General features: G+C 43.3%; 1 protein-coding gene across 6 annotated transcripts; it reads right to left on the minus strand.

Annotated features, from left to right (window-relative positions):
• Nucleotides 1-8,480: 8,480 nt before the first annotated feature.
• LYRM9 (LYR motif containing 9) lies at nucleotides 8,481-91,681 on the minus strand. Of its 6 annotated transcripts, none has more exons than XM_088449444.1 (4): nucleotides 91,482-91,681; nucleotides 12,801-12,943; nucleotides 12,246-12,338; nucleotides 8,481-8,864 (listed from the first exon to the last, which is right to left on the minus strand). In XM_088449444.1, exons 2-4 carry the CDS (start codon nucleotides 12,924-12,926, stop codon nucleotides 8,847-8,849), a joined length of 237 nt encoding a protein of 78 aa, XP_088305570.1. In that variant the 5' UTR covers nucleotides 12,927-12,943; nucleotides 91,482-91,681; the 3' UTR covers nucleotides 8,481-8,846. The 6 variants fall into 6 exon arrangements, with proteins under 6 accessions (XP_088305570.1, XP_088305568.1, XP_088305566.1 ...); XM_088449442.1 differs by lacking the exon at nucleotides 91,482-91,681 and adding an exon at nucleotides 15,157-15,255; XM_088449440.1 differs by lacking the exon at nucleotides 91,482-91,681 and adding an exon at nucleotides 14,890-15,033 and having other exon boundaries at nucleotides 12,801-12,910.
• Between the last annotated feature and the right edge of the window lie 52,498 nt (nucleotides 91,682-144,179).

Below are 144,179 nucleotides of genomic sequence, written 5' to 3' on the forward strand. Positions count from 1 at the left end.
GTAGTCCTAAAGGGGTGCTGTAGTGTTGTCCAGGGGGTGATCTGTCCATCAGGGGTGCTCCCCCAAAGTGCACTCCCAAAAACATAAAAAACAAATTTCTGTGTTTGTGAATTGTGTGCGCAGTAGCCGCACTTGCATCAACAAAGTGGCGCCAAGCGTGCGCCTGTGTCATAAATCAAGGGCCGTCTGGCTTGTCTGTTAAAGGGTGCTGTAACCCCCAAAGTGCACTCCAAAAAAAAAATAATACATTTTCTGTGTTTGTGAATTGTGTGCGCAGTAGCCGCATGTGCATCAACAAAGTAGCGCCAAGCGTGCGCCTGTGTCATAAGTAAAGGGCCGGCTGGCTCATCTGTTAAAGGGTGGTGTAACCCCCAAATTGCACTCCAAACAAATAAAAAAAAATGTCTGTGTTTGTGAATTGTGTGCGCAGTAGCCGCACGTGCATCAACAAAGTAAGTGCCAAGCGTGCGCCTGTGTCATAAGTAAAGGGCCGGCTGGCTCGTCTGTTAAAGGGTGGTGTAACTCCCAAAGTGCACTCCAAACAAATAAAAAAATATTTTTTTCTGTGTTTGTGAATTGTGCGCTGTAGCCGCACGTGCATCAACAAAGTAGCGCCAAGCGTGCGCCTGTGTCATAAATCAAGGGCCGGCTGGCTTGTCCATTAAAGGGTGCTGTAACCCCCAAAGTGCACTCCAAATAAAATAAAAAAATTCTGTGTTTGTGAATTGTGTGCGCAGTAGCCGCATGTGCATCAACAAAGTAGCGCCAAGCGTGCGTCTGTGTCATAAATAAAGGGCTGGCTGGCTTGTCCGTTAAAGGGTGCTGTAACCCCCAAAGTGCACTCCAACAAAAAATATATATTTTTTTCTGTGTTTGTGAATTGTGTGCACTGTGGCTGCACATGCATCAACAAAGGAGCAGCGCCAAGCGTGCGTCTGTGTCCCATAAGTAAAGGGCCGATTGGCTCATCTCTTAAAGGGTGGTGTAACCCCCAAAGTGCAGTCCAACAAAAATAAAAAATGATTTTCTGTGTTGTGAATTGTGTGCTCTGTAGCCGCACGTCCATCAACAAAGGAGCAGCGCCAAGCGTGCGCCTGTGTCGTAAGTCTGTTAAAGGGTGGTGTAACCCCCAAAGTGCACTCCCCAAAAACATAAAAAATTCTTCTTTTCTGTGTTGTGAATTGTGTGCGCTGTAGCCGCACGTCCATCAACAAAGGAGCAGCGCCAAGCATGCGCCTGTGTCATAAATCAAGGGTCGGTTGGCTTGACCGTTAGAGGGTGCTGTAACCCCTAAAGTGCACTCCAAAAAAAAATTTAAATTCTTCTTTTCTGTGTTTGTGTGCGCCTTAGCCGCACGTATATATCAATATAACATAAATGGAGGACCAAACTTTGTCCCCTAAAAATAAAATAGGGAAAGATCAAGAACCATTTCCTCCTAGTGCTGAAGCTGCTGCCACTAGTCATGACAGACAATAAAATGCCATCAACGTCGTCTGCCAAGGTCGATGCCCAGTGTCATTGAAGAGGGCATATAAAATCCCAAATGACAAAGTTCAGGAAAATGACCTTAAAAAAACATTTAAATCATCTGAAGAGAAATGTAAACTTGCCAATATGCCATTTATGACACGGAGTGGCAAGGAACGGCTAAGGTCTTTCCCTATGTTCATGATTAGTGGTTCAGCTTCACGTGACGATGGAAGCCCTCCTCCCGCTACAAAAATCAACCGAGTTACGCTGGCAAAAGCACAGTGAAGAACTGTGCGTTCTAAGAAGATATCACAAATCCCCAAGGAGAGTCCAAGTGTGGTGGCGGTTGCGATGCCTGATCTTCCCAGCACTGGACGGGAACAGGTGGCTCTTTCCACCATTTGCACGCCCTCTGCAAGTGCTGAAAGGAGCACCCACAGTCCACTTGCTGATATGCAAATTGAAGATGTCACTGTTGAAGTACAACAGGATGAGGATACTGGTGTAGCTGGTGCTGAGGAGGAAGTTGGCCAGGAGGATTCTGATGGTGATGAGGTTTGTTTAAATCAGGCCTGGAGTAGACAGTTGGTGTCAGTGGGATGAAAAAGCCCATCACGGTCATGCCTGGGCAGAAGACCAAACATTCCACCTCTTTGGTCTCGCAATATTTCTATCCAAATCCGGACAACAACTGTCTTGCCATATGCACCATATGTAAAGGTGAAATAAGTAGGGGTAGGGACCTTAACCACCTAGGAACATCCTATCTTATACGTCACCTGCAGCGGGTTCATAAAAAGTTACTGTCAAGTTCAGAAACTTTGGCCGTAAGCAGTCCAGGGACACCTAAATCCCTTTGTCCTGTTGTATCCAAGCGCCTGCAAACCACACCATCAACTCCCTCCTCGTCAATTTCCTCCTTAGTCAGGATCGGAAGTAGTCCTGCAGGCCATGTCACTGGCATGACTGACTCTCCTATCCGGGATTCCTCCGGAGGATCCTGCATTGCTATGCCTACTGCTGCCGCTGCTGCTGTTGCTTCTGGGAGTCGTTCATCATCCCAGAGAGGAAGTAGGAACACCGCTACTTTTACTAAACAATTGACCCTCCAACAGTCCTTAGCGAGGAGGATGAAGTACGACAGCAGTCATCCTGAAGCAAAATATATAACTGAGGCCTCGACTGGTATGTTGGTGTTAGACGTGCGTCCGGTATCCGCCATTAGTGCAGTGGGATTTAGACAAATGATGGAGGTAGTGTGTCCCCGGTTCCAAATCCCGTCTAGATTCCACTTCACTAGGCAGGCGATACCGAGACTGTATAGAAACGTCAGAAAGTGTCCTCAGTGTCCTGAAAAATGCAGTTGTACCCAATGTCCAAATAACCACGGACATGTGGACAAGTGGAACAGGGCAGACTAAGGTCTATATGACTGTGACAGCCCACTGGGTAGATGTATCACCTTACGCAGCAACAGCAGCAGCATCACCAGTAGCAGCATCTCAGAAATGCCAGCTCGGTCCAAGACAGGCTACGCTGTGTATCACTGGTTAGAGTAAGAGGCACACCGCCGACAACCTCTTAGACAAACTGAGGGAAATCATCGCCCAGTGGCTTACCCCACTTAGACTCTCCTGGGGATTTGTCATATCTGACAACGCCACCAATATTGTGCGGGCATTACATCTGGGCAAATTCCAGCACGCCGCATGTTGTGCTCACACAATAAATTTGGTGGTGCAGAATTTTCTGAAAAGCGACAGGGGCATGCAGGAGATGCTTTGGGTGGCCCGAAAAATTTCTGCCCACTTTCGCCATTCAGCGACTGCATGCCGAAGACTGGAGCGCCAGCAAACACTCTTGAACCTCCCCCACCATCACCTGAAGCAAGGGGTTGTGACGCGGTGGAACTCAACCCTCTATATGCTTCAGAGGATGGAGGAGCAGCAAAAGGCCATTCAAGCCTATACATCCACCTATGACATAGGAAAAGGAGGGGGTATGCACCTGAATCAAGCGCAGTGGAGAATGATTTCCGTGTTGTGCAAGGTTCTCCAGCCCTTCGAACTTGCCACATGTAAAGTCAGTTCAGACAGTGCCAGGTTGAGTCAGGTCATTCCCCTCATCAGGCTTTTGCAGAAGCAGCTGGAGAAAGTGAAGGAGGAGCTAAGACGGAGCGATTCCGCTCAGCATGTGGGACTTGTGGATGTAGCCATTCATTCGTTTGCCAAGATTCCAGGGTGGTCAATCTGTTGAATTCAGACCACTACATTTTGGCCACCGTGCTCGATCCTAGGTTTAAAGCCTATGTGGTGTCTCTCTTTCCAGCCGACACAAGCCTGCAGAGGTGCAAAGACCTGCTGGTGAAAACATTGTCAGCTGCAGTGGAACGTGACACGTCAACAGCTCCTTCTTCATTTTCTCCCGCAACTGGGGCTGCCAGGAAACAACTTAGGTATCCTAAGCAACCCGGTGGCAGTGATGCAGGGCAGGCAGGACCAAATTTGGACATATGGTCTGGACTGAAGGACCTGGCAACAATTTCTGACATGTCTACTGTCACTGCATATGATACTGTCACCATTGACAGAATGGTGGAGGATTACATTGGTGACAGCATCCAAGTAGGCATGTCAGACAGTCCGTACCTGTACTGGCAGGAAAAAGAGGCAATTTGGAGGCCCCTGTACAAACTGGCTCTATTTTACATGAGTTGCCCCCCCCCTCCAGTGTGTACTCCGAAAGAGTGTTTAGTGCAGCCGGGAACCTTGTCAGCGAAAGGCGTAGAAGGTTGCTTCCACAAAATGTGGAGAAGATGATGTTCATAAAAATTAATTATCAACTCTTCCAGGGAGACCAGCCTCCAGAAAGAACAGAGGGACCTGTGGTGGTGGATTCCAGCGGGGACAAATGAATACACTGTGAGGATAAAGATGTACACAACACTGAAGAGGGTGAGGAATCGGTGGATGAGGAGGACGAGGACGACATCTTGCCTCTGTAGAGCCAGTTTGTGCAGGGACAGATTAATTGCCAGCTGTTTTGTGGGGGCCCAAACGAACCAATCATTTCAGCCACAGTCGTGTGGCAGACCCTGGCGCTGAAATGATTGGTTTGTTGAAGTGTGCATGTCCTGTTTATACAATATAAGGGTGGGTGGGAGGGCCCAAGGACAATTCCATCTTGCACCTCTTTTTTTCTTTGCATTATGTACTGTTTCGGGCCTAGTTTTTCACACTGCCATCCTGTCTGCCACTGCAGTGTCACTCCTAGATGGGCCACGTGTTTGTGCCGCCCATTTGTGTCGCTTAGCATAGTCATCCAGCTACCTCGGTGCAACCTTTTGGACATAAAAACACTATTGTGAGGTGTAAGGTGCTCAGAATAGACTGGAAATTAAGATTATTGAGTTTAATAATAGCATAGGAGCAGAAAAACCCACAAATTCTGTGATTTTAGCTGTTTTTATGCTTTTTTTTTTTCAAAAAAATACAGATCCAAAACACAAAATCCAGAACCCAAAACACGGAAGGGTGGTTTTGGCAAAACCAATCCAGATCCAAAACCAAAACAAGAAAAGTGGCAGGTGCACACCCCTAGTACACACTAGATGATATGTCACCCGATCCTGCTGATCCCTACTCTCTAACATGACCCCTCCCATCAGGTACAAAATGCTCTGCTCCTGGACTTCCCACCTAATGGATGATTGCAGCCACCTGTGCGGAGCCAGGTAAATGATGAGACAGGTGTTTCACCACAGGTGGCTGCAATCATCAATTAAGAAGAAAGTCCAGGAGGAGAGCATTTTGTACCTAATGGAACGGGTCATGCTGGAGGGTCTGCTGATCGGGCCGACATATCGTCCACATCGGTCAGTGTGTAACCGCTATGCACGACCCTGCGCACTCCCATGGGTCGTCCATTGGGGTCATTCCGTCGGCCTGCATGTAGGGCCGATGGATCGACCCAGGTACCGACGCTGGCATAGTAGATGGAGCCAGTGCCCGACATATCGGGCGTTCAGTCACCGCATCGCGCAGTATGTATCGACCGTCCGATATGTATTGCATGGTCTGGTGTCGTTTCGCTGGGTACACACATCAGCAAGCGTGTACCCAGCTAAAGACTGGCATGGGAATGAGGTATGAAAAGAGGAGGAGGTAAAAATATGGAGGCTGGTGTAGAGTGAGAAAAGCAATATAGGCAGATAAGGCTGTGCATACACTAACGTATTTAGGTTAGTGAAAGGGGGAATAAAGGCAGCTAGGCAGGTAGGGAATGAGGACAAAGAGACACCCCCATAAATTGGGCTTTTTATGATTGGTTTGGGCTTGTTCTTTACTTATTGGTTGCTTAATTTACATTTCAGAGTTGGCAACACTGCCCGCGATCGCCGTGGAAATTCTCCCCATTCTGCCCACTTCACTAGGAAGTGGGCAGAATGCGGTAGAAGTGCCTACTCTTCCGGGGGTGCAGGGGGTTACCCGAAAAATCAGGAGCAACCGGCAGGGTAGGCATGTATGGAACTTAAGGTTAGGCACAAGGGGGGGAGGGTTAGGTTTAGGTTGCGGGGAGGGAGGGTAAGGGAAGGAGAGTATACTTACCTTCTGTCGTGATTGTGACTCTATCGGGATGCCGGTGTCTGGATTCTGACCGCCAGGATCCCAAGTGCTGACAACCCATATTCAACCCCACTTAAAGACGGCACTCAGGAACTTGCAATAAATAATTGGATTTATTGAATGCAAATAGCTATCTGTTCAACTTGAGAAAAGAACACACTCGTCTCCGAAACGTTGCATTTGCATTCAATAAACCCATTAGTTTATTGCAAGCTACACACACACACACACACACACAATGAGTGTGGTGCTACTGTAATGTGACATCTTGGAAATGCCCAGACCTGCATCAGTTGTAATCTGACATTTCGTGGGCCAGTTTTAACACCGGCCAGACTGCTCATGGCAAGGCATAGTGAATTATCAGAGTTCAAATGGGGCATGCTAGTGGGTGCCTGACAGATGGAACATTCAATTTCTGAGGTTGTGCAGACATTTAACATTCCCTGAACTACAGTGTCACTTGTGTACTGGGAATACCTCATGGAAGGCATTACCACCCACCGTGGACAGCATAGTGGCCGACCACGGGTGCTTAATAATTGTGACCAGCGGCATCTGGCCAGAATTATCCGTGGTAATAGACAATTGACACTGGCTCAAATCACATCCCATTCAATGCAGGAGGTACTAGACACATAACCAGCAGGTCAGTGCAGCGTTCTTTAGCTTCCATGGGATATGGGAGCAGAAGACCCACCACAGTGCCCATTAACACTATAACACCAGACACAGAGCCTCAACTGGGCTTTTTATTTCACTAATTGGACCCTGGAAGACTGGCAACATGTGGCGTGGTCCAATGAGTGACGGATTAAGTTGTTTCGGGCTGATGTTAGTGTTCGGGTTTAGCGCAGACCCCATAAGGCCATGGAACCCAGTTGTCAACAAGGCGCCGTGCAGGCTGGTAGTGGTTCCATAATGGGGTGTGTTCACTTGGCATGGGTCGGGACTGCTGGTCCGCTTGAACACATCATTGACTGGTAACCGCTATGTTGCATTGCTTGATGACCATTTGCAACCCTTCATGGAGTTCAGGCCCCCCACAACGACAGAATATTCCAGCAGGATAATGCACCGTGTCATAGGTCTTAAGTTCTCCAGAATTGGTCCAAGGAGCATTTTGAAGAGTTCAGACTAATGGTGTGGCCACCAAGTTCGCTTGACAAGGACCCAATAAAGCATTAATGGGACGTGGAGAGGCCCATTTGCACCTACAAATATCAGGTAGCTGCAGAAAGCTATCCAGATGGCATGGGTTAACATCTCCCCAGAGGTCTTCCGTGCATGCCACCTCAAGTTGCTGCACTTCGCCTGATTAGATGGTCCTACATGAAGCTAGACACCTATTCCATGACTTTTGGCACCTCAGTATATATATATATATATATATATATTGACACACACACACACTATTTTATTACTTATTTCATACCATCACAGATTATAGCATCAAAGTTTTGGTCCTGTACATGCACCTTCGGCAAGATATGTATCTTGACAAAGATCCTTGTACAGGACCGAAACATCAATGCTGTGATGCTGTAATCAATGATGGTATAAAATAAATAAGCATTTTTAAGAAGACTGGTGAGTGCACCCCTGGTATTTATTTTTGTATTTTTGCAAGGACTTGCATTGTCCTCTATGGGTAGCTACCCCAGCAATATTGCGGTGGCACTTGGGTATGAATAAGACTTCTAACAAACAGGTCATTTTCCAGTGTTAATGTTTCAATGTTTGTCTGCACTGTCATCAGGGATATAAAGAAAACATATTTCACTGATCATCAACCGGCATCAGATCATTTATTAAAACATTTTATTATTATTAACATTGACTAGTTTAGATTGCTGCACTGCTTACCATAGTACTATCCATGAACTATAAATTGGCTGGGACTGTGTCTCAAACCAGTTTTCATAAGATTACAACTCTGATTATTTATTTTTACAAGTAATTAGATATGTAGGAACAAAATACACTTTGTGCAATATTGTTTAAGAGGATATACAAGTCAGTTTTTAATAGACATCTATCCGAGAGATTATCTGCAGTTTGCGTCACAAAACTATATACTGTACCATGAAAATATTTCTCTTAAGTCAGTGAAATTAGCCCCTTAGCGTCCCACATTAACCAGAATGTCCTTCAGGAGGTATGGACTTCATTTTTTTTGTTATTTAATTTTTTTTTATTTGATGTTGCAATGAAAAAAAAAAAAGGGTTTACAAACAATAGAATATGTAATCCAGAAACTATCTAGCTCCAAAGATATGTCCAGCGCTGTTTTAATGGAAACTACACTGTATTATTCGGTTTTTCTGCACTTTTGTGTCTTAAAATAGTCCTCATCTTTATTAAAAAATAAAGACCACAGGGTTAAATAGCAAGACTTTATAGCATTAATAAATACATATGTAACACTTTTCATTTCATCTTTTATAAATCTGTACAATAATTTTTTCCTTCTAAATATATTTTCCTAAGCATGAAAGAACTTTTCAAATACACTAAAAGGTTCTCATATAACAGGACACAATGCATGTCTATGTGTATACAAACACATTATTACCAGCACTCAATAAACTACATGCACAGGTAACAAGTCCATCTGATGGGAAATAAAATGCACTTAGAAACATAAGTAAATAAGTCCTTTAGTAGTTTGGGCTGCTAACAGCGTGCCTCAGTCATTTCACTGCGCAGTCAGACACTTTGGGAGGAAGGCACGCATCTGTTTCTCGGTTAGCTTTGTTTTTTATACTACAGAAGAAATGGAAAGACATAATGATGTAGGAAATGCAATATACAGGGAGGAAAGAACGTGGTGCAGTAACAATGGCTTACCATCAAAGAAAGAACAAAAAGTTGTTTTCAGCACAAATGTCAGTATTGCAAATATAATAATATAATGAGTCTATTATATGCTACTACAGTACTTCCAGGATCCGGTCACAGACATTCAACCCACCTGCTAAATATTCAAACACATAAAAAGGAAAAGTGCAAAGATAGTGTTTCTCCAACCCCAAGATGTATATGAAAGTAATGATGCCTCCTTATTGTGAATAATAATTGTGTTGAAAGCATGAAAGTTGCAGTCTTAACTGAAAATTCTTCCAATTTAGGCCAGATTGCTTTGTAACAGGGGTCTGTCTTCCAGCTCATGTAGCCTTTCATTAATCTACCATTCATACAGAACCAGTTCTTTACAAATATATACAGTTTCATGTTAACTTTCAGTCCCACACCCGGCCTACTTCCAATTCCATATTGTATTTTTTTGTTGTAGAAAACCTCTTTAATGTGCTGTCATCTTGAACAAGAACACCTTGCTTTATTGCCATGTCTTTATATCACTTTCACGCTATCAAATCCATGCACCTACAGCCAATTATAGCCGTCATTCATCCTCCCCACTCTCCACTCCCTTCCCTGCATGTACGCACTGGTTTTATATTCTCCAGATACAAAAACACAACAACCATGGGCCTGTGATCATTCCCTACTCAACCACCCATTCAACCAGCACCAACATATTTTGCAGTGGTTCCAAAGACCTATCCGCATATCCCTTGTGCCGCTACTGATTGATCAAAAAATAAAAAAAACATACATGTGACTGCAGGACAACAACAAAGCTGCTTTCAGATTTACAGGTACCAACGCAGTTTGTTCTACGCAGGGCCACAACTAGAGTAGTGCGACCTGTCTCTTCCCTAGCCCTATTTTAAAAATGCGTGTGTGTGTGGGGGGGTGCCAATACTCTCTCCAGCACAGGGCACCATAAAGTCTAGCTACGGCTCTGGTTTCGCGATCATAGACAAGGCCAAACAATCTTAGATGTCTGCGTTATTTTTTAACCCATAAGCGATTGTGCTACTTTTATGTACTCACAGATAAATAATGCAAGATGTAGACCTCATAAGGGTATAGGACTTCCAGCTCAGAGGACAGGGTGATCCTGAGGTATCTAAAGTACCCCTGCAAATGGATTCTGTGCAGCGAGGTTACGATTATTGCGCTTACTAACTGCTGGTCTGTGCAGTGGTAAATGGAGTCTCTACAAAAGCTGCCAACAGTTTCTGGTAATTTGATCCGGGATCGGTATGATTTACCGGCGGACGAGATGCCGGCTGTCAGAAGACAGACAGCGGCATCCCGATGGTGGACATCCCGCACGGGCCGGTAAGTAGCCTATCCTCCCCCCCCCCTAACCCTCCCCCGGTGGTCGGTATTCCCTGCGTCGGCATTCTGATAGGCGTAGGGATTCCAGGGTCAGTATCCTGACATCCGGCATCCTGCCCGTCGGCATCCTGCCTGCATCCCTTTGGGTAAAACAATAGACCCAGCCTAGGACAGAATATTGAAACAGGGTGTTGGGCAATTTTTATAAAGGCTCAATGCTCAGCTACTATAAACATATATAATATACCATGCCCATGCCCCTAGTAGGTTTTGTAACGTAGAGCCAACTTAAATTGAGTCAGAGGGGGGACTAGGAACAAGAGGACCAATCATAAACCACAATGTTTTCCTGGCAGCATGCTACACGTCCTCCTGCTCACCCCCTCCCCGCAGTTTTCGGATGAGACTGTAAACAAAACTGAAGAGTCTTAGGGAAGATGGATGCATGGAACACCCCTGACTGCACCGTAATGAAAAAAAAAATATTTTCATATGTGGCAATGCAGCTTTTAAGCTGGCCATAGACTGATGATTGTGCAGCAGACAGAGGAAAATGAGGGCTTGACTGTCTGAAAGCTGGAGCACCGCCATACACTGCACAATGTATGGAGGCGATTTTCATTCACAGCCTGAAGCAAGCTGTACAATGGTTGGTTGGGTCAGACAGATTTGAAAACCAAACCAAATAATTCAGACCATTCCATCTGACCTCTTGTTTCTAGAAGGGCACCCGTTGTTACAAACCCATCTGGGATTCCTCCAGACTGTCTGGAAATTGTGAGATCTGTCCGGAAGTTCAGCAATCCCAGATAGGCAGTGTCCAGATATCACAGCCCTCCATCCCTGCTGCTCCAACTCTTCTGATTCCAACCACCTACCCTCCACGGGACTGCAGTCAGGGAGTAGGGCAGTATTTAGACTGAGTTAGTGCGCGGCGCTTGATGGAACTAGCACTAGCAGATTGGATTAGTCTTCGATACACACTGCAGTGCAGACTGCAGGTTTATGATGACACAAGGAGGTAGTTGTAGAGTAGACATTATCCAGCAATCACACTGAGTAACTGATGACGTCAGGGCCAAGCTACGGAAGGGGATCTAGCTGTAACCCTGAGTAATGCTGCCTGATCACGTGATTGCTAATGAATTCCCAGCGCCGGGATCACATTCACTCTGTGCATGCACAAGGAGCTATCGCTGCAGCTGCTGCAGAGCAGTCGAGGCGGAGTAACTCTGTGAGCACTAGTTATAGCAATACGGACCTCTGCTCGTAGTGTCAGAGTCGCCCTTCTTTGAAGTGGTAACAGGCCTAGGAGCGATCCCCCACTGGCTGCATGCAGTTTAGCAATTCTGGGCGTGCATGAATCATTGTCACCACCTGGTGGCAGACACGGATTATTACAAGCTCCCAACTGCGTGGCACATTATCAACTGAGGGCATTATTGTGTGTTATATGAATTTGGGGCACATACAGATGTAGCCGCCGTCATCGTTGCCGCGATGCACGCGCACAGCATCACGGCATAGCGCAGCTCTCGCCAGGCTGCGATTAGGCATGCCTGGCGTTTTCCCCATTGCGGTCTATTACACACACCATAGATGCGGGCACACTAGTCATGCCATCCATGCGCATCATGGCGACGATAACGGCGGCTACATCTGTACTGTATGTGTAACATATTATGAATTGGGGGCATTACTGGGTGGTATATCTGTATTATGAATTGAGTGCATTACAGTGTGGCATATTATGAATTGGGGGCATTACTGTATGTCATATGAATTTGGGGCCTGCACATCCCTTATCAAGACCCTGTGCATATCTATTCACTAAATGGTTAATCTACACCGCTATATGAGGCTAATAACAGAACCGCTACTGCTCTGAAAGATGTATGGCCTTTAACTATTGCGTTCCTCAAGCCCAATATGAAGCTGTGTTAAACATGCACTTACTTTATTGATCACCCAGTCAGCATCCTCTATGGCCCTCTTAATGATCTGCTGTATCCTCTCTGGGTCATCCTCATCAGCATGAACTCGAAAGCTCTGTTGGTTAAAACAATATAGATCACTCTCCTTACATGCACTGTTGTGTTATAAAACCCTGCTAATCCAAACTTAAGTAGTGGGAGTGTTCAGAGGATGGCGATTCCCACAAATAACCTAGTATTTGCCCAATTTGCACTCACCATAGCAGTAACAGAGCTTTGTACATACTAAAAGGAATCCAGAAATGTGACATACAATAAAAATGGCTGACAACTACAGCGACGAGGCTGCTAACAGTCTGGATTTTTATGGCGCAGCGTTGATTACCAGCCATGGAAGGATGTGCGGCCTGAGGTGTGGCTTTGGGCAGAATGAGAGAAGCAATATTGCTCAATCATAGACAGAATGTATTTGTCCGATCACCAATCACAAAGGTTGTGAGCTACATATACTAACACACACAAAACGTACATGTAATGTAATCACTAATACCATACATTTCAAAAACTCAGAACATACCTGTTGTACTGCATGTTTATAATGATGCTGAAGATTCTCATTTGGGAGTTGCTTGCAACAACGAAGAAGATAGCGGTAAAGCTGTAAAGGTCTATGCACCAATTCTGCACCTGGCAATGGTACCATTTTCTGTTACATTTAACCTTAATAGACACAAAATATAATTTGACAATTTGATATTGCAAAAAACTACATATGAAATGTACATAATATGATTCAAAAAGGTAAATAAGGCTGCTTATTGGAGATAAGAGTGACTACAGCTCACTTGAATCCCTTATCTTAATAGCAATGTTTACACCCCTCTTACACCGCAGCTAAAACCAGGGTTATTGCCGGGTTTACCCGGGTTGCTTCTCTGTGTAAAAGGGCCAGGGCTGGCTTCCCGAGTCGAGTGATCCGGAATTCCAATCCCGGTAGCTTGCAGAGTTTAACACGGGAACGACTTGTGTGACCCTGCAGTGTAATTGGGTAACCTCCCGTTTACAGAATGGTGGGATCCGGATTTTCCGGGAATAGCCTGGGCCGGAGCCACAGTTACCACTCTTTACATGTAAGTCTCAGGTCTGACCCGGGATATGGAACATGGTTCCAAACCTGGTCAGATGCGGAACAGACCCCCTTTTCAATCTGTGGCTCCGACCCAGGTTATTTCCAGTTCACACTGCATCCGTGTATACTGGAACTCTTCTGTTAGCGCTTGGAGATGATATCATCTCTAAGCGCCGGGTACTCTGGATCTCCCCATGCTGTAAACGGGACCCGGGACACCTGTTTACAGCAACAACAATAAAAAAAACAGAGATATATACATTCAAATGGAATCATTAGTATAATTTCCCTACATTGGTTTTAAGACACAATGATCCCTATGGCTACATCCATTCACCAAAAAGTATCAATGTGTTTTCATCAACAAGTAGATCTTACAAACTGCTTTCAGGCTCATTTACATTTGAATGTAAATCAAGTAAGTTTATGACACGCCTCTCAGATGTAACAGTACACGTCCACTTTACCGCCGCGCTCATAGGTGTTGCTTTCACAATCTCCGTGAAATGCTTACTATCCCTTTAAACCAGGACACTCATGAATTACATGGAATGGGATTGAAATGCCGGCGGCTGTTTAGCGGAATGGGGTTAAATCCCGCCCACGGAAGCCCGACAGGATGAGATCCCGACGAAGGAAAGTAATAAACCTCCCCCTTAACCCTCCCTTAGTGGTGCCTAACCCTAAGTCCCCCCGGGGTGGTGCCTAACCCTAACCCCCCCCCCTTCCCGCACCCTAACTCTCCTGGGGGGGTGCCTAACCCTAAGTCCCCCCAGGAGTACCTAAACCTAACCCCCCATCCCTTCCTGCACCCTAAATCTAACTCCCCCGAGGGGGGGGGGTGCCTAACCCTAACCTCCCCCCCGGTGGTACCTAACGCTACCCCCCCCCTCTCCCATACCTAACCCTTTCTGGGGGGTGCCTAACCCTAAGTCCCGCCAGGACATGCCTAAACCTAACCCCCCCCCCCCCCCCGCGCCGCGGCTCATACTTACCTGCCTCCAGTCTTTTACGATTGGGAATCCTGACGTCGGTATCCTGATTCGTGCATTTGACCGCCGCATCTCGTCCGCTGGGTTATTAACTACATCCCGAATTACAGAGGTTCTATGGCTGGCTGACTTCAAGCCTGGATTTCACATGGTTTTAATCAGCCACAGAACCTGTGTGATCCAGGAGTGTCCCAGTTTAAAGGAATGATATGGATATCATATGGTATGCTTACAAGTATGCCTAGTACAAAAACTTAGCAAACAACATGATTTTGCTGCAGCTCCTGAGCAATATTTAATATTCTCCATAATATCAGTTATTAAAGTGCCAGCTTGTTGCTACATCTGTAACTGTATGTGCTGCCTGATATGTAAAGTATGGCATAATAATGCATATGAATATAAGTATCTCAGCTGTCCAAATGACATTTAAGTCTAATATTACTGGAACATAATACAACATAATTAGTTACCTACAACTATAGTTACAACTATAAACTAGAGCACATTGGACACAGAGACAACTCACTGCTGTCAGATCATACATTCATGCGCTTGCCTGCTACATATGTGTAGTTGTAGAGTAGACATTATCCAGCAATCACACTGAGTAACTGATGACGTCAGGGCCAAGCTACGGAAGGGGATCTAGCTGTAACCCTGAGTAATGCTGCCTGATCACGTGATTGCTAATGAATTCCCAGCGCCGGGATCACATTCACTCTGTGCATGCACAAGGAGCTATCGCTGCAGCTGCTGCAGAGCAGTCGAGGCGGAGTAACTCTGTGAGCACTAGTTATAGCAATACGGACCTCTGCTCGTAGTGTCAGAGTCGCCCTTCTTTGAAGTGGTAACAGGCCTAGGAGCGATCCCCCACTGGCTGCATGCAGTTTAGCAATTCTGGGCGTGCATGAATCATTGTCACCACCTGGTGGCAGACACGGATTATTACAAGCTCCCAACTCGCATCTGTTTTGTTGTTATATCAGTCAATGATAATGTAGAAAAGTTGTAATATTTGCCCAGCTGGAAGACACCAGCTCACAGCACATCTCGTATTTTTCATTGTTTTGTAATGCAAGCACGCCCACCCCCGCAAACAATGTATATATAATACTTTTGTGTGCACTTATGCTGTAATCCATAGGAAAGATGTTAGCACCCATTAGGTGATTGCTTCTTCTCCCATTCAGGTTAAAAATGTACACTTTTATTTCATTTATAGCCATTTCATGTCTTGTTTCATCAGTGTTTTTTGGCAGTGTTTGATAGAGCTGAGGGTCAGAATTACTTTGCCCCACATAATGGAGGAGAGTAAAAGAAATGCAGAAGGCGCTATAATGGCGTCAGAGCCAGATATTGAGGAATAAGCGATGGGCGTCCCGCAGCACAAATGTAATGGGGTAGAGAGCTGGTAACCCCATCCTCCCTCTTTTCCTCAATTTACCAACTGTGCTAGCCAATCAATTGTCGGGGAAAGGGTTCAGAAATAGAGGTAGAGGGTAGAAGGGAGGAAGTGTTTTTTAATCCAGGAATCCCACCCACCCAGCCCAACAAGAAATAAATGGGGAGAAAGGTAAAAGGAGGTTGTCTTTAGCTATGCGTAAGTTTGTGTCAGGGGCAAAACAATGGGCCTGATTCAGAGCTCTACGCAAAGGCGATTACGTACGTAGATCAAGCGATTGTCATTGCACATGCGTATAAGCCACACTGTGTGTACACAGCAATCGCATTGCGACTACAGACAGAGGAATCCATCGCAGGGTTAGTGACAGGTTGTCAGTGTTTGGGGGTGGTGACGGGTGGATGGACTGAAAAACGCAGCTGTTTGAACGCCGGTCCATGGGCGGTCCCAACTTGTGTTCTCACATACACGATCCTACCACACAGGTTTTCCTATGTAGCTTATACCCCTATTATTCAATTATTTAGTTTGTGTCAATATATCCAAGGGGCTGCTACCACTGGACAGGTTGGGTATGATATCCTGGCGGCTGAAATACCGACAGTGGAATCCAGATGAGGAGAGATCCCGGCAGGAGAAGGTAAGTAGTCTAATCTAACCCTACCCCTGTGCCCCCTAACGCTCCCTTGGTGGTGCCTAACCCTAACACTCCAGCCGCCATCCCAATTGTCGGGATATTAATGCATCCCCACTGGACACGGTACAAGTTACATTACATAGCACAGAGACAAAAGTCTGTCACTATTGGGTGCACTGGAATAGTGAAACACTTTTTTCTCTTTGTTGTATGTAATCTGTGTTCTCCTCTGCATCAGTCCACTACTACTTGTTGATCCAATTATTGTCTGTCAAGCATTTGTATTGCCTATTGAGCGTCTGTGGGTAGTCTGTGAACAGAACATCTAAAATTAAGATTTAAACCCAATATATAAGAACCTGTATGTAATACCTGTTCTCCCTGACTCTCTCTGTTGCAGGTATGCGCTCTGTGGGCGCTCTCTCACCTCAGTCAGTGCAGTGCTGCCTCCACTTGAGTCTCTCTCTATGCTTGTGGACAGTGGATTCTTCCACCAGGTCACATCTCGAGGAGCCACTTGTACCTAACGCGTGCAACATGATGGGCAGTCACACACACTGCTGGATCTGGGCGATCCAGAGTCGTATGCAACTCAGTCATATATCAATGTGGGCTGAAGGGACGTAACTGAACAACAACTGGGCGTTCTCTTGTAGGCTATGTTAAGTGAAGGCGTGTTGTGGGCATGTAGTTAGAATTGCGAGTTTGCTCAGTTGTGTGTACGCAGAGATCTGTCTGATTTCGGACAGATATCTTGCACCAGTTATAGGGCTGGAGCATGTACACAATGATAATGCAGATAGCTGCTTCCACAAGCAACTTGGCAAATGGGCCACATCTGCATTGAATTCTGTACACTCAGTGCAACTCTTAAATGGCCCCACAGTCTCTAGATGACTGGAAGAGAAGGTTTTAACATATCTCAGGGTACCTGGAGGAAGAGCGGTAATATCAAGTGGAGGCTTGCCCCCTTAGTTCTATGGTGCAATGCATTCTGTCACAGCATAACACCCTCTGAGTGGTTTAGTCACATTGATCAGATTAGCCAATGGTGGCACTGCCTTTTAGATGCCAGAGATCTCTGGGTCACTGGTAAAACACCACATTCAGAGACAGACCTCACTATCACTGGTCTCCTATTCCATACCTCCCAACTGTTCGGCATCCCGACAGTAAGTATTGGGGTTAGGCGCTAGGGGGAGGATTAGGATTAGGTTGCAGATTTGGTTTAGGCTGCGAGGGAAGGGTTAGGTTTAGGCTGCGGGGAGGAAGAGCTAGGGTTAGGGTAGTATACTTACCTCCTTCAGTCAGGATTGTGATCCAGTCGGGATGCTGGCTTCTGAATTTTGACTGCAGGGATCCTGAATGCTGGCATTCCATCCCCAACCCGTTAAACACATAACTGCTAACATTAGAAGGTAAGTTAATTTAGAGGGGGGGACATGGCCACATCATGTAGGGCAGGGGTCTTCAACCTTTTACACAGTGTGGGCCACATTAAAAAATTCAATGAAGCCTGAGGGCCACTAAGCTAAATGCCACACAGTATCACAATCTTGATTCACCCAATTCACATTACACCTTATTCATGTATGACACTACAGTGCCCCTTTTACACAATGCCCACATTTGTGCCCCTTATACACAATGCCCACAGTCATAGTGCCCCTTATGCAATACCCACAGCAGTAGTGCCCCTTACACATAATGCCCACAGCAGTAGTGCCCCTAATGCAAAGCCCACTGTATTGGTGCCCACAATAGCGGTAGTGCCCCTTATGCAGTGTTTACAGTGGTAATGCACCTTATTCAGTGCCCCCAGTAGTTTGCCCCTTATTCAGTGCCCCCAGTGGTAGTGCCCCCCAGTAGTGCTGCCCCTTATATAGAGCCCACAGTGGTAATGCCCCTTATGCAGTGTCCCCAGTAGTGGTAGTGCCCCTTATGTAGTGTCCCCAGGAGTGGTGCCCCTTATGCAGTGCCTCCTATGCAATATCCCCATTAGTGGTGCCCCGTATTAGTGCCCCCAGTACTAGTGCCCCTAATAGAAATGCCCCCTATTATTAGTGCCCCTAATAGTAATGCCCCCTAGTGGTAGTGCCCCCAATAGTAATGCCACTAGTACTAGTGCCCCTAATAGAAATGCCCCCTAGTAGTAGTGCCCCTAATAGAAATGCCCCCTAGTAGTAGTGCCCTTAATAGTAATGCCCCCTAGTAGTCGTGCCCCCAGTAGTGAAGCTGCTTGCAAAAAAAAACAACCTACTACTTTCCTTAAACCCGCTTTCACGTCTGCTGCCTCCGGTCCGCCCGGCTGCTCTTCTGCCTGAACTATGGGAGAGACGTCATGATGTCTCTCGCATAGTGCACTGCACACACTACGTAAGCCGGAGCACAGTGATTGCGGTAGGAAAATCCTACCACAACCACTGCGAGCAGTTCTGATGCCTTTCGATGTTCCCAATTAATCTAATAAATACCGGAGATGACATGTGATGCGAGCGGCAAAGGGGTGTCTTTACAAAATAGCAAGCGCATTTTTCGTTCGCTCGCTCAGACATAGAGGCATCAACAAACCGCAAAGAGCGAGCGCTCAATTTAAATAGCCGGCCCCTTTTTTAGAACGACCGTCCGCAAATAGCGTCCGGGTCTGAATCAGGCTCTGAATCAGGACCTAGTACATAAACAGCTTTGCAAAACTTATTCCACAGCTAGTGTTTGAGGCTGCGTCATCTTTGCTGTCTGACTCCCTAAAATTGACATAGGTACTTGTCTGTCTTCCTGCCCACACACTCACTGCCAGCACACATTTGACCTCATACAGACCCGGTCGCAAGCGCTGAGCGCTTGCAACCGGGTCGATGTTTAGGCCCTGCGCACACGCAGCGGCCTCACTGTGCATGCGCAAGCCCCGGACCGAGAGAGAAATTCTGTCGCTCCGGAGCTCACTACAAAAGGGGCGGCTGTTGATGTTGATCGACAGCTCGCCCCGTTTTGTAGGCGTGGCGGGCGGGTGGTTTCACAAACGGAGGCGTCCTTAAGGAACGCCTGCCGTTTTGTGGGCGGCCGCACTGACATCAGCAGTGGTGTCAGTGGGGAGCTTCCTGCTCGATCAGAGCAGGAAGCTCCCTGGGGCTTGCGGTTGCCGAGACCCAACCTTAGGGTCTCGTTGCAAGCCCCGATGGTCTTGACCATCGCGACCATCAACCTGGTCGGTCACTAAAGCTGTGGGTGGTAACCCACAGCTTAGCTAGCGACCAGGAGTCCGCACTTGAAAAGTCAAGCGGCCACCTCTGAATGAGGGCCATTGTCCTCCCTCCATAGCTTCCCTCCGACACAGCCTGATTCAAAGATGGCCGCAGATCACACAGCCACTGAGTGTTTTTATGCAGTGACTGTGAGATAATATCCTAATGCAGCAGGAGACATATTGTGATCCACTGCCAGCTTCTCTGATCCACTGTTGCATCTGAGGACGCAGCACGGATCATCTGCATGAACATCGGTCATCTCAGTAACCCACAGGTTGGTCGGGACGCAGCCACTGGCTTCATCACGCCCAGAAAATGGGTCTGTCATGTTCCCGTTTACTGTAACGCTGCCTGTCACTGCCCCCAATCGCCAGCAGCATGTTCAATCATGCTGCAGCTTTTGGGGCACTGCGAGCAACATTGCAGCCCTGCATCTGCACATGTGCAATGCGGTTTCTGCGCATACACAGATCTAACAAAACATCAGAGATGTACATAAACATCAGGTTTACTTACATCTCTGAATTAGGCCCACAATGCATGCAGAATAGCCCCTCCAAACTAACCACATTACCAGGCCCATCCAACTCGCACAAAAGTAACAAAAGGTCATGTTTCATAGAAGTTTGGGGCTGAAAATCGGCCATTTGCTGTAAACCACTTGCAGTTTGAAATGTGTGGTGAGCTTTAAACCACATACAGAACCACAGGGGTTGGGTACTGGATTTCGACAGCATGCTGACAGTCAAAATCCAGACGGATTTATGTAAGTGTACTACCCTTAGCGTTCACCAAACCCACCCCTCCTGCAGCATAACCATAACCCACCCCTCCTGCATTTTAACCTTAATCTACCCCTTTTACAGCCTAATCCTAATCCTCCCCGCCCACAGTCTAACCCTAACCCTCTCTAGTGCCTAACCCTAATACTTACCGTCTGGATTCTGACCATAGGGATGCCGTTATTGGGATTCTGACCAATGGCATGCCTGACTGTTAAGATCCTGACTACATCCCAACCACAGCTTAGTGAATTTCCCCACATGTCTGTAAAGCTGTTATGGTCACCTTTAAAGGGTTCTGTAATGAACTTTCAAATAATAACAACATTTATTATTATTAATAATAATAATAATAATAATAATATTTATTATTATTATCATCATTATTATACATATTTCATGTAAAAATAGAAAATCACTTTAAATCTTGTGTTGGAATATTGCCATATATTTTTTAATTATACGTCATATGTGGAGATAAAACCACTAGAGGGCGCATTTTCAAGTACTGCTGCACTTTCTATTACCAATAAATACATGAGAAAATGCTAGATCCCTTTTAAAAATAATGTGATTGTTTTCATCCTATTTCCAAAATCAATATACATTTTTGAAACTGATATACTGTAAAACATTTGCTGAATCATTATACATTTGGCAATTATAAATGTACTACACCAGGCGTGGCCAGACTTTTGGACTCGGTGATCTACTTATAAAGCTAAAAACTTTTTCGTGATCTACAGTACCAAGCCCAAAAAAGTGAGCGTAGTATGCAAAAAGGGGCATGGCGTGCAAAAGGAGCGTGGGGTCTGTCCTGTCGAAATCACACATAGTATCCCCAATTCAAATTACGCCACCCAGTAGCACAATCTTATTCACATTACACCGCACATAGGGCCTGATTCAGACCCGGTCGCAAGTGCTGAGCGCTTGCGATGTTTGCCCACTGGGCATGCGCACGACGGAGCTGGCTCCGTCGCTCCGGGTCTCGCACCAAAGGGGGTGAGCTGTTGATGGTGAGTGACAGCTCGCCCCGTTTGGTAGGCGTGGCCGGGGGGTGGCTTCACAAACGGAGGCGTTCCCAAGCGAACGCCTGCCGTTCGTGGGCGGCCCCACTGACATCACAAGTGATGTCAGTGGGAGAGCTTCCGGCTCTATTAGAGCCAGAAGCTTTCTGGGGCTTGCGGCCACGAGACACTATCACAAGGGTCTCGTCGCAAGTTCGATGGTCGCGACCATCATCCTGGCCGCTCACAATAGCTGTGGGTGGTCACCCACAGCTATGCGAGCGGCCAGGAGGCCCCACAAAAAAAAAAAAAAACGCCCAGATTCAGAGCGAGCGCTCTTTCAGAGCGTCCGGCTCTGAATCAGGGCCATAGTGCCCCTGATTCACATTACACCACAAAGTAGTGTCCCGACACACATTAGTGCCCCTTATACACAATGCCCACCGTAATGCCCCATATACACATAATGCCCACAGTAGTAGTTCCCCTTATACAGTGTCTACTGTAGTAGTGCCCCTTATGCAATGCCCCCAGTAGTAGTGCCTCTTATGCAACGTCCCCAGCAGTAATGCCCCTTATGCAGTGCCCCCAGTAGTAGTGGTACTTATGCAGTGCCCCCAGTAGTAGTTCCCCTTATGCAGAGCCCCCAGTAGTAGTGCCCCTTATGCAGTGCCCATATTGCCCCTTATACAGTGCCCCCCGTAGTAGTTCGCCTTACACAAAAAGACACAGACACACACACAACACAATATACTTACCTGAATCCCTGCTCCTGTGCCCGCCTCTGTCCTACTGCTCCTCGCACTATGGAATAGACGTAAAGATGTCTCTCCCTTCACCCAGGAGTGAGCTCCAGCCTCCGGCTGCCGCTGCAGGGAAGCAGCTGCCGAGCACCCGTTGGTAACAAAATTCAGCGGGTGCTCAGCAAATGGAGTAAGCAGCGGTGGCGCCTCTCCAGCCCGGCGCCTCCCTGCGGCGCAGGTCCGGCTAAGCGCATTGCACCGGCCTTGGGTGCAGCAGCCAATAAGAATCTGTCTGACTCTTATTGGCTGCTGCTGGCTGCTCCCGGATGTCCACCGCGATCGACCGGCTGCGTGTCTGTGATCGACTGGTCGATTGCGATCAATGCTTTGGCCACCCTGGTACTACACAATGGCATTTTAGTGTACTATTGTGCAGAGAAACTATATGGTGGTGAGTGAGGGCATCATTATTAAGAGGGGGTGGTATAAAAGGAATCCCTGTACATCACTAATCACACAAGTTCTTATGAATGCTGTCAACCTGGTATATACAGCACCATGTGCACAAGTTCACTTTATGGCTAATAAATAGGCAGGTTTATATATAGGCAGGGAATAACAAACATCAGTGTGCCAATATGCTTTCAGCTTATTCATTCATTTATCATTTGTTTTATTAATGAATGTTTCTGCACTTCAAAGAGGTTCAACCAATGCCTGAAGGTGGAACCAGATGTTTTTTTTTATCATGATACAGAACATGACATAAGATAACAGAGTAACATATCTGTGCCCCTGATTCTTCATTCAGAGGTGGACGCAATGACGATTTTTTTCGCAGTTGATTAGCGACGGTGGTCGCAGTGAAGATTTATTCAGCAAGGTGATTGACAGTCAGTGATGGTTTGTGGGAGGTACTGGGGAGGTGGCGATTCAAACTCAAGCGTGACACGACCATTTCAGAGGTGTGTTTAAGCCTGCGACTGCATTTTCGTACGGAGTTGCAAAGGCTCTGGCAGCTTACTTGCGTCGGACATTATAATCAACCATAGGGGTGCTCAAAGGTCCGATGGTGCGACCTATGGTGCATATTTTTACGCAAGCAGCAGATCAGAGACACTGTCAGTGGGCGTCTCTGTACAAGTGCCTGCGGCAGCTTAATTAGCATATTTTCACAGATCCGATTTGTGCGACTGTAACTGCGTCCACCTGTGAATCAGGACCATTATTTCTACAGTTTCCTTGAAGCGCAGGCTGGGATCTGGCTGAGTATAATTAAACCTCTTAGTGGATTCAAACTAGGCCCCCTTTAAGACTTGTTGATTGCTACTTTAATTTGGGCTCCAAATACGTGATTGACAGTTTAGGTAGCCAATGATGGTGAGTGTGGCGTATTGTTTCTCGCTTATAAGGAGCTAACGGATGGGAGCTCCCCATCTTTTTTCTGAAAGCTTCATCCTCCCTCCCTTGTGTTGTTTTCTATGTTGTGTATGGTAGTGACGGTAGAACGGCTGTATTGTTTTATTTAGTAACTTTATTAGAGGGTGAGCTCATGTTATTTGATGGCCAATTAAAGTGTCCCTCCCAGGCAAAACTACAAGACGGTCCGGTTGTGTCACTGATTTATGGAGAGTTGAACACCAACGTTTCTTTGCATTAATTTATGTTTGTCTTGTTATTGTCATCTGTTCTGTTGTCTGCCACCATACTAACGTTAATCACTATATTTATTATTATTGTTATTATTATTATATTTTTATTGTATTATTATAATTTAATAAAATTATGAATAATTCAAGTATAATTCGGTTTTCAAATAAATTTGACCTTAATTTTAATACTAAGGGGCCTATTCATCATCACTTAATTTTTACAAAGCAGGTGAAAATGAAAAATTTCACCTGCAATTGTAAAAATTAAGTGCTTGGACCGTTCATCAAGAAGGTAAAGCAGGATATATCACAGATATCTCCTGCTTACCTTCATTTTGTGGAATGGCCCACTGTCCCCATACACTAGTATGGGGACAGAGGCCATGATTCAGAGCCGGACGCTCTGACAGAGCGCTCGCTCTGAATCAGGGCCGGCTATTTTTTTTTTAGAACGGCCTCCTGGTCGCTTGCATAGCTGTAGTTGACCACCCACAGCTATAGCGAGCGGCCAGGAAGATGGTCGCGATGGTCAAGACCATCGTGACCATAGGGCTTGCGATGAGACCCTTGTGGTAGGGTCTCGTTGCCGTAAGCCCCAGAGAGATTTCGGCTCTAACAGAGCCGAAATCTCTCCCACTGACATCACTCGTGATGTCAGTGAGACCGCCCCAAACGGAGGCGTTCACATGGGAGCCACTCCCCCGCCCCGCCCACCAAAGGGGGCGTGCTGTCACTCAACATCGACAGCACGCCCCCTTTGGTACGAGACCCGGAGCGACGGACTGCCCATCGCTATCCGGGTCTTGCGCATGCGCACGATGGAGCCGGCTCAGGGCGCTCAGCGCTTGCGACCGGGTCTGAATCAGGCCCAGAATTCATCAAGCCTTGAAAATATTTTTTTCGGAGCTTGATTGCGGTAGTATTTGCCTTCTTCAGTTGGTGTTTGCTACCACTACCCGCTCCTTGCCTATGGGAAGGAGTCCCGGGAAGCAAAGAGGGATCCTTTAGGATCCCTCCATCCCTGTCCGACTCCTTCTGACGGACGTCTTGTGCATATGTGTGACCTGTAGGTTACGCATGCGCACTGCTCTTGCGAGCAGTGAAGAGATTCACTGCTCCAATGAATTGCTTCAGCATCAGCGGCGAGTCAGTGTGTTAATTATCGGGGGCCGTTCGGACCTTGATAATTAACATCATGAATAGGCCACTAATTCTTGATGTTCATGTGTTTATTTATTAGATATATTTTCTAGTGATAAGTATTCAAGAGGGGCTATATGAATAAGCTAGCTTATAGGGAGTTTATTATTTTTACACCACAATTCAGTTTGAGGGAAGCTCTTGGCCTCTATCCTGACACCGAAATCCACCTTTTGTAGTTACCAGTTATGACTTGTTACACTCTGGGGTTAAGAATGGGTACACACTACGCGACAGCCAACAAACAGCATATTAAATAGTGCATCTGTCCATGTGTACAGATGTTATGTCTGTGATCAACATGGTTCAGTACATCCCATCTGCCTGTGTGTACGGTTGACCCAACGACTTCCCATACACTGGCCGCAGGAACCATCGACACTGACATCACAACTAGATGGGCAATTTTAAATGCCCGCCCAGTTGTGATGTCTGGCCAGACATATTGAGCGGCTGATTGGTAAGTGTTTATAGCTTACCAAATTGGCTGCTCAGACAGTGGGACAGCCTGTCGGCCAAGTGAGTACCCATCTTTCGTTTATATTGTTTCATCTTGTTTTCACCAATTTCATTTACAGTTTACGGATGAATGCAAGCAATAGTCCTCACCCAACATTTAAAAAAAATATGTATTTTACACCATTAGCTAGCACCTTAATAAATAAAATAACTATTGTGTTTTTGCCCTGTATTGACTGAAAATTTTGTCAAATTATTATTCTTTTTACAGAAAACAGAGGCAAGTAGACAATCTCCAAGCCCCCCCAAATAAAAGGAATAAAAAATCATTATACCCATACCTAGTGCTTGAAGTGTGCCGGCATACAACGGTATGGTACACCGGTACTTCAAGCACTCAGCCAATCGCCGCAAGATCTAGAGAGGCATATGCAGTAGATGCTGCCACTGCCTTCTCCATATGCTGAGTGCCTGCTGAGATTTTGTTACCAGCGGGCGCCCGGCAGCTCCCTTCTTGCAGCTGGAGGCTAGAGCTCACTCCTGAGCTCCGCCTTCTGGCTCTGCAGTAGGTGTTGGGAGACAAGTCATGATGTTTCGCCCACAGTACCGAGCACAAGGAGCTGTCAGACGGCAGCAGGTGCAGAAGTGGGGCCTCAGGTAAGTACTGTTTGTGTGTGTGTGTTCGTATGTCATTATGTGTAAGGGGCACTACTAGTGTTGGCAGTGGATAGGGGGCTGTCAGGACTGCGACTATTTCAGTACATAAAGATAGATTACTTTTTCCAAAGTTCCTTTGTGGTCGTTGGAGGAGCTATCCTGCTTGCTGGCGTTCTTCACATACAGGGAATAGAGAGTTATAGTGATCATCTGTTTCCCAGGTGTCGTCAGGTTGTGGGATTCCTAGATTGCTCATTATTTCAAACCTGATTCCATTTGGGTCACATGTTCTGAACTGCCTATGGATCACAGACCTCTAGTACAAAGCCTGTTACTAACTGTGTCTCAGTGTCTGTGCAATGTTCATTTTAGGTCTTTCTTGGACTCCTGCCAGATCCCTGCTGTGCCTGTGGGTTGCTGTGGACTTTGCTATATCTCCGCTTATGTTCCAGTTTAACTTCTGATGCCAGTTACCAGCCGCACTACAGAGCTCAGCATAGCTATTGCCTAAGTATTGCTTTCTGCTCCACTGTTGTGGTTTCACCTTTTGCTGCACTATTTACTTTACCTGTTGCCTCTCACTCCTGTGGACATTGAACCCATCTTTGTTACAGTTGTCAACTGCACCGTTACAGTTATCATCATCGCATCGTGGGGCTCACCCCGTTCCGGATTCTAGTCACACCGCAGGGCTCAACCCTGTTCCGGAATCACACCGCTTCACAGGGCTCAACCCTGCTTCAACCTCATCACATCACAGGGCTCAACCCTGCTCCGATCTCACTGCATCACAGGGTTCAACCCTGCTCCGACCTCACCGCATCACAGGGCTCAACCCTGCTCCAATCTCACTGCATCATAGGGCTCAACCCTGCTCCAACCTCAGCGCATCACAGGGCTCAACCCTGCTCCAATCTCACTGCATCACAGGGCTCAACCCTGCTCCAACCTCATCGCATCACAATGCTCAACCCTGCTCCGACCTCATAACATCACAGGGCTCAACCCTGCTCTGACCTCACCGCATCACAGGGCTCAACCTTGCTTCAACCTCACAGCATCACAGGGCTCAACCCTTTCTCTGTCTTTCACCACATCACAGGGCTCACTCTGCTCCGGATCGCCATCACTGCAGGGTTCCACCCAGGTGAAGCTCCTCTATACCATTCTGAGGTGTTAGCCTCATATTGGACTCGGGGTTCCCTACCATATATACTTTTCTGTGTTAAAGACTATATGGGGGGTTTTCTCCTATACTCGTTATTGCTTATGTGAACCTCAGTGTTGAGACTTTATGTGAGACGTTGCTATTATATTTTTCCTGTGAATAAATTCTATTTACTTTTATGCCGTGCTATCGAGATTTCATGAAAATGTAATTCCTAAAGCCACCCCAGTTTATTGTGCCTAGTAGGCCTGCCTCCTCCTAGGAGTCTCAAGTGTCGGTAGCCATGACAGGGGCACTACTACAAGGGGCACCACTACTGTGGGCAATGTATAGGGGCCACTACTACAAGGGGCACTACTACTATTGTGGGCAATATATACGGGGCACTACTACTGTGGGCAATGTATAGGGAGCACTACTACTGTGGGCATTGTATAGAGGGCACTACTACAAGAGGAACTACTGTGGGCAATGTATAAGGGCACTGCTACAAAGGGCACTACTGTGGACAATGTATAGCGGGCACTACAAGAGGCACTACTACTGTGGGCAATGTATAAGGGGCACTATTGCAAGGGGCACTACTAGTATTGTGGGCAATGTATATGGGGCACTACTACTGTGGGCAATGTATAGGGGACACTACTACTGTGGGCATTGCATAGGGGGCACTACAACTGTGGGCATTGCATAGGGGCACTACTGCGGGCATTGTATAGGGGCACTACTACTCTGTGCATTGCATAAAGGTCACTACTACTGTGGACATTTAATAAGGGGCACTATGATTGTGTTGCATAATGTGTATAAAGGGTACAATGTTGTGGTACACTACACTGATGAAAAAGGGGCATGTCTTAAGGGGACTCCCCCTTTTGAGTGGCCATGCCCCCTTTTCTGGCATGCGCTTGCCTCTGGTGTGCGCATAAGTACAACCATAGCTTTTCCATACCCCCACTTCGACCATTGCCCATACCTTCATTTACACAACTAGTGCAAAAAAAATAGTCAGCATTCAAATAGTTAATACAGCCTACCCTAGCATGCAAAGAGCTAATACAGTCATGCTTATAATGTTAGCATGGATAAGCAACTATTCTAAGAGGCCTATACATTCATTAGAGTAACAAGAACATAACTTATTGAATTTTAGATTTAATATGACAAGGCATATGATTTATTAATAATAATAATTATAGTAATAATAATAATAATATTATGTTATTATAATCTATATGCCTGGGACTAGATGGAAATAATTTGTACAGTTCTTCAATTCGATTGAGCCCCAGATCTGACAAATTTCTATTTTATCTACAGGGAATACTGTATAAATATTTTTTACTGGCAGGCACTAAGAAAGACAGTTTAGAAGCTAATGTGGGTGAGTAAATGTCTACTGGGTGTAAACTTTAGAGGATCAAAAAAATATTCCAAAACATTTTTAATTCTATAACTTTATTCTGGTACCTCACCTACCCCACCAATACATTGGTTAGAACTTTGTGTATTTTCATCTAAAAAAATATATTTTTTATGTTATTAATAATCTTCACTCCAAAAGATATGTGATTATGGTAAATTACCTAAATCTCAGTTAGGTATAATAATTTGCACACCTAATTTTTTATTGTCGAGGCCAGGACATTGAATGTAAACAAAAAAAATTATATTGTAATTTATGTATTTTCTTTATCTACATTTTTTATACTTGATGATGTAAACACATTTCCAAAATCCTGAAATTTAAAGATGTTCTTTGAAGGTTGATATTGTCTTTGATGAGTCTATTTTGTTTATAGAGTCACATCGCTTTGTTAATTGGCAGAATCCTATCACTACGGTATAAGAGGAAATTGATTTGAAACTCACAGACCTGTGGCTGTATGGCCAATTGATAAATATATGCTAATCTAATTACCTGACCACTTTTCTTTTTCTTTTGAAATGGCTAGTTATGGCAGGAGGACAATTAGATTTTATGACTCTTGTGGGGATCCTGCCATTCAAATTTTAATTTGATTTAATAAATCCTCTGTTAGTTTTTGGAAAGTAATTTGAATTCCACTAACTCCTGGCTTGCTGGAAGGCAGCTGCTGGACCTATTTTTAATTTAAATTCTGTAATGGATTTATCGTTACAACAGCTGGCAATACGTGACGGTTTGCAGGTGATTTAGGACAAACCACTAGTAAAACCTAATGGAAAACATCAAGCTTTATGAAATACATTATATACCAGAGAGGCCTGGCCCAATTCTGAGGTCTACCCAGGCCCCTCCTGACACCCTTCCCCAGGGAGCAACAGCCTAATAAATTACTCATGCCCCCATTAATAATAAAGTAAATCTTGTTCCCCCTGTTTAAATATAATAATTGTAGTGCCCCTCTTGTAAATATAATAAATTAGTTGTTACTTCTGTTTAAATATAAAAAAATAGTTGTGATACCTGTTGAAAGTAAATAACATAGTTAAGCCTTTAAAAAATATTGCCCTATTTAAAAAAAGGGAGTCCATAATTAAAACTTACCTAAAAACTTGTATTAGTTCAGGGCTATTGGAGACGGGTGAAACGGGAAACTGAAGCCCACTTAGTCAATTATATTCCATTCACTCCAGAATGGGCCATTCTGGGTATCTTCCCGAGCAGGCAGAGGATTACTCATGGTAGTAGAATATTATTATTGGCAGTGAGTGAGACAGCAAAGAAAACTGTACTGCAAGAATGGAAGGTTGCTTTATTTTTCGATACTTGGGAGAGTTACATCATCACTCTACTGACTTTAATGGCACTACAGCTACATTCTGCTTTCAACATTTGGGCCTTAATCCCTTGTATTTATTAATACGCTCACTATGTAATGCCATATTCTATAGCCTTATTTCTCTGTTTTATACATGGAAATATTATTTCAATGTACCTATCAGCTAATTTCGCAATATACTATTCAGTCTATATATTTTATTGAACTTTGTATAATGCTTATGCTTCAATAAAAATAAAAACTTGTTTTATCATGTTTTGTTGTAATCCAGTTAGATTCTTGAAATCCTACAGAATAATCGGGAAGCCAATGAGGATAAATAATAAATCGCATAGTTTGTATACTTGACATTTGAAAAGAAAAATAAGTGCGGTTCCAAAATATATTATTTTATGTGCATTTTGGCTTTTGTGAATCTCACTGTTTCCAAATTGCACCTAAAAGTGTAAATCTTACTTGTTTAGTCTGATCTACTCAATTCATATCTTACTGACTTTTCTTTTACAGAAATTGTCTAAGTTTAGCCAGATATCTAAATCATGATTAAAGTAGCAAAGCCACAGTTTTTTTGTATTTATTTTTTTCAAAAATAGAAAATAATACTTCTATTTTCCTACAAATCATTATCCCCTCTCTATGGAGGGAAAGAGTTATGGCTACCAGACACAGTAATTGTCTTACAAAGCTCTCAGCAACTCATGTGATGACACAAAATGAGGAGGAAAGAATGAAATAGCTCAGAGGGGTATTCCAAAGTCTCTCTGTGTACTACATCATGTGCCATATGACTGTGCTTACCATTGTAGTCCATGACTCTATGTATAATTATAAATTATTTGTTGCAGCTTAGAAAAAATAAATAAGGAACAAAAGATAATCATTCTTCTTATAGTGTGTCTGGTTTATGTAAAAAAAAATGCTTACTTACTGCTTTAAATTCCTTTGTTTTTTCTACAATGTTACCAAAGCGAACAAAAAGTAAAGACTAGCAACTACAGTAGGCGCTGTATATGTAAAACACAAAGAATTACTAAAAACAACTCTATAGTATAATTAGACAGCTGCCAGGTTACAGGAAAATCGCAAAAAAAATCTAATGGTACACATGAATTATTAATTTAACCAGTGATATATAAATAGGTTTGTGACTATATACTATGGAGAGAAAGTGGAACAATGTTAAGTATCTATAATAATTTGTAATAAATATAATAATATACAGTGCATCCGGAAAGTATTCACAACGGTTCACTTTTTCCACATTTTGTTATGTTATGGCCTTATTTCAAAATGGAATAAATTCATTTTTGTCCTCAAAATTCTACACACAATACCCCATAATGAGAACGTGTAAAAAAAATTTACGATTTTTGCTAATTAAATTAAAAAAAATATTTAAGAAATCACATGTACATAAGTATTCACAACCTTTGCTCAATACTTTGTTGATGCACCTTTGGTAGCAATTACAGCCTCAAGTATTTTTCAATATGATGCCAGAAGCTTGGCACACCTATCTTTGGGCAGTTTCACCCATTTCTCTATGCAGCACCTCTCAAGCTCCATCAGGTTGAATGGGAAGCGTCGGTGCACAGGCATTTTCAGATCTCTCCAAAGATGTTCAATTGGATTCAAGTCTGGGCTCTGGTTGGGCCACTCAAAAACATTTGCAGAGTTGTCCTGAAGCCACTCCTTTAATTTCTTGGTTGTATCCTGCTGAAAGGTGAAACGTCGCCCCAGTCTGAGGTCAAGAGCGCTCTGGAGCAGGTTTTCATCCAGGATGTCTCTGTACATTGCTGCATTCATCTTTCTCTCTATCCTGACTAGTCTTCCAGTTCTTGCCGCTGAAAAACATCCCCACAGCATGATGTAGGGATGGTATTGGCCTGGTGATGAGCGGTGCCTGGTTTCCTCCAAACATAACACCTGGCATTCACACCAAAAAGTACAATCTTTGTCTCTCATGGTCTGAGAGTCCTTCAGGTGCATTTTGGCAAACTCCAGGCCGGCTGCCATGTGCTTTTTACTAAGGAGTGGCTTCTGTCTGGCCACTCTACCATATAGGTCTGATTGGTGGATTACTGCAGAGATGGTTGTCCTTCTGGAAGGTTCTCCTCTCTCCACAGAGGAATGTTGTAGCTCTGACAGAGTGACCATCAGGTTCTTGGTCACCTACCTGACTAGGTCCCTTCTCCCCCGATCACTCAGTTTAGACGGAAGAGTCCTGGTGGTTCCGAACTTCTTCCATTTCCGAATGATGGAGGCCTCTGTGCTCATTGGGACCTTCAAGCGGCAGATATTTTTTTGTACCCTTCCCCAGATTTGTGCCTCAAGACAATCTTGTCTCTGATGTCTACAGACAATTCCTTGGACTTCATGCTTGGTTTGTGCTCTGACATGCACTGTCAAGTGTGGGACCTTATATAGATGTATGCCTTTCAAAATCATGTCCAATCAACTGAATTTACCACAGGTGGACTCCAATTAATCTGTAGGAACATCTCTAGGATGATCAGTGAAAGCAGGATGCACCTGAGCTCAATTTTGAGCTTCATGGCAAAGGCCGTGAATACTTATGTACATGTGATTTCTTAGTGTTTTTTTTTTTATTACATTTGCAAAAATCTCAAGAAACCTTTGTACATGTTGTCATTATGGGGTATTGTGTGTAGAATTTAGAGGACAAAAATGAATTTATTCCAACATGGAATAAGGCTGTAACATAACAAAATGTGGAAAAAGTGAAGCGTTGTGAATACTTTCCGGATGCACTGTAAATATATATAATTATAAATTTTTAATAAATATTCAAAAACATATGTAAACATGACAATAACATATCTACTAAAACCAATCAAGGCTGAATTTAGAACACTGTGAAATATTAATTCCTTAAAGTCTCAAATGTCCATTTTTAGTGCCATATGTGCACTGAACATGACATCATGACCCGAGGGGGTGGGCCACTTGCACCGGTAAGTACAGCACTGCAATACATACATGTACTGTATATGACATGTAGCAGCATGGTGTTGTCTGCCACATCATTCCAGCGGTTGTGCAGCACAGCAGATGGGATAATGTGACGTATGACTGCTGTGCACACACGATCGGACATACACACTATACTATCCACGCAATATATCATAACGATCCTCATCTAAATTATATATTGTAGGATATATCTTATAGTGTGTAGCCTACTTAGTTTTAATATAGTGCTGTTTACTCACAGGGACATCTCCCTGCTGAGAAAATAGTAGCATGCCAGCAGTACAGGATAATCCTCCTTTAGGTCTGCAATGTTACTGCAATGCAAGCCGGAAAGACAAACCAGTGATATGGGCCCCAGTAGTAGTGCCCCTAAAGCAATGTCCCCTGTAGTAGTGCCCCCAGTTGGCATTCCTATTATGCAATGCCCCCAGTAGTAGTGCCCCTTATGCGGTGCCCACTGAAGTAGTGCCCCTTATGCAATGCCTCCAGTAGTAGTGACCCTTATGCAAAGCCCACTGTAGTAGTGCCCCTTATGCAGTGCTCCCAGTAGTAGTGCCCATTATACAATGCCTCCTGTAGTAGTGCCCCTTATGCAGTGCTCTCAGTAGTAGTGCTCCTTATACAGTGCCCCCAGTACTAGTGTCCCTTATGCAATGCCCCCTGTAGTAGTGCCCCTTATGCAGTGCCCCCAGTAGTAGTGCCCCTTACGCATAAAGACACACAAACACACAACACTATACTTAACTGAAGCCTCGCTCCTGCGCCCGCTGCCGTCCGACTGCTCCTCTCATTCAGCACTATGATGTCTCTCCCTTCACCCACTGCTGGAGCCGGAAAGGTGGAACACAGGTTGCATCCAGCTAGCCGGCTGACTAATCATAAAAACAGCTAATATCACAGAATTTGGGTCTGCTTTTGTTCCTACAGTATTAATAACCTCAATAACATTTATTTCCAGTCATTTCCAGTCAATTTTGACTACTTCACAGCTCACAATATTGATTTAATCTAGTTTAGGCCAAAAGGTTGCATCCAGCTAGCTGGCTGACTAAGTTAAGCAGTGGGCTGCACTAACAAGTGGCAGTTCAGCTTCCAACATGTCACAGAGTGGCATTGCAGTGGTAGACAGGATGGCAGTTTAATAAACTATACGACTCCTAGGAAGTTTAAAAACCAAGAATGCTTTCCTTAACTAGGTCAGAGGCCCAACGGAGTTGGAATATGTTTATGGACTGAAGACAGGGAAAGAACGGAAGGATTGATTCGTTTTTCATTTATTTATTTTAATGTTTTGATTCTTAAAAAAATTTATGAGGGAAGATCAATCTAGGATCAAGTTCTTCAGTTCCTAAAAGACATCTTTGATCTGGAGGAGGTTTTTTAATTTTTATTCATCTAATAGAAATGAGATGGCCTTGCTTGTGGAGGTGCTGCTAGAACATTCTGTAAACAGATGTTTACTTTGTACTCAGGGAGGTTGTTAGGGATAATGGGACCAAGACTTGCATGGGATAATGGGACCAAGCCTTTTTATTTTTTGTGGATTGATAATATAATATTAAGTTTATTTCACTTTCATTTTTTTTTTACACTGGGGAAGGGCACCCCAGAACGAGGCAGCAACCCCTTGATGAACAACACAGACAGCACCCCTTCTTTATGGACAACAAAGACCCCTGCTGAGTTCGGACAGACCACCTGCACTGCAGAGTCACAAATACGTGGACGATAAACTGCCATCTGTCCGGCAGTGTCACCAAACAATAATAGCGCAGCTAAGTTGCTAACGCACATACACTACAAAAAATATATTTTATGTTTTGTGGATTGATAATATTAATTTTATTTCACTTTTATTTTTTTTACACTGGGGAAGAGCATCCCTGAACGAGGCAGCAGCCCTTCTTTTTGGACAACAAAGCACCACTGCCGAGTGCAGACAGACCACCTGCAGTGCAGAGTCACAAATACATGGACGATAAACTGCGGTCTGGCCGGCAGTGTCACCAAACAATAATAGTGCAGCTAAGTTGCTAACGCACACAAAAAAAGAAGAAAAAAAGCACTTTTAGTTTTTTTTACACTGGGGAAGAGCACCCCTAATTGACAGAGCACCCCTCCTGGACAACATTGCACCCCCTTATGGACTGCAGCCCTAGCCTCTTGATGGACAGGACAACAACACAGCAGCAGCCCCTTGATTGACAGGACAAGTGACATAGCAGCTGCAGCACCCACTGAAGCCCCCCTTTATATACTGCAACCCCAACCCCTTTATGGACAACAAAGCAGCAGCCTTCAGCCCCAGACCCCGACAGGACAAATTGGTCAAAACACTGACACAGACAGTGACAGAAACATGTCTGTTCAGTTCACCACAACCGGAGTGAAAATGGCGCCGATCACCGGGACCTTTATAGAATCCAAAACCCATGAGAATCCAACAGCGGGAGGATGACATTTTGCCTAATTTTGATATCCGAGTTCCCGCTGGGTCGACCCCATGAACCTCTTTGCTGGGCTGGAAGACACTGTTGGCTGGGCTGGGCAGACACTGCGGCTGCCACGCTTCCGAGATTTGCGTTACGCTATGGAACGCAAACCAGAAACTCCCAGCTTCACTATCAATGTGCACCTCCCTCCCTCAGTCGCCACCGCCGCCCGCTGTCAGCCCCCTCTCTGGGATGGTCAGAACTGGTCCGGGCCATACCGTCCCCTGGGGCTGCTGGAGATCATGAGGGGAATCACGCAGCTCTGCCTGGGATGGACTTTGAGTAGGAGCCGAAGGAGCGGGACACGGATCGCAGTGGCACACTCACTGTGGCAGTCTTAGGCTGCTGTCAGCACTGAGGAACTGCAGCCGGGACCCGTGAGCTGAAGTGACCCTGGAGTTGAGGTGATTTTTGTTCAACTTCTTCCTGGTGAGTCTCTTCCACTCCTATCCTGCCTGCTTATTCCCACTATTACAACCACCCTGCTCCCTGCTCAACAGTACTACTCCCAGCCTGCGACTGCTTTCCACTATTATTCCCATCCTGCCCCCTGTTCTGAACTACTACTCCCAGCCTGCCCTACACTACTACTACTCTAAGCCTGTCCCTGCTCTGCCATTACTACTACTCCCATCCTGCCCCCACTTCCCACTATTACTTCCATCCTGCCCCCTGATCAGCACTACTACTGCTACTCCCATTCAACCCCCTGCTTCCCACTACTACTACTTCCATCCTGCCCTCTGCATTCCTCTACTATTACTACTCCCATCCTGCTTCCCACTATTGCTACTCCCATCCTGACCCCAGCAGCGGCGGAGTTGATGAAGCAAGTGCTTCTGCTGCTAGTTCCGGAGGGGGCAATTTGCTCACCAGCCCTACCCCCTGGCCTCACAGTACAGCACCCATCTTAACTACCATCCCCACCCCTGGAACATACCCGTAACCTACCCCCCGGCCTCCGGATTATATCCTACCCCCTGGCCCCCTAGACATACAATAGCCCCAGGCCAGGGACATACACTTCTCACCAACCCCAGGTCCCCACCCCCCGCTGGCCACGGAGACATACACTGCTCACCCTATTTTCATCTTGTGGAGAACAATGTGTTTTTGTTTTTTTTCTGTGTGGGGGCCAATGTTTTCTTTGTTTTTTTTTACCTGTCAGGGGTCAATGTGTTTTTTTTCCCTGTGGGGCCATAATGTTTTATTGATTTCTGTAGGGGGCAAATTGTTTTTCCAGTGGGGACCAATGTGTTTTATTATTTTTCTGTGCGGGTTAATATGTTTTTTTTTCTCTTGTGGGGGCCAATGTGTTTGTATTTTTCCCTGTTGGGGCCAATGTGTTTTATTGTTTTCTGTACGGGCCAATGTGTTTTTTCTTTTTTTTCTTGTGGAGGCTAATGCGTTTGCATTTTTTCCTGTGGGGGTTAATGTGTTTTATTGTTTTCTGTAGGGACCAATGTGTTATTTATTTTTTTCTTGTTGAGGCTAATGTGTTTTTATTTTATTCTTGTGTGGGCCAATGTGTTTTATTTTTTTCCTGTGGAGACTAATGTGTTTTTTTTTTCTTCTGTCTGGTGTCAATGTGTGTATATTTTTTCCTGTGGGGGTGAATGTGTTTTGTTTATTTTTTTGTGTAAACCAATGTGTTTTATTTTTTATTGTGGGGGATGTTTTTTTTTTTTTCTTGACGGAGTTCAATGTGTTTGTTTTTATCCTGTAGGGGCCAAAGTGTGTGTTTTTTCCTGTGGGGCCCAAAGTGTTTTATTTTATTTTCTTGTGCATTGTTTTTCACCTGCGCATGAGTCTGAGTTGCAGTGCGGATTCAGGGCCTGATTCAGAGCCAGACGCTATTTGCGGACAGTCGTTCCAAAAAAGGGGCCGGCTATTTAAATTGAGCGCTCGCTCTTTGCGGTTTGTTGACGCCTCTATGTCTGAGCGAGCGAACGAAAAATGCGCTCGCTATTTTGTAAAGACGCCCCTTTGCCGTTCGCATCGCACGTCATCTCCGGTATTTATTAGATTAATCAGGTACATCAAAAGGCATCTGAACTGCTCGCAGTGCTTGTGGTGGGTTTTTCTTACCGCTATCACTGCGAGCAGTTCAGGCTAAAAGACAACCAAGTGAGATGGTCGATGATGGTCCTTTACTAATTATGCACTCCCATTAAACGCCCTTTTGACAGTTTGACACGCCTGCGTTCGGATCTCCACTCCCCCGTTTTCAAGCACCTTCCCCTGTTACCACCCACAAATGGTACATTCTGTCAATCAAATTAGCAGCCCCTCGCTGTTTTGCGAGCGCACGATTTCCGACCGCAATGACTGGTTTGCGCATGCGCATTACGACCCATACGCATGCGCAGTTGTGCGAACATCGCTCAGAGCGAACGAGCGGCCGCTTTCGAGCGGCTCTGAATCAGGCCCTCAGACGCTTGCACCAAGAAGTGTATTAAAAATGTGTTTGGTGTTCCTAGGTGGTTACAGGGTGTTTGGCTATAAAGACGCTGAATTGCTCACATTGGAGGCCATACTTAGATGGATGATCTGCACCTAGCATATGGCTGGTGAAAGTTCAAATGTTGCGACCGATGCTGGCGTCTAAATTTTTTATGCCAGTACACACTAGACGATGTCTAGTGTGTATCGACCTCGTTAGCGACGGGACCCGGCAGGGTTCCGGCATCGGCAAGTGCATACACACTGTGTTTAATATTACGTGCAAATCCCATAGGGTCTTTATTTGTATTAGGCACATCCCTTGCTAATGCCATCTGGTCCATAGGGGACCAAGGCTTGTACCAGTGAACCTGGCTTGGGTTCTGGTCTCCCTGTCCAGGTAATGTTTGTGTAAGTACAGGATATAATCTTGTTGATGGTTTTATTTCAGGGACTATACCAACTGCTCCTTCATAGGAGGCTGATGCTGAGGGAGAGACTGAATCACTTCTTTTACAGTAACAGCTATCACAACTTAACTCTCTCCACAATTTAACTTGAGGACATTCACACCTCCATGTATTTTTCTTACAGGGGTCTATCCATTTCTTACCCCCATCCCAACTTCTGGTATCTTTTCTGGGTTCAGAATATGATGCCCCTATTCTACAGGTTCGACAACTTACTGACCAATGAGCACCACAATTCCAACAAGTCTGATCTTTGGGGTCATTACATGCTTGACAGTCTCTATTGGGGCATCTCCATCCCATTTTAGCAATATTATTTCCCACTAGACAACTTGAACCAACTGTCCTTACAGGTGCCCCTTCAGAGTAATCCCTAAGGGGCATACAACCCATCTCTTCTTCTATTTCTTGTGATTATTTCTCTAACAAGATCTGTTCTGACACTTTTATCCAATTCAAAAGTTTGTTTTCAAGTTTGTTACTCTTTATGTATGGGCCATATGATTTATGTATCTGTTGTAACTTATTTGGATTAAGTGTGCCATTTCTGTGAATGACAGCCTTTTTAAAGAGTTTGGACCTCCCTTCTGTCGCCCCAGGACCAAAAACTGTGCGCATAATATTCATGGGGGTCTGACAGTTGGATAGGTACTCACTGCCCATATTAGCCATATCTGTGGATTTACTAAATCTTGTTCTGTTGTGTGGGGTAACTCCTGCCAAGGGGATGAAACCAGACACCAGATTCTTTTCTATTTTTTCTCTTACTAAGGTGGGTCTCCTTAGTAGGTCTGGGCACACTAAATATCGACTGGTAAATTATTTATAAACAAATCCCCAAATTCTCCTATTCTGGTCTGGAGATAATCTCCATCAATATGGCAACCTACCAAAAGACAAAAGGCACCTCTATGTCTGTTTATTCTATCTCTGAAAGTGAAAAGATCACAATGTGTATCAAGGGGCAATATTCCTGCCAATTAGGGAAACCAATTATTAGACTGTTGAATAACAATAACACATTTGCATTCTTTACATTTAAATCTATAAGGACAATAGTCTGTATACATTTTTTAAAGGTTCATTAGACATGTCACTTCATAAAATAAAACCAAGAGTCTGAGACACATAGATATCTTTGCAAGCATAGTGATTTCATAGTGTAACATATGTGATTATTCAAAGTATAAACACTCATTAATTCTTGACAGCTCATTACTGAGTACCCGTTAATCATACAATCATATCTTATCTACGGTCTAAGGAGTAAGGCACATTCTAAGGGGTATAGCATTCTTATAGCTGTATTCAATTTGAGTGGACCTGCAATACTTTTCTGCCTCCTGGACTTTTCGCCTACATCGCGACTTTTGCAGGCGGAAAAGTATTGCGCGCGTGCCCGCGTCTCCCCGTATTCAATTTGAAAGTACGCGAAATGGGCCCTGGCGAAACTTAAACAAGCGGAAAGTCCTGTCAGATTTGGGGAAATTATCCTGACACCCCCAAAAGATGCTCTGACATGGGGGTTAGCTATGGTTTCCCCCGATTTGGCTTGCTGAAGGTATTTGTTGTTTTTAAACGGGCTCAATAGCTGCTAAATAGCGTTTTTGTATAAGTGGTGCAGAATAGTATTCAGGAGGTTTTTTTGCAGAAATTAACTTATCCCAGCAAATTTGGGGTACTTGAAAATGGGGACCAGCATATTTAAAAGTTGCTAAAGTTAATTTGAAAAATCCACTTGCCGCAAGCCCCTGCAATGAAAAAACACATGGGGCATACTTGGGGACCCCCCTAGAGTCTAGTTTGCTATTTTTTACCTTTGTCCTCCAACATTTTTTTTTTTCGCCCCCAAAATGAAAGTGATTTTTTTGGGTGTTCTTAAGTGTTTTTCTATAATTTTTTGACGCGGTTTACCTTTGGGGGACTGTCTGAAGGCTGCACGGGGGTTCCCGCAACATTGCACTCCAAAACCCCAATTCTGCACTTTTTTCCTCCTGCTATTCATAGGCGAAACTTTTCCGCCTATTACATTGCATTGACTTTCCGCCTAGGCGGAAAGTCTTTCAAATTGAATACGGAGCTACTTTTCCATCTGGTGAAATGACATCATCGGCGAAACTTTTCCGTGGATTCCGGCTTTTCGCCTCAAATTGAATACAGGCCTATATTGGCAAAATACAGTTATCTCTGGTACATTCCAGTCTATTGAGTATATGAAACTTACTGAAATCTGGACCTTATTCAGAGTCGGTCGCGAGCGCTGAGCGCTCGCAACCGACTCGATGTTGGTCCACAAGGCATGCGCACGACGGAGACGTGGGGTCACTGGTGAATACCGCCAGCACATTAGACTCCGCGCCTCAGTCATTGGTCTAGCCAACTCCCTAAATACTGGCCGCATCCATATTCCGTCCAAGACGTGTGACAGATAGATAGATAGATAGATAGATAGATAGATAGATAGATAGATAGATAGATAGGAATAACATAAAGAGAGTGATATCAAAGAGATAGATAGATAGATAGATAGATAGATAGATAGATAGATAGATAGATAGATAGAAATAAGATAAAGAGAGTGACATGAAGGAGATAGATAGATTTCACGTGAGTTCCTTGTCATGTGGAGAGACACACAATCAGTTCCATTAGGCAAAAGGATGTAGGTTTTTCACCACAAAATAGCTAACTTCTTCAATGACTTGTCATGTACTTTTAGTGGGACTCGGTGATACCTTGTATTGCACCTCGTATTGTCCCTCCGTGTGGTACTTTGGTGGAAAAGTGCAGTTTCCAGGGTATTTAGAGCAAAGTAATGTAATGTGTCACACACATAATTACCCTCTATTAAAAGTGCAGTCTCACTTTCACTTTCATGATTCATTTAGGCCTAAATGAAGCCGTATTGTAGGAGACAACTTAATGGTTATGTCCAGGGCTATATATATATATATATATATATATATATATATATATAAAAATATCATACAAACTCGGCACTCACATGCTTTTCAAACTGCAACTCCTTATATAGTACAAGGACATGCAGTCAGGGTAGGCAGAGCCTCCCCTGTCATACTCCCTATCAGACTGCAGAGTTTTGACTATAAAAATGATTAGAATAAGTTATAAATATCTTCTTTGTATTATTCTGATCGTTTTTTTGGCAAAACTCACCAAAATTGCAGCACTCCCAGGAGCTTTGGGGCAGGACCAACGAAGCAGCCAATAAAACACACAGAAAAAAAGCTAAAGGAGGCATGCCTCACTGTGAGGGAGCCAGAGCTGGCCCTAAGCAAATTGATGCCCTAGGCAAGATTTTTGTTGGTGCCCCCTAGCAGATAATCCCACCACCAAGCTTAGTGTTTGTATACGGACACATAAAATAACACATTGTTTTATGGCTTATTTTTTTATTATTAAACAAACACGTTCTAAACGCACAAAATATAAAACTATTCAAGCATCCTCCATTGTTACATCGCCCCTCTCCCACACAGCAATCCTCTTCAACCACCCCTCACCAAGCACAACACCCCTCATACAGAACCTCTCTGCCCTCTTCCAGCACAGCAACCCTCACCCAGCAGCACACATCACAGCCACACTCAACACCCATAACTAATCACCCGTCACCTGGCCAGCACACAGCACCAGTATCCCTCACAGCAGTCAGCCCAGCAACCCTAACTACATGCTGAGCTGACTACTCAAAACATTTTTATAACACAATCACTTTTTAAATCTGGCTGGCTGTGCGTTAATTCCTGCTTTTTTGCAGCTCCTCCTGCTGAATCCTCCTTACGGTGCTTTGTGGGGGTGGTGCTGGCAGGCTGCAGGGAGTCAGTGCAGGCTCAGCCTGCTGGACTACACAAAGGCCCATGGAAAGAGGACCTGCTAGAGCTGGGCATGCATAGGAATTGGTATGAAATACCGCCGGCCGCATGGTTCGATTCCCGTCAGCGGCAGCCCGACAGGAGCAGAGTGCGACGCAGCGGAAGCCCGACAGCGCTGGAAATCCCGATTGTGAATAGGTAAGTATCCACTAACCTAACCCCCCTAACCCTAACCCTCCTTAGGGGTGCCTAACCCTAACTTCCCCCCCAAGTGCCTAACCCTAATCCCCCCTCTAAGTGCCTAACCCTAACCACCCCCTTCCTCGCTGCCTAAACCTGTCCCTCTGGGGGGTGCCTAACCCTAAGTTCCCACCGGGGGTGCCTAACCCTAACCCTCCCTCCCCCTAGCCTAACCCTAACCCTCCCGGGGGGTGCCTAACCCTAAGTCCCCCCCCGGGAGCCCTAAACCTAACCCTTCCCCCCCTGCGGCTGTCCGCACCGCACACCCTGCATTCATTTGTCTAAAACTTACCTCTCTGAGGTCCCGTCTCGGATGTCTCAGCGCTGCACAAATGACGGAAAATGGCCACCACGGCCATTTTTCCAGCGTTCTGCGCATGTGCATTAAAGGACACTGGCTTTTTCCCCGACAATCTGTGCATGCGCAGTAGACTCTGGGCACACACTAGTGCCCAGAGTCTACCGATGCTGTGATGGCCGGCCAGCCGCATCAGTAGGCTGCCTTCTGCCGGGAGAGAGGAGGGGTCCCCGGATGGGGTATGCACACAGGCCCACTGCTTTCTTAAGACGCCCCTGAGCCAGTGCCTCCCGATCCATTGATCTCACCACACACTCCTGATATAGTGTTTCGAAAAAAAAGGCACTCAAAAGGGCCATTAAAATTAGAGATGTGCATTTCCTTCGAGGTTTTGGATGTGGATTTGGTTTTGGTTTTAGATCTGTATTTTAGCAAAAAATTATAAAAACAGCTAAAATCACATAATTTGGGCCTGTTTTTGTTCCTACAGTATTATTAACCTTAATAACAATAATTTTCAGGCATTTACAGTCATTATTAATCACCTCACAGCTCACAATATTGTTTTCACTACTTTTTTTTACCAATACAGGTGCTGCAGTGAGCTGGCTGGCTAAAGTTACCGACAAAGTAGCGGCACAAACGCACATCTATGAAGCATTACCACACAGCAGTAGTAGATAGGATGGCAGTTTAATAAACTATAAAAGTGTCAGTCAGCAATGCCCCAAATTATGCAAAATGTAAAGAAAATAGGTGCAAGATGAGTTTTCATTGGGCCCTCCCACCCACTGTTATGTGGGATATTAAAAAGGACATGTACAGTTTGATAAACCAAGCACTTTAACGACAAGGACTGACAATTTTGTGGCTAAAGTCCTTGGTTTTTTTGGGCACCCAAAAAACAATTTTTTGGAAGGACTACATCCAGTCATTAAGGAGGAGGTTAATGATGAGCGTGTTGGTGGTGGAGATTGCATTTACTGGTCCAAACTGCTGGTAGCTGATACTGGACTGCTTGTTATTAATTTACAAATTATTATAATTTTGTTAAATAAATTGCATGAACTTGCTGCAAATGACGTAACAGGGAGGAGGTGTCTAGATGGTTAACGTCCCTACCTCTACTAACTTTGGCTTCACAAATGGTACAGATGCCTTCACAACTGTTGTCAGGATTTGGGTTAAAATAATTCCACACCCAAGACGTGGCTTTTCTGGTCTTATGTCCAGGCACTACAATAGCTTTCTTTTTATCACGAGCAAGAACTGCTGCCATTGGTGGCTGATTTACACAAACAACATCCTCGTCATCAACATTCTTAGCATCAGATAGGACTTAAATACCCCCTCCTTTTGCACTTCCTCCACACTATCATCCTCAATTTCTATTATTTCACCATGTAATACTAGCACAGTTGTCATGGCATCAGTGATTCGCTGTGCAACTGGGTGACAGCTGTTATACTTGCTTCCTCCATCAAAGGATTGTTTAACAATCAATTGTTTTTTAAACTACTACTACTAGTAGTCTTCTTGGTCCCTTTCTGGAATGAAGATCTACCCCTAGCAGCAGTAGGAGTCCTAGTGCTCAAGGATTCCTCTGAGGAATACTGGATTAGGGAGGAGTCACCTGGCCTTATCCTGGATGCAGAACTACCTCCAATCATTAGTGAGGATATTGATGATGAAGGTGTTGGCAGTGGAGATTGCAGATCCCAGGATCTAGCTGAGGGAAGGGAGCTAACTGATGCTGGACTGTCTGTTGTTTTTTTTTAGAACCAGTTTCTGATTTTCCTCAAAATGTTCCCTGAACTCACTGCAAATGGTGTAACAGGGAGGAGGTTCCTAGATGGTTAAGGTCCCTACCTCTACTTACTCTGGCTTTACAAACGGTACAGATGTCTTCACAATTGCTGTCCGGAGTTGGGTAGAAATAATTACACACAAGTTTACTTATTTGTCTTATGCCAAGGCATGACAATGGGCTTTTTCTTATCATGCATGGGCTATATCGTCAGCGGGGGCCATGCTGCCGAATGCAGCACGGCCCCCGCCATTGCTCCGTCGCTGCCGGCATCAGCTAGTGTGTATGGACTTGCTTTTGCCGGCACCCCCACCTGGTCCCACCGCTAACTACATCAGTGCTACAGATTTTTTACTTGTAAAGTGGATGCACAACCAGTGTAACATGTAGAGGAACATACCTGTCATGCCTGTATGCATGTCTCAGACTGTCTGTTTCCTTGTAAGTGAAAAGTGTGTGTGGAGATATAACTGGTTTCAAGTTACGTTCTTATTACAAGAACATCATCTGGTGACTCGCCTTATATAATAACATATATATTTATATTTATCTGATGGTGGGCTATTTAATATAATAATGGTTCCCCATGGGTATAGTGCTAACTTGACAGGGTACAGGAACTTGAGGCGCATGTAAGGGGATCAAAGCTTGTCACAGGGGGGACTCTCGGCAGGCAATATGGATGGCTTCACAAGCTCCCCCTGCCCTGTATAGAGCACCTCACACCTCAACACCTCCACTGCACTGTGTGATGACCTGCCCCACCGCACCAATGGAACAGCACGCAGAGGCAGAGCAGCTCCGTGAAGGCATAATATCTTTAATTGGCAGTGACATTATGAGCTAAAGGGATGATTTTTCATATCTCGCATTTTAAATGCAGATGCATAGGTGTCTGAACGGAGGGGGACAAGGGGGCGGTTCACCCCCCCCCCCCCAAAGATTTAAAAGGTGCTGCTGCCACAGACGGTCAGGGACTGTGCGATAGGCTGCACATAGGCTGCACGGCCCCTGCACCGCCCGGAGAAGGAGATGTAATGTGCGGTCTATAAGTTAAAAAACTGCACATTACACCTCCTCCTTCTCCGTGCGGTGCAGGGGCTGTGCAGCCTGTAAAGCACAGCCCTTTACAGTCCACGGCCTTCACATTCAGTGGTGAGTCCCTGGGCATCGTACGTGCAGGCAAAAGGGAGAGAAGGAAGGAGGAGAGGGACGCAGCTGCCAGAATGATATGTTGCCCCCCAACATAAAATTCTTCCGACGCCCCTGTGCGGATGGGATATGATATTATTGCCTAAATTAGCAAAGTGGCAATGAAGATTTTCACACAAATTTAGGAAGAATCTCTTGCTCCATCTGTGCGCTTACTGCGCATGCAGTGAGGGATCCATAGGATCCTTCTCCAAACCCCTATACAAACTCGTGGGGGCTGCTGTCCGGTCGGAAATGGAGGAACCACTGCAGATATCTGAAAAGTAAAGGCAGATAATACAGTTCACACCCTTTCACACAAAAAAAAGTTATGTGGTTGAAGGTAAGCGCTATCTATGCCCGCAATAGAACTAGCCACACCCCCTATGCAGACCACACACACACAGCACATCACTAGTCATACCGCCAGAGCACTGGTCACACCCTCTGCAGCGATACACAATAGGCCCTTCATAAATCTCAGCTCCAGGCCCATATGGACCTTAATCTGGCACTGGTTATATGGCACAATGATCCCCATGGCTACATGTATTTTCATTTACATTTGGATGCAATATTATTTTATGACACGCCATTCAGATGTAGCAGTACACCCCAACTTTTCCGGCGTGCTCATTGATGTTGCTTTCACAATCTCCCTGAAATGCTTTTTCAAAAGTAGGCAAGTATGCCCTAAGGACAATGGTACAACAGTATAAAGCTGGGTACACACTGACAGATATATTGGCCGATCAATTAATTGGCCAATATATTGGATGCTCATTGGCCAGTGTGTACCAGCAATATGTCTGTGAACGACGTCATTCACAGACATCGTGTTGGCTGTGCTGCACAGGACAACTATATCTGCAGATATAGCTCTCCATCGGCAAGTGTGTATAGGTGATCAGCCAATCGCCTGTACACATGCAGGGCAGCCGTGGGGAGGGGGTCACGGCGCGACCCCCGGCCAGCGGGACCCGCGGTGGTCTAGAAGATGATGGTCGTTCAGTGTATATGAACAACCATCATCTACAGATATCGATCTGCAGATGTATCTTTGCAGTGTGTACCCACCTTTAAAAGTGGAACTATAGTCCACAAATAAAATTCTTGCAAAGGAGTGTTTAGTTTCCAAGTGGGTCAGCTCTGGTGAAGTACAATGCCATACTTGTGATATGTGTGCATTTATAAAGAACAGTAGTGAGGTAATAAAATATTTAACATGATTTATTCTAGAACTCAGGGCCCGATTCAGACACGGACGCTAAGCCACGGACGCACGCTATGGGCGACTGTCGGTCGTCTGCACATGCATCACAGTGCACATGCACAAACCAGTCATTGCGATCGGGAATCGTGCGCTCTTATCACAAAGCCTGAGCGCTACTTTGAGTGACAGATAGCGCCGTTGTGGTGGTAACAGGGGAAGGTGCTTGTGAATGGGGGAGTGGTGCTGCGAACGCAGGCGCGTCTGGGCATCAAAACGGAGTTTTATGGGTGTGCATAATTAGCATGGAAGCGTCATTGTACACGTCACTTGGTTGTATTTCAGCCTGTAGTGATCGCAGTGCTTGAGGTGGAGTAGGGTCTACCTCAAGCGCTGCGTGCAGCTCCGATGGCTCTCGATGCTTCTGATCATACACTTCCTGGAGATGACGTGTGTTAAGACAGAAAAGTGGGCTTCTTTATACCGGCGTGCGCTCACTCTGCCGTCGCTCTCTAAAACATAGAGGGCGTCCTTACACCACACAGTGCGATAGCGGAATTTGCATACCCAGCCCCTTTTGGCAGCGAGAGAGCGCAGCTTAGCGTCCAGGTCTGAATCGACCCCTCAGTCTTACGAAAAAGTAATGTACAGTATAATAGACCTCTTTAACCATTTTGAGACACATGATATAATACCGACTTATTGTGCAATTACATTTTATTGCCTTGTCATGGATTGCTGACAGATAGTGGAGGGTTATGCAAATCTGTAAAACTGGAGATTGAAATGTTTCACATCCCAAATGATTTATAACAACATATTATCCGAGCCAGCAGTCTAGAGTGAATGTAAAGGTTACATACATCAGCAAGAGTCATGCCTAATGACAGGGGATCTCATCCTGGGATCAATTAGATTATCAGTCTGCCCTAGCAATCAGCTCTGTAGCATAATGTGCAGTTGAATAATACAATGCTCTAGTTGGAATTTCCAGCAGTGACACTTAGTGCATGCAAATCACAGCAGATTGATGAATATGTCACCCTGAGGTGTTAACTTGTGGTTATTTTAAGATAAATGACATTTTAGCTTTTTACTAAGAATGATGCATATAATGTTTTTTTGTGCCAGATGTTGCTTCCCGTTGGTTATGCAAAGAAACTCTAGCTAAGTGCCTCTGAATCAGAAAACTCCTGAGGAAATACTTAAAAAGTGCAAATTCTGATGGCTCACTTCTTCTTTGCTGAATATAATCGATAGTGTCATCTATCAGTTTGAGAACATTTAAATAATACATAGGTCATGTTTCCTGCATTTTCCCATTATATACAGTACATGTCACTGCCTAGTCAGGTAAGCTATTCATATGAATACTCTAAAGGCAGCTTGCTTTGAGTCTGGAACCGGGACGTGGAAAGTAATAAAAATCAGTGACATTTCGTTATGTTTTGTGGATAAAAATATACCAATGAGTCATAATATAGTTACTAGGATAGGTTTATGCTACTAATGACGCACTACAGTTGTCAAGCTCATTAGCCCTAGGGTATTCAGAGCGTCTGCTGGTCACTAAATCAATACTCTATACTAAAGACTAAAATGTCAATTATGTGCTAAATTCAAATTAACACTATATACTAACCCAGGTGAGATTGTATTAGACCAGACACTAATTGTATTAGACCAGACACTAAATACCTGAGTACAAACGCCAATATTTGCCTGCATTTGACACTTGCGCTACGTGCAATTGGAGAGTTGGAATGGGGAAGGGAAATTGCAGTCCAATGTGGCCAAGTACAGTAATACCCCTTTTACACCACAGCTAAAACCGGGTTATTGCAGGGTTAACCTGGGTCGCTGCTTGGTGTAACAGGGCCAGGGCTGGATTCACGGGTCGAGTCACTTGGCAATCCAACCCAGGTAGTTTGCAGGGTTTAACACAGGAACCACCCGTGTAACCCTGCAGTGTAAACAGTTACCCCTGGTCCAGAAGCAAAACAATTAAATCCCGCACCGATATTTTCATCTGAGTATAAGCATTTAGTCCAGATAATGTACAATATGAAGATTATATAGAACCCAAAAACTCCCACGATATCTGTCTAATAGGAGATTAGAAAATTAAAAATGTTTGTAGAGGTGCTACCTAACAATCTTGTTTGTTACAATATTTAATTCAACAGAGAGAAAAGATAAAATATATGTTTGGTGCACTCTTTGGGTCTGCATGCTATATATCAGAAAAATGTTATCTGGATTTGTATAAAATGTAACTTTATTTTTAAAAATTAAAAGGAAAGCATAGTCCAAGGAAATAGTTGCAATATTTAAAATGTAGTAAGATTAAAGTTTCAAAGAATGTGAAAAAATATGAAAGTAAGAAAGGTGCTCGAATAATAAAATCTCCTGTCGGCGATCAAATCACGTATTTGATTTGTGTACTATTATATTGTGTTTATTCATAATAAATGTGTATTTAAACACTATAGTTTGGGCTGGAGTTATATATTTTATTTATAGCATGCACTCTTTTAGCTTTGTCATCCAGTGATATTATTTTAATGTAACTGTATGTTGTTACTTTCTCTTTATAATTATCAGATGGCGTTGTATATTGTATATTCAAATATACTAAATGTCAATAGTATTCATATTTTAATTCAGAATGTGGGATGATCATTTAGTATCCAAGATACTGCAGTTCATAAAACCATTATATTCAGCATAATTTATAAACATCAGTTTATTAAATTGATGTAATCCTGTAAAAGTTACCAAATGGCTGGTCACGCGCCTTCAGCAGTCCCTTCCATGACATTTCCCTGGTGGGCAGTGCCAGATTAAGGTCCACATGGATCTGGAGCTGAAATTTATGAAGGGCCTATTGTGTGTCGATGCAGGGAGTGTGACAAGCGCTGCTGCAGTGTGACTTGGGATGTGGGGGCGTGACCAGTCTTATCTGGGTGTGGCCTGTGCCACGGGTGTGGCTATCACCATAAAGGGAATTGCTAGCTCCTACCTTCAACCACTCTATAATGGAGCAGTAATAAAAAATAAAAGGTTTTGGGGGTTGTTTTTTGTGAAAGGGTGAGAACTATATTGTCTGCCTTTCCTTGACTGCTAGAACAGTTTAAAGTAATAAAAAATAATAATTGTTCACTGATTATCGGCATATTTCTGTAAGTGTTCCCTAATCCCTAGCCACTGTAGTAAATTAATAAATTAGCTGTTGTCTTTACTTGGCAATACTAGACCAGGGTGGTGATGGTTAACTTATTGCTTTGCAGATGTCCAAGCGTGAGCTGATTTGGGATTTAGTTTTAAATGTTAATAAGAAAAAATCTAATAAAGTTTAAAATAAAAAATATTTAAAATGATAAAAAAAATCTCAAAAGTCTTTTCACAATAACAATTTTTGGAGTCTATTTACTACGCAGTATTAGGAGGTACCAGCCAATCAGCTCCTAACTGCCATGTCACAGGCTGTGTTTGAAAAATGACAGCTGGGAGCTGATTGGCTGGCACCTTTCTCTCCTTTCACTTTGTCTCCTAACACAGCTTAGTAAATAGACCCCTTAATCTGTTAATTACCATCCTGAGACACAGTAGTTCTAACAGAACATGTACCGCTACAATACTAGTTAAACAGGATTATCCATGCAGAGGCTTTGGGAAGCTTCCACCAGAGCATCAAGTCAGAGAGCAAGTAAATAAATATAATATATATATATATATATATATATAAAATTAATAAGGATGCAACAGGTAATACCTGAGCAAACACCCCAGGCGGCACTCAAGGCTTTTGGAAAATGCTATCTCCAGAGGCAAAGGGGTAAATTTACTAAAGTGAGATATTTTAGAAGTGAGCTTTAGAAAAGATGTTGCCCATAGCAACCAGTCAGATTCTACTTAGCATTTAACTTACACCTTCTAGAAGATAATTGCTAGAATCTTATAGGGGAATTAAAAGTTTAAATGTATGTTGTTGTGATGGCCTTGATACTGGTATTCACACTACAAACATACAACACAACGACATAACATTTATAAAAAATAGTCATATAAAAAAATGCAAAAATATAGTTAAAAGTCCACACACTTACCCACTCAATAGGGTTACATAATGTGTAGAAGCTCCAGTAGAATCTTGGTGGCGAGTTATACGCTTCTCACAGGTCCCAAATGTATATGTAAAGTGCTCTGTATCTCTATTCCATAGTGAACCGAGGGCCAGATGCAGAGATGTAAGCAGAGTTGTGATACAGAACACTTCTGACTATATTTCTGAGGCCCACAGACAGCTCTCCGACAGCAAATTCTATAGAGTATTAGATAGAGATCCCTCTTCAATATTTCAAAAGGAATTACAATTGATGTTGCTGTCATATCAAGAACTGGGTGTCATATCCAAGGAGGAATTTAATTTTCTTTTTTGCACTCACCCTATCACATCCACCTATTATCACCTTCCAAAGATTCACAAATCACTACACAATCCACCTGGGCGTCCAATTATCTCCAGTATAGGTTCTTTAACCACTAACCTTTCACATTATGTTGACCAATTTTTACAGTTGCGTGCAATAACCTTGAAATCTCATTTACAGGACACTACTCACCTTTTAAAATTAATTTCTGGTATACAATGGGAATCTGATTTTTTATTTCTCACTTGTGATGTTTCTGCACTATACACTAATATTCCACACGATTTAGGTTTAATGACGGTTGAAGAAAGTCTGATAAAAGATCCAGAGGTCTCTGAGATACAACGTTCATTCATTCTGACCTCCATCAAATATATTCTGACTCACAATTATTTTATTTTCAATGGTGTCTATTATTTACAGACCCTTGGCATGGCGATGGGGACCAGGTTCGCGCCAAGTCACGCCAAACTATATATGGGCGCGTTCGAACAACGCCATATATGGGATGGGGCTTTTGGCGCGAACCTGGTCCTCTACACCAGATATATAGATGACTTGTTTTTTATTTGGAAAGGGGATTCACGTTCTATCACTCAATTTGTTGATCACTTGAACTTCAACACCTTTAATCTCACTTTCACGAGCACTTATCACCCTAATTGTATAAATTTTTTGGATATTACACTTGAAGTGTTGAATAATAAAATAATCACATCTAATTACAGAAAAGATGTCGATTGTAACAACTACCTTGAGTATGGGAGTAATCATCAAAAGGCATGGTTAAGAAATATCACTAAAGGACAACTGCGTAGATTTAAACGTAATTGTACCGACGATAAAAAGTTTAGGGAACAAGCACTAGACCTCATGGCTTCATTTCAGGACAAATCTTATCCGTCAAAATTGCTGGAAACAGCTTATAAAGATGTTAGCAATATAGATAGGTCTTTATTACTTCTGTCAAAACAAGAAAAAGTTGAAACGACGATAACTACGTCTACCCATCCACGAGTGGATAGTTCTATAGTATTTGTGTCTAAACAAAATAGTGCGTCATCTAAAATTAAACAGATTATTAATAATAATTTTTCTATTTTACAATTAGACCCCATCCTTAAAAAAGAGTTGGGAGACCATCCGACAGTTATTTTAAAAAAAGCAGATAATTTACAATCCAAGCTTGCACCTAGCCATTTCAGAGAGAATAAGAGTAATATATCTACCCAGAGACCCTCGATTATACCTTGGGCTACTAGACCAATAGGATGTTTTAGATGCAACCACAATAGATGTACCACTTGTAAGTTTATAACCAATAGGGAAAATACTTTTGTGTGTGAAGTAACAGGTGAAATTTATCCAATTAAATCTTTTGTAAACTGCGAGACAGACTATGTGATATACTTACTCTCATGTCCCTGCAAAAAGCAATATATAGGACGTACCACCAGAAAATTTAAAGTGAGATACCTTGAACACTGTCGGAATATAAAAAAGAAATATTGAAATCACAGTCTGTCACGTCATTTCGCAGAGACACACAATTCTGCCTCTGAACTCCTGACTGCTACTATAATTGAGCAGATAGGTTATACAGAATGAGGAGGTGATAGATTTACAAAACTATGTGCTAGAGAAGCGTATTGGATCTATGTAATGCATACACTTTTCCCTGAAGGTCACAACGAAAATATTGAATTAGATTTTTAATATCTAACCTTTCCCTCTGCTTTCCCTGTTCATTCATATTTTGTCTTTTTCTCTTATAATTATCTCCTATATATATTGCTATTTCACTTATAGACCCCATACACCTTTTATCTATAACGGTGTAGGGTTTCCTTTAGAATGAGATATTAGATTTATATTCATAAATATACTTTTATATATACTTTTATATATCATTCTGCATTTTTAGACATATTCAACTGTCTTTACCCATATGATATGGATTTTTCATTCATTTAGGAACATTTGGTTCTCAAACGAGCGATCTATTGATTTTTATATCATGTTATTTATATATTATAATAACGCTATATTGTTACATTTTTGTAATCATATATATATATTTTTTTTTTTATTTTATTTTATTATTTTTTACATTTATCTATATTTGTTCATATATTTATATATATTTATATTTTTATTTTTATGCTTAATGTGTTTACATTCATATTGGTCATCTTTCAGTATGTCTTCACCCACCTTTAATGCCTGTATAATGTTTGCATGTGCATTCAAGTGAGACCATGGTTTAATTACAATTGCTTTTAATGAATGATTATTACCAAGAGGTGTGTAATTGTGGAGCCAATATATACTCTGCTAGGAAGTGCAAACCTTCTGAGCCCACCTTCTGAGGAAACCAGGATTGTTGTCCTGGAGAAACGCGTTAAGGCACTTTGGGCAATTACACTGCCGTGTATACACCAGCCTTTTGTGGATGTTCACTTCTGCTTTGGAAAGTTCCAGCCGAGAGGAGACCCGTCTGACGCTACGTTGATGCCAATAGCTTTAATCCAAAACAGCCGCTTCACACCAGCTTGATTTACGGCTGGATGCATCTCCTGCTCACCGCCTGAATACTACAGTGCTGTTACCCTCCACCTTTATCGAATTGGGCCCCCGCATGCATTGATAGCGGCCATGAATTCCAGCTATACCTATTGAACTGGGCCGCCACATGCACTGTCAGTGATCTGACTTCCAGCTCCATTTACCACAGCCGCGGTTCAGCGCACACGGAGAGAGCTTACAGCGGAGGTCCCCACGTTACCGACTGATTCCTGTACAGACACTGGGGCATATGCACACGAACTGTGTGCACTCATTGATGGTTGGACACATTCTCAGGCTTAGGTGAGCCACACTTATATATTCCTCATACCACGGCTTATAGTCCATCTACTATTTTGGAGATTTATACCCACTTGTTGGTTTGGTGTATACAGTCATCATATTATCAGTCCCATTGGACATATTAAGTGACATTGATGATCTAATCCCTCAAGAGATACATATCTCCAACTAATCTCTATATTAGGGACTGCAGTGTAATCTTTGCTACATATTGACTGTTTTTAATCATTGTGTATTTTGTCAATAAATTGTATGTTTATTTGTTCTACTAGCGCTACAATTGTTTCTTTTTTATCACATGTTCCTTTTTGTGGGTTGCAGTTCCCACATTTTGTAGCTGCTTCTGTAGACCAAATTGTTCTCAGGGTGAGTAGCATTGCGCACCAACCCCCTTCATTTTTCTTGCATTTCCATGTAATCAGTGAGCATTAGTGCTGCATCTTTGGATGCAGCAGTCATGCTCAAATATTCTAATACAGCAGGAAGGGCTGTAAGAAAAAGATGCCTCCTCATACAACACTGAGCCCTTCGCAGCATTCGATCACCATTGTGATCCTTGTCACAATGGTCAAATACATCGGCCATCTAAGTAAGCCAAAGCTTACTTAGGGGCATATTCAATTAGAAGCAAAAAGTCAATTGTCGGACTTTTCGCCGTCATCGGAGGTTTTGAGGTCGAAAAATCATCGCACACATCCCCGTGTATCCCCCGTATTGAATTCCAAATCGGCGAAAACGGGACCCAGCAAAAACGAAATCTGAGAAAAGTGCTGTACTTTTTTTGGGAAATAAGCCTACCCCCCAAAAGATGCTCTGACATGGGAGATCACTATGGGTACCCCCGAATAGCCCTGCTGAAGGTATGTGGGGTCTTTAAATGGTCTCGATAGCTGTTTTTTTTGCGGCTTCGAGTAAGTGGTGAAGAATAGCATTTAGCAACTTTTTTGGGGAAAAATTAGTAGTCCCAGCAAATTTGGGGTACATGAAAATGGGTGCTAGCATATTTTAAAGTTGCTAATGTGAAGATTAAAAAAAAAAAGTGAAAAATCCACTTGCCGCAAGCACCTGCAAACACAAAAACACCTGGGGAATACTTGGGGACCCCTTCTGAGTATATTTAGTTTGTTTTAAAGTTTGTCCCCAAAAATATATTACATTTACCTATATTAAGCATCATTTCTCCAGCTCACCTGCGATTTATCAATTTAATACTTGTGGAAGACTGATTTAAACCATATTTTTTGGCTACAAATAACTGGACATTTAGGGCCTGATTCAGAGTTGGGAATAGAGAGAGAGATAGCACTTAACTGTGAACCTGAACAAACCATTTTGCAATGCAAGGGGTATAAATACATAATTTTTTTTTGCATGTGGGGTAAATACTGGCTGCTTTTGCATGTAGCCCACAAATACTGCACAGCTTTATTATTACTCTACAATTTAGATGTCAGTTTGGACACCTCCCTCCCAAATCTAAATCTCTCTGCACATTTTAAATCTGCCCCACCTGCAGTGCAGCATGGTTTCACCAAGATGATCAGTTGAGAGAGATATCTCACTCTATTCCCAACTCTGAATCAGGCCCTTAGTTTCCATTTGAGACTGTTACCGATTTCTCATTTCTGCAATTAATATTACTGAGGTTACAATCTAAGCTCTTTGTTACTAGTTAGTATCAGTCACTATGCTCTCAAACCACTGATTTTACTGATTGTTATGTGTTAAAATGTATTTACTCCCGGGAGCATTTAGTTCTGTTTATGTGTATTATAATAAATGTATTTTTTTATAAATTTTGGTTTGTTACAGTGTTCATGATGTTTTAGCGCCTTTGCAGTATATCCCTGTTTAGCTCTCTTATTGTATTAGAGACAAGCAATCTCCTATTCTGCTAGTTGGCAGCTACATCCTCTGAGCCACACTCACCACAGCACCCCATCAGGTGCCAAGGTTAATTTGTGATTACTTTCTTTAGAGATATCCATTGCTGTGCACAGGTGACTTAATTAATACCTCAGTCAATTTGATTTAACCATATGTGCTCAACCATGGACATCTCTAAAACCTGAACTGTTGGGGAGCCTTGAGGACCATGTTTGGGAACCTCTGTCTTAAGGCCCCCATACATCAGAGATTGATTGCAGCAATCGTGCAATTTGCAATTGATTGTGTATAAAAATCTTTCCCTTTTTCAATCAAATGTGGAATTTCTGTAATCGATTGAAAAAGGGAAAGATTTTTATACACAATCGATTGCAAATTGCACGATTTCTGCAATCAATCTCTGATGTATGGGGGTCTTTACACACATACGTAATAATTAGCAGAATAGCGAAACCTTCGGTACTATCGAGTACCATCGCTGCCTCATGCACACCTGCACAAGCCCTGACCTTAAGCTGGCCACACACTAGACCAACTTACATCCAACCAGCCAACTTGTTGATTGGTTGGAATGAAAATCTGGTAACGTATGGGAGTAAATGATGATCAGCAATTTGATCCTAAATGCCAGAAAACAGATGAAAATGGTCATTCAGACAAGTTTGTTAAATGTTTGATCTAAACTATTTGTTCAACAGTTTTGGTCCATTTTCCAGCATTTGGGAGAAAATTGCTGATTGTATACCATACCAGATTTTCATTCCAACCAATCAACTAGTTGGCTGGTTGGACAGATAATCTTTAGATGTGTGGCCAGCTTTATGCTGGGCATACACTATACAATTATCTGTCAGATATCTGTCCAGTCTGGCTGGTGGGAATGAAAATCTGGTAAAGTATGGGAGCAAATGACAATAGAAATTTGCTCCCAAACACTAGAAAACGGACCAGATTTTCCTTCCCACCAGACAGATAATTGTAGAGTGTATGCCCAGCATTACTTAGAAACTGCTAACAACCACACACGCTATGAGACCTCACACTGCATATGGGATCGCAGTGGATAATTTATGCACGCCCCTGCAACAGCGTGCGAACGCACTGGCACGTCTGTGCTCGGCCGACCATCCCCCTTTACCACCCACAAACGGCACTTCCTGTCAATCACTCATGCGATGGGTCTGCGTAGCCGCTGCCATCACAATTCCCATCGCAGCGGCTTGTTCACGCATGCATATGCATGCGCAGAATGCAAGAATTGGCTGATTGTGTGCTTAATACCAACTGCGATCCTTGCAGAATCAGGCCCTGAATCCACATAACTGCACCAGTCCTGTTATAAACTTCCAAAGACATCAATTGGCTGCCTGCCAAAAAACCTAAGAGGAAGCAGGAAAAGGGGACGGTAGAACATTATGGCATGTCAGGGACGGGGGAAGATTATATAATAAGCATCTAGAAAGAGAAAACTGCACAACAAGATGATGAAAAAATAAACTTAGAAATAACTAGATTTATTAGACATAAAAAGGTTCTCAAATATTGTACAGTTGTCTCTGTAGAATGTAATTACCTGGCATGTACTCTGTCACTTCACAATGTTAGTCTTTATTTTAAAATTATTTGTATGCTTTAAATATTCGTAAGATCATCACACCAACAATATTCACTTATATTGTAGATAACCTTAAACATTATATATATATCACCTGGAATATGAGATGAAAGCACAAAATACTGTCAACATCATCATCATTGGCAGCGTTGCCTTCATCTCCATGCTGATCTGCACTACAGGTATCCCTTATGTCACAGAATTTTCCAGATACCGCCAGTTCATACTGTATGTATTGCGTTACTTTCTTTATTGTCTGCTATAACATTTTTCAAACCTAAGCTTTATTTATTCATATGTAATATATTAACAGATTGGCAGAAGACAACACCAGATCTACTAAAGATTTAAATGGTAAGCAATTATTATGTGTTATACTATTATATATAAATAATGTGACTATTTCTGCTCTCCCTAGATGATGATGTAGAATCTACATATACTGCAGCTGAACAAAAAATCAACAAAAATGTAACACATTGTAACGGCTGCCATGGTTTCTACCACCAGCCTGCAACCTCGCATTTCTTAACTTGGGGCGAGTTCTGGCGTGACCTCTATCTGTAAACTCCAGGTACCCCTACACCCCCCTACCCACTGCCCCCCCCCACACACCATCTTTGCCCACTTCATTGTGTAGTGCAGACTATGAGTATGCCATCCTATCCTCTATTTGTACCTGCCCATACCAGACAGCAAAGTGAGTGAACACAGCGAAAGGCCACCCTGCAGCAGCATGCTCTCACACATGGCCACAAAATGGAAGGAGTTGTCCCCTGAACTGCCCAGAACTGTTTTTACAGGGATATCTGCATTGTCTTAATGTATCCAGCAGTGCTGAGAGTTCTCCATTATGGCCAACCTTACTTCTCTGATATCACCATCACAGCACAGAACTTATTCCAGTCCTGCCAACAGCAATCACCATAAGACAGTGAGGAAGATAACAGAAAATGAAAAACCCCTACTAAACAATGAATTACAGCAGCTTATGTTTGCACATTTGATGTTTGTCCCTTGTCTGTAATATTTTATAAGCATTTTATTTCTCTGGTGCAAAATCAGCATTGTTTTGCCATATCCAAATATTCCGAAATACGGAATATTCCGAAATACGGAATATTTTTAGCATGACTGAACAAGTGAAACCTTTGCTTTCTGATGGTTCAATGTACACAAACTTTGTTTAAAGCACAAATTATTAAACATATTGTATAAAATAACCTTCAGGCTGTGTGTATAGGGTGTATATGAAACATAAATGAATTTCATGTATGTACACAAACTGTTTTTGATGCACAAAATTATTAAAAATATAGTATAAAATGACCTTCAGGCTCTGTGTTAATAAGGTGTATATAAAACATAAATGCATTCTGTGTATAGATTTGGGTCCCATTCCCAAGATATTTCATTATTTTATGCAAATATTCCAAAATACGGAATATTCCAATATCCAAAATACCCCTGGTCCCAAGCATTTTGGATATGGGAGACTCAACCTGTAATGCTTATGCTACAGTCAGGTTGGCACAGCATTTTATGTTATATAAGAGAAGATAGAGAAGTTCATTATATGCTACAATTTTACAAAATATTTATTGTAATCAAAATGAGAAGGTCACATCACACTGCCAGGTACACTGAGAAGAGAATGTATAACCTTTAGTGATTGGGACAAGCTGGGAATGATATACAGTCTATTACTCAACCAAGTATCACACCCATATGCTTGAAGTGGGGTGAAGGTTGTGGGCAGCACAGATGGTATAATGGTTAGCGTTACTGCCTCACAGCACTGAGGACATGGGTTCAATTCCCACTAACTGTGTGGAGTTTGTATATTCTCCCTGTGCTTGTGTGGGTTTCTTCTGGGTACTCCGGTTTCCTCTCACATTCCAAAAATATACAGGTAGGTTAATTGGCTCCCAACACAAATTACCCCTAGTGTGTGTGTGAGCATGTGAAAGGGAAAATAGAGTGTCAGCTCCACCAGGGCAGGGACTGATGTGAATGGACAAATATTCTCTGTAAAGCGCAGTGGAATATGTGTGCGCTATATAAATAACTGGTAATAAATAAATAAATGAATAAGGTTCACTACCTGGTACACAGGACATGGTAAACAACCTGACACAAGGAATAATATCTAGTTTTTGCCTCATGGAATGTGGAGGGGCTCAACATGCCACTATACCAGTGATGTGCAGACAGGTGAGGCAGGTTAGCAGAGCCATTCCTGTCATACATAGGTATACTCCATAGTTTTGACTATAAAAATGATAAGAAATAATTAAAGAAAACATTTTAAATATCTTCTTTATATTATTCTAATAATTTTTCTAGTCAAAACTCTGGAGTGAAAAGTGTATGGCAGGTGAGGCACTGCTTCCCCTGTCTACCTTATCTGCACATCCCTGATCAAAACTCACCAAATTTCCAGCACTATATACTGCTGCACCTTTGTATTATGCCCACATGAGCCCTCAGGTTCATATATGTATCTATAAATCTGGCTCTGCTTTTACCCAGTGCATCGCCAGCCATTTACCTCACCTCACATCACTGCACTGTACTACAAACAAAAATATTACTTAAGCATTTTAAACCAGATATATCATTATTGCAAGAGTCCCACTGGAGAAAGGGTGACCCTAATGCTCTTCATGTAGGCAGATCTTCACAAGTTGACAGACAGTAAAAGAGCTATATTCAGCACTAATAGCAGGGTATGCATTCGGCATCCTGGCGGGATGGATGCCGACGCTCCTATTACCGGCGCCAAAATCCCAACGCCGGTCAGAAACCTGACGCCGGCATCCCGACCGCTGGGATACCGAAGGTAAGTATCGGGGTGTTAGGTTTAGGGTTAGGGGTTAGGCACTAGATGGAGGGTTAGGCACTAAGGGGCTAGGGTTTAGGGTTAGGCACCGGGGAGGTTATGGTTTGGCACCAAAGATTGGGGGTTAGGGTTAGGATAGGGAGAGAGGGAGGGTTAGCATACCGACCAACAAGTCTCGGTATGTTAACTCTTTTGGGATGCTGGCGTCGGGATTCTAACACCAGGAACCCGAGTGCCGGCATCTCATACCGATTCCAATAGCAGAGCTAGAGGACAATAACCTTATTTCCACCGTACCTAACCTAACCATAAAACATCAGGCCCAGATGGACTGACAGCAGAATATTACAAAATGCTATCTAATCACTTACTCACACTTTTAGTTACATTGTATTTTTTTATACTAGATGGTAACCCGAACCCAAATGCTTTCAACACAGCTAGAATTATAGTACAGCCGAACCCAAAGACCTAGAATTAGTCCAATACTCCTGACCAATTTCACTATATAATCAGGACTTTAAAATATTCACCAAAATAATTGCCCTGAGACTAAAGCTGGCCACACACATGGCGATCTGCATACAATCAGCCGATGTGTACGATTTCCATTGAAACTCTCCCCGGCAGCCCTGCACACGATCTGCACACAATTTGGTGTCCAATCTTCATACGATCTCTTCTGCATCCAGAATTTCACAGCGCATCGCCTCCTAGATTGTCAGATCTGCCCTACTGCACGGCAGATCTGACGATGCGATGTGCGACCAGCTGGGACGCGCATCGCATCGTGATTGTGAGTGGGGACTCATGATTTACTCAGGATTTGGACATATTTTACCAGATCAGGTAAAATATCGCTATATGTGTGTCCAGCTTCAAGGCTGTTCTACCAAACTTGCAATCACCACAGAAAGACTTTACAAAAGGCAGATATTCTGCACAAAATATTAGAGAACTAATAGCGGCCATGGTTCATATCCATCAACAGAAAGAAACATATTGTGGTAAGCCTTCATGCGGACAAGGCATTCTACCATACTGAGCCGTAACCAGACATTATGGTCCCTTGGGTGAGAAAGAGCATTGTTGCCTCCCCCAGATAGTCAGGGCATGCTGGGACTTCTAGTCCCGAGCACTATATATTACAAACGACAGGAGGGCACTGGTGGCAGCAGCTGGCACATGAGCCCAGGTTGGCACACAGAATCCACCATCACTTCTCCCCAGGAGCGACCCCTGAGTATCCTCCTCCTCCTTCTGCCCATATACAGTAAAGGCACATACACACTAGATGATATGCTCTATGAACGATATCATCTAGTGTTCCCCCTGCAGTGCCTGGCTCAATGTCGTTAATTATATCGTTCAGAGCCGGCACCCTCCCTCATCCACGTGCTTGCAGAACCTGATGATATCGTCAGGTTGCCCTGCAAGTATGAGCGATGAAAGATATCGTCAATGACCAGCGGGAGCACGCATCGCTGGGCATTGACGGCATACACACTGGCCGATATTGTGAACGATAGCGATAGGCTGTTTTGCACCCAGGGCAGAGGGAGGGTTGCAAATCATAGCGATGACTGGTAAGGGATGGCAGATAGTGGGTGGCTGGCAGCCAGTGGCAGATAGTGGTGTGACATGACTTAGAAGGTGGGTGGCAGATAATAGAGGCTAGCTGGGGGTGACTGATCATAGTGGTATCTGGCAAGGGGTGGCAGATAGTGGGGGTGGCAGGGGATAGAAGGAGGGTGGCAGTTAATGGTGGCTGGCTGGGGGTAGCAGATAGTGGGAGTGGCAGCCCATGACCCTTAGTACCTGACACAGGGGGAGCCTGAGGGGCCACCACTTATTGCTAGATTGCAATTAAGGACAGTCAAGGCATGAAGCACTCATCTGTGACCAGTTAGACTCACTGACAGAGGGAGTCACACTAACTGCAGAATCATGTACCCAGACTACTGCACCCAGTAACGGCTTCTCGCTGGCCAGAGTCTGAACTGTGTCTGGCGGGGAGAGGGGTCTCTGGGATGCCCACCCCTCTCCTCACCATTGCCTGTCCTCCCTCACATGTAGTGGACCCCACAAGATGCGCTGCGCATTGGTGACAGAGCACCGGTTACCTGAGCTACTGAGTGATCGCCAGTGACTTCCTTCCCTGTCCTGCTCTTCCATGCCTCTGTCAGCAGCTGCCCTCCCACCCCACACTGCCGGCTGCCGTCATTGGCTGCTGAACCGCTACCTCAAGCTGCCATTGGCCCAAGGACCTATCTCAGGGCTGTAGCTGAGCTGCACACGTGCCCTGGTGATGCCCCCAAACAAAGCAACTTGTGAGATGGAGTTCTGGACTGAATAAAAGGAACCGGGCGCACCGCTAGTGAGTGACATACATTGAAGCAGGCACCAGACATATAGAGATGGTGCATACAGCCAGTTTCGCCCCAGGGCATACTTGCTAATAGCGGTGCTATTTAAATGTATGCATTCACATTGCGAACGCATGAGGACGCCCACTTCCCCTTACTCACGTCCGTATACTAGGGGAACATAGCGAAACCAGTGATAACATCGGTTAACATCGGACCCATAAGCACCCTTGCACAAGCCGTGACCTTACTCAGAAATTGCTAATATCCATGCACGCTATCAATGCTATGGCTGCTTATGGCCACGCAGTGGCTAATTTGTGCACACCCCTGCAATGGCGTTGAAATGCACTGGCACACCTGCGTTAGCCCGACCACCCCCCCATCACCACCCACAAACGACACTTCCTGCCAATCACTCTGCTCTGGGTCTGCGTAGCCTCTGCAATCGCAATTCTGTTTGCAATTGCTAGTTCGCACACTGCGATGCATACGCATGTGCAGAATGCAACAATTGATCGATAGCATGCGTCTTTGCAACTGTGATCCGTGATGAATCAGGCCGTCTGTGCGGTGGCACCAGCTGCACCACCCTAGTTACATATCTGCTATCATATCTCTTGGGCAAATTTAAACAGTATGCTCTGAACGGGTTGTAGTCATTAGGTTGATATTTACAATGTCGACATTCATGTGGATCTCTACAATGTCAACAGTTATTATGTCGACAGGCAACATGTTGACATTCTCAGAATTTCTACATTAGGGTTAGGCTGCAGTACGGGAGGGTTAGGCACTAGGGAGTGGTTAGTTAGGGGCTACGGAGGGGGGGAGGTTAGAGTTAGGCATTAGAGGGAGGCTTGGGGATTAGGAATGGAGGAACAATACATGCCGGAACGCTGGAGTATCAGAGGTCTCTGCTGGAAGAGACAGTCAGGACCGCTGGGCAGTGGCGTAACTATAACTTTTGCTCCCTCCTACCAAAAAATTTCTGAAAGTAGTAATGGGAGGCAGGGGACAGAATAGGAGTAGTAGTGGAGGGCAGGATGGGAGTAGCAGTGGGAGGCAGGGGACAGAATAGGAGTAGCAGTGGAGGGCAGGGGGCAGGATGGGAGTAGCAGTGGGAGACAGGGAACATAATAAGAGTATCAGTGGAGGGCAGGGGCTAGGATGGGAGTAGCAGTGGGAGGCAGAGGACATAATAGGAGTAGCAGTGGAAGCCAGGGGGCAGGATGGGAGTAGCAGCGGAAGGCGGGAGGCAGGATGGGAGTAGCAGTGGGAGGCAGGGGACAGAATAGGAGTAGCACAGGAGGGCAGGGGGGCAGGATGGGAGTATTAGTGGAAGGCAGGATGGGAGTAGCAGTGGAAGATGGGGCAGGATGGGAGTGTTGGTGGGAAGCAGAAGACAGCATTGGAGTGGAAGGACTCGCTGGGAAGGTCACAGTATGCTGAAGGAGCATCTATGGGGTCACCTCATCTCTACTTCTCCCAGGTCCCAGCCGCTATATCTCCATCCATGAACAGCACTGACTGCAGCTGCCTCACACAGAACAGACAGTGTAACCGGAAAGCAGCACCTGGAATTTCCTGCTCCTCCCATGCACACCGCAGCACGCCAGCTCCTACCCCTCTCCTGAGTCTCCTCCCCCTCTGCTCCTTGCATTTTTCAGCGGACCTCCAGGGAGCAGCTCCAGAGTACAGTGCGACCCATTGTGGGTAGACAGCAAGTGGAGGCTGAGGGAGGGGGACACTGCTTAGGACAGTTATCGGGTTGTGTTCCACAGTACTTAAATAGTTAATAAAAAACTTTTATTAACTATTTAATTACTACTACCCATGTACCCAAAGCCCAGGGGGTGCGTGGAAGAGCCTTGGCCTGAAAAGTTGTCTCTCGGGAGGGGGACCCTTTTACACGACATTGTAAACGAATGTGCTAATAACTACTAATCATTACGACAAATATATTAAGTCTTCCAGTGTCTATGATGCATCCAGTTTGTACGACGCTCCAACCCGTCGTCAGTGACCTCGTCCGTCGGACTAAATGTAGGTCCGACAGGGCACTATCGTCAGCAGAGGCCATGCTGCCGTGTGCAGCATGGCCCCCGCCGTTGTTCTATTGCTGCCGGCATCTGCAAGTGTGTATGCACCGGGTCCAGTCGCGAGTGAGGTCGGTACACACTAGACATCGTCTAGTGTGTACCCGGCTTAAGACATAAGTGAATAGTTTATGGAAATCTGTGCTGTGTATTGTGCTCCCTTTATATTAATTTAATATGTTTAAATTTGATTGTTAGGGGAAGTCTATGCTATCTTTCTAAGTCATCAAGGTTTGCAGAATAGTCGAGGATGTAGCGTATCAGGCACTATCATATTCTGACTCATATCTATCAAAGGGCCTGATTCAGCAAGGATCACAATTGCGGTTATGCACGCAATCGGACGATTGTTGCGTTCTGCACATGCGTATGCATCGCAGTGTGCATGCGCGAACACTCCACTACGCAGACCCATCACAGAGTCATTGACAGGAAGTACTGTTTGGGGATGGTGACGGGGAGGTGGTCGGCGAAACGCAGGCATTTGAACGCCGTTGCGCAGCTTGGGCTTTCACTGCGTGCAATGAAGTTAGCAATTCCTGAGTAAGGTCAGACTTTGTGCAAGCGTGTGTAAGGCTCCGATAGTACTTGATGGTACCGATGGTTTCACAGTTTTGCTAAGTATTACGGATGTGTGTAAGCTGAGGAGGGCATGCATAATTGATATTGCGATCGCAATAGCGATACTTGCTGAATCAGGCCCATAGTAAATGTTTACGTATATATGTTTGTAGGGGATGCGGTCATAATCCCAACCCCTGGGATTCCGGAGTTCAGAATGCCAACGCCGGAATCCCGACATTTATCAGAATGCTGACGTCAGCATCCCAACTGCCGGGATCCCGAAGGTAAGTACTGGGTTTAGGGGGAGGGTCAGGGGTTAGAGTTAGGCACCAAGTGAAGGGTTAGGTTTAGGCTGCGAGGAAGGTTAGGATTTGGCTGCGGGGTGGGAGGGTTAGGGTTAGGCACTAGGGGGAGGGTTAGGTTTAGGCTGCGGGGAGGGAGGTTAGGTTTAGGCTACGAGGGGGGAGGGTTAGGTTTAGGCTGTGGGGAGGGAGGGTTAGGGTTAGGCTGCGGGAAGGGAGGGTTAGGTTTAGGCACTAGGGGAGGGAGGTTAGGTTTAGGCTGCGGGGAGGGAGGGTTAGGGGTTAGGTTAGGTTTACCTGGATGTGTCAGGATTAAAACCTGGTCTGAATGCCGGAGTTGGGATTATGACCGCCGGGATCCCGACCGTCGACATCCCATACTCATCCCGTTTGTAGATAGAGATTCTTCTTTTTGCGCCTGGTACACAACAATCTCGTCTATAAGTGAATATTTGCCTGTTTTGATGCAAAATAGTGTATCTTTTGGACTACAATACACAAACAGCACAAAGGGCCAAATGTAATAGGGTGAGAGTTTAGAAAATATGGGGGTTTAGCAGTAACACTCTCACACTAATACACTTAGGCCCTCATTCAGAGCCGTACGCTCTGAGCCGAGCGCACGCTCTGAATGAGGGCCGGGCTCCATTTTCATGGAGCGTCCTCCTGGACGCTCGTATAGCTGTGGGTCACCACCCACAGGCTATACGAGCGTGCATTGTGATGGTCGCGATGGTCGAGACCATCACGACCATCGAATTTGCGAGCCGGAGCCTGCGGTTGAGGTTTTCAATCGCAAGCTCCGGAGTGATTTTGGCTCTATCAGAGCCAAAATCGCTCCCACTGACATCACTAGTGATGTCAGTGGGCCGGCTTTTGACGGGAGGCGTTCCCGTGGGAACGCCCCCGTCAGGGAGGCACGCCCACCAAAGGGGGCGTGCTGTCAATCAACATTGACAGCACGCCCCCTTTGATCGGACACAACGAGCGAAGGACTTTCCTTCGCTCGTCGCGTCTGGCGCATGCGCACGACGGAGCTCCCTCCGTCGTGCGCATGCTCAGTCCATAACATCGACCCACTTGCGAGCGGACAGCCGCTCGCGAGTGGGTCTGAATCAGGCCCTTAATGAGTTGTATTTTCAAAATAGGAAACACTGGGATGAGAGTTTAACTCTTGAGAGTTTTCTGAGTCTGAAAAACATACGAGTTTGCCTGTTCTGTGACTTTATTACATTGGCTGAGTTTAAAACTGTGAGACTTTTCTCACCCGATTACATTTAGCCCAAAATATTTTAGTGTCTAGCAAAAAGCAAGTTAGCAGCATTTCCACATTCCTATCACCTTATCATTCCATTGGGATTTTTTTTTTATTCCAATTTTATATTCTGACACGAAGCTTGTTAAGCTCTTGCTACTGACATAAACATAAATTGCAATGTATTTATTACACTCCATTTCCCCCTTCTATGCAGTCCTGTCTTTTCTTTCCTCATGCTGACAGGAGAGAGGAAGAGAGCAACACACACTGACAATTGCTGGGACAGGCTGGAAGCTTTTATTTAGATTCATTTCAGAAAATTATGGACACGTAACCTCTATGAAGGCTCTAAAATTATCAGTGACTCTGGTATTTTCTAGTTTTAAAGCATCTATAATTATAAATAAAGACGAGGAGCTTAATCACATGTCTGTCTCTTCCCCACAGCAGTACTGGTATTGTGTGTTCTCCTAAAATACACAAGTTGAATGGATTCTGAATTAACCTCTGTGCTACCAGATCAGTAACACAGTGTTATGCAAGAGTGTCCTGGGGGGGTTGGGTACGGAATGCCGGCAATCGGGATCCCCGCAATCAGGATCCTGACGCAGGCATCCCGACAGAGTTAGGATACCGACGCCTGGCGGTAAGTATCCTGAGCACCTTATTCCCGAAAGCCAGAATTTCAACTACATCCCAACTGGGGAGCTACCCAAGTACAATTAACTGATTATCTGCCATGATAGCAGCTTGTTAAAGTATGTGTAATAATCAGCCATGTATTCCAGTAGCCAGCAATGGAGTTGAGCGATTTTCTGCTACTGCGTGTGAAAATCCCATAAAACTCATACAGTGCATGCTTACTAGAGATGTGCGCCGACCCCCGTGTTTTGGTTTTGGATCTCCCCTGGTTTTGGATCTGGATTGGTTTTGCCAAAACCTCACCTCCGTGTTTTGTTTTCGTGTTTTGGTTTTGGATCTGGATTTTTTCTTAAAAAAATAAAAAAACAGCTAAAATCACATAAAATGGGCCTTTTTTGTTCCTACAGTAATAATAACCTCAATAACATTTATTTCCACTCATTTCCAGTCAATTTTGACCACCTCAGAGCTCACAATATTGATTTTTTTCATCTAGTTAAAGGGCCAAAAGGTTGCATGCAGCTTGCTGGCTCAAAACTGATTGATATAATTAATAATAGAGTTGAAGACTGTGCAAAGATGATGGTTGGGATACCCTTGAGGATTGAAAAATTGATAGTTGGTGCAGTCCCTGGCTGTAAAATTGATAATAAATGAATTAAAAAACAATTTATTGGTGCAGCCCCTGCCTGTAAAATTTATAATAAATAAATTAATAAACAATTCATTGGGTGCAGCCTCTGGCTGAATAATTAATAAAAAGAAATCATTGGTGCAGCCCCTGGCTGTAAAATTGATAATAAATTAATTAAAAAACAATTCATTGGGTGCAGCCCCTGGCTGAATAATTAATAAAAAGAAATTAATTGGTGCAGACCATGGCTGTAAAATTGATAATAAATTAATTTAAAAACAAATCATTGGTTCCTAAAACAACCATAACATTAATAATGGAAAGGAAAAAGGTGCAAGATGGAATAGTCCTTGGGCCCTCCCACAAACCCTTATGTTGTATACGAAACAGGACATTCACAGTTTAACAAACCAATCATTTCAGCGGCAAGGACTGCCAATTGTGGTTAAAATGATTGGTTTGTTTGGGCCCCCTTAAACCAAGCTGCCAATATGCATTTGACATGGAAATGATCAGATACACAAACTGGCTTTACATTACAACATCAGATGTCATTGTCATCCTCATCCTCATCATCCCCATCAGTGTGTACATCCTCTTCTTCATACAATATAAATTCGTCCCCACTGGAATCCACCATAGGCGCCTCTGTAATTTTTTCATGTAATTGTTGGTAGAGGTCTTCCTCGTGGAATTTGTAATTAATTTTAATGAACATCATCTTTTCAACATTTTGAGGAAGTAACTTCGTACGCCGATCACTGACAAGGTTGCCAGCTGCACTGAAAACTCTTTCGGAGAACACACTGGAGGGTGGGCAACTTAAGTAATGCAAAGCCAGTTTGTGTATGGGACTCCAAATTGCCTCTTTTTCCTGCCAGTACAGGAACGGACTGTCTGACATGCCTACTTGGATGTTATCTCTGAAATAGTCCTCCACCATGCTGTGAATGGAGACCGTATCACACATAGTCACGTTAGAAGACATGTCACTAGTAGGCAGTTCTCTCAAGCCCGACCAAATGTCATTTTTTGGTGAATGATCTGCATGACCAGCAGACATGCTGTGAAGAAAATTTTCCTGGCAGCTGCAGAAACTGAAGGAGGAGATGATGGCGTTTCCCATGTGGCTGCAGCTACCAATTTTTTAACAACAGCCCTTTGCACAGTTTTAGATTTCGGTCTGTCGGAAAAAAACTCACAAGGTAGGACTTAAACCTAGGATCCAGAATGGTCACCAAACTATATATTTCAGATTTCAATAGATTGGCGACTCATGGATCCTGGTTAAGTGAATCAAGGGCTTGATCAACCAGTCCGACATACTTTGCGCAATCGCTCCATTTCACCTCCTCCTTCAGTTTCTCCAGCTGTTTTTGCAAAAGTCTGATGAGGGGAATGACTTTACTCAAGCTGGCAGTGTCTGAACTATCTTCACGTGTGGCAAGTTCAAAGGGTTTGAGAACCTTGCACAACACGGAAATTATTCTCCAATGCGCTTGAGTAAAGTGCATTCTCCCTACACGGCCTATGTCATAGTCAGTTGAATAGCCCTGGATGGCCTTTTGCTGTTCCTCCATCCGCTGAAGCATGTAGAGGACAGAATTCCACCGAGTTACTACCTCTTGCTTCAGGTGATGGCAGGGCAAATTTAACAGTACCTGCTGGTCATGCAATCTTTGACAAGCGGTCGCCGAACGCCTAAAATGGCCGGATATTTTGTGGGCCACCGAGAGCATCTCCTGTACGAGCGTGTCAGATTTGAAAAAACGTTGCACCACCAAATTAATTGTGTGAGCAAAACATGGTACGTGTTCGAATTGGCCCACATGTAATGCTCTCACAATATTGCTGGCATTGTCCGAAATCACAAATCCCGAGGAGAGTCCAAGTGGGGTAAGCCATTTAGCAATGATTTCCCTGAGTTTTTCTAAGAGATTCTCAACGGTATGCCTCTTAGTGAAACCAGTTATACAAAGAGTAGCCTGCCTCTGTATCAGCTGTCTTTTGGTAGATGTTGCTGCTGTTGCTGTTGTAGGCAATACACCTGCTCAGTGGGCTGTCACAGTCATGTAATCCTTAGTTTGCCCTGTCCCACTTGTACACATATCAGTGGTTAAGTGGACAGTGGGTACAACTCCATTTCTGAGGACATTAGTAAGGTTTTTTTTTAATGTCCTTGTACAGACTTGGAATTGCTGTTCTCACAAAGTGGAATCTAGAAGGGATCTGGTAGCGAGGACACAGGACCTTAATTAACTGTTGAAAACCCACTGCAGTAATGGCGGATACTGGACGCATATCTAATACCATCATAGTTGTTATGGCGTCAGTAATCCGCTGTGCAACTGGGTGGTTGCTGTCAAACTTGTTTGCCCTTGCAAACGATTGTTTGACAGTTAATAGTTTTTTGGAGGATACGCTACAAGTAGTCTTCTTCCTGGTCCCCTTCTGTGGTGAAGATCCAGTCACAACAGCAGCAGCAACAGGCGTAGTCAACAAGGATCCTTCTGAGGAATCACAGATAGAGAGGAGTCAATCATGCTTTGAATACCAACATTGGATGCAGCAGGACTACTCCCGATGACAAATGAGGATGTTGTTGATGCAGGTGTTGGTGCTGGAGATAGAAGGCGCTTGGATCTCACAGAGAGCGAGCAGGTAGGTGATACAGGACTAGTTACTTTTTGAGTTTTGGAACTTGGTGCCAAACACTTTGATATTTGATGAATGCGCTCCAAGTGACGTAACAAGGAGGAGGTTATTAGGTGGTTTAGGTCTCTTCCTCACTCTTGTATGGCAATGGTCACATATGGCTTGACAACTGTTGTCCGGATCGGGGTGGAAATAATTCCACACGCGAGAAATAGATTTTTTTGTCTTTTGCCCTGGCATGACAACAATGGGCTTTGAATTTTTCAATCCATGGGCAACTGCTGTTGCCTTACTTACACAAAGGACAAACTCAGCATCAAGATCCTCATCACCAACATCTTCATCATCAATATCCTCATCATCCTTAGCGCCTTCAACCACCAAAATATCCTCCTCCTCAATGTGCAATTCCACAGAAGCATCCTCAATGACTACATCTGCAAGATGTTGACTGCCCTTCCCCACATTTACAGAGGGCACACAAATGTTGGAACTTGAAGGATCCTCCAGTACACTAGTATTTAGGTCTGGTTCACACATGGCAACCGCAGACACACTTGCACTCTCCTCGGGGATTTGTGATTTTGATTTCTCAGGGCACACAGTTGGTTTTTCCGGAGCTGTCTTAACAACTTTCACATTTTTAATTGGACCACCACCACTACTACTACAACCAGTAGGGCTATCAGAATCAGCAGTTTTCATAAAGAAAGGCCAAGGCCTTATCCTTTCCTTGCCACTTCGTGTAGTGAATGGCATGTTGCCAATTTACTGTTTATCTAAAGGCAAATTTCCTTTAAAAAATTTTTTGTTAACTTCAGCAAAACTTGCTTTACCATATCGATAGCGTGACTTAAGCCCTGGGGGCCTTCATAGAGGACGAGGAAGGTGACGGCCTTGCACTACAACATGTGGTTCTTGGCCTTGCTCTCCTGTCATGTGACAGCCCTCCATATTTTCTGTGGTCTTGAAGCAGTGTCACAAGCACCAATAGTGTAGCCAAGGTGCAGTTACAAAATTCACACACGTGCAGTCGTGCGCACAAACAAAAATATTAGACAAAAAAAGACAATTGATTTTTATTTTTTTTCAGCTCCAGAACTTGGGTCCAGAGCACCGATTGATCACGACTGGTGTCGGGCAGCACTAGGTTGCAACCTGCGTTGCTGGCTGGATCTTGTGCGGTTAAGCCTAACACGCAAGCACACACACAGACAGTAAAAGATAAAAAAAAAAGACAATTGATTTTTATTTTTTTTAAGCTCCAGAACTTGGGCCCAGAGCAGCGATTGATCACGACTGGAGTCGGGCAGCACTAGGTTGCAACTTGCGTTGCTGGCTGGATCTTGTGTGGTTAAGCCTAACACGCATGCACACACACAGACAGTAAAAGATTAAAAAAAGACAATTGATTTTTATTTTTTTTTCAGCTCCAGAACTTGGGCCCAGAGCAGTGAATGATCACGACTGGAGTGGAACAGCACTAGGTTGCAACTTGCATTGATGGCTGGATATACGCACACACACAGACAGTTAAAGTTAAAGATAAAAAAAGTCAATTTATTTTTATTTTTTTTGAGCTCCAGAACTTGGGCCCAGAGCAGCAATTGATCATGACTGGAGTCGGGCAGCACTAGGTTGCAACTTGCGTTGCTGGCTGGATCTTGTGCAGTTAAGCCTAACACGCACACACACACAGAAAAATATTACACTAAAATACTTTTAATTTTTTATTTTTTTACAATATATATATATTTATTTTTTGGGGGGAGTCCAGAACTTGGGCCCAGATGGACGCAGCACCAGCCCAGATGTATCCTGCACCAGCCCAGATGGACATAGCAGACAGCAGAGCACCAGCCCAGAATGGATCAGCACTGCAGCACCAGCCCAGGACACATCAGACAGCAGAGCACCAGCCCAGAATGGATCAGCACTCAGCAGCACCAGCCCAGAATGGATCAGCAGTGCACCAGCCCAGGACACAGCAGACAGCAGAGCACCACTCTCCCAGCCCTACACTACCCACCCTCCCTGTTCAGTCTCCACAGCCGGAGTGAAATGGCGTCCGCCCCATGGTCCCTATATACTAAATTGATAATAGAGATGTAAGCTCGCGAACTGCGAGATTTCCGACTCTATGGTTTTACCTTGGTTTCGAGATCTGAGTCAGACGGGAAACTCCGAGCCTGCTTGGATCCGACTCGGATCTGCTCATCCCTAATGCTTACTACAGTGCGTACGCACAGAGGCGCAGTTACGATTGAGAAGCATTAGACATGTATGGAAATGTGATGGGTGTTCCTGGGCGGTGAATGGTCTGTTTTATGGGCATGTTATGGGATGTGCTGCTAAAGTTGTAGCACGCACAGGGCCTGGTACAGAGATGGACGCTAACGCTGCTGTGGATGTATACCCAGCGACTGTGTGAAATTATGCAAATGTCGCAGCTGTCTAGATTTGTATTGAGACGACCACCTGCAGCTTCTTAAATCCAAGTGACTGTGAGCCTGATTCAGACCCGCTTGCAAGCGCTGGGCGCTCGCAAGTGGGTCGATGGCCGGGCAGTGAGCATGCGCGGCGTGCGAACTCTGCATATGCGAGCCCCACAGCAAGCGAGAAATCACTTGCTGCGGGACTCACTACAAGACGGGGCGGCTGTCAATGTTAATCGACAGCTCGCCCCGTTTTGTAGGTGGGGAGGGGGAGTGGCTGGCCAAACGGAGGTGCTCCCGAAGGAACGCCTGCCGTTTGGGGGCAGCCCTACAGACATCACGAGCGATGTCAGTAGTGAGCTTCCTGCTCTATTAGAGCAGGAAGCTCACTGGGGCTTGTGGGAACGAGACCCTACCACAAGGGTCTCGTCGCAAGCCCGATGGTCTCGACCATCGTGACAATCACCTGGCCGCTCGCAAAAGCTGTGGGAGTCAACCACAGCTTAGCGAGCGGCCAGGAAGCCAGCTCCATAAAAAAAAAATGCCCTGGTTCAGAACGAGCGCTCTGAAAGAGCGTCCAGCTCTGAATCAGGGCCTGTGTACACAGAAGCAGATCCTTATATGGCCTTCTGAGTAACCCTATGAATTCAAGACGACCAACCAGTCTGACAACAATTTAAGACATTATTAATCTGTCTTATCACACTAAGGGCTGTATTGAATATGGAGCAAAAAGTCAGTTTCAGCGATACTTTTTCGCGGATGACGTCATTTTCGCTGATTATATTTATCCCGTAAACAATTTCAGCGTCTTTTCATTGGCGCGATAATGCAATGCAATGTAATAAGCGAAAAAGTTTTGCCTATCGATACCCGGCGGAAAAAACTGCAGAATTGGGGTTTTGGGGTACAAAATTGCGGCAACCCCCCATAACCCTTTTTACACCCCCTTGACACTCCAAACAAAATAAAAAAATAGCAACTTGAAAATAAAAAGTTGGGGTACAAATTCAAAAACTGGCGAAATAGCCTCTGGGGGGGGGTCTGGAAGTATGGGGGAGATTTTTTTTTTTGATTGCAGGTGCTTGCTGAAGGTGCGTTTTTTGGTGCACTTTAAAGCTTTATTTTAGTGATTTAGAACTATGCTTGCACCCATTTTCGTGTACCTCAAATTTGATGGGGCTACTTAATTTGCCCAAAAAAGGTTGCAAAATACTCTTCTTCATCACTTGCTCAAAGACGCAAAATAGCACCTATTGAGAACATTTAAAAAACCCAAATACCTTCAGGGCTATTCAGGGGTACCCATAGAGATCCCCATGTCAAAGCATCTTTTGGGGGGTATCAGGCTGATTTCCCCAAAAACAACAGGATTTTTTGCCGGTTTGAGTTTCGGCATGTCCCGTTTTCGCTGATTTGGAAATTAATGCGGGTTTGCGCGTAATACTTTTTTGCGCAGAAAAAGCAGCGAAGACGTCGAAAAGTCTAGCAACGGACTTCTTGCTCCAAATTGAATCTTATTTATTTCATTTTTTTTTGTGTGTGTGCTACCCAGGTAGTTACTAGTTAGTAACTAGTTACGCCAGACCCCAGTTTATCATCCACGTATTTGTGACTCTGCAGGTGGTCAGTCCGCACTTCGCTGCTCAGCAGAGGTGCTTTGTTGTCCATAAAGTAGGAATGTGCAGGCTGGGATTGGTTTGGATTTTCCTGCCAAATTTGGATTTTTCCTGCCAAAAATCGGGTCTCAGAAAGAGGCAAAACGTCATCTTTCATGGGCAAACATCATCATTCCTGGACAAAAGTCCATGAAAGATGATGTTTGTACATGAAAGATGACGTTTTGCCTCTTTCTGAGAACTGATTTTTGGCAGGAAAAATCCAAATTTGGCAGGAAAACCCGAACTAATCCGAGCCTGCACATCCCTACCATAAAGTGGTGCTGTGTTGATCATCAAGGGGCTGCTGCCTCATCCAGGGGTGCTTTTCCCCAGTGTTAAAAAAATAAAAGTGAAATATAAATTAACATTCCTCAAAAAAAATAAATATATTTTTTTTCTTTTTATGTGTGTGTAAGCAACTTAGCCGCGCTATTATTGTTCGGTGACACTGCCAGCCGCAGTTTATCATCCATGTATTGTGACACTACAAGTAATAGTGCAGTGTGTTATTCTTATTCATAAAACAATTGTAACTATAATTGGTAGCGCAGTGTTTTACTCATAAATAATCTTGTGACACTGTAACTGGTAGTGCAGTGTAATATTCAACTTTTCACTTCTTTCCTGAATCGTGAATAAATGATTAGTTTACACACCGACTACAAGACCACAACAAAATTCTAAATAACATGCGTAATATATAAAAGATAATGACAACACTTTAAGTGGCAGCGCAGTGTGTTATTCTTTTCTTATTCATAAAAAATCTTGTGACACTGTAAGTGGAGTGGTAGAGCAGTGTTATTTTTTTCTTATTCATAAAAAAATATTGTGACACTAAGTGGTAGTGCAATGTGTTATTCTTTTCTTATTCATAAAAAATATGATACTGTGATTGGTAGTGCAGTATTTTTTCTCATAAAAAAATCTTGTGACACTGTAAGTGGTGGTGCAGTATTTACTCATAAAAATCTTGTGACACTGTAAGTGGTAGCGCAGTGTGTTATTCCTTTCTTATTCATAAAAAATATTGTAACACTGTAAGAGGTAGCACACTGTTTTACATCATTCTTAAAAAATCTTGCAACAATGTAAGTGGTAGCGCAGTGTTTTGCTCATAAAAAATCTTGTGACACTGTAAGTGGAAGCGCAGTGTGTTATTCTTTTCTTATTCATACAAAATCTTGTGACAATGTAAGTGGTAGGACAGTGTGTTATTTTTTCTTATTCATAAAAAAATATTGTGACACTGTAGATCATTGATACCGCTGTGTAAAATTTTAAATTGGTACAAATTAACGTGTGTGTAACCCACTTCAATCGTGTTTGTTGATATTTAGAATGAACAGTTGAGAGGAACCACATACTAGGACTGGAGCTGCTGCCAGTGCCACCAGTCATGACAATACTAGTCCATCTACGTCATCTACTAAAGCCGATGACCAAGCGCATACAGGGCTTAAGTCAGGGCATCTAAAATCAAAGAACCAATCATTTACATTGGTAAAGAAAACAACATCAAAGGGAAAGTTAGCTGCAGAAAGAAATAAAATTGGCAATATGCCTTTCACCACACGAAGTGGCAAGGAAAGTCTAAGGCCTTGGTCTTTATTTATGACTGGTGGTTCTGCCTCTTATGATGATGTAAGCTCTTCTCCCTGTAGACATTTAAAAAAATTTAAATCGTTAAGGCGCAGGAATCAACTGTACGCTCAGAAATGTCTGACCTTTCCTTAACTGTACTTGAAGAGGAGCCTCCTTCCACAATTTGTGCGTCATCTGCAAATGTGGGGATGAGCAGCACAAGTCAACATGCTGACATATAAATTGAGGATGCTTCTGTGGAAGTGAAAACAGGATGAGGAGGATATTTGTGAAGCTAATAAGGATGTTGATGATGAGGATGCTGATGATGTTGTTTGTGTAAATCAGGCCCTAGTGGAAACAGTTATTATTATGCCTGGGCATAAAACAAAAAAAAATAACTTCTTATGTGTGGAATCATTTCTACCAAAATCCAGAACAACAATTGTCAAGCCATCTGTACCCATTGTCATGCCAGAGTAAGTAGAGGTAGGGACCCTAACCATATAGGAACCTCCTCCCTCTTTTATCATCCTTTATCATCAACAGCGCATCCATCAAAAGTGGTTGCAAAAGTCAGAATCTTTGGCCAAAAAAGTAACAACAAGCAGTCTAGCATCAGCTAGCTCCCTTCTCTCTGCTAGATCCAAGCACCTAGCATCTTCACCAACAACACCTTCATCAACAATATCCTCAATCATGATTGGAAGTAGTCCTGCATCCAATTTAATAAGTCTAACGCAGTCCTCCCCTATCCTGGATTCCTCAGAAGAATCCTTGAGTGCTATGCCTGCTGCTGCTGGGAGTGGATGTTCATACCAGAAGGGGACCATGAAGACTGCTAGTAGTAGTTCTAAAAAACAATTGACCGTTAAACAATCCTTTGCAAGGGGGACCAAGTATGACAGCAGTCACCCAGTTGCACAGTGGATCACTGACACCATAACATCTATGCTGGTATTCCGCCATTAGTGCAGTGGGTTTTAGACAGTTAATTGAGGTCCTGTGTCCCAGCTACCAAATCTCATGTAAGTTCCACTTCACTAGAAAAGCAATTCCCAGCCTGTACAGGGACGTTAAAAAGAACTTAATTAGTGCCCTCCAGAATGCTGTTGTACCCACTGTCCACTTAACCACAGGTATGTGGACAAGTGATTACATGACTGTAACAGCCCACTGGGTGGGTGTATTGCCTTCAGCACCACCAACAACAGCAGCAGCATCTAAGAAACAGCAGCTCATTCAAAGGCAGGTTACTCTGTGTATCACTAAGAGGCATACCGCTGACAACCTCCTAGAAAAACCTCCTAGAAAAACATTGCAAAATGGCTTACCCTGCTTGGACCCTACTCAGGATTTGTGATTTCTGACAACGCAACAAATATTGTGAGAGCATTACAGCAGGGTGAAGTCCAACACATCCCATGTTTTGCTCATGCAATCGATTTGGCAGTGCAGATTTTATTTTTTAAATGACAGGGGCATGCAGGAGATGCTCTCTGTGGCGCGCAAAATTTCTGGACATTTTCGCCATTCAGCAGGTGCATATAGAAGATTGCAGCACCTGCAAGAAATGTTGAATTTTCCCTGTCACCAGCTGAAGCAAGAGGCAGTATAGATTATAAGCTTGCAAGCAGGGCCCTCTTACCTCTATGTCTGTCTGTTTTTATCCTGTTTTGTTCTATAAATGTTTCCAATCGTAAAGCGCAATGGAATATGCTGCGCTATATAAGAAACTGTTAATAAATAAAATAAAAATAATAGGTACAAGGTGGAACTACACTCTTTATATGCTTCAGCAGTTGGGGGAACAGCGAAAAGCCATCTAAAGCTGCACAATGAACTATGACATAGGAAGAGGAGGGGGAATGTACCTTACTCAAGCTCAGTGGAAAATACTTTCCGTGTTGTGAAAAGTGCAGAAACCCTTTGAAGTAGAAACCTGTGAAGTGAGTTCAGATACTGCCAGCTTAAGTCAGGTAATTCCCCTAATTAGACTGTTAGAAAAGCAGCTTGATAAACTGAGGGAGGAACTGAAACAAAGCGATTCCACTAAGCATGTCGGACTTGTAGATCATGTCCTTTATTCGCTTTGCCAGGATCCAAGGGTTGTCAGGATCTTACAATTGGATCAATACATTTTGGTAACCGTGCTGGATCCTAGGTCTAAGACATATGTCGTGTTTCTCTTCCCAGCAGACACAAATCTGAAGAGATGCAGAGAGCTGTTGGTACGGAAATTGTCAGCACAAGTGGCACGTGATGCAGCGATGGCTCCTCCTTCAGTTTCTCTAGCAAGTGTGGCTGCCTGGAAAAAGTAAACTTTTCCAAAAAAGGACCTACTGGTGATGCAGATGAGTCAACACAACCAAGTTTTGACATCTGGTTGGATCTAAAAGAATTGCCTACAATTAATGAGACCACTACCGTGACTCCATTCAAAGAATGGTTGAGGACTATTTTAATGATAGCATCCAAATAGGCATGTCAAACAGTCCGTTTCACTGCTGGCAGGAGAAAAGGCAATTTGGAGGCCCATGCACAAACTGGTTTTCCTTTACTTGAGCTGCGCACCCTCCAGTGTGTACTCATAAACAGTTCTCAGTACAGCCGGGAACCTTGTCAGCGATTGGTGTAGGAAGCTACTTCCTCAAAATGTGGAAAAGATGATGTTCATCAAAATTAACTACAAATTTCACGAGGAAGACCTTTACCGACAATTACATCCAAAAAATACAGAGGCACCTGAGGCTGTAATGGTGGATTCCAGCGTGGATGAATTAATATTGTGTGAAGATGATGTACACACTGATGAGGGTGAGGAATCGGATCATGATGTCGACAACATCTTGCCTCTGTAAAGCCAGTCGCTTCAGCCACAACTGGCAGTCCCTATCGCTGAAGTGATTGGTTTGTTAAACTGTGCATGTCCTGTTTACTATATACAACATAGGGGTGGGTGGAAGGGCCCAAAGACAATTCCATCTTGCACCTCTTTTCTTTGCATTATGTGCTGTTTGGGGCATTGATGCCTGACATTTTTAATTGTATAGTTTATTAAACTGCTGTCCTATATTTTTTTAAACTGCTGTGCTTTTGTGCCGCTGCTCTGATGCTTCCTTTTTTTTTTCATACTGTATTTATTTCAACTAAAATCACAAATAGGCATACTTGCAAAATACTCATGCCATTTTTCAACCTTGATTTTAGTTACCAACCTGGTGGGCTTGGCTTTCCTTGACCAAAATAGCCATGTTTGGTCAGATGCAACTCAAACAACAAATGGAGAGGCTATTTTGTGATGGTATCTGGAGATGTTCTCCCTCCTCCCATCCCAGCCTTCCCATACATAATCGCAGAAGCACAATGATAAGAGATTTTAGTACCAGACTTTAACATCCTTCTGCCCCCTTCCTGTTGACATGCGGTTGCTGAATGCCAAAATGTTTATGACCATAGACAGCATTTCCTGCTTGCCCCTTTAGGTTTAAATAATATTCTGAACAACCAAGTTGATTGTGGGCAAAACATGGGTCATATTGTTCACCCATTCTTTCCCCTCCTCCCTCATAAATTTGCTTCGGAATAAAAAAATTTAATTAAATTTACTATGAATCAACCCTTCCTTTCCCTGCCTTTAACTACAAACATACTCCATCTCCCCAGGCCTCTTGATTAATGAAAACATATGTTTCCTTATGTGCCATGTTGGCGGTTGAACTGCCACGTGTTTGTGCCGCCCACTGGTGCCGCTTTGCTTAGCCAGCCAGCTAGCTTAGTGCAACTATTGGGCCTAAACTGGATGAAAACAATATTGTGAGCTGTGTGGTGGTCTAAATTGACTAGAAATTAGTGGAAATTAATGTTATTGAGGTCAAAAGCCCAAATTATAAAGATAAGCTCTTTATTTATATGCTCTATATTTATTTTGTATTAATTATCTTTTTAAATGTCATATGTGTCCTTCTATTTATGTTTTTATGTTGGTTGTCATTATTAAATTTTTTGATTTACTTATTCATGGTCTAGATCTATTTATATTAGACTTTAGTTACTATTATGTCTATTTAATTAGCATTCGTTTGCACATTTTTGCACCACAAAGCACTTTAAGGCGCTCTGACCTGATTACACCGTTTTCACATTGCTCTAGAAGTCGCTGACCATGACTTATATCGATTAGGTTGAGCTGCCACCCCGTTGTTGTGGGGGGATAGGCTTTGAGTCAATTGCACTCCTTTTTAGCAAGTTACAATTTTAGGTACATCACATATCACTGGCGCTGTAAAAACCTTATAGACATATGTATATATATATATATATATATATGTGTGTGTGCATGTGTGTATATGTGTATATAATGTGTGTGTGTGTATGTATATCAAAAGTTTGGGGCCACCCAGACAATTTTGTGTTTTACATGAAAACTGACTTTTATTTATCAAATGAGTTGCATAATGAACAGAACATATAGGCCCTCATTCAGAGCCGTACGCTCTGAGCAGAGCGCACGCTCCGAATGAGGGCCGTCCTCCATAACTATGGAGCGTCCTCCTGGATGCTCGTATAGCTGTGGGTCACCACCCACAGCCTATACGAGCGTGCAGTTTGATGGCCGCGATGGTCGTGACCATCGCGACCATCGAAACTGCGAGCCGGAGCCTGCGGTTGAGGTTTTCAACCGCAAGGCCCGGAGTGATTTTGGCTCTATCAGAGCCAAAATCACTCCCACTGACATCACTAGTGATGTCAGTGGGCCGGCTTCTGACGGGAGGCGTTCCCTTGGGAACGCCCCCGTCAGGGAGGCACGCCCCCAGCACGCCCACCAAAGGGGGCGTGCTGTCAATCAACATCGACAGCACGCCCCCTTTGCGCATGCTCAGTGCAGACCATCGACCCACTTGTGGACAGCCGCTCGCGAGTGGGTCTGAATCAGGGCCATAGTCAAGACATTGGCAACGTTAGAAATAATGAATTTTATTTGAAATAATAAGTTTGTCTTTCAAAGTTTGTTTTCGTCAAAGAATGCTCCTTTTCAGCAATTACAGCATTGCAGATCTTTGGCATTCTATCTGTTAATTTGTTGAGGTAATCTGAAGAAATTTCATCCCATGCTTCCTGAAGCACCTGCCACAAGTTGGATTGGCTTGATGGGCACTTCTTGCGTACCATACGGTCAAGCTGCTCCCACAACAGCTCAATGGGGTTGAGATCTGGTGACTGCCCTGCCCACTCTATTACAGACAGAATACTAGCTGCCTGCTTCTTCCCTAAATAGTTCTTGCATAATTTGGAGGTGTGCTTTGGGTCATTGTTCTGTTGGAGGAGTAAATTGGCTACAATCAAGTGCTGTCCACAGGGTATGCCATGGCGTTGCAAAATGGAGTAATAGCCTTCCTTATTCAAAATCCCTTTTCCCTTGTACAAATCTCCCACTTTACCAGCACCAAAGCAGCCCCAGACCATCACATTACCTCCACCATGCTTGACAGATGGTGTCAGGCACTCTTCCAGCAGCTTTTCACTTCTGCATCTCACAAATGTTCTCCTGTTTGACCCAAACACCTCAAACTTCTATTCGTCTGTCCATAACATTTTTTTCCAATCTTCCTCTGTCCAATGTCTGTGTTCTTTTGCCCATATTAATCTTTTCGTTTTATTGGCCAGTCTCAGATATGGCTTTTTCTTTGACAATCTGCCTAGAAGGTCAATATCCCAGTGTCGCCTCTTCACTGTAGACGTTGATACTGGCATTTTGCGGGTACTGTTTAAAGAAGCTGCCAGTTGAGGACTTGTGAGGCATCTATTTCTCAAACTAGAGACTCTAATGTACTTGTCTTCTTGCACAGTTGTGCACTGGGGCATCCCACTTCTCTTTCTACTCTGGTTAGAGCCTGTTTGTGCTGTTCTCTGAAGGGAGTAGTACACACCTTTGTAGGAAATGTTCAGTTTCTTGGCAACTTCTCGCATGGAATAGCCTTCATTTATAAGAACAAGAACAGACTGTCGAGTTTCACATGAAAGTTTTCTTTTTCTGGCAAATTGGAGAGTATAATCAAACCCACAAATGTGATGCTCCAGATACTCAACTAGCTCAAAGGAAGGCCAGTTTTATAGTTTCTCTAACGAGCAAACCCGTTTTCAGTTGTGCTAACATAATTGCACAAGGGTTTTCAAGGGTTTTCTAATCATCCATTAGTCTTCTAACACGCTTAGCAAATACAATGTACCATTAGAACACTGGAGTGATGGTTGCTGGAAATGGGCCTCTATACACCTATGTAGATATTCCTTTAAAAAGCAGATGTTAGCAGTTAGTATAGTCATTTACCACATTAACAATGTATAGAGTGTATTTCTGATTAATTTAATGCTATCTTCATTGAAAAAAACAGTGCTTTTCTTTCAAAAATAACGACATTTCTAAGTGACCCCAAACTTTTGAACGGTAGTGTGTGTGTATATATATATATATATATATATATATATATATATATATATATATATATGTGTGTGTGTATATACGTATATGTGTGTGTATATATATGTGCATGTATATATGTATATATATGTGTGTATATAATATGTGTGTGCATATATATATATATATATTATATGTATACATATATGTGTATGTGTCAGGTACCATGGGTGTTTAGAACCAATGACTCCCTCAAATATATATATATATATATATATATATATATATATATATATATACACAGTCAGGTGCATAAATATTGGGACATTGACAGAATTTTCATATTTTGGCCACCACAATGGCTTTGAAATGAAACAAACAAGATGTGCTTTAACTGCAGACTTTCAGATTTCATTTGAGGGTAATTACATCCAAATCAGGTGAACGGTGTAGGAATTACAACGGTTTCTATATGTGCCTCCCACTTTTTAAGGGGCCAAATGTAATGGGACTATCAACTCATAAGCTATTTCATAGACAGGTGTGGGCTATTCCCTCGTTATTTCATTATCAATTGAGCAGGTAAAAGGTCTGGAGTTGATTCCAGGTTTGACATTTGCATTTGGAATCAGTTGCTGTCGACTCTCAATATGAGATCCAAAGAGCTGTCATTATCAGTGAAGCAAGCCATCATTAGGCTGAAAAATCAAAATAAACCCATCATAGAGATAGCAAAAACATTAGGTGTGGCCAAATCAACTGTTTGGAACATTCTTAAAAAGAAAGAACGCACCAGAGAGCTCAGCAACACCAAAAGACCCAGAAGACCACGGAAAACAACTATGGTGGATGACAGGAGAATTATTTCCCTGGTGAAGAAAAACCCCTTCACAACAGTTGGCCAAATCAAGAACATTCTCCACGAGGTAGGTGTATATGTGTCAAAGTGAACAATCAAGAGAAGACTTCACAAGAGTGAATATAGAGGGTTCACCACAAGATGTAAACCATTGGTGAGCCTCAAAAACAGGAAGACCAGATTAGAGTTTGCCAAACAACATCTAAAAAAGCCATTATAGTTCTGGAACAACATCCTTTGGACAGATGAGACAAAGATCAACTTGTACCAGAGTGATGGGAAGAGAAGAGTATGGGGAAGGAAAGGAACTGCTCATGATCCAAAACATACAATCTCATCAGTGAAGCATGGTGGTGGTAGTGTCATGGCGTGGGGATGTATGGCTGCCAATGGAACTGGTTCCCTTGTATTTATTAATGATGTGACTGCTGACAAAAGCAGCAGAATGAATTCTGAAGTGTTTCGGGCAATATTATATGCTCATATTCAGTCAAATGCTTCAGAACTCATTGGACAGCGCTTCACAGTGCAGATGGACAATGACCAGAAGCATACTGCAAAAGCAACCAAAGAGTTTTTTAAGGCTAAAAAGTGGAATGTTATGCAATGGCCAAGTCAATCCCCTGACCTGAATCCGATTGAGCATACATTTCACTTGATGAAGACAAAACTGAAGGGAAAATGCCCCAAGAACAAGCAGGAACTGAAGACATTTGCAGTAGAGACCTGGCACAGCATCACCAGGGATGAAACCCAGCGTCTGGTGATGTCTATGCTGTAATTTCAGCATAGACATCAGGCTGTAATTGCCTGCAAAGGATTTGCAACAAAGTATTAAAAAGTGAAAGTTAGATTTAGGATTGTTTAGTTTGTCCCATTACTTTTGACCCCTTAAAAAGTGGGAGGCACATATAGAAACCGTTGTAATTCCTACACCGTTCACCTGATTTGGATGTAATTACCCTCAAATTAAATCTGAAAGTCTGCAGTTAAAGCACATCTTGTTTGTTTCATTTCAAAGCCATTGTGGTGGTGAATAGAGGCCAAAATATGAGAATTCTGTCAATGTCCCAATATTTATGCACCTGACTGTATATATTTATATATATATATATATATATATATATATATACATTTATTTACATATACAACATTGGCGGCACTCCTCAGATTTCACATAAATAAAAGCTGCTTTTTACTGCACCTTTTGTATGTATATATATTTATATTAGGGGTGTGCACCGGCCACTTTTCGTGTTTTGTGTTTTGGTTTTGGATCTGGATCTTTCTTCGTGTTTTGGATCTGGATTGGTTTTGCTAAAACCACCCTTCCGTGTTTTGGGTTCTGGGTTTTGTGTTTTGGATCTGTATTTTTTTTTAAAAAAGCATAAAAACAGCTAAAATCACAGAATTTGTTGGTTTCTCTGCTCCTATGCTATTATTAACCTCAATAACCTTAATTTCCACTAATTTCCAGTCTATTCTGAACACCTCACACCTCACAATAGTGTTTTCATGTCCAAAAGGTTGCACCGAGGTAGCTGGATGACTATGCTAAGCGACACGAGTGGGCGGCACAAACACGTGACCCATCTAGGAGTGACACTGCAGTGGCAGACAGGATGGCAGTTAGAAAAACTAGGCCCCAAACTGTACATAATGCAAAGAAAAAAAAGAAGTGCAAGATGGAATTGTCCTTGGGCCCTCCCACCCACCCTTATGTTGTATAAACAGGACATGCACACTTTAACAAATCAATCATTTCAGCGCCAGGGTCTGCCACACAACTGTGGCTGAAATGATTGGTTCGTTTGGGCCCCCACAAAACAAGCTGGCAATTAATGTGTCCCTGCACAAACTGGCTCTACGGAGGCAAGATGTCATCCTCATCCTCCTCATCCACCGATTCCTCACCCTCTTCAGTGTGTACATCCTCATCCTCACAGAGTATTAATTCGTCCCTGCTGGAACCACAGGTCCCTCTGTACGTTCTGGAGGCTGGTCTCCCTGGAAGAGTTGATAATTCATTTTATGAACATCATCTTCTCCACATTTTGTGGAAGCAACCTCCTACGCCTTTCGCTGACAAGGTTCCCGGCTGCACTAAACACTCTTTCGGAGTACACACTGGAGGGGGGGCAACTCAGGTAAAATAGAGCCAGTTTGTACAGGGACCTCCAAATTGCTTCTTTTTCCTGCCAGTACAGGTACGGACTGTCTGACATGCCTACTTGGATGCTGTCACCGATGTAATCCTTTAACAGACAGACGCACGCTTGTCGCTGCTGCTTTGAGGATTCAAGTGCGGCTACAGCCCACACAATTCACAAAGACAGAAAAAAAAAAAGAATATTTTTATTGTTTGTGGAGCACACTTTGAGGTGTCACCACCCTTTAACAGACAGACGCACGCTTGTCGCTGCTGCTTTAAGGATGCAGGTGCGGCTACAGCCCACACATTTCACAAAGACCGAAAAAAAAAAGAACAATATTTTAATTGTTTGTGTAGAACACTTTGAGGTGTCATCACCCTTTAACAGACAGACGCACGCTTGTCGCTGCTGCTTTAAGGATGCAGGTGCGGCTACAGCCCACACAATTCACATAGACAGAAAAAAAAAGAACAATATTTTAATTGTTTCTGTAGCACACTTTGAGGGTGTCACCACCCTTTAACAGACAGACGCACGCTTGTCGCTGCTGCTTTGAGGATGCAAGTGTGGCTACATCGCACACAAGTCACAAACACATTAAAAAAATAGTTTTTTATTTTTTGGAACACTTTGAGAGTTACACCACCCTTTAACAGACAGACGCACGCTTGTCGCTGCTGCTTTAAGGATGCAGGTGCGGCTACAGCCCACACATTTCACAAAGACCGAAAAAAAAAGAACAATATTTTAATTGTTTGTGTAGAACACTTTGAGGGTGTCACCACCCTTTAACAGACAGACGCACGCTTGTCGCTGCTGCTTTAAGGATGCAGGTGCGGCTACAGCCCACACATTTCACAAAGACCGAAAAAAAAAGAACAATATTTTAATTGTTTGTGTAGCACACTTTGAGGGTGTCACCACCCTTTAACAGACAGACGCACGCTTGTCGCTGCTGCTTTAAGGATGCAGGTGCGGCTACAGCCCACACATTTCACAAAGACCAAAAAAAAAAGAACAATATTTTAATTGTTTGTGTAGCACACTTTGAGGGTGTCACCACCCTTTAACAGACAGACGCACGCTTGTCGCTGCTGCTTTAAGGATGCAGGTGCGGCTACAGCCCACACAATTCACAAAGACAGAAAAAAGAACAATATTTTAATTGTTTGTGTAGCACACATTGAGGGTGTCACCACCCTTTAACAGACAGACGCACGCTTGTCGCTGCTGCTTTAAGGATGCAGGTGCGGCTACAGCCCACACAATTCACAAAGACAGAAAAAAGAACAATATTTTAATTGTTTGTGTAGCACACTTTGAGGGTGTCACCACCCTTTAACAGACAGACGCACGCTTGTCGCTGCTGCTTTGAGGATGCAGGTGGAATCTAGACGGGATTTGGAACCGAGGACACACTACCTCCATCAATTGTCTAAATCCCACTGCACTAATGTCGGATACCGGACGCACGTCTAACACCAACATAGCAGTCAAGGCCTCAGTTATACGTTTTGCTTCAGGATGACTGCTGTCGTACTTCATCCTCATCGCTAGGGACTGTTGGAGGGTCAATTGTTTAGTAAAAGTAGTGATGTTCCTACTTCCTCTCTGGGATGATGAACAACTCCCAGCAGCAGCAACAGCACTAGGAGGAAGAGGTTCTTGATCTTTCCCTATTTTATTTTTATCGGAGAAAGTTTGGTCCTCCATTTATGTTATATTGATATATATATACGTGCGGCTAAAGCGCACACAAACACAGAAAATATTATTTTATTTTGGCTGGAGAGTAGTGCACTTTGTGGGTTACACCACCCTTTAAGAAATGAGCCAGCCGGCTCTTTACTTATGGGACACAGGCGCACGCTTGGCGCTGCTCCTTTGTTGATGCACGTGCAGCCACAGTGCACACAATTCACAAACACAGAAAATAATTTTTTTTTTGGTTTGGACTGGAGTGTACTTTCGGGGGTTACAGCACCCTTAACGGTCAAGCCAGCCAGCCCTTTACTTATGACACAGGCGCACGCTTGGCACTACTTTGTTGATGCACGTGCGGCTACTGCGCACACAATTCACAAACACAGAAAATAATTTTTTTTTGGTTTGGACTGGAGTGTACTTTCGGGGGTTACAGCACCCTTTAACGGTCAAGCCAGCCGGCCCTTTACTTATGACACAGGCGCACGCTTGGCACTACTTTGTTGATGCACGTGCGGCTACTGCGCACACAATTCACAAACACAGAAAATAATTTTTTTTTTGGTTTGGACTGGAGTGTACTTTGGGGGTTACAGCACCCTTTAACGGTCAAGCCAGCCGACCCTTTACTTATGACACAGGCGCACGCTTGGCACTACTTTGTTGATGCACGTGCGGCTACTGCGCACACAATTCACAAACACAGAAAATATATTATTTTTTTAGCACTTGGGGGGAGCACCCCTGATGGACAGAGCACCCCCTGGACAACACTACAGCACTCCTTTAGGACTGGGACACTGCACAGGACTTTGGAGTGGACACAGCCCCTATGGAGAACTGACTGCACAACACAGTCCAGCCAGCCCCTATGGACTTTGAAGTAGTGGACACAGCCCCTATTAACAACAGCAGCACAGCACAACACAGCCAGCCCCTATGGACTTTGAAGTAGTGGACAACAGCAGCACTACACTACACAGCCCTAACTCCCACCCTCCCTCTTCACTGTCCACAGCCGAGTGAGAAAATGGCGCCGACGCGGGTACCTTATATAGGATCCAAAACCCGCGAGACTCGGAAGGCGGGATGATGACGTTTTGCCTCGATTTCAGATCCGAGTCAGGCGGGAAAAGTCGAGCCTGATTCGGATCGGACTCGGATCGGGGGGGCTCGGGGGGGTTCGGATTTCAGAAATCCGAACCCGCTCACCCCTAATTTATATATATATATATATATATATATATATATATATATATATATATATATTTATAAATATATAGATAGATAGATATATACAGTGGTCGAAGTGGGAATTTTGAAGTGGGGGTATGGCAAATTTAGAAGTTGCGGCATTGATGCAACCAGAAACAACGCATCAGCAGTGATATGAGTCAAGGGCGTGCAGAAAAAAATTAGCATGGGCACGCATCACAAGGGGTGTGTCAGGCAGTGATTGATGGGGAAAGAGTGAACAGAAGAGGCAGAGGGTGATAGAGAGAGGCAAAGAGTATTGGGCAGAGGGTGCCGGGGTGATGGTGAGGCAAAAGGTGACAGGGAGAGGCAAAGAGTGATGGGCAGAGGGTGACAAGGAGAGGGTGAGAGTGAAGGGCAGAGGGTGACGGAGAGAGGCAGAGGGTGGCAGTAAAGCAGAGGGTATCAGAGAGAGGCAAAGAGTGAAGGGAAGAGTGTGACAGGGAGAAGCAGAGGGCGATGGAGAGGCAAAGAGTGATGGGCAGAGGGTGATGGAGAGGCTGAGGGTGAGGCAGAGGGTATCAGTGAGAGGCAGAGAGTGATGGGCAGAGGGTGATAGGGAGAGGCTGAGAGTGATGGTGAGGCAGAGGGTGACAGGGAGAGGCAAAGAGTGAGAGGATGACGGAGAGGCCAAGGGTGAGGCAGAGGGTATCCAGGAGAGGCAAAGAGTGATGGGCAGAGGGTGATGGAGAGACTGAGGGTGAGGCAGAAGGTATCCGGGAAAGGCAAAGTGATGGGCAGAGGAGGCTGGGGTGAGGGTGACGGTGAGGCAAAAGGTGACAGGGAGAGGCAAAGAGTGATGGGCAGAGGGTGACAGGGAGAGGGTGAGAGTGAAGGGCAGAGGGTAACAGAGAGGCATAGGCTATCAGGGAGAGGCAAAGAGTGAAGGGAAGAGGGTGACAGGGAGAAGCAGAGGGTGATGGAGAGCTGAGGGTGAATGTGAGGCAGAAGGTGACAGGGAGAGGCAAATAGTGATGGGCAGAGGGTGGCAGGGAGAGTCTGAGAGTGAAGGGCAGAGGGTGACAGAGAGGTAGAAGGTGATGGCGAAGCAGAGGGTATCAGGGAGAGGCAGAGCGTGACAGGGAGAGGCTGAGGGTGACGGTGTGGCAAAGTTGACAGGGAGAGGCTGAGAGTGAAGGGCAGAGGGTGACGTAGAGAGACAGAAGGTGACGGTGAGGCAGAGGGTATCAGGGAGATGCATAGAGTGATGGGCAGAGGGTGACAGGGAGAGGCAGAGGGTGACAGGGAAAGGCAAAGAGTGATGGGCAGAGGGTGATGGAGAGACTGAGGGTGAGGCAGAGGGTATCCGGGAGAGGCAAAGTGATGGGCAGGGGGGCTTGGGTGAGGGTGATGGTGAGTCAAAAGGTGACAGGGAGAGGCAAAGAATGATGGGTAGAGGGTGACAGGGAGAGGTGAGAGTGAAGGGCAGAGGGTGACAGAGCGGCAGAGAGTATCAGGGAGAGGCAAAGAATGAAGGGAAGAGGGTGACAGGGAGAAGCAGAGGGTGACGGAGAGGCTGAGGGTGACGGTGAGGCAGAAGGTGACAAGGCGAGGCAAAGAGTGAAGGGAAGCGGGTGACAGGGAGAAGCAGAGGGTGACTGTGAGGCAGAAGGTGACTGTGAAGCAGAGGGTAACAGGGAGAGGCAAAGAGTGATGGGCAGAGGGTGACAGGGAGAGGCTGAGGGAGATGGTGAGGCAAAGAGTGATGGGCAGAGGGTATCAGGGAGAGGCATAGAGTGATGGGCAGAGGGTGACAGGGAGAGGCTGAGGGTGGCGGTGAGGCAGAGGGTGACAGGGAGAGGCAAAGAGTGATGGGCAGAGGGTGATGGTGAGGCAGAGGCAAAGAGTGATGCGCAGAGGGTGATGGTGAGGCAGAGGCAAAGAGTGATAGGCAGAGGGTGACAGGGAGAGGCTGAGAGTGAAGGATAAAGGATGACTGAGAGAGCCAGAAGGTGAGGCAGAGGGTGACAGGGAGAGGCAAAGAGTGATGGGTAAAGGGAGACGGAGAGGCAAAGAGTGAAGGACAGAGGGGGACTGATTGAGACAGAGGGTGAAGGTCTGTGGGTAGTAAATATAGGGCGCAGAATGACACACATGTCCAGTATACTGTGTAAGTGTGATATCCCTCGGGGGTTCACATAAGGAAGGCGATAAGTGACAGAACAAGGCACTGTAAAACTGACACCATTTGCACTTACCTAGCTACAGTGTAGAAGGTCAGCAGTGCTGTGGGGCAGAGTCTAGGCAGCAGCGTCTGTCTGTGTGCAGCTGATGAATGCTTGTTTCCGGTGGCTGCATGTGCCAGTGGGCAGGGGATAGGACAGCAGAGCACACACAGGAAGTTGGAGAGCTCTCCGGACAACGGATGGAGGAGGCAGCGGCTGATAACAGTGCAGGTGTCACCCGGTGAGGGAAGCTGTGAGGGGCGTGGCCTCGTGGTCAATGGGGCGTGGCCACATGGACAAGGGGCGTGGCCATGCGGCCCAAACCCCATGCTACAGTATGTTTATTACCGGGGGTGGAGAAGGTTCGGGCTGTGTAGTGTGCCGGCTCCCTCACGGTGTCAGGAGCAGAGTGCTGCACTTAATACCATACTACAGTACAGCACTCTGCTCCTGTCACTGAGAGGGAGACTGCACCTTGATGTCACCCCTGATGCTGTTGCCAAAAATTGTTTACTTGTTTAGAACCATTCCACATATTCTGCCTCAGTATTTTTTTCAAGTTCTGAGCCATTATGACAGCTTTTATACTGAGTAATGAGGTCGCTAGATTCTCTGGAATGTGCATATTTCTCTCCAAGCAAGAGTGTAGCCTATTCTTTCTAGCCTTGAGAAATACTGAATAGCAAGTTTGATAGTCAAGTGCATGAATAGTGCTTACTCCTTAGCACAAGCCTTGTGTTGACCTGGAGAAGACTCTTAACCTGGATTTCCGTATTGCAGACTTTATTTGGCATCCCAGAGAATTCAACACAGCTAGTAAATGTAGCAGCTACACTATGTATAGGTTGACACAAAATGGTCGACGTGCAATACGTCGGCAGGTACAAAAGGTCAACAGGTGCAAAGGGTAGACTGACAATAGGTCGACAGGGACAAATGGTCGGCAAAGATATTGTCTGTCGACCATTTGATGTTGACATTTTGTATGTCGACCCTTAATCCGCGTACCTAAAGGCGTAGGACTAAATGATTTCATAAATATGGAGGAGATGAGTTTACCTTCACTGTAGCTGCTGTTGTTAGGCCTGAGCAAGATAATACCAAACCTTAGCATAACTGCTTGGCATGATAAATCAAACTCAGGTTCCAGGTCAAGAATTTGATAGGTATCTCCAAACAGTGGCGTCACAAGGGGAGTGTGGGCCGCACCCAGGTGTCACCCGCCGAGGGTGCTGCACTGTAGCATTAAGTGCAGCACTCGGCTCCTGTTACAGTGAGGGAGACGGCACTCCGCACCTCCGGCATGAAGATTGAACCAAAACACAGCTCTTCCGATAAGAGCTGTCCTTTGTGTTGTAGTGTTTATGACCAGGGAGTTCTTCTGCGCAAGTGTAAGCTGTGGGGGACCCTGGGTGGGAAGTCTCCAAAAAAAGCTTATAGGCTTCTATTAGGCAACACTATCAGTAGATGTTATGTAATCATGTTTTCACCATGTTATCCTGAGTAAACTCAGGAGTTTTAAAAAAACTTGTTTTAACATAACTGTAACACTTGTAGTAAATGTGGAAAAGAGGTATAGCCTAGTATAGCCATTAGAAGGGATGTATGGAATTTTATTAGAATTAGATTAGAGCAGTGATTAGTTATTAGAGGGTTAATTTCAGTATATTTAATGTTTTGTGCCATCAAAATAACTGTGTATATTTATTGTATGAACAATGTCAAAAGATGAAGCGCGACCCCGGGTTAGTAATACATGACACCACATAACCAACATGGAGAGGTAATACTGGAAGGGGCGCGGGGGGAGAGAGGGGCTTAGGCAGGAACAGAGAGGACTGCACGGACAGGTCAGGATGAGTATAAATACCCTGTAGCAGCGGTAGTGGTCAGTCTCCTGATCCTCCTCACCTCAAGTGCTGATTGACCTGGTCTCTGCCAGTTGCTTGGCTCTGGTGCTGAGGCACTAGCAGAAGCGGTGGGACAGGTACAGTTAAGCCAGTGAGGGCAGAATTCTAGCTAGAGGTATCCATGTGAAGTCAGGGAGAGCGGCTGCGCAAGCTGAGTGACAAGAGACCCCTGGTGACTGTGGAGGGTCGGCGGCTTTAGTTCAACCAGCCCACTGTCAAAACTGGATTATTAGCTGAGACAAGATCAGTTTAAAATTGAAGCATGCGCGACACCATCTTGGAAATGGCAGCTAGACTCCATTTTAGAAACAAGAATCTGCAAGACGCCATTTTATGACCAACGTCATTTCAAGTTATAACTCAGGAGCTAAGACCAAGGGCAACTGGAAAAAACAAGCTTTCTGAGTAAAAGTAAATAGAAATAGACAATGGGTAGTTTTACATACAAATTGGGAATCCCTGGATGCAGATAAAGTAAAGTTGTGACAATTGTAGTATAATCCAAGCATTGATATACACAATTGGATCTGTCTGAACTCTAGACAGGATGATCCCAAAAACTTCACAGCTTGAGGTGATAATACATTTGCATTTCACACAAGAGTCTAGGAGGACAAAAGAGGTATCTTTCCTTTGAACACAGGAAAGATGGGGGGGCTTGCTGACAGGACATGTAGAACTACCTCGCCCAGCATGCCACGCTGCTAAAATGTTAGAATCAAATGCACCCATCTTCATAGTCATACACACATTAATATGTCTTTATACCAAACCCCGAATACCCACACATTTCATATTCATACATAAGGTTCAATAAGCTTTAAAGTGTATGATTCAAGAAGGTTCAGTTAGTTTAAATGCTAAGAAATAAAGATATTTGTTAACTAAGGAATTATACAAGATAAACACGTCATTCTTGGAGTTGTTCTGATGCGTACTCTTTCCACAGTTTCCCGGTGCTATCGGTGAGGAGATTGCATCATGCATTCTCGAGTTATGGACCGCAGAACCTACAAGCAACCAAAATGTATATTTTAGATTCAACTATTAGGATGCTGAAGAAGGCGTGAGGAGACCCCTAGCTGATAGAGGCAGGGAAAGTCTGTTTGAACCAGCCTGTTAGATGCACTGTAACAGATGCTTCACCTCTGAGAACCAATGACATCAGCAACAGACATACCTTTTGTCTTGTTTATACTGGGGGGGTATAAGTATGGGTGCACGGACACTATTTGGGAGTCTTCGTGCTGAATGCTGAATGACGAGGGGTCTCTTGCTGAAGCCTTTCTCTGGGTCCAGAAGCGCTTGCGTACGTATACTGTACTTGTGGTCTGTATGATTTACTTTTGCGCCTAAATTGTGTCTTGATCAATTGCGTGTAACTGTCTGAACTTTTACCTGAATATCACTTGTGCTTTGGAACCACAGGTTCTATGTCTAAGTCTTTATTTATGGTGTGACTGCGTACGCAAATTAGCGTCATCCTTAAAGGTTTATAGGAAGGATTTTAGAAGGTACAGGCAGGGGTATATAGAGGTTCTGATCCAATATTGTTACCACTGAAGGAGCAGCCTAGCAGGGCTGAATTGACAGGAGGCGGGCAAGTCTGTGGAAAAGCTGAATTTGCTGCACAATACTGTATGAGCTGTAAAGAGCTTGTCAGTTAGGGAGTCCTGCTTGATGGAAGTGGTGAGCTTAAGTTAATATAGGACATTACCTTGCATTAGAGTGACACAGCAGACTAACGGGTCTGCTGTCTTTAAGGAGACAGAATAAACACATATTCAATAGAGTGCAGTACTAGCATTAGAGACAGACAGAGAGAAGAGCTAGGGGAGGATTGAGATTAAACAGAAGCTGTCGGAGGTTTAATGTAAAGATAATATATTCTAGTTCAAGTTTACGACTGCCACACTTACTGGGGTTCGAGATTCATCTTAAAAGGATTAACTGTAGAACAAAAGTGTATTCGTTTTCTGTTATACAAAGGGACTCTACCAGTTTCTCGGATACCTACTAGTATAAAAGAGGACACCAGAGTTTGGACAGAAAGCATTTACATCTAATTGAGTGTCTGCAGAAATAGCTCCCATTAGAGCTACTGGAACTAATTTATTTGTCCGCCGGGAGGAATTGATAGATGGGTCATTATTTAACAGACTATGAACTGTAGATATTTTGGCCAAAAGTTAAACACGAAGTGCAGTGCATATTGTATTGTATTCACTTTAGACATATTGCCTAGAGTTTAACCTTACAATTGTCTGCTTCACTTTGTAGTAATTCCACAACATTTATAAAGATAGTTAGAGGTAAAGGAGTAACCAATTTGTTTCTGATTGCAATGTTGAAAAGTGTTACAATCTGTAAAGCTTGTAGATTTAATTGCTAGTTGGGTAAAGTACTACACTGTATAAAGTATAATTTGAAGAATGTTTGCTTCATTGTGTGGTAACTTACCGTATGCTAGAGGTCTCGAAAAACGAAAACTGTAAAAGAAGACGATTACGTGACTAACATATGTATACACTACTACACCAATAATTATCAAGTGGGTTAACCCCAAGCAGACCTACAGGTTTTTGTAGTAATTAGCTTGGGTAGAGTCACTAGTCCTGAGTATTTAGGAATAAAGAAAGGGTTACATAACCATCTCATAGACTTTATAACAGCCTATTTTCTCTGTACTTGATACTATGGGCCTTATTCAGCTACAGACGGAATTGCAACTGCATTACGTATCCAAGCTGCATTGTCCAACGCAGCATCGGATACTCTGCGGAACATCGGCCGGCTAAGGTGACCGATGGGGTCACGCAGCCGGCCGCTGCAGATGAGAGGAAGAAGCCAGGAAATCTCTGTCAGCCGACGGAGATCCTGGCTTCTTCCCTTCCCTCCCAACGGTGGCGACACGCCTCCATCACCACCCCCTCCCTGCCCACAAACGGCAGCAGACTGTCAATCACTGGCAGTCTGTTGTCAGTCTATGTGCGGGACTGCAGACCCATTCTGCACATGCGCAGAACGGGTCATGCGCCTGTGCAGATTCCCGAACATGAATAAGGCCCTATGCCCCATATAATAACATTGTGTTCCTTGCCTGAGTCTGACAGCAAGAATATGCAGGAATATATCTTAAAGAGTTTTTGGAGCAGAGCTTTTCTTTGTTGGTAAAAACGATGGATGGAGGTCTCTATCCTTGTATAGATTACCTAGGCCTGAATAAAAATTACAGCTCAGAATAAATGTCTCTTAGACCTTAAAAATAATGTTCTTAATTAAATACAGGGAGCTGAGCTAAATCTAAGAGGATCATATAGTTTAATATGGATGACACAAGAGGATAAATTGAAATTGACCTTTAACACTAGATAGAGGTATTATGAATTTTCAGTCATGCAATTTGAGCTCTGTAATGCTCCGCTGATATTTCAGGGTTTTGTTAATGAAATTTTCAGGCAGTGTTTAGGGAGTTTTGTTCTTTTCTTCCTTGATAAAACATTGCAATCGTGTCTGTTTGGTGTCGGCCAAACTTAGAGAAAATTCTCTTTATACTCAACTTAAGAAATCTATTTTTGAAACTACTGTTGCATTTCCTGCTAACTGTAGTTGGTGCCCTACTATCATCACTGGTGACCATACAACATGCCAGGTATTTACCTCAAGTGGTAAATGGAAATGATAACTGCCCGGTGTACTGTAACCACTAAACAATTTTACACAAGGTACAACATGCTTCACACTCAGGGCCTGATTCTGTAAGGATTTTAATTACAAAGCTGCACTCAGCTTTGCAATTGCAATCCTTGCAGATACGGTAATACACAGGAGGCATCACGCCCCCTGTGCATTACGTAACCAAGCTGCGTTGTTTTCAGCGCAGCATCAGTTAGTCTGCATACCATTGGCTATCTGCGGTGATCCATAGGGTCCCACAGCCGGCCGCCGCAGTTTAGAGGAAGAGGCCTGGAAATTTCCGTCACCCGACAGAGATCCTGGCCTCTGTCCTCCCCCCAATGGAGGTGACATGCGGGGACTGAATCAGACCCACTCGCAAGCGCACAGCGCTCGCAAGCAGGTCGATGGTCCCCCACTGCGCGTGCGCCACCTCTGGCTTGCGCATGTGCGAGACCCGTCCAGCGACGGCAACTCTGTTGCTACGGGTCTCGCTACAAGACGGGGTGGCTGTCAATGTTGATTGACAGCTCACCCCGTTTTGTGAACGGGGAGGGGGGGGTGGCTGCACAAACGCAGGCGTTCCCTTAGGAACGCCTGGCGTTTGTGGGCGGCCCTACTGACATCACTCGTGATGTCAGTAGTGGACTTCCTGCTCTATTAGAACAGGGAGTCCACTCGGCCTTGTGAGAGCTGAGACCCTACCACAGGATCTCCTCGCAAGCCCGATGGTCGCGGTAATCGCAACGGGCTCCAGGCCGCTTTGTCACCCACAGCTTAGCGAGTGGCCTGAATAAAAACATAATAAATCCCTGCACTGATTCAGAGCGAGCGCTTGCTAGCAGCGGGCGGCTCTGAATCAGGCCCTGTGTTTCCAAGTGGCCTGTAGGTGCTCTGTTAATTGCCTGTTGGATATTCAACTGTCATTTTTATTGCAAGTGAGCATATCTGTGCCTATGTCTTGACCATTCTCTTTCAGTGAAATTGCATTACTACAGCGTAGTAGAGACAGCACTGGAGTATCCGGCCTACAGGTGCTTTCATCAACAAAGTTATTAAAATCACTATACTTCTGTTTGTTATTGCTAAAATGACAGATTATCTTAATTTACAGAGAAATAAAATGCAGTAGTGGTAACACATTCTCTATATTTTTCGGGAGTATAGAGTAGCTATTTTCTGAATACTATCAGATTTCTTTCATTAATCTGTTTCATTGTTTCATTGTACTGCTATTGTCTCTTTGTTTAATTATTTTGCTACAATTAATAATTGCCATTGTATCAATTTGTCCAGCTCTCCTGTAGCTGGCTGTGTGTTTTTACACTTTCTCTTTTCCATTTAATGTGACTGCTACCTAGCTACAGTAAATAGCTTTGTTTTTGAAGAATTTTGTCTCAGTCTGGTTTCTGCAACAAGGGGATTATACATCAGTTTGCCTCTCTGCCACGGTGTGATAGGACATCCTATGGCCACCAGATACCACAAACCAAGGGAATATGTCACACCCAGAACCTATCCTGTAATATTCTCACCTCAGAAAAAGTATAGTGTATTACACATGTACTGTACAACGTCTGGCCTGCAATGTAATTTCCTCACTGCCCGGCAAGTCGCTTTCCCAGGCTCCAAGTGCCCCTAAGGTGTGATTTGCATTGGTTGTTGCAATCAGATTGCAACAAGGGTTACTGAAGGTCACAGATTAATGAACACAAATGTAAATATTGGAGGAGTGGTGCCAGGGCCGTAGCTGGGGTACAGGACCGTAGCTAGGGTAGTGCGGCCAGTGCCATCGCACAGGGCAACACAGGTCAGGGGGCGCTGTTTGGGCCTGTCAAATTTCTGTTTATCATTCTTGCTTGTAGCTTCCTCTTATTTCATCCCCAGCATCTCCTGGCCTCCTCCATCTCTTCCCTGGCCCTTCCCCATGAAGCCATGGCCCTTTTTTGGGTGCATTATGTCCCTTTGAAAAATTAAGGGGGTGCCAATGCTCTTTCTGGCATAGGGTACCAAAAAGTCTAGTTACGGCTCTGCGTGGTGCTACAAGTGTATTAGCCTAGGGTGGCTGGACCCCTAAATCAGGCCCTGGAGATCTTCACCTGTGGCAGTCACCATTCTTTTAAGCCTGACACACTTATTGGTACTCAGATGCCCCCAGTACTACTCCACATACCAAGGTCTTATCACTAATTAGGTAGAATTTATAGTTTATGAGCAAACAGGATACTAAACCAGGTCTTTGATGTTGTCTGATGGACTAGTTTAATATAACCAATGTCAAAAGATATGATAATAACACTTGACCTATAAAACATATATCAGTGTACAAATATACAGTAATGCCAAGGAATATACAGTGGTCAGGACATAACTGGAGAACAATTGATGGTTATATACTCCAAGATCATATACACTGACCACTGACAGTATATAAAACACTCACTGATGGTTAAATATGACTGTATACAAATTATAGCACTTCTACACACCAATATAATTGTCTGGATGCAAGTGATTAATTAATGAGTCCAAGGTTCAAATTGATAGCATACTAACAAAGACAATAATACAAGCCATAGTTAAGGGGGCAAAAATGGACAGCATATAATAAAACATTCTGGGGTCAGGGCTGGAAGCAAACAAATTGTCATAAGAAGAAATGAGGGTATTGAAACAGCGCATCCAATATGGAACATGATCAGCAACAATGAGTAGATCACAGGGACACAGGTCACTACAATGGAGCAGGAAATATGACTGGTATTGATGAACAGCCAGGCAAGTTGTTCAAACCTGCTAGGAATGCAGTGTCCAGCTCAGCACCAATACATCTGGAGAGAGTTGGGCAGCTCAGATTTAAGGGGAACATTAGAAAGGTTTCCCTGACAATCTGCCCTACAGTCGGAACATGTGCTGGCATCAGTTGCCATGCTCCAAGTGCTACAGTGGGGAGATCTGCTGTCATTTCTTCTGGTCACATGGTTAGTTATTATGGACATCTCATTGAAACACATTAGCATAATATCGGTGACTATCTGTTTATGGTTGCAAAACTATTGGAAAGTTTAATTGTCTCATGTACCATGTAATCGATGTGACTTAAAGTAGTGGAAAATATGTATGTCAAAGACACGGCTAGTAAAAACACTGCCCTTTTAAATAACAGGCATAAACACAAACAGAAGTGTTGGGTTTTACAACCCGAAACTACGTAAATAAACCCTAAGGAGCCCTTTTCTTTGGTGATTTGGACATTGCATTCAGCGGCTTTTATTTGTAATGCTAAAAAAAAAAATCAAGCCTGGTAGTTATGGTGACTCTTATTTGAAAGCGATTTTTCAGCAGTTTTGTCTCTATTACATCCGGCAGTTTGCAATTCTCTGGAAAATCACCCAAAATTCAAGTCCATTGCATTCCTCCCTATGTCACCTGCAAAACTGCTGGTCTCCTGCATGCAATTTATGTACGGTACATTGGTCAGCCTTTTCAGCAGATAGGACAGATGATTTAAAAACAGAAATTCACAATATTGCTTATCTCATAATAAGGTTCATAATATTCATAGTTTAGTGGCATTATATGTCATGAAAAAACCTGACAGCAGCTTTCAAATTATCATACTTGTTGGTCTTGAAAAAAAAAACATTGAGGTATTACAAGAATTTATGTTTTACTGAATTTGTGGGTTAATTTTCATCATTTAGTTTATAGTACATCTCTCTGTTAGAATATGGAGCCATTCAGAATTGTCAAGAGTTCCTGAAAAGCTTTCAATACAGCTGCAACGTAGCAGTATACTGTTGGAGAACAGTGACTGATTCCTTTCAAGAGATCCTTATAATAATTCCCATTATGGAACAGTTTAATAATAATGTATACAAGAATCACATGATCTTGTACCTGCTTTCATGTGCAGGATATTGCACAAGATTATAGCGATATTATTTCTAATTGCTAATGCTTTCATTATTTTTGTGTAGAGTCCTGAGCATTAGTGCCTTCTTTCTAGCTAAAGGATACTGTACACGACTGGCTTCTAAATGCAGCAATAAATATGTGTTTCCTACCTAATATATATATATATACCATTATAGCATGTTGTGCTTTTTGCCCATGAATAATGCCTATGATTGCAACAGGCCACTACCTCATGGGACATTGGTGTGGTGTTTATAGTTTCACTTGCCTGCTTTTTATACTCTATATTTGCCAGTATATTCTTCTACTATATTTATGATATCTATTCCTTACATAATTATGAGAATCACTGTAAGAGTTTAGTTACCCCCAGTTTACCATTTATATGAACTACTGATTTATATTTATTGATGCGGTGAGGTCAATGGCTGGGGAATCACATATGGAGATGGGTCTGAGTGCTAGGACCCTGTCTCACCCCCTACTCACTGTAACTCTCCCCTCACTTCACTAAGCTTCAGTGTTCATTGATTCTCCTACCTGCATCACTGTGTCTTCTCTTGATGCTGCTGACCGATCTCTAAACACTGCAGTTCACTTCCTGGTCACATGGCACATCCAAGGTGTTACTCAGTGATCAAGGCATTAGCTCTCTTTCTGTGCAGTGTACTGCCTGTGGTGTGGTCCCGCCCCAGCTCTGCTAGCAGTCTCTCACTATACAGTAGCGAGGCTGAGCTGTTGCTGCCTCATCTCTGGTCTCCCTGCAGTCCCAGGGAGCTCCACAAAGCTGGGGAGTGTTAACTATAAAAATGATTACAATAAACGAAGAAGATGTTTGTAAGTTATACATATCTTCTTTGTATTATTCTAATCATTATTATATCAAATCTCAGGAGTATGACAGGGGTGGCTCTGCCACAGATAAAATAGAAATTAATCTATATGATTCATAATGACAAGAGTTATCTTGTTGTCTTAGAAATGGAAGCTTTCACTGCAGCAGAAATTCCATTACAGACGGAGGATCAAAGCAGCAAGGCAGATGAAAAATGATTAATCGGTTTGTGAGTGCTGTGGTTTTGTCATGCTGACTGGTAATACCAGTTTCTCAGTGCATGACTGATTTCAAAGTGCAAAGCACAAAACATTGAGACTTTCCAATCCCCACTAACATTCCTGTAATTCTGTTCTTCTGTTGGATATTTATTTATTTAGCAATCAGTTGTCTGACAAATGAAGATACACTAGTGTAGTGCGATACCTGGAGAAAACCATTTAATATGTAGCATAAACAATGTAATGATGCATTTCTTTATGAAGCACAAAAGAAAGAATGGAAATGCTAATTGAATTAAATTATTTAATAAAGACATGCATTTGTTTAAGAAGAAAACTGATTGGTTGGTAGAACAATAAATGAAATCCTAGTAAATGGTTTGTCTCGCATAATTTGTACTCCTTTTATCTATGAAGTACAAACAGTCCCAATCCTTTATGTGATGTTGCCAATATAATGTATTGCTACTGGCTGCAAAACACAATAAAACATCTTTACAAAAATGAACCAATGTAATCATCAACTCATAGGGGTAAATGTTTACGCTTCATTTTACCAGTCTTATATATGTGCGTTAATCTGAGCCCTCCCCGGTCAGCTTCTTGGTGATCATCTTCAAAAATATTTTGTACATTTTCTGATTGTCAGTAAAAATTAGAGATGTGCAGGCTCGGTTCATTCCCGCCAAGTTCATATTTTTCCCGTCAAAAATCGGGTCTCAGAAAGAGGCAAAACGTCATCTTCCATGGACAAACATCATGAAAGATGATGTTTGTCCATGAAAGATGACATTTTGCCTCTTTCTGAGACTCGATTTTTGGCGGGATACTCTGAACTTGGCGGGAAAATCCAAACCAAACCGAGCCTGCACATCTCTAGTATAATGTCGCCTGCTCACTAACAAATTGGGACCAGACCACTAATTTATTTGTGTTTTTACCCTTCTCATTTAAAATGATAAGCACTCATTTATTAAGTAACCTACAGTAAGGGATCTTCGGAGAAAACTTGACAACTTTACATTTTGAGTTGATATACTGGGATATATTATGCTCATACCATGTCACCTGTAAATATATTCAAGATTTTTTTGTCTTTAATACTGTTTAAACCATCACTATTACTGGAGGCCTTGCCCCAATGCCAGTTATTTCTTCTGCAAATGACAGAGGAGCCACATTCAGAAGGCATTCTACTCAATTAAATAATACAATGGGCTTTGCCACTTTAGCTTTGGACAAAACAATTTAAAAAGTAATTTTAAAGGTCTTGTCATAATTTTTAACATATTAACATTCACAAATACATGTTTGGCAGTCTGCTTTATAAAAAACAAACCTATAATTGTAATGTGTGGCAGATATTGTATGTTGTCTTGGTGCCTCTTCTGCCCAAGTTGGTCTGGTTATTATCTACTAAAGAGCATTTTAATCTGAAATTCTATGTATCACTTTATGGTTGGGGTTTGTGATTATGTGGATCTAGCTAGATTGGTTTAGGTATAGTTTTCTTGCCTTCAGGGTCCAGGACTGATGTTACATTAAAGAGGGTCTCAGTAATATATACGTTAAAATTATATTTCAAAACTGTACAATTCACAGTAATGCTGGGTGGAAGTTCTGTGGTGTCATGGATAAGAGCAGAGCTCTTAGAGTGTGAGTAAGAACAGTATAGATTCGGGTTAATTGTATGCTATGGGCCAGGGCTAAGATTAAGAAATATAATAAAGTAGGAATAAGAATCTCCTAATTTGGTACTTGTGCCAATATATAGGTTGCTGAAACCAGACTATCTATTATGCACAATAGTATATTGTCAAGGGTGGTTTAAGAGAGGAGGGGGCCCATGTGCAGCCTCCAAGTGGGCCCCTTCTCTCTTGCAGCACAGTAGAGTCCGGCTTTGTGCCAGATGCTACTGTGTATGCACAGGACTCCAGGAAAATGGTGCCCACATTATGTTTCTAGAGACATCTCTATTGCATATGCACAAATCACCAGGAATATGGCTACCAATTTCAGTCTGCAGCATTCGGCTGATGCGGTACTCTGGAGATGTAAGTATAAAAATTATATGGATGCAGGGTGTGCAGTGTGAAGCCCCCTAGACCCAGGGCCCTGTGTGCACCACACACCCTACACCCATTAAAGATATGCCAAAGTATAGCGCCCTTAATACAACATGATTTAATTTGTTGATTTTGTCTTATGCCCATTTGTTTGTTTGCATAGATCAAATTTGATAAACACCATGATGGGTTTGAAGGCCCTAAGAAGGATCGAGTCAGCGCACTATCCTGTCAGATAATTTTGGATGCTAAGAGCTTCTCCACCTCCATTCTTCATGTGGGTGGGATTCAGATAGTGTATATTATAGTCCTTAGACTCAAAGCTACTTTTCTGATTTCCAATGTAAATATGTTTTAAACTGTTGCAGACTTTTGACTGAGAATTATTTTGAGTTTGAGGACACGTTTTGTGAAAAAATTCAGGGCACTGCTATGGGATCAAAGGTGCTCACAACCTATGCAAAATTCTTTATGAGCATCTATGAAAACATTTTGTTATATACCACCCAGCTGTTTTCATAACATATTGATGATATCTTTGCTAACTGTACAGGACCACAGTCATTTCTAATCAAGGGTGGTTGAGCATTACATTTCAATTTAGTGATATTGCATGCTGATTATGAAAAATGTCCCTTTTTACACACAAATTTGTTTATAGAAGATAATAAGTATACAAATCCTGAAAATATTTATCTACCAAAAACAGTTTTATAGATTTATACAGTGCATCTGGAAAGTATTCACAGTGCTTCACTTTTTCCACATTTTGTTATGATACTGCCTTATTCCAAAATTTAATACATTCATTTTTGTCCTCAAAATTCTACACACAATACCCCATAATGACAACGTGTAAAATGTTTTTTTGAGATTTTTGCAAATTTAATTTAAAAAAAACAACTAAGAAATCACATGTACATAAGTATTCCCAGCTTTTGCCATGAAGCTCAAAATTGAGCTCAGGTGCATCCTGTTTCCTTGAGATGTTCCTACAGCTTAATTGGAGTCTACCTGTGGTAAATTCAGTTGTTTGGACATGATTTTGAAAGGCATACACCTGTCTATATAAGGTCCCACACTTGACAGTGCATGTCAGAGCACAAACCAAGCATGAAGTTGTCTGTAGACCTCCAAGACAGGCCTGTCTTGAGGCACAAATCTGGGAAAGGGTACAGAAAAATATCTGCTGTTTTGAAGGTCCCAATAAGCACAGTGGCCTCCATCATCCGTAAATGGAACAAGTTCAGAACCACCAGGACTCTTTCTGAACCGAGGTAGATTCTAATATATGTTGTAGAGGGATCCTTTTAAAGTGTACTATCCATGTTACAAAGGGCCTTAATCTTTTATTCATACATAAATTATACTGAGTTGCTCATGATACTACTCAGCATGTAATATGACCTTAGGCTTAATTGCATTCAGTTATGTTACCGGCACAATTGCTGAGGCTATGTTCATATAGCAAAGTTTCCCTGTTATTTGAGTTATATGAATGATAGTGCAACTAAACTGATCATGCCAAAGTGTGCGGCTGTATATTCACAGCACGAGAATAATATCAATGTCAGTAGTCCTATGGCCGGCTTAATAAGTCCAAGCACACTGTTTATATTGTTGATGTTGCTCGATACACATTGGAGCGTTTTATTATGTTACAATAATTTTAAACACATTGGCTATAATAAAAATGATACATCAAGTTTCCTTCACTATTTGAGTTATATTGACACAGTGTATCCATACTAGTTTGTGTGTCAGAGCACTGGGCTAGGCTAATTATACTGGCACACTCCTGCAAAGATTTGCAGTGCAGAAGCCTGCTGTGTAAACACACACACGGCAGTAATGTGTGTCCGTTGTAGGGTATTCAGTTAGTATAACATACCCAGGCAGCGCACATAGGTTAGATATTATTTCAACAAATGTGACATAGAGCATATCATTTACACAGACATATTGTTCAAACAATTAGTAAGGAGATTCAGGCATACAGTAATCACGCTGACATGCGTTTCGCTAATATAGCTTTAACAAGGCAACCAGATCTGGGGAAATGGATGTATATTTAAGGAGCCAATGGCCAATCCACAAGCATCACGTCACCGGGAGGTGTGTCACATTCCTCAGCGAATCCACGAATGCCATGTCACCCAATAGTACGTTCATTCATAGGTCCCAAGATAAGGTATTATCCAAACGTTCGCATAACTTTATGTATAATGTATCTTACTACTAGTTCATCATTGGATATAGGTCTATGAAGAATCTCATTATTACCTGGATATTTGTATTATATAATTAAAAAGAAGCTGATAAATAACTCATATCAAATACGTTGGCGGAGCAGTCTCAATAAAGTTATACAGAAATATATGAGACTGCTTAAAACAGTGCTCCACATTAGTCATTATAAATATAAATATAGTGATATATGACTTCATCTATATACATAGGCCCTGATTCAGAGCCGGACGCTCTGACAGAGCGCTCGCTCTGAATCAGGGCCGGGCTTCTGAATTTTAGAGCGGCCTCCTGGCTGCTCGCATAGCTGTGGGTGACCACCCACAGTTATAGCGAGCGGCCAAAAAGATGGTCGCGATGGTCAAGACCATTGCGACCATCGGGCTTGTGACGAGACCCTTGTGGTAGGGTCTCGTCTGCCGCAAGCCCTGGAGTGCTTTCGGCTCTATCAGAGCCGAGAGCACTCCCACTGACATCACTTGTGATGTCAGTGGGGCCGGCCCATGGGAACGCCTCCGTCAGGGCAGCCATGCCCCCGGCACGCCCACCAAAGGGTGCGTGCTGTCACTCACCATCGACAGCATTCTCCCTTTGTAGCGAGACCCATAGCGACGGCTTGCCCACACTGGGCTTGCCCGCACTGGGCTAACATCGACCCGCTTGCGAGCGCTCAGCGCTCGCGAGCAGGTCTGAATTAGGCCCATAGTCTCTTGATGCCATGCCAAAACATATTAAAGGTATTAAAATAAATGTGACCCTAGTGCTATAAACATGAAAGCCTCAATATAGAATTAATAAGTGATCATAGTGAAAAAATGCCATTAAGAACCTAGCTATGCAGGGGCGTTTCTAGAGAGGAGGGGGCCCGTGTGCAGTCTCCGACACGGGCCCCCTCCTCTCCATCCGGCGGACGGCTGAGCACTGAGCGGTGCGCGGCCAGCACCACACTTATAGACTTTGGGCACTAGAGTATGCCCAGAGTTTATAGCGCATGCACAGGTGTCACCAGGAAAATGGCCGCTGCAGCCATTTTCCAGCCATTTTTACAGGCGGAGACACCGGAGCCGACGTGGGACTCTGGAGAGGTGGGTTTTATGGGTGCAGGGTGTGCGGTGCGGGCCCACCTGGACCCAGGGGTCCATGTGCCCCGCACACCCTGCACCCATTATAAATATGCCCCTGTAGCTATGTATAATATAGATTACAGGGGCTGATGTAACAAGACAGATTTTTTTTAAAATGCGCCTAAATTAATTATCACATGATATGATATGAGATGGTGTCAAAATAAAGTTTTCGTAAGATGAACGTAGGAGTTTGGGATCTCAGAGCCCACTCATGTATGGAAAAACCTCCAAAGGCATGGCATTGTTAGGGGATATTTGATGCATGACATGCATTGTAAACCACTAGGGATGGACATTGGAGGCTCAGCATCTAATGGATGATGGGCTTCCATCATCAAATATGAGATGGCAACTAGCCATCGCATCACAACAATCGCGATGGTTATGCTAGCATTGTAAAAAGGTGCGGGACCTTAGGGAAGGGGGCGGAGCCTCCCCGAACTCACGTCACTGTGGGAGTGTGCCCAGCACTCTCTGAGATGCTGGGCTGCCCCTAGGCTCCTCCTACACTGAGAATAGATGCCGTGTGCATGAACACGGCATCTATTCTCCTACTGCTCACCCGTTGCTCTGAGTAGCGTTGTGTGCTCACCCTCCCATAGCCAGCTATTGGATGGGCATCGGAAAGCTGCATCCGATGGCTGGCAGCCATCAAATTCCTGATATTCGATGTGAAAAGTACTTCCATTGAATCGGAAACATTGATGGTTGCTAACCATCAGCTTCCGATGTCCATCCCTATAAACCGCACAAACAGAATGCCAGAGAATGCACAATAATCTCTGTACTCTAACTTTTTGTTTTTATGGTGAGGCCTATAAAATACTCTTCTGGAACACACAGCTCCTCTTCCTTCTCCACGGAGCGATGACACAAGGGAATTGTTTGTGGTTTGGATGACTGCACATGCTCTGCTTCTTCCCGGCACATTGCAAAAATCCACGATAATGTGGAAATAGAACATCGGCCCCTTAGTATGTTACTGTCATTTGTTCTGCTATGATAGTGACATACTATAGATTATCAACACCTACACATTTGTCTTATTTATCTTGTCTGCCATATTTGTTCTTAGAATTAGCTGTATGCAAATTTTAACATTCTCTAAACTAAATCTTCTCCCAGGCAAGACTGAGATTCTTCAAAAATTAAACTGATCTTTTTCAATTTTAACAGCTTAACCCACTTACTATTTTGCATACAGTAGACAACCAAATTTAAAATTCATATTAGTGGCGCGTCTTGAATTTCTCTTATTAAAAAAACTGCCACTGAGTCTTTTTTTTTTGACAGCTACATGAACAATGCTCAGTGATCAATATATATCATACATGGACCCTGCTTTTTTGGCATATGTCTCCCATCTGCTCTATGAAAAGAGAGGGGGTGGAACTTTTTTTTTATATATATAAAGGATCACCTAGAGCATCAAAGACAAAAACCTGTGTATTTGCACATGAAAAGGCTGCAGAACTTCAAAGAACAACACCAATACAAATGCATCCCATGCATACATTTACATATCAGATTTTATAGTTTTAAACATACAGGACATTTAATGCTTACTCCTTTGCTGTGCTGTAATAAAATGCTAAAGTAGTTTTTCTGTAGGTCAAAGAAGAGCCCTTTCATGTTGATCGGATATATGTACAGAGCTACGTCAATGAGGTATCACTCATTAGCTGTAATTATATTCAACATTGCTTGAGGATATAAATTACTCTAACAGCAGTAATATATGCAGAAACAGAATTAATGATTTATTTTCCCATTTGAATCTACCTTGGCATGAGAAGCTGCTGAGGAGCAGCTGTAGATAGACTGAAGCGGCAGCTGATGGTCTGACACGGAGCCCTCCACTAGTATATGGCTATGGTAGCTTCCCAGGTGCCGGGAAGAGGTGCCATGTATTGGGCGGTCATGATGGTACACTCCAGGTACATATTTACAGCCCTAAGTGGGATAAATATATTGTGGGCAATCTGGGAAGATTATTTTTAGTGCATATAGGGCTTAATTCGGAGATGTACACTATGCACACAGAATCTGAGTCTTTGGACGCAGCTACTGTGTGCATATATGCTAATGCTGCAGGAGGCGTCTGACGCAGCTACTGTGTGCATATATGCTAATGCTGCAGGAGTTGTCTGACGCAGCTACTGTGTGCATATATGCTAATGCTGCAGGAGACGTCTGACGCAGCTACTGTGTGCATATATGCTAATGCTGCAGGAGGCGTCTGAAGGAAAAAGATTCCTCCAGCCAACATCTCAGATTCAATAGCTGCATCTGAAGGCCCAGGATAGGATCAACATCACGACCATCAGTTGTGATGTTTGCAGAATTGCCGCCTCAGCTTCGCTGTTGAGGCCAGTAAATCTGCATCGGAAGATGCAGATCCTGACCTTGGCACTTCCAGAAAATGTGGATGACACACCCCATTTTCTGGAGCACTGCCCAGCGCCACCCCATCCCCGCCCACAAATAGCCGCAGAATGTCAATCAGGCTGTGGCTTAGGGAGCCATATGAACGATGTTGCAGGACAGGTCCTGCGCATGTGCAGTCCTCCCACTATTGGAGATGTACACAGATCATTGGGTTTGCGTACATCCCTGAATCAGGCCCATAGTACATTGGTGCCCTTTTTGCAAAGATCACCAATGCCGGGCCTAATCAGTAAAGGCTGTTTTGCCAGCCAACCTAATCGAGTGAGTAAAACGCAGTTTAAGCGTGTCACCCGCAGTATATTTAAACTGTACGACTACTGTGACTTACCTGCATCAAGTATAGATTATTTCTGAACTAATACGCTGTGTGACTGGGTTTCTGACCATTGTTGTTTAAAACCACTTACCAATAATACATGTAGAAATTTGGTATGGAGTCCTCATGATAGATATTGTTTGTAAATTCCTACACATAAGAATAAAAAAATCAAATCAACCTAATATCTCCATATATGTCAATACTATACATCAAAATGATATGATATCTAAGTTCCCATAAATTAAGTATAGACTAACATATTGCTCCTTATTACAAGAATGCTGTATATTGGATATTTTCATTCAATCCATTCGGTTCTAACCTGTTAAATAAGAACATATACTTTGATTCTTGCTTCAAAAGTTCTTTATTCATGTCCTCACCTCTAAGGTTCACATTGATTTTATCAATTCCATAGGCCTTTAAATGGGGTATTTATCAAAGCCTGGAGAGAGAAAAAATTGTGAGAGATAAAGCACTAACCAATCAGCTTCTAACTTACATTTTACAAGCTGTGTTTGAAACATGACAGTTAGGAGCTGATTGGTTAATACTTTTTCTCTCACAATTTCATCTCTCATCATGCTTTCATACATAGACCCCCTAAATATTTAGGATTTCCTTCATGCTTCACAAGATAGTGTCTAGCTAAACTCGGAAGTTGTTTGAATCTCTGTTTATCTGTTCTAGCATTTTTTATATTACAGCAGTGTTTCCCAACCACGGTCCTCAAGGCACACCAACAGTCCACATTTTAGTGATATCCATGGCTGAGCACAGATTGTTAAATCAAAATAACTGAGGTACTAATTAAGACACCTGTGCTCAAGTATGGCTATGCTTAAAACCTGGACTGTTAGTGTGCCTTGAGGACCGTGGTTGGGGACCCTGTATTACAGACATGTTCCAGAATTTTTATTGTCAGTTGTCTAGATGTCATGCCTATATATGTTTTCTGGCATGGACATGTAAGACAGTAAATAACTCCTTGAGTATTGCAATTAATGAATTGTCTTATTTTTCTCGTTTGATTGTATCTGTCGACATATTCATTTTTTTTTTACCATATAATTACATGTTTTACAGCCACCACATTTATAGCAGCCTTTTGTTAAGGGATCCTTCATTTAATTTTCTTATCTTGACTATGTACTAATTTATCCCTTAAATTTGGAGATCTCCTCCAAATCATATCGATTTTATCTCCCATAGCTCTATGTAAATCTTCATCCATGGTGAGAACATTCAGATGTTTTTGGATGGTTTCATGGATTTCCTTCCATTGTTTGCAATACTGTAGGTACTAAATCATTGTACTTTAGAGCCTTCCTTTGGAGTTTCACATCTGTGAATAGAGTTGATGAGGGATTCTCTCTTGGTGTTGGCAGCTCTTTTACATTCTTCATTAATGATTTTGTTACTGTAACCACATTGTTTTAACCTGTGTCATAATTGTTTCGCTCTCATATGATACATTTCTGGTTCAGAGCAGTTCTTCTTGGTTCTTAAGAACTCTACTCTAGGGATACCTTTAAGCAATGTTGGAAGATGGGAACTTTCGTAATGAAGGATACTGTTGGTTGCTGCTTTTTTGCGATATATATCAGTAGTAACTCTACCATCATTCGTGATTTTAATTGCCAGATCCAAAAATGTGATGCTTGTAGTACTTATCTCTGATGTCAAATAGAGATTGAATTATTTTTGGTTCAGTCTCCCAATGAATTCCTTTAAAAGGCTTTCTTCACCTTCCCATATGATGAGGACATTGTCTATGTATCTGAAACATGCTATCACATGTTCAGTATACATTTCATTTTTTGAACAAAAAATATGTTCCCTATCCCACCACCCGAGGTACAGATTGGCATACGTTGGTGCACAAGTTGTGCCCATAGCTGTACCTCAGGTTTGCAGTAGAACTTTTCATCAAATATGAAGTAATTCTTCATCAGAATGAATTTCAACAGCTGGATGATAAAATCTCCAAAATCGTTCCATGTTCCCATCTGAAGGAAATATTTTGCAGTATTAATTCCTGTGTCATGATTAATACAAGTGTATAATGATTTGACATCACAGGTGCACAGAATAGTGCCTGGCTTAAGAACAATATTCCGGATCTTACCCAATATGTCCAAAGTGTCTCTCACATATGGAGTTCTAAAACATATTTCCTAAGGTGAATATCTACAAAGGTGCTAGCCTTTTCCATTAAACTCCCAATCCATGAGACAATTGGTCTTCCGGGTGGTTGTGTTTTATTCTTGTGCAATTAGGTAAGGCATATATTGTTGCAATTTTGGGATTTGATACTTTCAAGTATTCATAATCAGTTTTGGAAATGGTACCTCTAGAATATGCCATACTTATCATATTTTCATATTCTTTGTAAAATGTTGCTACGGAATTAAAGATCAATCTTTTATAACATTTTGCATCATTAAGTTGGCTATAGATTTCCTTAATATAATCCTTTTTCCACCAAAGGACCACATTCCCTCCCTTATCGGAGGGTTTAATTATTATATCCTCCCATTCCTCATTGCCTTTCATTCGGCTGAATTTAGATTAGAATATTTATTCTCATTTATTGTGGTATAGAGAACATCTGAATCTTTGGAGACTAGGTCAGTGTAAATTTTCACTTGTGGACAGATATGTAAACTGGGAATAAAGGTGGATGTTTTACATAATGTATTTGAACTGGATCTCATATCAAAAGATCCATGCATAATATTTTGTTCCTCCAGGAGTTCTTTGAAATCCTTCATGGCTTCTTCTTCCTCTCTATTCCAGGTATTATTCATAATTTGTGTTGATGCTGACACAGAGCTCATGGTTTCAATATTCTTATTCAAATAGAATTATTTAGGAGTAATTTGTGAGCAATTAGATTCAAATCCTTCTCTATTTCAAACCTATTCATATTCTGACTGGGGGAGAAGGATAGTCCTTTGGATAGTACACTTAAATGGTGGGTGTTTAGTATTTTATCTGTCAAATTAATAATCTGTAATTCATCCATTGATGTTATGTCTTGAATGTCCTGTACTTTCTCTGTGGATCAATCTCCCATTCCCCTCTTTCTCATCTTTTTCTGCTTTTTCCTCCCTCGTCTGGTTTTCTTTGGTTATCCTAATCTTTCTATAGGGTCCTCTCTGTCCTAAACAATCCTTTCCCAAAAATGAGTAGGTTCTAATGCCGGAACCATCTGATGCATCACTATCTAATGTTTTTCTTTCTGATGTGGTGTAATTGACAAAAATACTTCCATGTGATATTATTCTGGTCTTATTTCTACTTCAATAATTATTTCTCCACTGGAATATATTGTCATGCATATAGTCATTCTTATCATGCACAAATTTCTGTTGTTTCAGACGTAATGTAAGATAATAATTATGGGCGCCAGTAGAAGTTAAAAAAAAGTACAAAACTTTACAACAGCTCTCTTCCTCCTGCACAGTAATCATAATGATTGCATACATTGTCTACTTCTTCCTGCACAATACTTTCAATAGATGGTAAATACAATTGGGCGGGATGCAGCAAATAGAGAAATGCGGTCTTTGTGCATTTCTCATATGCACCAAGCCCCGGAATGCGAAGCACTCTGGGGCTTGGTTGTGGTGGGTAACGCCATCTTCCTGATGGCATTACCCGTAGAAGCCTATGGGCTTCTATTGGGAGAGTGCTGAGATAGGGATCCAATCGGATCCCTCCCAGCCCCCCCTGCGGCGCATGCATCCTTCTGCACATGAGCAGAAGGAGGCCAGAGGGGCTTCTGGGTCAAAGACTCGGAAGTCTTTCCATCGCAAAGGGCCGCTCTTACCGAGAGAGTGGTTCTTTGCGGTGTTCGTCATGCATACCGGCATTGCCAACACCGGCATGCATGCGAGGACCGGCGGGATGCATCACATCTCGAATGCGATGCATCATGCATCCCGCCCAATACGTTACAGTTAGGGTCAAAGCTAGGATAGTTTGACCAGTACCACTGCCCAGGGGGGATGCTGAAGGGCCTGTAACATTGCTGCTCTATGTCACCTATATTCTGCCCGCAGACATGCCAAATAGCCAGCCTACGTGTGTTATGTCATCACATTTGTGGGGGTCAGGCTGATGTAAGGTGCATTATCGCTTTGCTACGGCTCTGGTTACAAAATCCTTACTCCATCAGCACAAAGTCGCAGTAGAACACTTTTCTCTCACACCTCCAGTACAATATTATGATCAAATATCACAGCATCTTAACTTGTAACTGTTCACACAGTTGTAAGTGCTAGATTGGAAGTCCTCGAACCTCATCCTGCACACATTGGGAACTGTATTACCATATGCACCAGCCATGCAGCAGGATCCCTCTTTCACAAACAACACCACACTGAATAGCCATGTATACTCAAATCATTGCTGTGATTGACCCTTCCAATGCTGGGCTCTTTTAGACAGAGGCTTCCACCTGGATTCTTTTACAGCCACATTGCCTATATGCAAACAATGGGGCTTCTTCTCATACAGAAATCATTTATTTCCATGAGGAGGCACATAACCCATACATATAGGCTTTCTATTCTGCATAGCAGAATAGATGGAAAATGTAGAGTATATTCTGATTTCTTCCTTTCACATTGTGTAAATGTAACTTTTTTATTTTCATCCCTCTTCATTATACCTGTCAATAACAAAGTAGGGGAAAGACAGCTGTGGGCACGCACCCCAAAAGGAGTGACAAAGTGAATGTGAACAGTTACAATGTTGATAATGATATTTTACATGTAAATGTAACCATAAATTTAACCCTAACCATAATCACAGGTTAACGATAATACTGTATGTAATGCTTATTGCAGGCTAACCCTAATGCTAATGTAACAATAACCCAAATCATAGGCTAACCCTAATACTAATCTAACCCTAATCACAGGATAACCCTAATACTAATCTAACAATAACCCTAATACTAATCTAACAATAACCCTAATACTAATCTAACAATAACCTTAATCGCAGGCTAACCCTATTACTAATCTAACAATAACCCTAATCCAGGCTAACCCTAATACTAATCTAACCCTAATCCAGGCTAATCCTAATACTAATCTGTCAATAACCCTAATACTAATCTAATCCTAATTCCAGGCTAAACCTAATACTAATCTAACAATAACCCTAATCGCATGATAACCATAATACTAATCTAACAATAACCCTAATACTAATCTAACCCTAATTGCAGGCTAACCCTAATACTAATCTAACCCTAATACTAATATAACAATGACCATAATACTAATCTAATCCTAATTGCAGGTTAACCCCAATACTAATCTAACAATAGCCCTAATCGCAGGCTAACCCTAATACTAATTTAACAATAACCCTAATCGCAGGCTAACCCTAATATTACTAATCTAATACTAATTGCAGGCTAACCCTAATACTATCTAACAATAACCCTATTTGCAGGCTAACCCTAATACTAATCTAACAATAACCCTAATACTAATCTAACCCTAATTGCAGGCTAACCCTAATACTAATCTAACCCTAATCACAGGATAACCCTAATACTAATCTAACAATAACCCTAATACTAATCTAACAATAACCCTAATACTAATCTAACAATAACCTTAATCGCAGGCTAACCCTATTACTAATCTAACAATAACCCTAATCCAGGCTAACCCTAATACTAATCTAACCCTAATCCAGGCTAATCCTAATACTAATCTGTCAATAACCCTAATACTAATCTAATCCTAATTCCAGGCTAAACCTAATACTAATCTAACAATAACCCTAATCGCATGATAACCATAATACTAATCTAACAATAACCCTAATACTAATCTAACCCTAATTGCAGGCTAACCCTAATACTAATCTAACCCTAATACTAATATAACAATGACCGTAATACTAATCTAATCCTAATTGCAGGTTAACCCCAATACTAATCTAACAATAGCCCTAATCGCAGGCTAACACTAATACTAATTTAACAATAACCCTAATCGCAGGCTAACCCTAATATTACTAATCTAATACTAATTGCAGGCTAACCCTAATACTATCTAACAATAACCCTATTTGCAGGCTAACCCTAATACTAATCTAACAATAACCCTAATACTAATCTAACCCTAATTGCAGGCTAACCTTAATACTACTAACAATAACCCTAATCACAGGCTAACCCTAATACTAATCTAACAATAACCCTAATCGCAGGCTAACCCTAATACTAATCTAACAATAACCCTAATACTAATCTAACCCTAACCCTAATCGCAGGCTAACCATATTATTACTAATCTAACAATAACCCTAATATAAATCTAATACTAATTGCAGGCTAACCCTAATACTAATCTAACAATAACCCTAATCGCAGGCTAACCCTAATAATAATCTAACAATAACCCTAATACTAATCTAACCCTAATTGCAGGCTAACCCTAATACTAATCTAACAATAACCCTAATTGCAGGCTAACCCTAATACTAATCTATCAATAACCCTAATCACAGGCTAACCCTAATACTAATCTAACAATAACCCTAATACTAATCTAACCCTAACCCTAATCACAGGCTAACCATATTATGACTAATCTAACAATAACCCTAATACTAATCTATAATCTAATACTAATTGCAGGCTAACCCTAATACTAATCTAACAATAACCCTAATCACAGGCTAACCCTAATACTAATCTAACAATAACCCTAATACTAATCTAACCCTAACCCTAATCGCAGGCTAACCATATTATTACTAATCTAACAATAACCCTAATACTAATCTAACCCTAATTGCAGGCTAACCCTTAAAAAAAAATATATGCAATACGCATATATAATTCAGGCGCACATATAAAAAATGATTACTGAATATAGTTAAGCTGCTCCTAACCATGATAATCTGCAAGGAGAGAGTAAGCTCCGTGAGTACTACACGTTGAGCCCTGTCCAATCCCCACAGACGGGCAGTGACATCCTTCTAAAAACAGCCGGCCGGCGGTAAGCAGTCACACTATTGACTATTTTCATGAAAGTCAGTTCCTAATTTCTGTGCCTGAACGGCTTCATTAAACACCGCAGTGAAAGTGATTATCATTGATTCAATGTTATGAAACATTTACAGCAGGTTATTAATAACCTATTGTTGCCTATCTGAGCAGAGCCAGATTTAGACCTCATGGGGCCTTAGGCAAGGTACCGGTTTGGGGCCCACCACCCTCAAACAATCCATGTACTTTGTTAGGCTCTGTGGAAACCTTGTGGTGCCATATAAATGAAGGACAATATATATTTCACAATATGCCCCACGTCGGTGGGGCAGAGGGTGACAGGGGGAGGCAGAGGGTGACAGGGGGAGACAGAGGGTGATGGAGAGAGGCGGGGGTGATGGGGAGAGAGATAGATGGATGGAGGAGGGTAATGGAGAGGCAGAGGGTGACAGAGAGAGTTGGACAGGGAGTAGCAGTGGGTGACAGGGAGAGGATAACAGGGAGAGATAAAGAGTGAAAGGGAGAGGGTGACAGGGAGGTGCAGGGGATGATGGTAAGTGGGTGAAATGGAGATGGTTATAAAGAGAGGCAGAGGGTGAGAGGCAGTGGGTAACAGGGAGAGGGTGACAAGGAGAAGCAGAGGGGGACAGGGAGAGGCAGTCGGTGACTGGGAGAGGGTGACAAGCAGAGGGTGATAGGGAGAAGCAGTGGGTGACAGGGACAGGGCCAGGGCAATAGAAAGGAAGAGGGTGACTGAGAGTAGGTGAAAGAGGATGACAGGGAGAGGCATCTGATAACAGGGAGGACATGACGCAGGGTGGGAAAAAAGAGAGAGAAAATTAGGAGTTAACTGTGAGTGAAGAACTGACCTTTCATGCAGACCTTGTGCAGAGAAACTACAGCAGGTAAGTATTTTCCCCTGGCCAACATAGCAGGAGCCCAAAGAGAGATGGAGGAGATCCGAACCCGCATGACTGACTTTAGACCCAACATAGACTGTAGCGCTCCTCTCCTCTGGTTTTCATCCCGGGGCTGGTCAGTAGATTGTGACATCAGACCACTGGGTAACAATAGTCTCAGAGGCAGTGGTCGAAGTAAAAAACAGCACCGCACCTCCCCACACAGCACAGCACAGCACCTCCCCACACAGCACAGCACCTCTCCACACCACTGCACCTCCTAACACAACACCGCACAGCACCTCCCCACACAACACCGCACCTCCCCACACAGCACTGCACCTCCCCACACAGCACCGCACTTCCCCACACAGCACCGCACTTCCCCACACAGCACAGCACCTCCCAACACAGCACCTCCCCACACCACACAGCACAGCACCTCCCAACACAGCACCGTACCTCCCCACACCACATAGCAACTCACTGCACATCCCCACACCACAACTCCCCAAACAGCACCGCACCTCCCCACACCACACACCACCTCACCTCCCCACACAGCTCCGCACCTCCCCACACCACAGCACTTCCCCACCACAAAGCACAGCAACTCACCAACACCTCCCAACACCGCACAGCACCTCCCCACACCACACAGCAACTCACCACACCTCCCCACACTGCACAGCACCTCCCCACACAGCACCGCACACAGCACCGCACTTCCTCACCACACAGCACAGCAACTCACCACACCTCTCTACACGACAAACCACTCCCACCCCCTCCACCCTCACACAGCACCGCTACAGGCACAACCAGGCTCACCTACCTGCGCTCCAGTAAATGCTAGGGCTCCCTTCCCTCACCGGCATCACCACTCCTCATGCATTTTAATTTTAGCTCCGTGACAGCTCATGAACCGACAGCCAATTAGGGGTGACCACGGGGCCGCCACTGATTGGCTGCCACTTTGCGAGCTGTGGCTGGCTCGCAGCCAGCTCCACATTTAATATGCCACTGGTCACCGGTAATTAGCTGCCAATGATAGCTTGTGGTCCGCAAGCTATCATTGGTCGGCCAACAATAAATTTAAACAGGTAGGGGCGGGCGCAAATGCTGAAGGAGGTGCCGCTCATAGAGGATAAGAGGAGGGGAGGAGATGATAGGGGACCACAGGAGGAGAACCAGCCCGCCTCCTCCCTCTTAGTTATGGCCGGCGGCATTGTACTATAATGAGTCAGTGTGACTCATTAGCACTGCTTTCAGTACCGTTGTGGGCCCCTTCATTGCCTCGGGCACCGGCTACACTGTCGATATGCCTACAGCCCCTACCGGATAGTCAGTCAGTACTCAGTTGTTATATTGTTTGAATTTTGCTCTAGATTTTCAACAAAAAAAATTACAATGCAATAGAGTATTCCCTTTTCAATTTAAACTCCATTGCCAGTTTCCAACCTTTTTTACTATACCCACCCTGAGCCTTTTCAGGTTAATGCACCAAGTCGGCAATACAAGAAAGTATTCAAGGACCATGAAGTGGTTGAGCACATAGAAATGTGCATGGAGCACAAATTATTTCAGGTCTACAAATTTTGCCATTCGCTAGAGACTTTTGGGGATTTATTTACCAAGGAACGAATTAACAAAATCAGTGATTTTCATTGGAATTTAAGTCAAAATCCAATATGTCTGGATGGAAAATATAACAAACCTACAGAGTTTCACATTTAATTAAATTGCCACCTTATACCCCTTTCACACTGCCATCAAAACACCTGGCTTATTGCACATGAGCGCACAGCAACCCGGGTTACTGCACAGTGTGAAAGGGGCCAGTTGAAATAACCCAGCATTTAAACTCGGGTAGAGAGTAGGGCTGAACACGAGTTCAACCCGGCTCGCGGTGTCGTAAACGGGTAATCCGGGTTGAGGTGACCTGTGTCCCGTTCACTGCATAGGGATCTCATCTCCAAGAGCCGGCTCAGCAGCGATGGATCTGACGTCATCGACTCGGCATTAGTGGCGGGTCGGGCCGCCAGTCTGAAAGGGGTCTCAGGTGGGTCGCACCCGGAATCAAAGCGTGCACAAATCCCGGATGCAACCCGCCATTAGCTATGGGAATGGGGTATCAATCATTTTGCTGAAAATCTGTTGTTTTGATAAATCGCCTTTTGATGAGTAAAACCCCTTATTCCATGCAAATCATTTTAGTATTTGGGAAATACATAATTGATAAAATAATTAAATGAATTAATTAATTGGCCTAATGTTATAAGCTTGGGGATGCGAGCATAGACAGGATTCCGTCAAGTCTGTCCAGATTTTTACAGTGACAATAATTTAAAAGTCAAAAACTTTTCTCTTTAAAAATATGGGCATACTCCCCAAAACTGCATTCATTTCTCCATCGATTAGAATGTTACATTACGCCCAATTTCTTAAATTATGTCAAATTATGCAGTGACAAATACAGCTTTGCAGATATTTATTTGTGGCATAATTAATTGTCAGGCTTATTGGCTCTTTAAAATTGGTAATCTCTTTGTACTATGAACAAAAACAATATCCTCAAAATTACAATAATAATAAAATCCCAATATTTCTATGGTGATGTCTGTCAGGTGTAATTATTATAATGGCTTTGACTTAGAGGTTTTTGAGCAATCAAGGAAAAAACCTATTTTCTGAGCATAATGAAGTGCTGAAAAGCAATGATTGCACATATCTGAAATCTGAATATACCGTATCTTTTGTTAAGCGTTCAAGCCTCACTCTACATATAAATATTTTGAATTCAGTTCACAGTGGGAATCACTGCATAAAAAAATATTCCCTAAACTTGCAATTACTGGAAAGAGCTGAGAAATTACGGGGGTTCATTGTGATTTTTTTTATGACTTATTTTATTTCAGTTTCCGTTTGCTGAGAATTGTGTGAGTAGCTCTGCTATTTATGCTGATTGCCTGTTCTGCACCAGGAGTTTGCAGTTTAAATAGTTTGCTTGAATAGATAATATTGAAAACCTCTGCATTAAATTTCCCTTGACAGTGTGTGCTATACACATTTAGGACATATTCATTGAGAGGTGATAAAAATAGTAAAACCAAAGGAAAACATATGTAAAAATGAAGTTCTGCTAAAATAATGTTAATGCAAATATAAATCAGCGGAACCGGTTTTTTAAATCTGGTCTACAGAAGAAAATATCCAGTCTGTAACTTTAGTTGGAAGGAGTGCACTGTTGTGCTGCCTTCTCCCAGTACGCTGACAAGGAAGACTGCCCTGGCGGTCACTAGAACCTGCTGGAGTCATTTAGACAGGCCCAGCCTAATGCAAGTGCTGCTGGGCATGAGCGGCGTCTCCGTGCTCCTGTACTCCCTGGTGTTCCATGGGGACGATTGGACCCAGGATACTCACAGAATGCCGAGCCATACAGAGCCGCAAAACAGCAAGTACACTGTATCACCAACGCTAGTGTATACGGCACCAGTGCTACCATCCACTGATGTATATACCGCAATCATGCCCAGTGCACTACATTGCCCTGCAACACCCTAAGCTCCAGGCTGCTGTTACTTATATATTCTGCATACCACTGTTACACCTGTGATATCCCTGTGTCATATGCTTCTTGTTGTTCTACCTGATTCAATGCATCTGAACTGGTTAAGCTGTACCACGTGTGGACAAACCGTCACCAGCACCAACAACTGCGTTACATATTTAATACCACATGTACCTTGGCCAAGCACATTATACCCTGATTCAACTTTCTGTCTGGAGGACTACTGCTTCCAGCATGTCCGCTTGCACTTCATATTGATAGCTACATTAACCCTAACAGGTTGTGTCACTCAGCACTGTACACTATCATCGCTTACTCTTCTAATACACTTACAATTGTGTTTTTTTGTCATTTGAGGCCTGATGCTGAGTCAGATGCAAAGTTGCTGTAATAGAGGGAAGCCACATTTACTAACTTATGCTGATGGAAGTATTTATACGGCTTCAAGCGGATTGCTGCACCGCCCACTGTGTTCCAACCACAGCCACAGCCGTCATCATTAATATCAGCACTTGCACTAACCTCATGCAGGGTGCAAGAGACCAATCAGAAACATGCTTCCCTTTGCCTCAGAATAGCACGGAGCTCTGGCTATATTCTGAGGAATCTCCTTTGAGACTCACATGAGATGGATCGCTTGCGTACGACTGCCACATTGCCGCCCAGAAAGAAGAAATCAAACCAAAATCCGACCGACTCAGAACTGCTCAGTGATACGTAGAAATGTGTAAATTTACTTCTGCTGCTCATGCTCAGTTTGCTAATACTTGCTATTTACGACCGTTTACAGAGCTGTATCCGACTACTAAAAATCAAAACCGCAGTATAAAATAACATGATTTGGAACCTGCGCGGTTGGAAATCGCCACCTGAGTATTTTAAAATGACAAAGCTACAAACAGTGCAGTTTATGTATGTGCGCTTTGCAAAAAAATGTAATAGAAGAGGATGTGCGGACTGAGCATCACCTGAAGAGATGTGACCACCAAAATAATTCTATGTTCCCAATAGATAAAAAAGTATATACTTGTTTTATTTAAAATTAAAATATACACAATAAAATATTTACAAACGATCCTCTCCTTAGTAGATAGAATGCTAATCCACATATTTCTGGTCTCTCTATTGATTTCTCCAAAGAGACTTACTTAAAGATATTAGTAGAGTCTTGCATGAGAAAGCTATGATCACAAAAGGTTAATTAAAAATTAACCAAATAAACAAAGTCAGAAATCCACTGCACTCGCAGATTTCGGGTGCAGATCCACATTCCCAAGCATGGGGTGCAAGTGGCTTGTGACCACATTGCTTATATAAATAAAGACAGAAACTCAGCATTCACCATTGTTAAATCACTCACAATAATATATAAATAATGGGGTTTTGGTTTGGTCAATGCATTTAAGCCTGCAGCCCACATCACGGGACCCCGTTTCTCTGCAGGTCCTACATTATCTGTCATATTTATGGAAACCTGGTAGCTGCTATCACAGAGTTTAAACTGAAAAAATGTTAAATCTTTTAAAGCTCACCTGGCAACTAATGGCTTTTAAAGGCAAGGCAATCACCAAACATAGCTTCTATCATACTACCCCTGTGCAAGCTCATTTATAATAACCTGTGTCAGCTGCCTTTTTGGTAGTATGATAGAAGCTATGTTTGGTGACTGCCTTGCCTTTAAAAGCCATTAGTTGGCAGGTGAGCTTTAAACCAATAACATTTTTTCAATTTCCATAAATATGACAGATAGCGTGCAGAGAAGCGGGGTCCCGTGATGTGAGCTGCAGGCTTAAATGCATTGGTCAATCCATGAACCAAAACCCCATTATTCATATATTATTGTGAGTGATTTAGCAATGGTGAGTGCTGAGTTTTCTGTTATATATATATTTATATATATATATATATATATAAATATATATATATACACTATTTACTATGGTTAAAATCACATTTAATCATAAATGCTATTTTAATTTAAACAATTTCCCTATAATCCTAATATTACCTACTATATTTTATTTAATTTTATGTAACCATTTACCTGTACGGCAACAGATACACAGGTGCGCAATACTGATGGCTTACAGAAGTAGAGAATTCAGACAAGCCTCGTTGATACACAGGTGAGTAATACTGAGGACCTGATTCAGAGCCGGACGCTATTTGCGCTCGCTCGTTCAGAAAAAGGGGCCGGCTATTTAAATTGAGCGCTCGCTCTTTGCGGTTTGTTGACGCCTCTATGTCTGAACGAGCGAACGAAACATGCGCTCGCTATTTTTTTAAAAACGCCCCCTGGCCGCTCGCTCCTACGTCATCTCCGCTATTTAATAGATTAATCGAGTACATCGAAAGGCGTATGAACTGCTCGCAGTGCTTGTGGTAGCATTTTCCTACCGCAATCATGCGAGCAGTTCAGGCTAAAAGACAACCAAGTGACGTGGTTGATGACGCTGCTTTGTTAATTATGCACACCCTTAAAACGCCCATTTTGACCGTTTGGCACGCCTGTGTTCGGATCTCCACTCCCCGTTTTCAAGCACCTTCCCCTGTTACCACCCACAAACGCCTCATTCTGTCACTCAAATTAGCAGGCATTCGCTATTATGCGAGCACACAATTTCCGACCGCAATGATTGGTTCGCGCATGCGTATTACAACCCATACGAATGCGCAGTTGTGCGAACATCGCTCGGAGCGAAAGAGCGGCCGCTTACGAACGGCTCTGAATCAGGCCCTGAGAGCTGACAGAAGTGGAGAGTTCTGATAAATTATGTCATTACACAAAGGAACACTTTTGGGGGTAAATTGCAGGTAGTCAGGTACACCGTATATCACTTCACTTATCAACTGGATACCACCTACACCAAATGAATAGACTAATGCATTAAGCAATTTCTATGGTTCTCACTAAACAAGCTGGTGCAGTACTTCACAGTCTACTTTATCAATGGTTTCCGCAAAGTGGGCTTACCATCTTCCCATGCTCTCTCTTGGATTTCTTCAACAGACAAGCATGTACAACATCTCCTGGAACAGTGGAAGAGGCTGCAGGAGCAGCTTAAGTCAGTAGCAGTCAAGCAAAAATTACTTGCAGACTAGAGTAGACAACAGCAATTCAAAACACAGTGGAGCGCTAATTCCACTTGGTGATCTAATTGTTCACACAGCAGCTGACATATAGAGGAAACTTAAATGACCAGGGAAGGGGGGAATAGGGGGATATAGTTTGAGCACAGGATATAATATATTGGATATAATTAGTCAAAAGAATAATGAAAATCCACAATTATAAATATCAAACCCTAGTATAGGTGTCAAGCAAAAATATTGTAACGTGTGGAGGTGCTCCCCATGAGAGTATAGATAAACGTAGTATGGGGAAGAAGAAGAAAACTCTCTTGTTGGGGGCACTCGAATGTAAAGGTTATAATAAGAATAATATATAAAAAATAACTTTTATTAGATATATTTTAAAATACCAAAAACAAGTCTGAGCCTGTTACTTATTGGCATTACTGTTGGAATAACAGCTATAAATTATCACAAGCAGAACACGAACATACATAGAACATAAGACAACATATAATACAATACTTATCACAATTATGTGAAGCTAAGTGAAATATTACAAATAGGTCTATAATTCTCTGTCTCATACAATATTGAGACCTATATAAAACATATACTAGTTCAATGACCTCATAATGTCGTCATAGCACAATGGCTAATCAGAATTACGGCAGAAGCATACAAGCAAATCTTCTAGAAAAGAATGTGATAATAACCATACAATATTCAATATAGGTTACGTGAGATATCACAGCACAATAACACTGAACAGTAATCAGAGAAATACAATGATAAGGGGGTCAGATGAAATAATAGCTGACCCTGCAAATATCAAAATGAATATAAGTAAATCACAGGTTGTAATGAGAGGCAGATCACACGTAGGTCGCCTGTGATGCCACCCAGGTACTTGTAGACAGTAAGGTTATAGGAAAAAGTAAAGCTACTCCTTTATGTGGAGTTTACAAAATAGCAGCTGCTGCATGCCATTGTATAACCATTGAATGGCATGTGAGCGTACTATAAAGGTACTCCCAGGGTAGGGAATAAGTACAATGAGTATCTGCTGTTGGACTGCGTTAAAAAGAAGGTCCTGGTGTAAACATTGCAGGAACCTCTAATAGGCGCACCCCAATGAGAGTACTCATAGAGACAATAGTTATCGTAATGAAATAACACAGCATAGGTTTGCGATCTGTGCTGCTGCCAGTCATATACCAAAGGTAGTGGTGAGTGGTGGGAAACCCAGATCGCATATGCAGTGATAGGAAGAAAGAGTATGAGGGTAGCTGCACTATGGCTAGTACAGCTCTGTTGCCCTAAAGGTATTGCAGGGTCACAAACTTGTCTCTGTTAAATAAAGCCACTCAGTGCGCTAAAGAAAGTGTAGTATGAAAAGTACCTGAGCGCTCACCTCCAGGGAGCCGGTGTGTAGTATAGAAAATCTGCCACTAGAAGAGCCTGTCAGTATGCTGCCATGACGAATCCCGCCTGTACACAGCCGGATTCGCGGGTCTGAGACGCGCGTTTCACTGTCGCTTCCTCAGTCAGATGCATGTGGACTGTGATACACAGGTGATCTTTAACCTGCGTTGTGACCAATGGGAGAGCAGGTGCTGTGTGTTGCAGATGCAATACCCTTGTCAATAGGTCCAAGTGTTAACTCCCTCTATTGGTCCACAGCAACAGGAGGGAGTGAGTCATAGGAGGGGGGAGTGTTTGGGTTAGATGAAGCTCATAACGATCAGGCTAACAGGCTAAGGTGGAAAACCTGACTAGTAGCTGAAGTGTCTGTCTTGCAGCAAAAATAGTTATGCAAAAATGCTAATACCAAACATACAGATATATAAATAGTAGATATAAATAAGTGTGTATAAAGTGATTAGAATAAAGAAAATGTCACTTCCTCAGTCAGATGCATGTGGACTGTGATACACAGGTGATCTTTAACCTGCGTTATGACCAATGGGAGAGCAGCTGCTGTGTGTTGCAGATGCAATACCCTTGTCAATAGGTCCAAGTGTTAACTCCCTCTATTGGTCCACAGCAACAGGAGGGAGTGAGTCATAGGAGGGGGGAGTGTTTGGGTTAGATGAAGCTCATAACGATCAGGCTAACAGGCTAAGGTGGAAAACCTGACTAGTAGCTGAAGTGTCTGTCTTGCAGCAAAAATAGTTATGCAAAAATGCTAATACCAAACATACAGATATATAAATAGTAGATATAAATAAGTGTGTATAAAGTGTTTTTATCAAAAAAAGGCTCTTCAGCCTTTTGATAAAACCCCTGTGAAAGGGGAGAAACGCGTCAAGGGATTAAAGATAGGACTGCATCTGTTTCTGCTTGCATTTGGAGACCGCATCAATATCTCTTTCCAGCCGCTTTCAGCTGTTAGCAGTCACCACCCACTGCAAATCTATCAGCGGGAGTCAGGAGCCTGCCGGAGCAGACGACCCCCTTTCAGCCGCTATCAGCTGGTCACCAATCACCACCCATTGCTTCTCACAAGCGAGAGTCAGGAGCCTGCCAGAGCAGATGGACCCCCCTTCAGCCGCTATCAGCTGGTCATCAGTCACCACCTATTGCATCTCACAAGCGGGAGTCAGGAATTTGCCAGAGCAGACGGCCCCCCTGTGAGTATTGCGCTTGCAGCCAGACATCACTGTGGTCAGCACACATTCCACAGTTTAGCATCCAGTGTGTCTGCAGCATTGGATACTAGTGATCTGCCGGAGCAGACGGACTATCTCGGGCTGGGTCGGCTGATGGTGAGCGGCTTGGTTAACCATCACATACAATATATGTACCTTATTGTGTCCCTTGAACTTAACGGACACCGTGGATCCAATAACATTGGAACATTCATTATTGGGCTATTTGTTTCCATTCTCTATCAGGAGTTTTATTGGGAATCCCTTTAGTATATCCTGGGATTAATACCATTACTATAATATTTTAGATAATTGCTGCTTGTCTTTTGCCATCAATTGGTGGGATATTAATTCAACATGTGTTTGTCTAATTGGTTTTTATAGCCAGCTAATTTCATGTGTAATTATTTCATTATTGCCATATTGGTAATTATACAGATATGATCTGGGTATATGTAAATTAGTTGCTGAATCCAATGCTTTTAGGAACTGCAGTTCTAGTTATATGTGTAATAAATTGATATTTAATAACATTTTTAACATTGTCTTTGTGAACATCAGCGTAGAGTAGACAACAGGCCAGATACCCTCATTCAAACCGGGGCTTATGTACATCATTTCTTACCCAATCAGCAGAAAGTTAAGTCCAGTAGCTTACAGGCTACTTCTAATACATGCATTTTGCATTTCATGTCTCCCTATTATTAGTATTACATTTTATTTGTCTTTAACTACAATTGTTGGTTGCACCATATAGTAGAGTAAACCGGTGGAGATTCTCCCTCTCTTCAGACCTGGTGGCAAAAGACTAATTTCTAAGACAAGTTGTGGTTTTTCCTCCAGCATTAGGGGGCCACCAGAAATACATCATCCATTTGTTTAATGACTCACTGACTCTGGCATATCTGGGAGAAGCAATGCAGCACAGCATGCACTGGAAAGGATTCAGCTCTGAGTTACGCTCTTGGATTCATTTTACTGTCGTATATGTAACTGCTCTGCTCACCAAATTTTTCAGGCTGCATTCTACCAAGCCAAGAGGGTAACTCTGAAGGAGTGTTAAGGGGATCTGCCCCAATACTGTCTATATCGATATCGTCCATGCGTACCCGCGCATCGCAGGTCGTTGGCCACTGAAAAATGCACGATATGAACGATAACGACGATATCATTCATATCGTCCATTTTAATCGTACCGAGTGTACTCAGTTTTACTTCATATTTCTATCTTGTTAATAAGTATCCTCATAGTTTTTGTGTATTTTTTATTTTTTTGCTATGTACTCATTTAAAAAAAATATTTTATTAACAACTGATGACATAATTTTTAACTTTAACTATGTGGTTCTGAATTATTTCGATTTTAATTATTTAGAACAGGTTCCATTAGTGTAATAAAGAATATGATAAATAAGTTATGTCATTTCTTCAGAAACAGTCAAAACTGCTTTACAGCAAATAAACTCCAATTCATTCCCTTAATGGGGATTTGGACAGGAATGGTTCTGTATATTTTTATGTTAGTCCCAATTCTCATCTAACTAAGCTGATTCCTGATAAGGTCCTGCATAGTACTGCAATTACAAATAAGGAATTGTCTGTGTGGCAGGAAATCAATTCTAGCACTTAGACTTAATTAAAGCACTATGACAGACAGGTAGCATATAAAAGAGCCAGAGGGGAGAAAACAATTGTACCAGACACAATGCAAAATACCTGCATTGTCTTATGTTGGGCAGCTGCTATATAATTAACATTGGCTATTTTCAACTGAATTGTGGAAGTTTTCTCAAATTTGATCTAAATACTGCCTGTATTCATACTTCCAGCTATAAGCATTATTTGTGTCACATGTGCTGAATTTCTGGATCACTGAGAGGTAAAGACCTGCACTTCAGTGCTTGCTCCTAATGGTTGTGCAATATCTTTCCTCATCTTCTCTAATGACCCGTCCTGTAATGAGCTTTCAGCAGCCTCCTGCCATATTTAAGGCCTGTTAGTACAGAGGTTGCTAGAGCATTTTGTGGTCTTTTCAGTTGCCCAGTCCTGCTTTGTATCCTTAGATCTAATTTTTTTGCATCTCAGTTGCAATCTGTAACCTTTTGACTTCAGTCTTTGTCTTGTTATGTTTGTGCTATTTTTATGTCATAATTGGAATCCTCGGATGGACCATTTTTTTGTTTCACTGTTCTATTACACTGCACAACATGGAAAATGTTTCCGATGTGAAAATAGTTACTTCTAATTGATTTCAGCATGCAAAGAATGAATATGACATTTAAAACTCTCAGTTAGCTCTGAGTTCCGAGATATAGCCCATTTATGAGGATGTAGGGGTATTCCTAGTGATGAGGGCAGAATGGAGAGAATCTTACCAGCAATCTGCATTCCGCGCAGAGGGGGTGGGGTATAATGACCCAATTAAATGAATCAGTTATTTGTCCCCTCCTCTATTCAAATATATGCAATTCACGGGATTACCCACACAAAATGACTGTGGTGCACTGAGTGACAAGCATAGTGAGCGATTCCACCAAGACATTTCAGCAATGGAACAAAGATATCAGGGTAGGTGATCACTACTGTTGGACAGTGACAAGAGATGCCCCAGAAGAGTACAAGCGACAAGCAAAGAGAAAGCACCTCCATGAATAGGCCACTATATTAGATAGTATTTTCGTATGCTGTATGTTTGTTTCGTTTTGTGTTCTTATTTGTGATTGTTTGAATGAAAACAACTGTTATTTATTTTCTATCAAGAAAATATCAGATTATTTAAAAATAGCTTTTCACTAATGGTGGGTACACACTGGGCGATATTACTGAGCGGCTGCACGATTACGACAACGTAATCGTGCAATCGCTCAGTAATCGTGCAGAAATCGTGCACTTTTAAGTCGGAAACGATCAGCGATGCGCACTCCCGCTGGTTGTTTCCGTCATTGTCCATCGCCTGAACATGCAGCACAATCTGACGACCTCGTCAGGTTGCTGCATGTTGGGGAATGGGGGAGAGAGCCCGGCGCTGAACGATATCGTTAATGATATCGTTCAGCGGCTGTGCTCAATGTCATGAACGATATTGAGCACAGCCTGCCGGGGACACACAGGGAGCATATCGTGTAGTGTGTACGCACCTTATAACTATATTACTAATGTACATACAGTATAGTGCAAGCAGTGTAGCTCAAAAAATAGAGCTAGTAAAAATATTCTGAAATCATTTAGTTTTTTTTTTACCTCAAATTAGTAATGTATGACTATTTTTACAATGGTAACAAATTAAAAGTATTAATTTGTTGTACAGTGTTTTTGACCCTGGCTTGTCTGACTATTCTCTTGTTGTGACTCCTTCTCTTCTACTTTACCATCTCTCTTTTCTTTTAACTATTTAGCTACAATATAAGTAACAGGTAATATTATAAGTAACAGTAATATTCTTTCCATGTAAGGAATTACAACATGTTTTTGTAGAATTGAGGGAAAAAAGACTGTATGCAGAAATAAAATGGAAAGGTGAACGAGTAGGAAGCCAGATGCCATATAACATATAAACCTCAATAGGAGACATAAAGTAACAACAGACATACAGCATAAAAGTTATACATTTATTATTTATGAACTGGCAGAGGGAACAGTGACCCAGGCAGACATGTATATTTAGATTGGAGGAATGAGTGCATTTAGAGAGTGGTGTATATTTTTGAGGTGTGTATTCAAGGCAGGTAACCTAGTTATCATTCTCATGGTATTTATGCATTTGATAATTTGGTAAGGGTGGAGTGCTCATCTTCTAACCTGCCAGTACAGAGGTTCCCAAACGTGGTCTTCAAGGCTCCCCAGCTGATCAGGTTTTAGAGATATCCAATGTTGAACACAGGTGACTTAATTAGTACCTCAGTCAATTGATTTAACCACCTGTGTTCAACCATGGATATCTCCAAAACCTGAACTGTTGGGGAGCTTTGAGGACCATGTTTGGGAACCCCTGTGCCAGTACAATCATTTAGCATAAAAGAAAATATTCTCTGTACATTTTTAGAGCAATTCAGGTTACAGGCATAAATCTGACTGGTTTAGAAATGACCAGCTGTAGCTAGTTCAGAGTTTAATGATGCACGAGGTTCTGAACTGAATCGTAGACCAGCAGAGTTGATAGGTTGTGAGGTGACCATTCCATCTGCAGTGGCATTTACTGCAATCTCCTCAGTTGGGTTGGGTTGGGTTGGGAGCTGAACAATGCTGTCCTCCAAGAGATGGAGGACAGCATTGTTAAGCTTCTACATGTGCTTTGGAAGATTTATTCTTCTCTTTGACCTTTATGGACTTGGCCATAGGCAAATAAGCCAGTACAGATGTTTGAACTTTCAGCACCTTGTAAAAAAAAATAAAAAACAAAACCTAAAGTGCTTTAAACAATTGCTATATAAAAGGAAAATGTACAGACAGAGTGTTTCTATGAATACTGCGAATTACTGAGGACATAACACTGATTTCCAAGTTCAGTAGTCTCAGGGTGTTGCCTTTCTAAATTGTAGCCAATATTATAATGGAATTACCAACATTTGATGTCTAAAGGTGTGTACACACTAGACAATATTTTACACAATTCACCTGATTTCAACACATCAGAACGACAAAGTGTCCACTCACGATCACGATGCCGATGCGCGTACCCGTGGATCATACATCACATCTTCCCATCTTGACTGCAGCAGGCAAGATCTGACAATCTCTTACATGATGCACTGGGAATCGTTAAGGATGCACGATACATCGTTGGTCTTTTTAGCACCATATTGTGTCCTGGAGAGCCGGGGAGCTGCCGGGGAGAGTTCAAAGGAATTCGCTTACGATATCGCATTGTGAGCACATCGTCTAGTGTGTAGATACACATTACACTTAACAAAGTGTCTGTATGTGCAATGCCATTAAAAGAGACAATACAGTACTCTGTAAACATTGACAACACTACTGTTTGTATTGCCTACAGTCAGCATTCCCAAGAGAAAATGCCTCAAATATATTACAATCTTTGGACATTCAAGATTTCTGCTATTGAGAAAAGAGGCCAACCTGTACCGGTGATTCAGGAATGGCTGCATAGCTCCAGTAGTCACATGAATCAGTAAAGCCTACATCATTATGCAAAGGGGTAATATGATTCACTGAATGTGACTAGTGTAGTTCACTGTATTTTATCCAAGCTAATAATGTTTGTTTATCTTTCCTCCATTTACAAAGAAGGAACCTGGTGGAAGCACTTTTGGGCAAAGTGGCAGTAGTTGCAGGCAGCCGTGGAAGCCTGTTTTACTACTTTACACTAATATGAGATTCCGTTCAACTAATGCGGGAGAACAGGCATGTGTAAGCAGAAACCAATGCCGCTTATTGATTCTACACTGGCTGCTGCAACCATCACCATAAGTATTGGCACTTGCAGCAGCCCCATGCTGGGGGCAAGAGATCTGTCAGAAACAGGCTGCCCATCCCTGTACGCCCTACTCAGAATCACATGGAGCTTTTGATTCATGCCCACAACAATCCCACTAGTCAGGGTGGTCAGTGTGATTGCTTTGCCATCACCCAGTTCCCGTCCTGAAACGTCCTATTTCACCAGAAGATAGGACGGACACAGGCACAAATGCGTAAACTTGCTTTAGCGCATGTGCCGTTTGCAAAAACTTGTTATTTATGTCAGTAAAAAGAGATCAGTGTGGCTCAGAAGCAGCCCTGTGTAGCTGTGAGAATGGAATCGGTATGATTTACCCGACACCAGCATCCCGGCAGCAGTGAAAATCCCGATCGTCCTCAGGTAAGTATTAGCTAACTTAATTCTACCCCCTAACCCTAACCCTCCCTTAGGGGTGCCTAACCCTAACCTCCCCCCCAGTACCTAACCCTAACCCCCCCTTCCCCGCTGCCTAAACCTGTCCCCCTGGGGGGTGCCTATCTCTAACCTCCCCCCGGGGGGTGCCTATCTCTAACCTCCCCCCGGGGGTGCCTAACCCTAACCCCCCCTTCTCCTAGCCTAAACCTAACCTCCCAGGGGGGTGCCTAACCCTAAGTCCCCCCCAGGAACCCTAAACCTAACCCTCCCCCCCCGGCGGCTATCCACACTCGGCGTCCCTTCGATCGGGATGCCGAGCATCGGGCTCCCGGCGTATGTCTAATGACAGGCATCGGCATATCGACGCCTTTCTTTAGACCCTTGCCGGGATATGACAGTCGGGAAGCTTCCCGACTGCATCCCGTGAGAATAATCAGCACTTTGCAGCCCAAATAAGGAGAATGCTAAAATTGTGTAGAAATTTGGCACCAAACGCCCAAGTAGAGCAATACGATAAAAAATAATGTGAATAGTTTAAGCACATTGTGCAAACAGTAGCAAAATGCCAATGCTGTACATTTGTATTATTAACCATAAAACAGTATGTTAATGTAAAGAAAAAGGGCAGCCAGTGATGTCAGTGGGAGAGTTTCGGCTCTGTTTGAGCCGAAAGCTCTCTGGGGCTTGCGGCCATGAGACCCTACCACAAGGGTATCATCGCAAGCCCGGTGGTCGCGATGGTCTTGACCATCGCGAACATCATCATGGCCCCTCGCTATAGCTGTGGGTGGTCACCCACAGCTATGCGAGCGGCCAGGAGGCCATTCTAAAAAAAAAAATAGCTCTGTCAGAGCGTCCGGCTCTGAATCAGGGCCTCTGTCTTAAACTAGTACAGGACCAATTATGTCTTTTGTAGGTAGTATACTGTATGTTACAGAGACTTTTTGTTTTTCTGTTATGTGAATATTGGTCTACAGTTACAGGAGCTGTAATTTTTTCATGTTATGTATAGAGTTGTTGTTACTCTGTTAAACAGTTGTCTGCCAATGTCTATACTGCTTATTTTAGCCAGGCACACATTAAGCAATGATCTGCCCAATCTGCAGATTATTGTTGGATTGGACCAATAATTGCATTGCGTAAGGCTGCGACCAATTAGTGATGATAGACGGACAGTCAGGCATGAAAAATCTTCCAACAGGCCCGACTGATCCAATCATAGTTCGGCCGCATCTCACAGTGTATAACCACAATATCTGATGGTTTCAGGCTGTCAGATAAAATGTCTGTGGGTCTGACAGATATTAGAGCATTAGAGTTAAGCTTTAATTACTGTTGTTTCATTAATAAAGCTGTTCTACCATGCCCAGCATACTAGCCCTGCCCTTTTCCCCAAGATCTGCGGGTAGTGTTGCAGCGCTGGCTGAAAAGCCTGTGTGTTGCATGGCGGGGGTTTTGATTGGTCTTCCCTCTAATACAGCCAGTTGGATTATTCCTGCTACGTAATAAAGCACTAAATCTAGTGTACAAATTAAGAACACTGGGATTTTACAGTGAACATCTACTTACTCATAATAGATTTGGAACAACCTCTTGATTTCCATAAACTGAAGTTTTCCCATTTGCACAATATTTTGTTGAATGCGACTGTACACAGGGGTGTAGCATGGGCGTTGCAGGTTTTGTAGGTTTGACCGCATTTTTTACATTGATATATCCCGCCCAATGACACTTCACTTTTGTAAGTGAAGTATGGGGAAGTGTGTGTGTGTGAGTGTGTGTGTGGGGGGGGTAACGCCGTAGCACGCACATGCTCCGGGTGCCATGGCTCCATGCTACGCTACTTACTGTACAGTCTATTACATTATTATACACTATTTTAAATTACTGCAAAAAAACAAATTACAGTAAGTGGGAGCACTATACTACTGTATAAACACTTTTTTAAATTTCCCAGCACATATCACAGTGCAGTACTGTAAATAAATCATGTAAGTCTGGGAGCAGCAAAGAAATTAATCTTATCAATGATTTTCACAGTATGTGATAAGACCATCCCAGAGGAATGCAACTGAACAGTTTTAAATACTGGGGAACATTATGTTCTTGTCACGCAATTGTCACAGAGGTCTGTTTTGATATTTCGTATAGGGACCCTTGTGCCTAGCTGAACAGGAGTGTACCTGAATCTGGGACTTTTGATTAGATCTCTGATGATCTAGAAAGAGGTCACTGCTCAATTAGGAAGAGGTCTGGGTCATCTAGGAGTAACACTGGGAATGAATCCTAAGACCAGGATATTAACTAGAATACAGAACTGGAATCCGCAGCTATAAGAATCCAGAAACGATCATGGAGAGCTCAACCCCAGAACCTGAATCCAGTAGCCCAAAGATGGAACCCACTACTGGGAACTCAAGAGGTAAACTCAGAACTGAAGTAAGCTAACCGAAGTAATGAACTCAGAACTGAGACCAGGAATGAGGAACTCAGGGCTGCAAGCTGGTTACAGACACACAGACGTGGAACCTACACACTGACACACAGAACTGGAAATGAAAACTGAGACCCAGAGCTAGTCCCATCAACCAGGGACATCTTAACAGCATTGTAGGCACTGGGCAAGGCAATGCACTGTGGCCCCTACCCACCCATTCACAGGAATAAAAATGTATGTTCAATAAAATAAAACCTTTAGATTTATTGGTACTCTCAACAAAATCAATGTTTAAACATAAAAAAACATGATGTAAAGCGAGTATTAAGGACCACCTCCCTCTTCTGGTCTGCAGCTTGCAGTGCAGTTCCTGTTCTACACTGCTGCTGTGATTAAAGTATGGGGGGATGTGCATGCCCTCCTTATCTGACTCTGTGGCTGCAGTCTAAGAGGCAGGTAGAGAATGCTGCCTGGTCGCTCTGATTGTAAATGACAATCAGAGCTGCCGGGGAGCATCTTTCTCTGCCTACCTCTCAGCCGGCTGCCCTATTCATGGAGTGAGTGGCCACACACTCCATGTAGAAGCCCCCCTGCTCAGCCCACCCCTGCTTAGAGGCCCCTATAATAATGGAGCCCTGGGCAGCTGCCCAGTGTGTCCATACGTTAAGATGGCACTGTTATCAACCAGACACCTAGAACAGAGAAACCATCACACACAGTCGAGACTGTGCTAGTAGATGGATCTGATATAATGGTGCTTGGAGGGAAACAGACACATCGTGTAAGCAAAACACTTGCTAATGATCAGGCACTTTGAAGATTGTAGAATTCTTGCTGAGAAACAGGCACTTAGTATTAGAGATGAGCGGGTCCAGTTCTCAGAGAACCGGATCCGCCCGAACATAATGAATCCGAGCAGGCTTCGAGTCAGGCTTTAGTTTTCCCGCCTGACTCGGAATTCAAAACAAGGCAAAACTTCATCAACTCGGCGTTGGATTCTTGTGGGTTTTGGATTGCGTATAAGTCCCTCCCCGAAGTGAACGGCGCCATTTTCTGCTGGGTCACCGTGCAGGGAAGGCAGGTTGGCGGGCTGTATGTGCTGTGCTGTCCATCCAGGGGTGTGTTGTGCTGACAATTCAGGGATGTGCTGTGCTGGGAATCCAGTGGTGTGCTGTCCAACCAGTGTGATGTCCATCCAGGGGTGTGCTGTCTATCCAGTGTGATGTCCATCCAGGAGCTGTGCTGTCTGTCCAGGGGCTGTAAAAAAAAGAAAAGTTTTAAAAAACTTTAAAAAAGTATATTTTATTTTGTGCTGTACCCCAGTGTATCCATATAAGCACTGTGACGATGCAGGCTCTACCCCCCCAGCGAATCCATATAAGCACTGTGACGCTGCAGGCCATACCCCAGTGTATCCATATAAGCACTGTGACGCTGCAGCCAATACCCCAGTGTATCCATATAAGTACTGTGACACTGCAGGCCATACCCCAGTGTATCCATATAAGCACTGTGACGCTACAGGCCATACCCCAGTGTATCCATATAAGCACTGTGATGCTGCAGCCCATACCCCAGTGTATCCATATAAGTACTGTGACACTGCAGGCCGTACATCAGTGTATCCTTATAAGTACTGTGACACTGCAGGCCGTACCACAGTGTATCCATATAAGCACTGTGACGCTGCAGCCAATACCCCAGTGTATCCATATAAGTACTGTGAAACTGCAGGCCATACCCCAGTGTATCCATATAAGCACTGTGACGCTAAAGGCCATACCCCAGTGTATCCATACAAGTACTGTGATGCTGCAGACCGTACCCCAGTGTGTATCCTTAACACACAAGTACTGTGATGCTGCAGGCCGTACCTCAGTGTATCCATATAAGCACTGTACATTGGTGCTGCTGCTCTGATGCTTACTTTTTTTTTTTTGTTTCATACTGCATTTATTTAAACTAAAATCACAAATAGGTATACTTGCAAAATACTCTTATGCCATTGTTCAACTTTGATTTGTAGATACCAGCCTGGTGGGCTTGGCTTTCCTTGATCATAACAGCTATGTTTGGTGAGATGCAACTCAAGCACTAAATGGAGGGGCTATTTTGTGATGGTATCTGGAGTTGTTCTCTCTCCTCCCCTCCCAGCCTTCCCATACATAATCCCAGAAGCACAATATTAAGGGATATTTAATACCAGACTTTAAATGCCTCTGCCCCCTTCCTGTTCAGAACTTCCATTATGTGTGCTGCCACATTAGTTGTTCATCCACCCGTTCAAGAATCGAAATGGGCAGATGCGACATCGACATTACTCCCGTCAGTGGGGGACAATTGCATCCTGCACCTTTATTTTTTTGCATTATGCGCTGTTTGAGGCATTGCGGACTGTCTATTTGTGTAGAAGACAAACATTATTGTTATAGTTTATTAAACTGCCTTCCTGTCTGCCACTGCAGTGCCATTCTCTTTCCTAGATGTGCCATGTTGCTAATTGAACTGCCACAGCCGCTGAAGTCTTCGACATGTGGTTGCTGAATGCCACTTTCACTTTTTAAAAAAAAAATGCGGAACCACCAAAGAGCTCAACTGGGGCAAGGACTGATGTGAATGATTACAATATTTTTTGTAAATGTCTCCCCTCCTCCCTGATAAATTTGCTTCGGAATCCAAAACTTAAATTAAATTTACTACAAATCAACCCTTCCTTCCCTGCCTTCAATTACATATATACTGCATCTCCCTCAGGCTTCTTGATTAATAAAAACATTTGTTTCCTGATGTGCCATTTTGGAAGTTGAACTGCCACGTGTTTGTGCCACCCACTGCTGCTGCTTTGCCTATTAGCCAGCTAGCTTGGTGCAACTTTTTGGCCTAAACTGGATGAAAACTATATTGTAAGCTGTGAGGTGGTCATAATTGACCGGAAACAAGTGGAAATTAATGTTATTGAGGTTAATAATACTGTAGGGAAAAAACAGCCCACATTTTTGTGATTTTAGCAGTTATCATCAATTTTTGAAAAAAAAATGCAGATCCAAAACCAAAACCAAAACACGAAAGTTAATCGAGATACAAAACCAAAACATGGCGCACATCTCTACTTAGTATAAATGGAGTACTTGCAGTGAAACATAGGAATTCTGTAGAACTGGAAGCAACTGAACCCGGAGCCAGGGAACTATTTTCATGAGAAGGAAGTCAGTTGTTCAGACAATAAGTTGGTCTCCAGTGCTCATTTAAATAGGACATTCCTAGTGTCATTTGGATAACTAAATGATGTGAACACAGCTTCTGGAATCTGGTTGGACTGGAAGAATCACATTACAGAATCCAACATGGCCACGCCCATGTTGAACGCCCAGGTTGGACTGGAAGAATCACATTACAGAATCCAACATGGCCACGCATACGCGCGGCATCCATTCAGTGTCGGGAGAGGGCTGGGTGCTGTAGTTGTGTCATTGGTGGAGGGGCATACAACTACTTTTGTCCTTTACGACAAGAATCAGGTGCACATGTAGACATCAGTACTTGTATGTGCCAGGACTCACTATAGTAAACAGGATTCTGTGTCATCACAGACTAGGAACAACCTAGGGGTGCTGAGTCTAACAGGGTACTGCTATTTTACCAGGTATACCCACAAGGGAATTTTTATTTCACTGCAGTATTCCTGCAGATTGTGTGCCCTGAGAAGAATCCAGGTGCAACTAGCAGGAAGTGTGGTAGACACAGGTTACAATACAAGTGTGTAGATAGATGCAAAATCCGAGGGAAGTGATTGTGATAGCAGGGGAATCACTACAGGACAAGGCTGGAGAAAATGCACTGGCAGGGATAGGGTGGCTTGAAAAGACAGCACAGTATGAGACTTGCGGCGGGGGTGGGGGATGTTGCGCCTTCTATGATACTGGCAGCAGAGGTGTGAGTTTGCTTGCGAACTGGCAGAGATAGCGGGGCCCTCTCAGCAGCACTGTCCAGGCGGCCCATCTGGCCATCGCCCCTTCTGGCATTTGCCACTACTGCCAGATGTGCAGTCTGGCCCTGGAGGGGCTTACTTTAAATAGGGTGCCCAATCAGAGAGGTAGAAGCCTATTGGAGCGGGACTGATAGAGAGGCACACCCCCAAGCTTATTTTAGCAGGCTCCAATAAGATGGAAGCCACTAGAGGCCAAAGAGGAGAAACCGCCAGCAAGATGGTGGCACCCCAAGAAGTACCAGGGGACAAGAGACCGGCCAGAGCCAACGGAGCCGTCACCAAGGAAACCAGAGCCAACGGCAAGGTACGCCAGCTAGGACATGGTGAATGCCAGTATGTTAGTTTCCGAGCAAAATAGCTTGTATAATAATGCTTCTTTGCAGGAAATGCCATGCTTATGGACAAATTACCAGTTTTAAAAATGAACATGGATTCTCTCCAGTTTGGAGATGATGATATCTACACAAATGTATCCACTACGATTTACATTGATTTGTTACATTAATAGTAGATCATATTTGCTACTTAATTACACAAATTTTGTCAGACCTTTGCTAATGTCAGCGTTAAGCATGTGGATAACAGACAGCGATTTCACTGAGTATTTTGTGACACCGTCTGCCATATACATCAGCGGCAGAATTTAAGTACGGAAAAAAGCATGTGTCTCAACAAAAGATCTTTCATAGTCCTAACAAAGACATTCTAAATCAGAACTGAAATAAGACTGTAATTGTGCTTTCTCTGAATTGCTTGGATGTACAATGCCCTCATCAGAAAGTAAAATCTCATTTGCATTTAGATAAAGAGTTATTTGGAAGAGACAAGAACAAAGGAAGACACCAAAAGTCTTCTGTTGTCACCCAGTTTTCTGACGTGCTGCAATAATTTACATTTCTTATCAAGACATTCGCCCGCTAAAACAAGGGTTGACAGCAGCCAATTAACCTTGATACTCAGAAAGCCACATGGGGCATAGTTTTCACTACTAGGGAATCAGTTTTTCCTCATTTTCTGGTCTATGTTCATGCATATTTATAATGACTGAGTTCAGAACACCCATTATAGTATACTGAGAATGTTTACTGCAATAAAAAAACAGGATCTGCTGATAAACAAATAAGGGTTACTATTTTTAATAATGTTTAATTTCTCCTGCTGCCAATGGTTTTCCGATATGCAGTTGCAAACTTTTGAATATTACTTGTATGCAAAGAACAGTTCAGTTAACTGGGGGGAATAGTAGGGACGGCCATCGACATACATACAGATAAAAACAGTGGCGCCACTTGCGCTAAGGATTGCCCCAGCTGACAGTATTTTCATCAACGGCATTCCAAATTTTGCCTTAGTCCCCTTATGATAGTTTGTTTCATATAAATAAAGATAAAAACACACACAATGGTGTAATATTGTTGGGAGGATAAACACCCCAAAAGGGTCCAAAGCAGTAAATAGGAAGATGGTGTCCAAGTCCCTTTCCAAAGTCCAGACAGTCCCAGTTCCATAATATCACCCAAATGTGGTGGACAGGGTACATAGGGCCTGATTCTGACCCACTCGCGAGCGCTGAGCGCTCGCAAGCGGGTCGATGGTGCCCAAGTGTGCATACGCGCGACGTTGGCGGCTCCGTCGTGTGCATGTGCGAGACCCGAAAAACTATGGCCAAGCCGTCGTTAAGGGTCTCGCACCAAAGGGGGCGTGCTGTCGATGGTGATTGACAGCACACCCCCTTTGGTGGGCGTGCCGGGGGCATGGCTGCCCAGACGGAGGCATTCCCATGGGAACGCCTACCATCTGGGTCCGGCCCCACTGACATCACTAGTGATGTCAGTGGGAGTGCTTTTGGCTCTGATAAAGCCAAAAGCACTCCAGGGCTTGCGGCAGCGAGACCCTACCGCAGGGTCTCATCGCAAGCCCGATGGACGCGATGGTCTTGACCATCACGACCATCATTTTGGCCACTCGCCACACAGCTCTGAATCAGGGCCATAGTGCAAACTCTTACATGAGACAGGTAGGTGAATAGCTCATAAAGGTTTCTTTACATCATTGGGATCCACTCCAGGATTGAACATATGATAGCATAATTGCTCCAAAGGAAATATAAAACAGAATAAAAAAGCTATAATGCAGTGATGAGTTGCAAACATAAGCTTTTATTATAAAAACAGTTCAAACAGGATGTCTATTTGTACTACCTTTATTGCTACCAAACAATATGGCTGCCAGACAAATGTGTTTTTTACTAGATTGCCCATCTTGTGGCAAATACTCACCTTGATAAATGTACCGCAGTGTGCTGAAATGCGTTGAAGGAATGTCAAGCATATTGGGTACGAGGTCCTATACATAATTACCATATAATTTGCATAAATACATGGGATCCATCTTCTTCAGTGCAGTGGTGTGCTATATTTTACATCTATATGGTACTGACACTCGTCCTTGTGTTTTTATAATAAAAGTTTTTGTTTGCAACTCATCATTGCATTACAGCTTTTTAATCTGTTTTCTATCTCCTTTGGTGTTATTATGCTATCATATGTCAAGTACTGGCCGCAGCCACACATAAACTATTTGTCATTAGACCATCGGTGACTAGGCATCTACTGATGATAGAACTATTTACCATCAGTGTCAGACCATCGATGGTTACTAAACATTCATGGTTGATGGCCATCTCTGAGGCATAGTCGATCCTGCCTCACAGCTCTGGGGCTGGTGGTTTAATTTAAAACAGGGTACAATTTATTTGGAGTTCCTGTGTTTGAGTGCTTCCCCTGCATGCTCTGTTTTCTTCCCAATGTCCTACTAATATAGGAAAGGTTAATTGAATTGTGATAAAATTAATCTTAGCAAACTTAATGAAGGAAATCATCCATATGCTTTCACGTATTGCGTGCACATAAGAAAACATCTGGTGGTACACCCAAGGATAATGTATATGTGAACATGGTTAACAAGTGTCTTGGCTGATACGTCAAACAGAAAAACAAAAAACAAACACAGTGGACACTCTTATCCTTCCAGATAACGGCATGCTGAAGGTGGAAGGATGTATCAACACACCTAGCATGTACAGGGGTATACTGATGACCTTGAGGTACAATAATTAGTTATTTGACTCCAACCTCAAAAAGTATATGGGTACAGGGAGGGATCTTGGCTTTGGTGTCATTAAGGTACCTAAATCATGGGCACATATCTCAGGTGCTTTATCAAAGGAGGCGGCCTGTGTGCTGTCTCTGATACATGGACAGAGAAGACCCTGGCACTCTGACAGAGTCTACTGTGCATATCTCCAGTAAAATGGGGCCAAGACCATTTTCCTGGTGATTTCTCTACTGGTCATGTGCATGTTTCTGGGGAAATGGTGCTGGCACCATTTTGTCAGTGATTTCTGCAGCCAGTGCAGCGGCAAAGTGAGTATAGTCATTGGGGGCCTGTGTACACTTCACACCCTGTACCCATTATATAAATGCCCCAGGCACAGGTAACAAGAAAGCCTTCTCCAAAACCAATACAAGTAGTTATGTTGGTGTAGGACAGTCTGTGTTCTCAAAGATTGCAAGCAGGGTCATATCTAACTTCTTATCATGTTGTTGCATTTCTGTGTTTGTAGAATGATCTCCTCAATATATTACGCTGTGTAATGTGTTGACTTCTTATAATAAATGATGCTGTTGATGATGAAAGTGTAACCTTTCAAACTCAAACTCCTTTTCCTTATTATTGATTTTATCTTTGCAGATAATACATTACAGTGACGTGCTATGAATGGAGACTGCAAATATTTCCTGTGAGTTGAAGTGCTTTTAGCCACATAAATGGTCTTTCTATGTACAAAATATCAGGTGTAAATCAATACTTTTACATTTAGGCCGTCAAATAATACACACGCACACACACACATCTTTCAGTTCCATCATCAAGACCACACTTATTGTGTACAAATCCAATGTGACAAAAGTTCTGTCATAAATAACCTCCAGTGTCTTTAATGCAGACCTTTATTATGTAGCTCTGTTAATTATATTCAGAGCTGTGTCTGGCTGTTCTCACATGCTTTCCACTTTTATATTTATACTAATTCATTCAATTAGCATGACTGATCGTATTTTTATCTCATAACTAGACCAAATGTCAGAGGGCCTGATTCAGAGCCGCTCGTAAGCGGCCGCTCGTTCGCTCCAAGCGATGTTCGCACATCTGCGCATGCGTATGGGTCGTAATGCGCATGCGCCAACCAGTCATTGCGGTCGAAAATCAAGCGCTCGCAAAATAGCAAGTGCCTGCTAATTTGAGTGACAGGATGAGGCGTTTGTGGGTGGTAACAGGGGAAGGTGCTTGAAAGTGGAGATCCGAACGCAGGCGTGCCAAACGGTCAAAACGGGCATTTTAAGGGTGTGCATAATTAACAAAGCAGTGTCATCGGCCACGTCACTTGGTTGTTTCTTAGCCTAAACTGTTCGCATGATTGCGGTAGGATA

The sequence above is a fragment of the Taudactylus pleione genome, unplaced genomic scaffold (genome assembly GCF_031769625.1).
Source record: "Taudactylus pleione unplaced genomic scaffold, aTauple2 ptg000485l, whole genome shotgun sequence".
NCBI lineage: Eukaryota > Metazoa > Chordata > Amphibia > Anura > Myobatrachidae > Taudactylus > Taudactylus pleione.

What these genes read in the sequence shown, in the direction of transcription:
- LYRM9 (XM_088449440.1), bottom strand. Translation starts at nt 14,935, where the DNA reads ATGTCTACTCTACAACTACACATATGTAGCAGGCAAGCGCATGAAT. An exon ending in TAGCAGGCAAGCGCATGAAT is followed by an intron (nt 12,911 to 14,889) that starts GTATGATCTGAC and finishes TACCATTGCCAG; the next exon opens with GTGCAGAATTGGTGCATAGA. An exon ending in ATAAACATGCAGTACAACAG is followed by an intron (nt 12,339 to 12,800) that starts GTATGTTCTGAG and finishes TTTAACCAACAG; the next exon opens with AGCTTTCGAGTTCATGCTGA.